Source organism: Phoenix dactylifera, chromosome 11 (assembly GCF_009389715.1).
Source record: "Phoenix dactylifera cultivar Barhee BC4 chromosome 11, palm_55x_up_171113_PBpolish2nd_filt_p, whole genome shotgun sequence".
Classification (NCBI taxonomy): domain Eukaryota; kingdom Viridiplantae; phylum Streptophyta; class Magnoliopsida; order Arecales; family Arecaceae; genus Phoenix; species Phoenix dactylifera.
The window spans coordinates 5221966-5363554 of NC_052402.1; the positions used below are offsets into that span (position 1 = coordinate 5221966).

The window sequence follows — 141589 nt, forward strand, 5'->3', positions numbered from 1 at the left end:
AGCAAATATAGCCGTTAGAGATAAAGTAAAAGAGATTTGAAATTCAAACCAGACCTGCAAAAGTTGTCAGTCGCGTCCCAGGCGCTCCGGAGACGTCTCCGCTTCAACGCGAGACGTCTCGGCTGTATAAATTTACTTTTCACTTTGTTTGGGGTCGACTCGGCACTTTACGGGGACGACTCTGGAATTGTACCGTTTGAATCCTTGTTTTTCTGTTTTTCTGAGAGGGTCGTCTCTGTACTTTACGGGGACGTCTCGGCTTGTTTGCACTTTTTGCATGGGGACGACTCCGCTGCCTTGGGGACGACTCCGCTGTTATAACTCCGAAAAACATGTCTTTTGGAATTCTCTGAGAGAGTCGACTCCGCTCTTTCAGGGGACGTCTCCGCTGCCTTAACTCCGAAAAAGACATCCTCTGGAAAACCCTGAGAGAGCCGACTCCGCTACATCGGGGACGACTCGGAAACTCAGCTTTTTACTTGCGGGGACGACTCCGCGTACTGTGGGGACGGCTCGCGCATATCCCTTGAAATCGGCCTTTCTGCCGCCACTGAGAGAGTCGGCTCCGCTACTGAAAGAGTCGACTCCGACCCTGCGAGACGCCTCGCCAGGTGCCGGGGACGTCTCCAAGTGTGCCAGTTCTTCCTGTTTGTGCCAGATACGTCTCTAAGACCATCAGGAGACGTCTCGGCTGTCCCTGATCTGTTTTCTTCATCTCAAAAATTTTTCAATAAATTCATAAAAATTATGGAAACTTGCCTAGACATTTCTTAACAATATTCTTAATAAAACACATGAAATCCTCAATTAAATTGTTAAGATAAATGGTATTATACTCTAGTGTTTTGTATTCATCAAAATCCATTAGGGGATCAACATTAATCCTTTCACCCACTCGTAGACCTCTATTGCTTGGTCTTTGGACAATACATAGGAAGCTCGAGGCTTAACTAGCTTTCCATTAACAAATTGAATCCTCAACTTAGGACGCTTGCAATACAACTCTAAATCTTGCCTTGCTTTCACATTATCTTTAGTCTTCCCTTTTACATCCATACAAGTATAAAATATATTAAGAAACACATTCCGAACAATATGCATGACATCTAAATTGTGTCGAATAAGTAGTGTATGCCAATAGGGCAACTCCCAAAATATGCTCCTTTTCACCCAATTATGATCTTTACCGAATCCAGAAATGGTGTGCTTAGGAGCTCTCAAACCAAAAGTTATATTAGGCAAAGCAGAGACCCTATTTTTCAACTCCTCACCAGACAGTCGAGGAGGTGGGGGGTCTGTCTCTATTCTACCATTGAAGAGGCCATCAACTTGGTATCTGTATGCATGGTCCATGGGCAAGAATTGACGATGGCAGTCAAAAAAAGAAGTCTTCCAACCATGTTGTAGTGTAAAAGTTTTTGAGTTCTCCAAACAATACGGGCAGGCCAACTTTCCATGCGTACTCCATCCTGAAAGCATGTCATATGCAGGAAAATCGTTGATAGTCCACAATAAAACTGCCTTCATTTGAAAATTCTCTTTTCTAAAAATGTCATAAGTGGTGACCCCTACTTCCCACAATATTTTAAGTTCATCAATCAAAGGCCTAAGCAAGACATCGATACTTTTGCCGGGGCTCTTAGGTCCAAAAATGACTAAACTTAGAAAAATGTAGGGTCGTTTCATACATATTGATGGTGGAAGATTGTAAACTGTTACGAAAACTGGCCAACAAGAATAAGGACGAGCTGATTGGCTAAAAGGGTTAAAACCATCCGTACATAACCCAAGTCTCACATTACGAGGCTCGGTAGAAAAGGATGGATGAATGCGGTCAAAGTGCTTCCAAGCCTCCCCACAAGCAAGATGCACCATCTCATCTGAATCACCTCCCTTCACATGCCATGACATGTTTTCAGCTGTTCTGCTTGACATAAAAAGCCTCTGAAGTCTTGGTGTTATTGGAAGATATCGCAACCTTCTATAAGGAATATCTTTTTTCCTACCACCACCATCATTTCTTCTAAGTTTATATCGAGGATGACCACAAATAGTACACTCAATCAAATTCTCTGTTTCCTTATAGAATAGCATACAATTATTCTCACAAACATCAATACTTGTGTACTCCAATCCCAACTTCCGAAGCATCTTCTTTGATTGATAGAAATCAGAGGGCAGCTTCTCACTTTCCGGCAACATATTCTTCACTATTTTCATGATTCGATCATAGTAAGATATACTCATATTAAATTCAGACTTGCAATTTAATAATTGACTAATAGCAGATAACTTAGAGTGTTTTTTACACCCTTCCCACAAAGGTACTTCTGCATCTTTCAACAAAGAATAAAAATCTGCAGCATCCTTGTTTGGCTCTTCCTCATGATTAACTTCAAGTGCACTCCTCAAATGAAGTTCCTCTTCTGGACCCATAGCTTCCATCACCATGGTTCTATATTGCTGACCATGTTCACAACCAACATCCATTGATGTCGATGCTTCTACTGCACTTGTACTTATAGGAGCAACTGCACCAAGTAACTCCCCATGTGCAAACCATGTTGAATACCCCGGTGTAAACCCCTTTCTCAACAGATGAATATTGACCGTATCACAGTTAAGAAATTTCTGGTTGTCACATCTTGTACAAGGGCATCTAATCTTATCACCACTACAATACTCTAACTGAGTAAATGCAAACTCAAGGAACCCTTTAACTCCATCACAGAACTCAGCTCTTATATAACCATTTCACTAAGTCGGTGGTACATCCAATTACGATCAACTGACATAGTTCCTCTAAAAATCAAAAAAATAAAACAACATAAGAAAGCCTAGAAAATATTAGAGAGATGATTAAAAAAGAAAACAACATAAGAAAAACTGGACCATTAAAAACACGAAAGGCAAGATCATAAAAAATGTAAAAGAAACAAAAACTGGTATGATATTTATGAAAATGAGAAGTTATCATAAGCATGACAAAAATAAGTCATTTAATCTTGTCCCAGCATCATTGACATTAAAAAAGCATTCAATCTTTATAAAAAGCTGAACATAAGAAATTAATCTTTACAAGTTATCTGTTCATTCATCTAATACCAGCAATATTCAAAAAGCATTTAATCTTTACAAAGACAAGAAATACAAGTCAAATCATCCAAATTTACATATGGAATACTATCTGCTTCACATAGAACAAATGTCAATATACATGATCGCCTCTGATGCTAGGAAAGCATGGTACTTCTTAGCAAGCCTTTTGACCAGCTTCTTGATTGCACACTGGAAATAAGTCACAACCATGAAGCAACACCACTTTCCACCACTTTCCATTTTTCCTTGCAGATGAACAATGATTGTAGTAATGAATAACATGACGAAGAAATTAAAATCCATGAACTTTACAGAGCCCCAACCTATCAACCCTCAAAATTACAACAGCTTATTTTTCAATAGAGCTTATTTTAAGATTACAACAGAGCTAGCAAATGGGTTTATTTTAGACGTCAAAGGTTTAAAATCGATGAGCTTATTTTAAGATTACAACAGAGCTGACAGAAGAAACCATCAAATCACTAAAATCCATGAGCTTATTTTCATATGAAATTATAACAGAGCTGGCAAATGGGTTTAAGATTTTTTAAACAGAGCTTATTTTAGACAAGTCTCTCCACTCGAGTTGCAAGCAAGTTGGTCTGCAAATGGGTCTATAATAATCTACTGATTCAAGCGAGTTGCAAACAAAGTTTAAACAGACCATGATTGAACAATAACAGAGCTTAAACAGAGATTAACAATAATAACAGAGCTTAACAAATGGGTTTAAGATTGAACAATAACGCTTGCAATACAACTCGAGTTACATCAAGAATAATCCCAGCATATTAAAATGGGAGGGGAGCGCCGACGGATCCACATGCGGAGATGAACACCTTTGCATTCTTAAGATGAACTATGTCAGTTGCTATGCCTGATAATGACTAGATGAAGATGAACACAAAGAGATGCAAACACAGGCGGAGATGAACACCTTCGTTTCTTTTACTTTGTTATCATGGGGTAAAAGAAAATGGGGTTAGGGTTTACCTCCGGGAAGAACCAGTTTAGGGTTCTGAAAACCCTAGCCGACGAGCAAGAAAGAGGGGGGCGCCGACGGGGTGATGTAGCCACAAGTTTGGTCTCGGGTGAGAAGGAGATAAACACAGGCTCCGAGCAAAGAGATAATGAAATCCTCGATAAGTTAGGGTTTACCTCCGGGAAGCCCAGTTGTGGGTTCTGAAAACCCTAGCCGACGAGCAAGAAGGAGGGGGGCGTCGACGAGGTGATGTAACCGTGATCGGAAGGCGTGATGTAGCCAGAGAGGAGAGGGAGAGGCCAGAGGTGGAGGAGAGGAGAGGCCGGAGGTGGAGGAGAGGAGAGGAGATGGGAAGCTGGAGGGGAGGCAAAAATGGTCGGCAAGGGGGAGCCGAAAAGGAGAGGCCGGAGGCGGAGGAGAGGAGAGGAGATGGGAAGCCGCGATGCCAAATCCCTAACTCGGGACTCCACTAAGTCGGTCTGCAAGCCAAATTTCATATTAAACTATTTTTTATCTACAAGGCTGATTGGGCTAAGTCGGTTTGCAAGCCAAATTTCATATCAAACTATTTTTTATCTATAAGGCTGATTGGACGAAGGAAAAAATATTTTTGAACTATAAAGCATGATAAAAAAATTCCATACCTTCTTCCAAAATCCAATCCCATTGCAGGAAAGTTGCAATAGGGGTGCAAATGAGTCATGGCCGACACCATGAGATTTGAAAATGAGAAGAAGGAATTTGAGTTTTCTGGAGAGCGATTGGAATTTGGGTTATCGAAGAAATTTGGGCGGGATGGCGGGCACACTTAGTTTCATTTTGGATTTTCCTCCTTTTATCTTTTTTTTTAAAATTTAGATTTAAAAATTTATAAATACTTGGGTTACGATATTTGTGACGCCTGAATTTGTCACTGTCTGGTTGCAATTTTGGTTATCATATTGCTGACAGATACCCCGTCACTATGATGGTCACTAAGTTTTGGCGCCCATCCTACCCGCGCATTCTGTGACCGGTCTGTCACTAATCGGTCACTAATTTTATACCACGGTGACAAAATTTCTGTCGGTCACTAATCAGTCACAAATAGTGACTGATAACGGTCCGTCACGAATTTTCCGTCACTATACGCGTGTTTTCTGGTAGTGAGCAAGCATATACTTGAATATGGGATCCACAAAAGCAATCCCGAAGATGGAATAACTAATGATCTCATGGCAACTTCATGAGAGTTTCAATCTCTCACTTCCGATGCTCTCTGAGGAATGCTCGAAGCTTTCAGTATTCATGGGATCATGGTCTCAAACAATAGTAAGTATAAAATCACTCTAAGCCTGGAATTGAAGAAAGATTCCAAGATGTCTGTAAAGGTGATCGATCCTTTTTCATACTGGTGAAAACAAATGATGTTGTTGAAAGAAATACTGGAGGAGACATCGGAGCTCTAGCTTGCTTCGATATTACCTCTCTTCTTCTCTCTCTCTCAGCCTTATTCTACATTGGTGCGTTTTTTATTCGACATAAGCCCACTTAAAATGGGGAAGAAGATATCTATGTGCAAGTATGATGCCGGTTCACCAAAAAAAAAAAAAAAAAAGGAGGGGGGGAAGAAGATCACGTGATAATTACATGATCTAAGTAAATTGACACCAAACACCTTACCATCCTAAGCCATCACACCAATAAGGATAATTTTGGAAGAGAATCCTATTATTATAGGCACGCGACAATCACATGCTGGCTTATACTAGCAGCACTTGGATGTGGATGGAAGGATGGCATTAGCTTAAGTAGGAACCAACGAAAGGCTAATTTGAATATTTATGTTGAAGGGGTGGCTTTGCCAAATTGAATGTTGAGAGGGGGCAAAGTCTAATTTTTTTTTTTTTTTTGACATAACTTTCTAACTGTTGCTAGCTACTAGTCGCTGGAAGGGCATTTTGCAAGATCCTGCCTAGCACCTAACACTACAGGGTAACATCTGGACTGTGGATGGATCGAATTTTGTTATCTTAAACATTTTGATTCGTTGATGATTATAATAAATTCAAAATTAACTTCTCTTTTAAGATATTGACATGAATATTCAATATTTAAAATATTTTTTAATAACTAAAATAACATATTAGAAAATCGGTGTTGATATTTTATTATCATATGGGCTGGTATATATACTAAATTATATCAATTGAGATGCTAGAGGATTAATATTGAAAAATATGTAAAAATTAAAATTGATATATTTTAGTAATTTTTAACCTATGCAAGTAAACAGCATACAATATCACTACCACGCAGCCAATGTTACCATTCATTAATATCGATTTTGTACCATGCACGGGTTAAGCTTCCTGTACGGCATTTAATTTATGTTGATGGAATTTATTTATTTTTTGGTGGGTTAGCTACTCAAACTGCTCTCAACATAAATATCACTCCACCGATGACCTCAAATTGTAAATTTTGGTGGGTTATTTATTTATGTTGATGGCATTTAATATCACTCCACCGATGACCTCAAATTGTAAATTTTTTTCACGATCCACTTTGATTGCAAAAGGGTTTGCAACTAGTCTAATGTTTGTACGAAAACCTTGCAAATGAGCAGCATGTATTCTGACAGTTGCAAGACTCTATAGGCAACTCATTTGTAGCCTACTTGATTATTTAATTACAAGCAACCAAGCAACCTCTAAATATAATGATCTCACTATTGAAATATGCATTGCAAAGGATACATGTAAAACAAGATTGGATGATTTCCATAAAGTACACTTGCCTTAAGACAACCATCTCACAACAAGAATTATGCTAGGTATTGTTTGGTGATTGGCTGGGTGCCTGGTGGACTTCTTCCTTTTCTTCTTTTTTTTTTTTCCGGGAAAAAACACAATAAAAATCTCATCTTCTGGTGTCAAACCTGAGGTGATTCTAATTCACAATCTTTAACAATTTCATATTTGATAGCTGTTGTCGACAAACCTAGGGCAGTATCCATCTGAATAACTTCATCACTCTCATGTTAGCTAGTCATGCGGTCAAGAGTTTGTAGCTGACTTGGCCAGTATCTGAAAAGTTTTATTTTTTCTAAATTGAGAGTTGATGAATAATCATTATATCCTAAAAAAATATTTACTAATTATTTGATTTGAAGGTTTAAACTCCTGGGAAAAAACCCACAATGTACGTCAAATTTGACTGGAGTGGCGACCACCGACGCTACCCATTTCCCATACCGAAAATCCCATCAGCTTAGAAGCAAATGGTGCAATGGACATCAAGAAAAAGACGCCGCACAACCGGCACATCACGGAGGAGAATCGTTAGGGTGATACGACGTGACTCAGGTCCCTCTCTAGTTTTCTAGGCTCCATTTTGCTGTGAGCTGCGGGAGGAGCTCTGCGCAGTTTTATCTCATCCTCCGTTTGAGAGTGCGGGGGGAGAGAGACAGAGAGGAGGGATGGTGAAGGCTGGGAAGCGAAAGAGGTGGGAGAGGGAGAGGCGTATAGGGACAGATAGAGACACTCGCACTATCCCCACTGAACTTTCGCCAGCTTTTCTGACCGTAATCAGTAGAACTCTTTTTGCACTTTAAAATTTATTTTATAAGTTATAATTAAACAAAATTCACCACCACAGTACTCATGTATTACATCGCACCACCACTGCAATAATAGGAGAGAGATAGAGAGAGGATTGATTGGAAGCGTTGCCCTGAGAGTAGCGTGGTGTGTTGCTGATAAAATCGAGGAGAGGGTGTGAGAGATGGGAAAATGGCGGGGCAGGGGAATCGACCACCTCATCGCCTATGAGGAAGAGGGGGGGGGGGGGGGGGGGGGGGTCTAGGGCGCACTGAGAGGTGCGATCCGTCGCATTCAAGGCTCATATATTCTCTCCCACCTCGTGGATTGCCGCGCGGTGAATATTTATTTTTATGTCACTTTTTTTAGTCTCGCTTTACTCATCCCCCTATCTTGTTGACGCCCACTGTAGTTCCGACACCGCAACCCTAGTCGCAGCGGCAGCGGCAGCGCAGGAAACGAGGAGGCGGGAGGTTTCTTTATCTTCCTTGGTCTCTCCCTTTCATTTTATTTTGGTTACGTTGGGAAGGAAAGCTTGCAGCAGGACTTGCGGCCACGGATCCTTCTCGTCCCGTGCCCCCCCTCTCTCTCTCTCTCTCTTCTTCTTGGAAAATTAGATACTAACCTAACCTTTGCCCTCCCAAAATGCTAGCCCATGCAGCACACGGGAGGGAGACAGAGAAAGAGGCCCGTTAATAATTGAGGACTGCAGCCATAGGTGTAAAACGGCTTGGCGAACAGAGAAAGAGGCCCATTGGTAATTGATGACTGCAACATAGGATTTTCTCTGTAAAACGGCTGGCTTGGCAAACAGTAGTGGCAGAAATAGCCACAGTATCGACCAGCAAAAAATCCGGGAGCGGAGAGAAAAAGGCAATACCCCAAACCTGGAACTGAAAAAGCCACGGCACCCATTTAGTTACGAGACAAAGGAAGAAATAATTATCATCATCATCATAAAAGCATAATATGTGAACTCCCTGTTGATTCTCTCTTTCCCACCCTTGTTCTCTCCCCCCATCTCTCTCTCTCTCTCTCTCTCTCTCTCTCTCTCCTCTCATCATATCGCACACATAGAGAGAAGCAGGGCATAGAGTAGTGAGTGAGAGAGATGGAAGGCCGGAGCGGGAGCGGCGGGTGCGAAGATGGCTCGTGCCTGATGGGCGGTTTCGGCGAGGGCAGCGGCGGCCTCTCGCCGCTCATGATCATGCCTCTCATGGCCTCCCGGTCCATTCTGCCGCCGACTCCACACATTTCTAATAACGCTCTCTTCCTCCCTCCCTCGGCGAGCAACGCCGGCGGCGAGGACTATGATAACAGTGTCATCAAGGCCAAGATCATGGCTCATCCTCAGTACCCTCGCCTCCTCTCCGCCTACGTTAGCTGCCAGAAGGTATGCACAAGCATACATATGTTAACAAGAAAAATGGACACAAACTAAGCTTTGCGTACGATATCGGCAGGTTGGGGCGCCGCCGGAGGTGGTGGCGAGGCTGGAGGAGGCGTGCGCGTCGTCGCTGGTGATGGGGCAGGCTTCGTCGGCGGGGGCGGCGGCCGGGGGTGGAGGGAGTGGTGGAGAGGATCCGGCGTTGGACCAGTTCATGGAGGCCTACTGTGAGATGTTGACCAAGTACGAGCAGGAGCTCTCCAAGCCCTTCAAGGAAGCGATGCTCTTCCTCTCTCGCATTGATGCCCAGTTTGAGTCCCTCTCCCTCTCTCCTCCCCCTCCTCCTCGAGGTATTCTGCCTCTGCCCCTCTCTCTCTTATTTATACATGTGTTGTTTGATCTATCTCCACTCTTCTATGTTTGAGAGACGGATAACATATTAATTTACAGAGATGCATGAGAACGTGTGCTTCTTTTTTATAATCTTCTCATTTACCGGGGCTTGTTCCAAAATCTTACGGATCCTCGGAAGTATCTGGTGGTTGACGCCTGGCCTAATTGGTCTCTTCTTGCCTGGTTTTTTTAAATTATTATAATCTTTCCCCCAGCTGAATGTGGTCCATGAAATCTGGGAGCTGGCTAGGTTTAATCTATGGGATTGGCACCATATTGAAATGGTTTGTCAGCTCGTGGAATAATACGGATAGCTGCGCGTTTTAACCTACCTTAGCATTCCCCTCCTAGAGGCCTACATAGTCATGGTTTGGAGTAGTTTTTTCTCGTTGACGATGTGTTGTCTTCACTTGCTGGCCAAGCATTCTCAAGGTTGATAGCAATAGAGAGTGACTGCTTTGCTGCGAGGGTTTTATTTTGTCTTGGAAAGTTGAAGTTCTCTCAACATCATTTCAAGATTTTCTTTTTGTTATTTTCCCTCCCTGCAATCTAGAGGGGAGTGATTAACAGCGAAGCCTGCTAAAGGAAAGAGAGATGCTTTTCCTTTTCCTTTTTCACTTCTCTGGGTGTCTAACTAGTAGCTACATGGTTAAAGTTGAGTGATTTTATCATCTAGGTTGCACCTAGGTAGCCAAGGTGCTATGCTGGTCAAAATGAAGTCTGTTGGCCTATATGGTTGTGCATGGGGGTTATGTTCACATGTGACTCTTGTGAAACCTTTTGCATAGATGGAGAATATCATATGTCTCACTATTGTGCATAAATAAAGATAATAATTCATTTACATGATAATTTGAACCATCATTACTACCCCTCATCGAATCTCTCTTTTTTGTTATCATTCTTCATACGACATCAAGATGTTCATGTAATGCCTTTTCTTATTAACAAATTGATCTCAAGTTTGTTTGGGATATTGAGATAGGGCTACAACAATGTACCCTGTTGGAGCAAAATGGATGCTAATAATATGCAAATGACATCAAATAACAATAGAAAATTGAGGCGAACAATGGGACACCAGATAGGCTCAAATCCACTTTATAGAACTCTTCATTTCAACCATGAAAAACTAAAAATATAACTTACAAATATGTGCAGAAAATCAGCAACTAGGAAGATGCTTTTTCTTTTTGTAATATTCTTCCCTTTAACACAAAAATCTGCTCAAGGAATTTCTCCTACCAAGCTCGATCTCACCAATCTCTTCTTTTTTTCAAAAGAGAAACAAACTTCCATGTGTTGGTTTTTAAGGATGATGCAGCAGCTAACTTTATCTTATTGATCAATATAAATAACCAGGATTTCTATTATCTTTCTATGCAGGCAGTTAGATAAGTATCCATTATTATTTCTGTTGTTAGTTCAGGTATAGGCTCCAAACTTCAAACTGTAAAATCTTCTCTAATCTTAAAGTAATAAATTAATAAAGTCCACAAAACAATTAACTCTTTGGAAATTAAGGCCTTAAATCCAGATATAGCTGCTAATTTCAGGATTTTACCTAGTGGACAAAAAGTGCAAACTTTTCATCTTGAACGATGTTAAGAAAATATCATGCATTTGCTGCATAATCTAGGGCCTCACATATGGGTTTAATTAATGTATTTTCATTTACATGTTTGTTTGGTTAGTTGTGGTCTTAATTGCAGAACATGTAGAAATCCTGCTTATAACATTAAGAGACTTGTTTTATAACAGTAATGAACAGAAATGAGGTTCAAATCTCCTTCCGCATCTTCAGCCAATTGTACTAAGTTGTCCTGCTGCCTATTTGGCCATATGGTCAGTGGCTGCTGTTCAATTGTGGAAATATGATGGGCATGCAAGCTCTCTCTAGCTCTAAGAATGGAGAAGAATGGAGGAGGATAGAGGTGGAAGAAGACTCCAAATAATTCTCTTCATTGGTCCAATTATGCATTCCTACATGAAAAATGATCTCCATGTGCATATATAATGACTGAGGCACTTTTCTAGACTGTTCTCTATCTAGAAGTGAACTCAGAACCATTTACAAGGGGTCAAGCAAGTCACCCAGGTTTGACTCCAACTCCATGCCTTTGAAAAAAGACTCCATGAAACTACTACATTTAGTGCAACTATTAGAATGATACTGCATCCCAAAACTAAACTTCCAGATTACATTAGACACAAAAATTAAGCTTACTATTCAAAGACTGCAACATAGCCCTTTTGTGAGATTGCAGTTACATGGCCCTGCAAGTTCTATATGTAACCAGACATCAGAAAGGCCAAGTTGCAGGATTTCAACAGACACCACTTCTAGTTCAAGTATACGAAGAGGCCCTTAGTATATTTTTTGGGCCGGTATATTTTCCACACATGCATATACTCACATGTGTAAATATCATATACTTACATAGTTATTCATGATTATAAAATACAAATCGTAGTCATCTTATTTAATTCTTAAAATAAAATTATTATATCAGTCCTCTCCTCCTTATTATCATTATTCTATTCTCATGTATATTTCTGTTCACTTGTACTATTATCTTCGGCGACCAGTATTCTGGGCATATAATTAATTTTGCGACTGCAACATTTATGTCATTGACCAATATATAAGCTGAGCCTATGACATTAAAATTGATCAGAAACATTTGAACAAGGGTATGAAATATGACAATGTTCTTAAATATTCAGAATTAATTGATTGGTAATTCTCAGAGAAAAAAAAACATCGGTAGTTTAAATTATCTACTAGAATCAAGGTTAAGCAGGTCATCAAAAATAATGGATCTATTAGATTTGCATTTCATCTTGCAGTTACTTTTGCAGCTTTTTTTTTTGATTTAATAAATTATTAGATGTTGCTTGTTAAACCCATTATAATGTAAGGAGTTAAAATAAAAAATTAAATCACCCATCTCTTTGTTTTCTAGTTAATTTCTGATTCTATGATATCTATTGTAACGATCCAAGATATCACCCAAAATGATTTGCCGGAGGGTATTGTTTTGGTTCTGTCCTGCACAGGTACCTAAGATCTCTCTTGCACACAATCAATTGGGACAAAGCATACATTCGTATGGGCTCTTACATACTTGCTTCGGTTAAGCCCTAGCACCTTCACCTAACTAAGAGTCCAAATCTAATCGAATTCAATCACAATCAACACGATTGGCTCGTTGTTAGCCTCAAAAAGGCCCATGTTGCGATATCCTCTAGTCCACATGGGTCCCGGGCTAGGTTTGTTCGATCTCCTATAGAAAGACTAGTCAGAAGATATATTTGGATTCTTTGGTCATGTACAAGTACCCAAGATTTCGCTAGCACACAACCGATGTGGGACTAAGACATGCCCTCATAGGATTTCACATCTATTCATTTATCCTTCATTCTGGTATATATTGTCTGTTGTGCATGGCAATGAGTGTTATGCTTTAAACAAAATCTCTTTGATGTTCCTTCTATGCCCACCAAGTTCTCTAGTTGTTAGTGAAAATCCCAAGATGAGCTTAGCAAAATAACTAGAAAACAAAGAGATGAAAAGAACACAAGAAATAACTAAATTAAATAACTAAGGGGCTCCACCCTTCTTCTTAACTAAAGAAAATGAACTCAAACTACTGGCTATCTCAACATTCTCTCTGGAGTGGCTTTTATGGAAAAGAAGAGATGCAAAATAAAACTATCTTTATCCTAATGGCCTTTGAATTGTTTTCTAATAATCCAAGCCTTTGTTTAACAAATTAAAACAACCTTTCTGAGGGATTGGTCGCATCTTGATCCTTGAGATGCTAGGTTTTTGTGGATAACAATAAGATTGGGTAGCTTAAGGAATTAAATAATAGCATGTTATGGGGATAAAGTGGTGCTGAGCATGACCCAAGTGCTTATATGAAAGGCTTCGAGGTATTTGATATAACATGGGAGGTTTTGATATGTACCACTATGATAAGGATGAGGCAAGTTGGGTTGGCAAGGATGAGATTGCGTCTATTGGGATAAGAAAGTTTTGAGTAGGGTTGCAAATGAGTTGGGTTGGTCTAGGGCATGCTTGACCCTATCCTGACTTGATCACATTTTTGAGTTTTGATTTTGGATCCAAACCTAATAAATTAGCTGATTATGCCGAGTGGTCTCATGTGGGTTCCATGAAAGAAACTTTAGACTGGGTGGGCCATTCGAATCAAATTGGGTCTGGATTATGGGTCATTCTTGTTGGTTGCCATTTTCTAAATAAAAATATAATTGATAATCAAATATAAAATCACTAAATTTTTGAATAAAACTAAAGGTGAATGCCCCACAGATATGAATTTTCATTCAAAACTTTTAATTGATGAAAGAAAATGAACATTCTTAATATGTAACTTTCGAGACCACTATTTTGAAAAATGAATAATTAACATGCAACCAATGTTTAAATATAATTGAGAGTGGTTGGGAAGAGAGAGGGAGGTTGGGATGAATAGAGAGGGATTATTTTATGTGAGGTTCATTCAATGAACTAGGATAGATGTTCGGGAAGAAGGAAAGAGTGGTGTTAGATGATTCAAGTTTTCGGGTTAAGTTGAATTGGGTTGGAGTTAGGTTGGGTATATTTTTCATTGGCACAAGTTAAACCTAGATGACATATGGGCCGTGTGTACGGTCAGGTTGAGTCAGAAATTACAGAACCCATACTCAGCCTAGTTTTCAAAACAGGACCAATTGTTGGCCCCAACCCGACCCACGAGTCTTCCAACAACTGATCTGACTGAGTTTAATCGAGTTTGGTTCAGGTAGGATCACAAGTTGACCTAACCCTTTTGCAACCTTAATATTGAACTAGGTGGAATTATGGAAGTTTATACCACTCAGAGTGAAAAAAGGTCACCATAGAACTCCTTGACAAGGGTTCGCAATCCTTCTGGATTTTGTCTATCCTCAGTCTCCCTTAGTTAGAGGAGACTTGACCTCAAATGAAAAATGGCCATGGGGGAACTCTCAATTGGGAGTTTGGCAAGGGACTGCATTCCTTCTAGATTTGTCCATCACCAGTCTTCCTCTATTGGAGGAGACTCGACCTCAAATCTGCATGTTCTCATTCATTTCTCTATGGCAGTCGTGCAAAGGCAAGGCTTTGAAAGCGACCAATGTTGAAGCTCCCATGTCTATTGGTAGCTTGATTTAATAGGCACTTTCTCAGCGAGCTTCAACTTGTGTGCTACTTTGTTGGGCAACTTATGATTCTCATCAAGCTTTGTGCCATCTTGCACTAGGGATATGCCAATCCATATTTTATTGAGTTCGTGGAATATCTGACATGAAAGATATGCAACAATCATCCCATAGTTGTTTTGGTACAAGGGATAGAGTGTTTGATCTTTTATTTTGGAGCACTCTTTCTTGGTCTTGCTCCGAAGAACCTTCATCCTTCTTAGGCCCATCGAAGTGTTCATCAACAAACATATAGAAATGGCAGCTATCACATCAGTCATACTCCTCATTTGTTCCTTTTTTAAAGTTCACTTGCATGTTCTTTAGATTCAAATCTTGTTCTTGAATACAAATGGTGCTCATGATTCACTATATGAAGTGGGGTTCATCACGATCGTTGTAGTGATCTTGTCTTCCCCTATGTCAACAATATTGTTGAAAGGTATGTAAGCTAGTTGTTCCTCCTTTCATAGATCTTTACCAATGGCTCCTACAAGGTTAATAGATCTTCTGTTGGCCACCTTGATGTCCAAATGCATGACATTCGAAGCACTCAATCGGCTTACTCGATGATACACTAGAAGAATTTATACATTTGGTCACAAAAAATATTCGTTGCTAAAAAAACAAAACAAATTTCGTCGCTGGAAATATTTGGCAGCAAAATTTAGGTTTGTAGCTAATGCCCATCGCTAAAAGTCATCTATGATGAAAATAGTAATTTGTCATAAAATATTCAACATTTTGTGACGAAATGAATGTTGTCGTTAACACATACATAATTCATGGTAAAAAAGAATTCGCCACTAAAAGTGAGTAAATGACGTGGCCTAAACATCTATTATATCGCAAAAAGTCAGATCTAAGGATCACGTGTATTATTTTTTGCTATGGAAGTAATTTTTTCATGTCAAGCATTTTCATCATAAAATATTTTGGTGATGAAATTTTCTTCATCACAAAAAGTTGGCTATTAGTGACGATACTATTTCGTCACTCAAAATCAAATATTAGAGATGAAATATTTTTGTATATTATCCAACCGAATCCATTTCTATATTCCGTATCCAATCGGATTCAAATATAAATCTTTTGCTAAATTTGATCAGAAATGGATCTGGATATATGCTTACCATTTTAAATATGGGGAATAATTTCTTATGAATGTATATTTCTATACAAAGAATCAAACCCTAGACCTCTTGGCTTGTTACCTGCTACTCAGCCACTATGACAACTTTTGTTTGTAATAAGAAATTACAGTTTTTTATACATATTGAAAATTATTCACATTATAAAATTTGATCACTTAAAATATATTATGGTATTTCATATTTTAATATTTAATTATTTTTATTAAAAATTTAATGCTTTTTAATAAAAAAATAAAGGCTTCGTAACCTTATTTTATTTTTATAATATTTTGTTTAAAGTATTTAAAATAAGTTCAACATATTTATAAAATATTATATATTTTTTCTTAAGTTTTTAAAAATATATTATTCATAAATTGGTTTTATTGTAAACTATAGTCATACAACGATATATAAATGTCAACTTTCCATTTGTCGTTAAATAGTCAATATTCTGCAACAAAACTTTATATGTTACCAATAAATATATATTTAACAATGAAACATTGTCATCACTAAATTATACGAATAATTTGTAATGAAAACTATTTCAGCATAAAAGTTATAGAATGATGTATAGATGATAATATCTAATTTATTGTTAAATATATAGTATTGTAATGACAAAAACATATATGTTACTAATAAAGGTATGTTTAATTACGAAATATTATCATTGTTAATAGTTAATTAGATAATTAGCAATGAAAATAATTTTTGTTGTAAATTTATATACTGAAAAATGCATGATGAAATACTATTTCGTTGATAGATTGCCTACATTATGCGACAAAACTATACACGCCGTTAATAAATAAATCTTCAATGATGAAATATTATCCTCGCCAAACAATAGAGATCCGTCTGCAGCATATAATTTTGTTGCCGTATATAAAAAAACATTAGCTATGAATTTGTCACAAAAAATTGCTAATATTTTTTTAATTTCTTGTATCCACAATTGTATATTTGGAAATGATTCCAATATTATCATCAACATTAATAATTAATTCATGATAAAAAAAAAATATCACCACTAAAAGTCAAGGCATTCACAGCCATAATTTTTTATTGCAAACATATTATAAATTATTGCCAATAAAATTACCACCAAAGGATGGAGTGGAAGTATTTGGTGCTACAAATTTGGTAATAAAAATGAGCAACAAAATTATTTTGTTGCCAAAAATACTACTTCAATGATATTTCATGATGAACATTTTATTTTGTTATCTTTTCATAGCAAAATATTTTGTTGCTGATTGACCATTTTCTTGTAGTATGTTGCCGATCTGTTGGATTTAGAGTGTTGGGTTGGTGATGCTAATGTTTCGCCTTCATGATTAGCACTTCTGGTAGGATCCATCATTTTTAGCTTTAACTGACCTTCAAAATTTCTTCTAACTGATGCTCCATCTTGAGGGCTAATTTTTAGATGCCATTGTAAAACCAATGAAGCTTTGTTCTTTATACCGCCCAGAATAATGGGTGGTTATTTGTTCTTCGGGATTGACCACATCACCATGCATGATGCTAAGGATATCAAATTCTTTCGAGTACTCTCAGTGGTTTGAGCTTCTTCATGGAAGTCGTAGATTTTCATCAAAGCATCTTGAAGGTTGTCCAATGCAAGAATTTCTTGTGAAGCACCTTCATCTTCAGGGAAGTGATTTTGGGTTGCTTGTTGACTCTCACTTAAGCTTTAGTTGCTTGCATCAAGCTGAGGTGTGCTTCTTCAACTTGATGTCAACAATCTTCACCTTGCGGTGGTCTGGCACCTCCTTATAATAGAATGCATGCTCCATGGTGTTCATCCAGACGATGAACTCATTTGACTGCAATTTCAACCCCCAGATCGACATCTGAGGACCAATAACCACAACCTCTTTGGTTGTTCCCTCTCCACCTAGCTCTTCACATGGCACATGATGATTAAAAAAAGCTTTGATGTTATCACCCTCAAATTTGGATGTCCATCATCAGACTCAAAGTGCATAGGATACTTTTTAAGTTGCTGCACTTGCCTTCACAGATTATTTACTTTGATATCACGTTTGTCACTTCGCATGGTGCAAGGTTGTTATTGCTGTGTGCTCCATGTCTACGAAAATTTGCTGTCAAGACTTTGCAGAGTTCGTAAAGTTGCGGGGATTGATCTTCTCTGGTACGGAATAATGGAAGTCCATATTGGACTCATTCATAACTAAATCAAGTGTGTTGCCCACACATTTCCACCTCTTTCTAATTCTCAATTTCACAGTTTCGTACACATTGCTTTGACACTTTTTTGTATGGCCTATACCTGTCTTCTAAATCCATTGCATAAATAGATGACTTTCCAAGTCACTGTTGCATCGACAGCTACATGCTAATATTGTTCTTTTTTTTTCAAGAACATGGTGGAAGTGTGCCATCATTCTAACTTGCAACCTCTCTGCCGAGGAGGGAGTGCTCCAACCAACTTTGATTAGTCTGAAGGAAGAAAACAAACCAAAGAACACCTTGAGATTAATGTTCATCAGTGGTTAATTGTATGCACTGTAATTTATCATTAGGTTTTAATTAAGTGCCAACAATTAGCACCTTAGTATGGTCCATGATCTAGCTTATGTTTTACAATTTGCTATTGATTATTTTCTAAGTCCAAATACTAGATGTTACAATATATTTTTAGCATTTTCTAAATTCTAAGGTTAACGAAACAGCAAAATTTATTTGATTTCTGATTAAATGGTGTAAAATTATGTAGAAGTATTCCAGTATGTATATGATTATAGAAATTATATTGTTCAAGAAATGTTGATTTTCTTGTTTTCGTGGAAAACATTATATTTTGTTTTTCTACCATCTGTTTATGTTTTGCTTGTAGCTTTATATATTTGTCCTATTGGTTATGCATGAACATATAACCAAAAGGAACTGCTTGCAGGAACTGCCTTCACAGTAGGATTTATTTTATATTGGTATTTTATAATGTCAGTTCCATCAATGCGTTACATTTGCACTGACTCTTGTTTAAATCCTATTAACAATATCCAAAAGATTCCTCCATTTTCATTATAGTAGATTCTTTTGCACATTTCACCTTCGTAACTTATAGTTTATGAGGACCTCAATTTTGGAAAAAAAATTGAAATTCTTATGCTGCTTCTTCCATAAAAACTTGTTTACGGGATATTGACATAGCAAATTTCCCCAGTTTTCTGCACCTGTTTCTGTGCACGGTTTTCTTTCTGTAATCTGTGACATGGAACATCATGTTTCTGATTGTTGGCAAGCCTCTGTTGCAGTCACCTTGTAATTTCTATTCCAGAATGTAAAGTAGTTTATTTTTTCAAACATTTGAAACTTTTGCCTCTCATTCGCAAATCATACTTCAGTGTTTACACACGTCTTGCATGGCTTGTTGATCATATGATTCATATCTAACATATATTGCTGAAATTTAAGAATTTCTGATGTTTATTGTGTTCATTTTCAAGCAACTTTTGCTATATAATGTCCAAAAATTCAACTCCAAATGTAGGTATGCATGCAAGGGATGCTCAACAACCACCATACAGACCAGTTATGTAGAATTTAGATTTCATGATACTAATATAAAAGCACAGTCAAGTCTCAAAAAGGCGAACAGATAAATGAATAAAAGTAATTTATTTTAGATAAAGTAGTGATGAAGGAGATATCTGAAGGAAACTGTTTCCAGTCTCTAATCTGTTCTAGTGCCTAATTTGCTTCTAACGCAGGAGAATTTCCCTTGTAGTTGTGTTCTGTTTTTGCCAGTTTTTAAATTATCCATGGTCCATTTCCTTTCATTTTGATATGTTTTTTGGATTCTGTATCACAAGTATATGGGGAGCATTTAGAAAGGAATGGATCATCCGAGGAAGAGTTTGATGCATGTGAGAATTATGTGGATCCCCAAGCTGAGGACAGGGAGCTAAAAGGTCAACTCCTTAGGAAATACAGTGGCTATCTTGGCGGCCTTAAGCAGGAATTTTTAAAGAAGAGGAAGAAAGGGAAGCTGCCCAAAGAGGCCCGGCAACAGCTGCTTGACTGGTGGAACAGGCATTACAAGTGGCCATATCCTTCGGTATGTCAAGTTTATGGATCATATATGCCATGCGAGTGATCATCAGAGCAACACTTATGCAATCAATATATATATATATATATATATATATATATATATATATATATATATATATATATATATATATATATATATATATATATATATATATATATATATATATATCCATAAGAATATTGGCTAGGTTGGCTGACTACGGGGTGATGCTTTGGTTTCTGCACTGGTTTCCCAGGAGTCGCAGAAGCTGGCACTGGCACAATCGACAGGACTGGACCAGAAGCAAATAAACAACTGGTTCATCAATCAAAGGAAGCGCCACTGGAAGCCATCGGAGGAGATGCAGTTGGTGGTGATGGACACTGCGCATCCCCATTACTTCACGGACAGTAGTCTTGGCAACCCCTTCCCCTTGGACTGTGCCCCAGCGCTTCTTTAACCGGACTCTTTATTGATGCTCTATCCTCATTTCTGAACTCTGAGTGTGTGATCTAAGCAAGCTAGCTGGGGTTTGTATTTGGTTGCAGCCTAGAGTACTCTATTGCAGCGTCTTCTGACCTGAATATGGAACCCTATATTGTGCCTTTGTGGTTTTTCACTGGAACCAATTCTCTAAGTCAGCAAGATGCTCTTCTGGAGTCTGCTATGTTTTCTTATGCCCCAAGTGTCTTGTGGGGTCTCTCTGCTGATTTCTGTAGCAATAATGTATGGGTTCTTCGTATTCTGATGCTCGTTACTGGTTCCATTGTGATTCATGCTGTTGTCTAACGTGTATGGTGTGCTATTCCGATACATGATGATGTCTAAGAGTATGGGCCCCATTTGCTTTCCTGCATGCATCGTTTGTTTTGCATGCCTTTCGTTGCACTGGAGGCTCGACATATTTTAATATTCTTTTACGGTAATAAAATAGGTTCCAGTTGTTAGGTATTGACTGTTGCAATCTGACCTAGAACTTTTATGGCAGGGAGAAAATAAAAGGATCAAACAAAATTGTTTGTACCAAAACTAATAGTAATAAAGTAGTTTAGCTCCTAGTAATTTTCAGCAACTTCCGTGGAAGGATATGTCCATTCTGACCTTCGTAAACTTTTCCTTTATACTCAGGCTTTGAGCCCTGTTTGTATCAAAATAAATGTTTATAAGAGAGAGAAAAAATAGAATAAAAACTAATCTTAGCCTCTTAGGACAAGAGCATGATAGAGCAGTACAACGAGATGAACCTGAACTATGTTAATGAGCCAGAGCCATAATCTATTGTACCAAAGCTCAAATTGCACTGAGTAATTCTCTCTGGAAAATCTTTTTGTCCATTCGACTAACAGAGAGGCCCATCGCACTGTCATAAAACGATATCGACTTCTAAACAATTGCGTTCCGTTGGCAAGCAGCGATATGACAAAGTGGTGGAAACGGTAGAAGTTGATCATTACACAAGAGTCCAGGATTGATCGGCAGTACCTTCAGGAGTAGGGTAGATTTTGGTGTTCTTCCAGGTGCTTTAAACAATAATAATAACAAGACAGCTGTTTCTTGTTTAAGCAAATAAGATGGTTGCTTGTTTGATTTTTGCTCATTGCAGTGACACGGGCAGAACTGCTAAAGGCAGCCTCACTATGTGATCTAGAGCCCCAGTGAGAACAATCTCACCAAATCTGAATGAGTCCGATGCGTGAGTAATGTTGAACTTTATCTCCAAATGCTGTGTTCCTTCTGGTATCATATGGAACCAAGATGGTTGCACGCTAACCTTGATCCCTTCTGGTGGTTGAATGGAACACGAGTATGTCTCTGTCCTGTTCGCCACATTCTTGACGCTGCGCCGGACTAGCTGAAACCCTCGTAAAGCTGATATAGTAATTGATGGAAGATTAAGATCCGATGGAGATTCAAATGGTTTATTGCATGGTGTTCCGGTGGCAGATCGCACTGCAGTAGGATCGATGTTGGGCAACGAGCACAGAAAGCTAATATAATCCTCAAAGCCTATGGCAAGAAGCAAATCCAGGCCATTTTGAGTGCATTTAGTCCTCAAACACTGAAGATTATGATAACTTTTATATCCCCTGACCGTGGTGTTCTATTGTAATTAATAAAAGCAACAAAACTAAAGCTAGTTCAGCCTTGGACTAGTTTACTTGTGAATATAATAATACCTATTAAACAAATGGTATTAATTTCTATATACACTAATAGTAGTCTGTTACTTTATCAAGTTAATAAAGTCTTCAGTAGCTGCATTTAAGTGACTGGGATCCACCCCCATCTCCTCTCGGGTTTGGAGGAGGGCTGCTCCTTATTGTGTAGCCCAACACAAATATACCAATTCCACCCAAACAACCTAACAAACAGTAGTTAAAAATTGGAGTTAAATAGGAAGTTCCTATAGTTTTGTTATTGTTCTGTGAGATTTTTTTCTCTTTTCGGATCCTCATGTAAAATGGCGTGATGTTGACCATCGTATTATAATGATGGCGTGATGTTGACCATCGTATTATAATGATGGAATTATATCTCTTCACGAATATTGTAAAGATATTTTTGCCCCAGTCAATGAGATTCACGTATACTAGTTGGTAAAATGGAATGTTCAGTTCCTCAGAGTAACTAATTTAAGAAGGACGGATTAATTTATGCGATTACAATCAAATTGAATATCTTAAATTTTTGAATAATCAAGTTAAGTTTTTGAGATGTAAGAAAGGAAGAATAATATACATATATGATATGAAGAAGAGATTGAAAAAAATAATAGGGCACAAAACCGGATGATTAACGTATTTAAAAAAATATATATCGAGTTCTCCTATGTTAGACTCCATGTAAGCTCCCCAACAGATTTTGAGTTCAAACATGAAAAAAACAACACTTCAATTATATTAATTTTAAGATTTAAAATAACGTTAGAAATTACAAAAAAAATTATTTTCTTCAAATAGAAAGTAAAAATATCGAATAATATTTATTATTTTGTAACAAAACAGTCGTTATATCATGATAACAGCCGTTAAGAAGAAATGCTGGGAATCCCGACCCTGTTGCTGCCGAAAGGTTTCTGGAGGAGGGGATAGCTATTTATACTACCGTCCTTTTACTCTACGTAGGCATTAAACTATTTTGGTATGAGAAAACCTTCACGACGGGCATTAAAAGTTTATACAAGTGTAGTTATTATTTTTTATTTTCTAATAATGACTCTGATTTTAAAACCTTTCCATGAGGATAAAATCTAGTAGCTGGTAGTATAGTTTACCTGATGAGAAGACGAGGCCCGGGTCTAGTGCAGCTGAAGGATTGATAAAACCAGCACCATGGTCGAACGGAGTGGAGGGATACAAAGAGTACAGCTCGGGACCTTGCGCCATGATGGGCTGCCCACGATCATCGTGTTTCTTGGCGGTGGTGGACATGGCCGAGGCAATCATGGATGGCGTCCACGACGGGTGGGTTTGCTTGACGAGCGCTGCCACTCCGGCGATGTGAGGCGTCGCCATGCTCGTCCCCGACAGCAGCGCGAAATGGTTGCCGGAGAGTATGGGATCGAGTGCACTGGTAGGGCTCCAAGCGGCCCATATTTGCTGTCCAGGAGCAAGGATGTCAGGCTTCAGCACGTCTGCCGGATTCATTTTATTGTCGATGATGTCGGGCCCTCTTGATGAGAACCTTGCAACGATGGGCGCTGGATCCGTGAACGCAGCGACTCTGCCTTCCCCAATCGCTGCGCTACCACTGTAGCTGATGACTGCCCCTCTGGAGTCTCTGTAAGTGTGCTTCTCGTAGTATTCCCAAAGGATCTGTGCAGCCATTAAGTTTTCTTTCAGCTTTTAGTTTTTAGGATATGCTGTTATTTTTTGAGTAATATATGTGTTGAATTGTTGCTAAGGCTGACTTTAAAAACTTAAAAAGCTATTTTACTACTTGTCTAAACTTAAAAGTTTTGAAGTTTTAGATACAGATCTCTATGAAGGTTATTGTTTGTTAAAGAAAAGAGAAGAATGAGGAAAAATGAAAAAGAATTGAGTAACAAGAAATTATTTTACTGGATGTTGCTTTGATACCTTTCATTCCCCCCCCCCCCCCCCCCTCGAGCTATTTATTCAATTTCACTGGATGGATTAGTTTTGAAAGTTATAGCCCATCAGTACTGCTCCTTGATTACCTGAGCTACTGATCAAAATTAGTAATTTCCATTAATATTGAATCATTCTACTTTAAATAGAGTTTTTCCGATCTCATATATGCGACTGCTGCTCTTTATTTATTTTTGTTTTTTTTTTTATCGTGTTCAAAAGCTCTTGCTTGAACTCCAAGCATCTCCTCAAGAAATCTCAACTTCAGAACTAGAAAAAATGGTTTTAAATAATAATAATACTAATAATTTTTAAAATTTAAGCTTTCAAACTTATTAGAACCTTTGACTTATCCCGTTTGATCACAACCAAACATCTTGATCTGATATTACAAAGTCGCAGCATGCAACTCGACACCACAAGAAGCATCATTAATTAATTATGTGGCCGACATCCGAATGCTTCCCGAGTTCAACTAAATTGGAACAAATGAACTGACCTGCGCATCGGCTACTCGGGGGATCATAATGCCTGGAATGGGAAAGGGAAGTGGCTCTGCAATGAAATCTCCATATTGAGGATTGGCGACAAGGATGAAGCCAATAAATCGAAGGGCCTTTGCACAGTCGAGGATGGCGGCGACGGTCGAGGTTCCATTGAGAAAGGATTCTGAGAATGAGCATATGACTATGCTGCCGAGCACCACCGCTGGCTGCAGTGCCTCTGGATGCTGGCAATCCTCCATATATCGTAGGGTTGATGCAGGGTGGCTACGGTTCGCCGATGCAGCATCCCTGGCCGATACCAGCTTAAATGGGATGTGCCCATCTCCAGGAGTTGGTGCTAACGATTGCAAGAAAGAAAAACAATAAATATTGTTGTCATATTAATTGTGCAAGCTTAAAACAGGCCTAAAGGAGGATGTTGGGCACACTGGCATGGTACGTAGGAAAAAGAACAAAACTTCTGCCGATTCAAATAGTGCTAGTGCTCATTTGAATGCCTTTGCACAATAAGATCAACCTACATCTACCTAATAACATTTATATAACTTATACTTCAGTAAATGGACAAACTCAAGTGAGACTATTTTCTCAGAAGAATTAAAGAAAACCTTAATGAGACCTTATCTATGGGGTGGGAGGGAGACAAATGTTTAACTAAACCATCATTGTTTGTAGGAAAACATGCCTGATAAGCCTACACCATGGAGTTGGCGACCGTCACCCATGATAAGGGTAGGGGTGTAACTTCTGCCTGTGGTGCTGGCTGCAACTCCCATTGTCCAAGGACTGAAGGACACGACAGTAGCTTCTCCAGGACCTTTATTCCCGGCTGCTTGCACCACAAACAGGCCAGCCCTTCTTGCAAATAACAAAGAGATGGCAAATACGCTCATAAAAGTTGGAGTAACCTCTGGTGGTTCGTTTGGCCCAACAGACAGAACTATCACATCTACCCTATCTTGAGCTGCCTGTAATATCATTACAAGAAACACTTTAGTAATTAAATAGAATTAGCAGGGAATTTATGCAATTGAGATAAATCATAATAGCACATACATGTGGTAGCTAGTGTATATATATGTACAGTATAGCATGCATGCACATGTAATAGTGTACATACATGTAGTACTGTAATCGACATAAATCATAATGGCATATACATGTACTAGTGTACAATATATTAAGCAGAGGTCTAATAAACTTTTTACATCCAAAGTCTCATAAAACAAAGGTTTTCCATGAAGTTGTTGTATCTCAAGGACAGTTTGCCATCAACTGGATCAGGATAGGACGACTGATGAAGAAGAAGAAGTTGTAATCTCAAGGACAGTTGTCCATCAACTGCAGCAGGATAGGACGACTGATAAAGAAGAAGAGGAGGAGGAGGAGGAGGAAGGAGTTGTATCTCAAGGACAGTTTGCCATCAAGTGCATCAGGACAGGACGACTGATAAAGAGGAAGAAGAAAGAGAAAATCGAGCATGAGTTAGCAGAAATACTTCTTTGACAATATAGAGCGTACTATAATAATTAAAACTATCATAGGGTAGTGAAATAGTAACAGAGTACTTATATCAAGGGATGCTTACTTGATCGATTGCAGAAACCAGGTCAGCAATAGTTCCTCCTTCAGGATATATAGCCTTATAAATGGCCAGTCTGTTTACAAACACGGATAGCTAGCTCATGAACATAGACTGCTTTCAAGCATGTATATACATCTTCTACCCTTCTATAACAATCTACAACTATATCAATTGAATAGAAAAACAAAATTACTACTAATCTTACCGTGCTCGGGGGGCCATTCCACTTGCAGACCCGTACATGAAGCCATTCGCCACCACTGGAACTCCCCAGTTGCCAGCAGCAATTGAAGCCACATGACTCGAATACAAAACCCTCACTTTTAGCTTATCGGTCTCAACGTACGTTAATCGAAAACTTTGCCTCGTATCCAGTGCACTATCACTTACCTTCCATGTCCAACCTGATCAAAGGGAGACAGGTCTTTCGAAGCATTTAGACGAAGAGCTGCCGTAGCACCCGCCGAGAAGTACCTTGCTGACACTATCTTACCGTTGCACGAGCCCACCGGAAACTGCGTACCCAGTTGACAAGCACCATCGGAGAACTGGGTGCCCCGATGCACTTCATATGGGTTCGAAGGGTCGTAAGCAAAACTTGGGTGCGTGGGATCGATGCCTGTGTCGATGACTCCGATCGTTATTCCTTCTCCTGCATGCTTCTCACCCCCTTCTCGGCTCCATATTCCTTGGGGTAGGCCAAGCAAGTGAGGTGTGTAGGTGGTCATCAGCTCTGCGCCCCTATCCTTCTCTATCCGCAGCACCCCAGGAGCCAATTCAAGTCTCATTGCCTGGATCAAACATGTTCATAAAAATTTGACATCCGACTTGCACCATTTAACGAGTTAACGATCGATACAGCATGCAAATTGGTGGTTTATGGGCTTCACTTGAGATGGAGTGGTGTGTACAGCGAAGCCATCGACGATGTGGTGGAAGCTACAGAGTTTGTTGTAGGATCCAGCATCTAGGGTGCTCTGGAGAAGCTGGTCATGGGACTCCACCAAACGCGCCGCATGCGCCTTGCATGACTCACTGAGTCCAACCGATATGCACCGAGTCAGACATTGAAACCAAGTTCAGTAAAATGTTTTATATGTGAATAAGTGTTTTACGTTTGCTACCATTCATGAGGTTGTAACCGATTGTGTTGTCCAGGTGGTGTTGCTCCTTGTCGAAATGCCACAGGTTCGCCATCCATTAGGACTAGATAGATGGCTCGTTCTCCATCCAATAAGCCTGGTTCAGCCATCCTTAATGGAACAAGAAGAAGAAGCAGAGAAGATATGACGAGAGATTGGATGCATGAGAGAGAGAGTTTTGGGTATCCCTTCATTGTGGCAGAACAATATTAGAGAATGGGAGAAGGGTGCTAAATAGCAAGAAGGCAGGCTAGAGTTACGAGCTCTAAAGCCTTAAACCGTGCAAAGGGACTCTGAAATAACGTTAGGGGTGGCGAGAACGTCACTATTTGCTGTAACCGTTAGCTTTTCGACGGCAGTTCATGGATTTTGAGGTGCAGGTGGGAGGTACGCGAGAGAAACCTGAACGGCTTTTTTATTACCATTGTCCTGTTCTCTTTCTTCTCGTCTTCTTTGATTTCGACAGAATGCAATGGTGTCCAACCGAGGGTTATACTCAGCCTTTTTCTGATACTATGGATGTATTTATGACTGGAGAGATCGATAAGTTGAACTCTGGTTCAATTAATAGAAGAGTTGATGTGACATGTACGTTACGTACATACATCAACTTATTTTTTAAAAGTTTATATGCCAAAATTTTATTGTAAGTCTAGCTAAGATGGTATTGATGAAAAAATAAAACAATGCCAAATGGCTCGATACTGAGCTCTATAAGCAATCTTAATTAGTTTCACCCAGGGCAATGATCTTCCTCTTTAGTTGGCCACCCTATTGATTGTGGTCGTACCCTTGTTAATTTTTGTTGGGGCTGTGCTCTTTCTCTTACTTGCGAACGGCTTTAGGAGGGACCATGCCAAACAGTACCCCTGTTTTTTTTAAAAAAAATCTAAGGCAAAATTATTGAGCAGCCACGAGGAAAGCACTTGACCTGTCCGGGACACTTTAGAATAGATAAATATTTAACTTTCCTTTCTTGCTTTATTTGTAGCTAGTGTAAAGTCCATGAAATATAGATATTTTGTTTAAATAGTCTAAGATATGATTGAGCTGAACAGAATGGGCTTGCCTTAATAAAAAGGCACAGTCAAACTCGTTCAGTAATCAAGAAGAAATTATCCAAATAAGTTTAAATCTCATTTTGAGGCTCAAGTTATTAATCAACCAAGCAAAAAAGTGGCAGCTCAAGCATAAGGGGTACAAGCTTAAACATGTATAGACGACATGATACTTATATAATATGATATGCGTTTCATAATTTTTTCGAAAAATATATTTTTTTCCTCCTTCACACAAATTTAAATAAGGATCTCTCCAGTAGAGAGATAGATGCCAACTAGATAATATCCTAGTTCTTGGCATTTTATAGGTTTTTTTTGATCAGTATAATACAAAAACTAGTGGTGTGCTTGAATATCTGCAGCTGTAAGTGAACTCTAGTTGTAGATGCAGTTCTTTTCTAGCATTTGGATCACCGTAAGTTAACTAAAATTTTGCAAGTCCAATTATGTTTTGAGGTCTATTTTTTTTTTTACATGACTGAAGTTGGATCACTTTTGCTATAAATTGATACTATGTTGATAATATAACCAAGTATAATTGCGGTTCTTACAACAAGCAAATATCAAATTTTATATTATAATAATTATAAATACGGTGAAATAAAAATTAAAAATATCGGTATAAATGTAGTAACTGCAACCAACATGTAACTCTTATTGCATGCATTTCTTGACCAAAAGCATTTCGAATGAGAGCCCATCTCTCAAAGGGTTACATTTTTGCTACATTTCTGAATTACTTCTTCTCCCTCGATAATAGGGATGATATTTTATGATTTGATCCTGCTTTAAGTAAATTTGGATTTGACATAAATGGATTTAGGTCATAAACCAGTCAATCTATCTAGATCTGTCTATTAAATGAGTTGGGTTTATATTTAGACCTTAGATCCGTTTTAACTAATTTTAACCGATTTAATAATTAGGTTGGATTATAGCCCAACCTATTTAATTTGTTTGAAATCTGCTTAACTTGTTTCTGATCTATTTAATCCGACTCACTTAACTTATTTAATCCGTTTAAATTTATTTGATTCGTTTAAAATCCATCTAACATGTTTAATCTAATTTGATTTGTTAAATAAATAAGTTATATGGGTCGAACCGGGTTGCTGGTTTAACAAATAAGTTGGATTTAGATATGAAATTTCGGATATGCTTAATTTCATCGCCAACCCCTACGCGACAGTAGCTAGTTGCTGGACTGGCCTAAATGCATGACACGTGCCACGTACGAGTTAACAACAAAACCTATCACTAACACGTGGAACATCTTCCCAAGAGAGTGCTAACCTGCCCATCTTGCCCCTTCTCAGGACCCATATTTACAGCGAGGAGGGTGTTGATTTTTTTTTTGTTGTTGTTGCAGGATCTCACATAAACCACGCGTGTCACCAGCACGTGTCAGCTCTGCTTTGCGGCACACACAGTACGCACCCCTGCCGGCGTTGTCCGGCTTCCAGAATTGCGCCAGCGCGCTCCCTCTTTCTCACTCCCATCGCTACTTTCTTCTCCACAAACCGCCCCCAACCCGGCACCTCCTCCACCCCCTTCTCTCCATTTGTGTCTTCTAATAAGTATTCATTGATTGCCCTCTAATTATTGCCCATAACGAAAACAACAACCTTTAAAGTAGTGCAAGAAAAGAGATAGCGAGAGCCTCTTCTTTCTTATCACCCCTCGAAGCCTGTCCCAATCTCCTTCCAATCCGTCTGCGCCGCTCCAATTTAATTTATTCTTGTGCTTCTACATGCCATGGTATGCGGATATAGGGGATCTGATGCGAGATCGGGAGGGTTTTAGGGTTTTTGGGTTGCTTAGGGTTGCCTCCCTGTAAATATGATCAAGCAGATTCTCGGCAAGCTGCCCCGCAAGCCCTCCTCCAAATCCTCCGCCGCCGCCGACTCTCCCGACGGCCTCATCGCCTCCCCGGGCGCCCCCGCCGGCCTCCCCCGCGCCGCCTCCTCCTCCGGCCGAACCCCGAATTCGACCTCCGCTGCCGCCGGCAAATCCGCCTACGGAAAGAAGTCCTCCTTGCAGCCGGCCGGCAGCAACGGCCATGGTAGCGCCGCCGCCGTGCAGACGCTGGTCTACGAGCCGCTGCCCAGCTTCCGCGACGTCCCCAGCTCGGAGAAGCCGAGTTTGTTCTTGAAGAAGATGACCATGTGCTGCGTGGTGTTCGACTTCACCGACCCCACCAAGAACCTCCGGGAGAAGGAGGTGAAGCGGCAGACGCTGCTGGAGCTCGTCGATTATGTCGCCACGGCGACCACCAAGTTCAGCGAGGCGGCGATGCAGGAGGCGACGCGGATGGTGGCCGCCAACCTCTTCCGCACCTTGCCCTCGTCCGTCTCCGACTCCACCTTCCGTGGGCTCCCCGAGGGTTTCGACGCCGAGGAGGAGGAGCCCGCCATGGAGCCCGCCTGGCCCCACCTCCAGGTCGTCTACGAGTTCCTGCTGCGGTTCGTCGCCTCGTCGGAGACCGACGCCAAGCTCGCCAAGCGCTACATCGACCATTCCTTCGTGCTGCGCCTGCTCGACCTATTCGACTCCGAGGATCAGCGGGAGCGGGAGTACCTCAAGACGATTCTCCATCGCGTGTATGGCAAGTTCATGGTTCACCGCCCCTTCATCCGCAAGGCCATCAACAACATCTTCTACCGCTTCATCTTCGAGACCGAGAAGCATAATGGGATCGCCGAGCTGCTGGAGATACTGGGAAGCATAATTAACGGGTTCGCTCTGCCGCTCAAGGAGGAGCATAAGCTCTTCCTCGTTCGCGCTCTCATCCCGCTTCATAAGCCCAAGTGTGTGGCTCTCTACCACCAGCAGCTCTCCTACTGCATCACCCAGTTTGTGGAGAAGGACTTTAAGCTGGCGGATACTGTCATCAGAGGGCTCCTGAAGTACTGGCCGATCACCAATAGCTCCAAGGAAGTCATGTTTCTTGGGGAGCTGGAGGAGGTTCTGGAAGCCACTCAGGTTGCAGAGTTCCAGAGGTGTATGGTGCCCTTGTTCCGACAGATTGGCCGTTGCCTAAACAGCTCGCACTTTCAGGTAGTCAATTCCTGAGATATCTGCTTGGTTTCATTTGCTCTTCTGCTTTTCTTGTGGTTGTTTTTTTCTTTTTTTATTTCAATCCATGTTTTATACTGCACATGCTTCCCTTTGATTGCTAGTGCTGGTTGATAGCAAATCGATTCTTGTATCATGGCCTAAGTTTTCAATTTTGGTGCAGATATCCTATACAGAGCATGGTTCGCCGTACCGGTCCCACCTGGACGGTATAGGGCATCTATCGTATCATACTGGTTCGGTATCGGTACCCAATATCGGAGGCATACCAACACTCGGTATGCTGAAAAATTTCTGTACCGTAACATACCGACAGGCACCATTATGGATGATTCGTTTATGTAACATAATCACTATAGAAAAAGGTTAATAGGTATATACATAGTATAATTAACAGAAGACATTAAAAATGACTATGGCATAGGAAGCTGAGGATAAGTTGTGAATACAAAGTTAGCTTCGGTGTTGGAGAAATCAAATGAGGTCACTGTAAGACAGTGTTTGGATCTGTCTGGAAGCATGCAGTGGAGGTAGAAAGCAAGGAAGGTTCAATCATGAATGTGGAAAAGGAATAGGACTTGCTATTATTGATGATCGAGCTTACAATGAAGGAAGACAAGATGGTACTAAAAGCAAACTTTAAGTAGAAATTCTTTATTTTTTCATGGGCTTCGAACAGTTTCAGAATTGTATACATAGGTTCCAATCCTTAGGAAAATCAAAATTTTAACATCTTATTTGATATAGCATAGTTTTGGAGATCCATTTGAGCAAGCAATCAAAATTTGTTGCAATCTTTAAGAAATTAGCAAGATTTCCGCAGGCTTATCTTTTTTCTCTATTACCATATCTCAATGATCTTAGACTTGCTGGGAAGGACTTTTTGAGATCTAGTGATATCTCACATTCATTTGTAAAATCTTAATGTTTTAATGGTCAAAAGTTAGTAGAAAGTTGCAACAGTAAATTATTGAAGAATTTATTCTGATTCTGTATGCTTGTTGTATAAGCATCTTAGTTAATAATGTTTTAGCCTTGAGGGTGAGTCTTTTAGTTGAATCTAAGGTCCATATCATAAATTGCCTAGGGTTGGTATTGTCAAACAAGAGGGCTAGTAGAGAGATTGCTGGAAAATTTTACAACTTATGAACTACTAACTTTACTCTATGTCTTTGTTTTGTTTTCTGACCTTAGTTCTTGCTCTGTATCTTAATCAATTTTTCTTCATTAAGGTTCTTATTCTTGTCATTGATGTACTCTATGTGTTAATCTGTGACATCATCTTGTTTCTTCTCCCATTTCATCATTCTAAGGTTGCACTGAAGTGGGAAAATAAATGAATAATTGTGGATTTTCATTGTTTAACTGGTAGATTTCAATAGCTTTCAAGGGCATCCCTTGTGAAAATAAAAACTAACAAAGATAATAAATAAATAACCTAAGCTAGAATGTTATTTGGATTCTACTTCGTCATTGGTTTCTATTTTCAAAGCCAAGTGCTCCAATGCTTGATGTGTCTTCAAATAATTATTCACAAATTTCATCCATGTCATTCTTTTGGCCAACCCTTCGACCTATATTGGGATCATTTTATGCTGAATTTTCAGCATAGTTTATGCTACACGTGCAGATCAGTATGAACATTTTTCAGTGTTATACTATCTATTGGAATTGTTGCTAGCTTTCTGGTTTGTTTGACCTAAAAGACTGGTCTACTTAGTTTTACCACTCAGGGTTTGCTAAACTGGTACCTAGGGGTGCAAATGGGTCGGGTCCTGGGTGACCCCGATCCGACCCGGTTTTTTGTTCGGATCCTAATTTTGGACCCAAACCCGACCCGGTTGAAGATCGGGTCGGGTTGGGTCGGGTCCGAGTCGGGTCCGGGTCGGGTCGGGTCGGGTTCGGGTCCAAATCGGGTCCAATTTTTTGTGCTTTTGGAAAAGGATTTGGGCAAATCTAATTTGGTCATATCATAATTATGAGGTGCTGGGTGACCCATGACTTGAAAGACTTGCAATTGACCTCCAATCAGAACAGATGACCCCTGACTAAGTCGGTCTACAAGCTAAATTTCATATCACACTATTTTTTGTCCATATGACTGATTGGACGGAACTTGGTGTCTCCCGGCTCCCCACTCACGAGGACAAAAAAAATCCCAGACCTTCTTCCAAAATCCAATTCCATTGCAGAAAACTGGCAGATGACCCATATTCCGTTCGGTGTTCCCTCACTTCCTCCCTGCAAAAGTTAAAAAAAGCAGAAACCAAAAATAGAAGGAAAAAAAAAAAGCCTGCTACCGAGACACCAGAGGTATCAACAGTGTAATAGACCGAGAGAGATCCTCACGGACCAATTGTGCCACGACCCACACAAAAAAAAAGAAAAAAAAAACTCTCTTTTGCTTTTTCCCCCTCTTTTTTTCTCTCTTCGGATCCATTCGGGTCGGGCCGGGTCCGTTCGGTGAACGCAGACCCGACCCAGAAAATGATTCGGGTCCAATTTTAGGACCCGACCCGGACCCGCGGGTCCTAAAATTCGGGTCGGGTCGGGGTCTACGCGGGTCGGGCCGGGTCGGGTCGACCCTCGGGTCGGGTCGGGTCTACGCGGGTCGGGCCGGGTCGGGTCTCGGGTCGACCCGACCCATTTGCAGCCTTACTGGTACCATGACCCATACTAGTTGGCTACTGGTACGGTACGGTACAGATCTGTACCGTGCTTTGCCAAAGCGTACCAAAATAGAGAAAGGGAGGGGAATAGGGAGAAGGAGCAAGAGAAAGGGAGAGGGGGGAGAGGAAGGAGATGAGGAGAGAGAGAGAGAGGGAGAGGAGGGGGAGGAGGAGACAGAGACCTCCACTCACCTGAGAAAGAGAGAGGATGGTTTGATGCCGTTGGGGAGCAGGGTGAAGGTGAGGATGGTGATGTCATCAACAAGGACAAGGTCGCGGAGCAATTTCATGCTGTTCAACGTCGAGATGAAGCCCTAGACGAGGGAGAGGGAGTGGGAGAGAGGGGAGTGGAAGAAGGAGAGGAAGGGGGGAGAGAGGCCTCTGCTCACTTGAGAGAGAGATAGAGGATGGTCCAATGCCATTGGTGAGCGAGGTGGAGGCCAGGACAGTGATGTGATCGACAAGGATGAGGTCGAGAAGCAATTGGAGAGCAATCATGTGTAGATCGACATCAAGATGAGACCTTATTTAAGGGATCAATCATCGATGGCAAGCAAACATGGCGGAGGAGAGATCGTGAGATAGTGAGAGCGGAGAGTTGGAGATAAATCCCTCGAAGGGTCTCGAAAAGGTGCGGATATCTCATTGAAAAAAAAGTATCAGAGCAATTTATAGCTTGAACCAACCCGCACGTTTGAACTGCCTCAAGTCGACGTCGGTTTGGTTAGGTACTGGTGGAACTTTTAGATTCGGGTCGGTTTGGCATTCTTTGCATCCACCTACACATCATCGCCATTGCACATCAATCAAGCACCACCATTATGCAGGAATCAGGAACCTTAGGATTTATATTTACTATATTTAAGATATTTTTTGTATTTTCTTTCTTGGACATTAATGACTATATATATTATATAAAATATCATATCTTTTTATAAGGTATAGATGTATTGAGTTGTTTAATCTATTATTAAGTTTTGATGCCAACCATCTAATTGGATAAATTATCAGGAAATTTTATTCTTGATGATCCAAAGTTGATATAGATAATTCTGAGGAATCTGAGTTTATAGATTGCAATAAACATTATAGTTTTCTGGCGCATACTAAGACATGTTTAGGGCTGGTCGGGCCGGGTTTGGGTCGGGCTTAGCCCAAGATATAACGAAAATTAGCCAAGTTCGAGGTCGGCCCGAGCTTGGTACTTACTTAAGCTTCAGGCTTGATGCTTCTTGAATGTCATTGAGGTGGCAAGTGTGGAGCTTGGAGGCATGACGGTGCTATAGGTGAAGATGGGGGCGGACGGTGGAGAAGATGATGTGGCAGTAGTGGCGGAGGTGGAGTCGAGGTCTCTAGATTGGATGAGGGACTAGACGCGGTTGTGGAGATTGGTGCGGGGATCGACGAAGGTGGAGGTCGAGTCGAGAAGGCAGAGCATGTTCGTGTCGAGCGGGGGTGAGGGGCATTTGGGTAGCAACAGAGGGCGTAGAGGGAGGCTTGATATGGTGGCGGCGCTTGTGGTGGCCTTCTCGGCAAAGGGGCGGGCGAGAGTAAGGGTGAAGGGGGGTTACTGTAGATCGCTAGCAATGGCTGCGGTCAAGTGGAGGAGGGAGGATTTCGGAGAGGCGTAGCGGAGGGAGCGGTGCTAAGGGGAAAATTAAACTCGAGTAGTAGAACTCATGACTTCTAATCACCTGAACCTAACCTGAACTCATGACCTCTAATACCGAAACCTGAACCTAACCTCTAACGATGCTCGGGCAGCTCATGCGAAGTCAGAAGATGGGATAGAGTCTAACAAAGGATGACACCGAAGAGTCAATCAGAGGAGATATGGAGAGATCAAAGAAGATGGAGAGGGATTGGCCATAGTGGCAGCTAGAGAGGAGAAGTAAGAAGTAAAGATGCCGAAGGGCAGGGGAGATGAGATGGATAGCCTACATAGATATATAGGTTGGGCTTTATGTAGTCTTTTATATAAATTCGGGCCGGGCTTCCACATCTAAATCGAACTCTAACCTGTTTAACAAGTGGGCTTATATTTTAGACCCGACTTGGTCCGCTGAGCTCAAAATACAGGTCCAGTCCTATCTGAAAGTCCTCAAGCTTGATTAGGCCGGGTGGGGCATTCAGCCTATGAACAGGTCTAGCATAGACTCAGTGCAAAGCTTTTTTTTTTCCAATTGATCTCGCCAATATTGTGTTATTCTTTGCTTTGGGTTCCAGAATGAGTAGTAAATCCTCTACTCATAGGACAAACATACTTTTGTTTTAGTAAGACAAATAGCACTATATGATAGTGTCATATGAAGTTCAAATAATATAGTGCTATTTGTCTCACCAAATTATTAATATGTGAAACTCTAGTATGAAGTTCAAATAATATAGTGCTATTTATCTTGTATCCAATAGCTTCTTGAATTAAATGAAGCAAAAAAAAAATGCTTTGCCTGGATGTTTTCTAAGGATATAGTGTTACATAAGATGCATCGAATAGAAAAAATGCACCAGTGGACAATAATATGCTTTTGTGGAAGTTAAGATATATTTTCTAAATGGTTGCTCTTTCATGTAATGGGCTTCCATTACTTCTGTGTCATGAAAATGGCTTTGGTTTTTGGGACTTATGTTATCACATCAACTGCATCATGTACAGATTTTGTCGTTGTGATATTTTCATTTAAATGTATATATCTTATTTTCATTGCCTAAAAGCTCATACTATTGTCAGCACCAAAGTTTGAAATCCCATGGGACGGGGGTGCCCCAGTTTCTTCATGGAATGGAATGCCCCATTGTCCCATCTCGTCCCGGTAGCAGTCTTGGTCATGAGTCTCATAAGTACCCTTCGTCTCTATCCCCTTCTTCTTTCCTTCCTTTTTTTTTCTTTCTTGTTCTTCTTTCTTTCCTTTCTTCCTTCTTTCCTCCCTTTTTCCTTCTCTTCCGTTCTTTCCTTTTTCTTCTTCTTTCTCGTTCTATCCCTTCCTTCGCATCTTTCTTTCTTTCCTTTTTCTTCTTTCTCTTTTCTTTCTTCCTTCTTTCCTTCCTTTCTTTTTCTTCGCCCTTTCTTTCTTTCCTTTTTCTTTTTCTTTCCTTTCACTTTCTCTTTTCTTTATCTTTCCTTCCTTTATTTCTTCCCTTTTTTCTTCTTCTCTTTTCCTAGACCCATTTTCTCACAAGAGCAAAACGGGACGGCCGGGACACCCCCCTGCAGGGACTTAAAACCTTGGTCAGCACTATAACAAAAATAATACAACCAACAGTGTAAGCTCGAAATCAAGGTTTGCCGTACTGATCGGTACCGTACAGTACCGGATCTACCGTATCATACTGGTACCGAACTAGTACATAGTTTCGTATCATATTGATGCTGATATGCCTCGTCGTCTCATACCGTACCGTCACTCAGTAAGCCTTATCGTCTTGTACTATACTGCGTAGTGACACTATAATAAGATAGTACCGATATGGGGTCCAGTATCGAGACGGCAAACTTTGCTTAAAATAAATCCAAATTTGGAAAACTTGTGAATTTATATTATTTTTTAGAACTTTTCTTCCATCTAGAAATTATGTGACCAAATTTAGACTTGTAACACATGCTCACTTCACACTTACAACACTCCAAACAGCAGTGAAATCTTGAAGTGGTAATATGTACTCTTGTAAAGGTAGTTATCAATTCTGTCATAGCCTGTTATTATATCATTTTCTAGTCATTAGCCTCAGATTTTGCAGGGCTGCAATCAGTATGCACATGGTCTCTTATTATAGTGTCAGAAAAATATATTTATTTCTTTTATCACCGTGCTTTTAATTATTTTCTCAAATGTCATAAAAATTTATGTATGGACTGAATGTCCATGTTCTTCTTGATGTGTAGAACTTTATATTATATTATTAGATACTAGAAAAGGCTTGGATGACAATGTTGGTGGCGATGATAATGCACTTACCATGTTGGATTTCTTTGAATCTAGTCTATTTTGCAAACAATAAAAAATGATCTCTCGCTCTTCAAATGTTAAAAACTATATTCTTCATTTCATACTAGCATTTTACCCAAAAAAGATGTATCTTGTGCCACTAGGTTCTAATGGAAGATATAATCCCAATCTTTTCATACTCTAAAACCAAGTTGTGGGATAACTCATGATTTTCTCTTTTTTCTTTTAATAAAATGCATGTCTCTCATCTGTAGTCTGAAGTTTTGCCATTCATTTCCAAATGAATGGATTTGCTTTGTATAACTAGCACTTGGCACACTGCTTGTCCTTTGGTCTGCATGCTGGATCTGTTGTGCGCTTGTCCTTTGAACATGAATAAATAAAGGTTGGGCATGAGGTGTACCCTTTGTTCCTCAAGGTTGTCCCTTGTACTACATTATCATTGATCATCCTCGGTTAACTACATCTATGCATCCCTCAGCCTTGTCAAATAACTGGGATTGAAGAACATATCTCTGCATGTATTGTTGGTTCAAGTGTAAAGTGGATGTACCAGTCCATTGATTATGAAGAAAATATTAAAGGAATAGGGTGAATGCTGGTGGAGAAGAGTGTAACCATGATTCTTCAATCAACTCATATGAGGCATCTTTGGGTAATGATGATATATTGATATGTTTCCGGAGGAGGTTAATTACAAAGAATTGGTGGGGGGTATAGAATCGGATTCAGGTGTAATATGGAGAATCAAATCTCTTATATAAATATGGAGAGATTTTGAAGCAATGCAGCACCCTAAATAGAAGTTTTGTACTCCTGAAGGTTGATTATATGCAACTTGTCAAGTGCCTTGTTTGTGCTGTTTTTTTATGTTGGCTAAAGGCGCAACAAAAAATATTAATTTTTGGTAGTGATATGTGAATTGACTGAAGTTGCACAATCATATAGATTTTTGATAGCTCTCCTTATTGAAGAGATTGGCTTTGTGGATGGTGGTTGGGCCATGGTTCTTAGGCCCGAGTTGGAAATTATTAAATAGGATTAGCTGAAGAAACTATATTTTTGACAGTAATTGTCATTTGGGCTAGCAGTAACTCGAGGATGGGGCAAACTTTAAATGAAGGTGGTGATGGAGCATGGTGGACATGATGAACTATCAGCAATAATATTACTGCAAAGGAGCCCACATGAAAACCAACCAACCTTGTTGTATTCGAGAATGCTTGCTTATTTGGCTTTTTTTTAAATAGAAAATGGAAAATTATAGTGGTAGGAGGTCTCAATGTAACCACATGGCTAAAGTATGGCTGTAATAGGTGAGAAGTCATCAAGTTAAAACATTGATTTGTTGAAGCAAAGCGATGCGCCTTTTTTATTTGTGTTGCAAAGCTAGAGGATGCATCTGTTATTAAAGGTCAGGTTGAATTTGTCAAATTTGGCTATATAAGCTGCATATTGGCTTTCATATCTTCTCCTTGATGGATGCATTAAATAGTAAGACACCAGACACCATCTTCTTGCGCTTGTCCATTAAACACCAACCTATCTTCCTCGTCCTCTGCAACCCCCCCCCCCCTCCCCTCCCTCTTGGCATAACACCTAAAAGCAGGAGAGATCACCATACCCTACCAGATCTAGGTTGCACCACCTCTGAGGCCACCTTGCCCCTAGGGCTATGAGATCCGAATGCTCTTTTGGCTATATAAGCTGCATATTGGCTTTCATATCTTCTCCTTGATGTGCCCATCCTCCCAACGACTAAACTCTAATGCCACCAACTTGCAAAGTTAATTTGTATGTATAATGGTGGTGCTATTAAGGCTGGTGCGGTCAATAGAGAATGCAGGCATCCCTTCCCATACTTGAAGAATATGCATACTAAAGGAGATTCAATTGGTGAATGGGCCCATAAATGGTTGGCCTTCCTCCTTAGAAGCTGACATGCTAATATTTTCGGTTTAGGGTTTTTGGGGACCTAACTAATGAAAACATTGATTGTAATGCTAGGTAGAAGATCACTGCATTTCAGAATATTTGCTTACATTATATACAGAATTCTCATGGAGAATTAGTGCTGAAAAGTAATCGGTTATGAGGCTGTTACAAGATGTCAGAGGCTGTTATGGAATGTCAGGTGATGTTACATCGTTATGCTGAAACGTTCAGGAATCCGGTACGCTGCTGTGGGTGAAGCCAGAAGCGGTGCGATGAGATGAAATAGTCTGGAAGCATCAGCCGGGATATTCGTTGATTCAAAAGTGATATGAGAACAGGCCCCCTCAAGCTGAACATGTTGGACCAACGTGAAGCTTGGAGATGATAGAATGGTGACGTTTGGTGGACAAGGCTTTTGTGAAGATATCAGCCGGCTGGTCTATGGAGGAGATATGAGCAAGTCTGATTTCTTTCGATTGAACTTTTTCCCGAATGAAGTGGTAATCCACTTCAATGTGTTTTGTGCGTGCATGGAAAATTGGATTTGAAGCAAGTAACATGGCAGAGATGTTATCGACATAAATTAGAACATACATGGCAATGTCCCGTTGATGAAAAGTGAGAAGGGATGGGTCTGCGCTGCTAAATTGAAAACCCAGTTGTATCAGGAAGTCCGTGAATGTGGCAAACCAACGTCTCGGAGCTTGTTTGAGGCCATAGATTGCCTTGTTAAGCTTGCATACATAATTGCTCTTTTTTAGGGGATCTATGAAACCACGAGGCTGTTCCATTAGAACCACTTCATCTAAGGTGCCGTGCAAGAATGCATTTGAAACGTCTATATGTTTGATAGACCAACCGGATGATAAAGCCAATACGATTAAAATCCTGATTGTCTGAAATTTTGCCACAGGTGTAAATGTTTCAAAATAGTCTATTCCATACTGTTGCTTGAACCCTTGGGCGACCAATCTGGCTTTGTAGCGTGCAATGGAACCATCCGAATTTTGTTTGATACGGTAGGTCCATTTGCAGCCAAGAATGTTTTGTGTGGAGGGTCTTGGAACGAGATCCCAAGTATTTTGTTGAAGCAACGCATCAAATTCTTGCGACATAGCTTTCCTCCAAAGGGGATCAGAAGATGCCGTTGTATAACAAGTAGGTTCTTGAGGAGATGTAGTCATAGTGACCAGAGAAAAAATTCTTTTTGGTTTTAGCGATTCAGTTTTGGATCTAGTGATCATATGATGAGTTGTAGCAGGAATTTCAGCAGGTTGTTGAGATGATAATGGAGAAGAGTGTGTAGAGACAGGAATATCAGAGTTGCAAGGTGGCTGTGGAGAGGAGAAGGAAGGATTCTGACTTGTGTCTGAAGGTGCTGTGTGATTTGTAGCAGGTGGGAGTGTAGTATGTATGTTGGAAGGTGGAACGAGTAATGGGAATGGAAGCAATGGTGGTTCTTGAGAGGTAGACTGATGAGCTTGAGAGAAAGGAAAACATACCTCATTAAATCTGACGTGCCTGGAAATGAAAACACGTCCTGTAGTTGGATTGTAGCATCTATATGCTTTGTGATTTGCAGAATACCCAAGGAAAATGCAGGGAGCAGATCTAGGTGAGAGCTTGTTCTGAGCATACGGTCGAAGCCATGGAAAACATTGATTGTAATGCTAGGTAGAAGATCACTGCATTTCAGAATATTTGCTTACATTATATACAGAATTCTCATGGAGAATTAGTGCTGAAAAGTAATCGGTTATGAGGCTGTTACAAGATGTCAGAGGCTGTTATGGAATGTCAGGTGCTGTTACGCCGTTATGCTGAAACGTTCAGGAATCCGGTACGCTGCTGTGGGTGAAGCCAGAAGCGGTGCGATGAGATGAAATAGTCTGGAAGCATCAGCCGGGATATTCGTTGATTCAAAAGTGATATGAGAACAACTAAAGCCTATTCTCTCATACTGTTCATGAATAAAGTCCAGAAAGCTCAGTTCATTATTGTGTTCTTTGTTATACTTCCACTTATTCATGTAGCAATAGAACTTTCCAATGGTCAAGGTTTTTAAAGGTTGAGATATTGGCCATATTGGTGGGTGACCAACACCAAGATAAACTGAGATCTTGGTTTATCTCCCGAGATAAAATGTAGAAAAATTTGGAAAGATCCGAGGGTTTTTTGAGATCTTGGTTGATGTATTCAGATTGATTATCAAGATCTCAAGAAATAGGATAAATCCAAAATTAACAAAAGGCATCGATTCAAGAATTATTAATTAAAAGTTTATTTAAAATAAAATGATGAATGGAAAATATTGTCTAAGATTTTCTTTAGGGTTCAGGATAGGTCTTTCATGCGAAAGACCATCCTGTAATTTTAACAAAAGGAGTCTCGAACTACAGTGATCTGATACCTTCTTCCCTTGGTCTGGGAGGTAGGTTACGGCAATTCCGCGCTAAAGCCCTTTCTTAAGGCAGTTCAGTCGCTTTGAGATGAGCCCACAATGCCAATGGTGAAGAAGCTTTCTGTCTTTCTGGGATCAGTACTGCTTCATGCAAAAAGACCATCCTCATCTTTCGCCCGTGACGGTTGGATTCTCTCAAGTGCTCCTAGATTTGAGAGCCTATCAAGCGGAAGGAAAAGAGGTGCTTTCCCATTAGTTTGGACCTGAAAGTTTCAACCAAGTTAAATCTTTCTTGCTTTCGGGCTCTTCTCCACTGGTCGAAGTAGAAAGAGAATGCTTCTCTCCTCTCATCTCTTCTCCCTATGATGCTGGTGCTGGACATCAGTTGGGTTTCCAAGTTGGTGAAGTGATGGGTAGTTCGTAATGAAAAAAGAAAAAAAATGAAAAGAAAAGAAAAAAGAAAGGAGTTTTTGGGGCCTGGTTGCCTTGATTTTTCAGATTATTAGGAATATTGTAGTCAAAAAAATTAAAGCAAAGTGTTATTCTGTATCCAGATGGTTATTCAGCTTTCTTTAGACTACCTTTTGCCAGCATGTGCTTTGTTTGTACTCTACAAGCCTCGTAGTTCCATCGCTGAAACCACAACACAATATAATGCTTTTGCATACCCAACAATCCTTTTTCACTAAAATATCAAGTTTATGCTATCTTCTATGGAGAATCCGTTTATGAGCTAGGTACAAAATGCACCTCTACCACCCTCCCAAACACTGCAACCTCCTTATTTTATTTTTCTAGTGCTTATTCTCGATAATTTTCAACTTATCTAGGATCAATAACTTGTTTCATGCTTCACCAACTAGCAAGTCTCTTTCAGTATTGATTTTATAAAATCATGTGAGGGTGGTCACAAATGACTAAGCAGTGAGCAACAAGTATCTCATCCCTTCAATGGTAAATCTTCATATAATTTTTCCAGTCAAATTATATGAGTGAGCTTTACATAATCATTATGCATTCTAATGTAATCATCTAGGGTGCTTTTAGGTACACTAGGCTCCCTGTTGGGAACAAGGATATAAACAGAAGGCCCTTCAACTATCACAAAACTAGGTACTCGAGGTTAAAACCACTTTCATTTTTCTTGTTCTAATTGGTTACAATATGTGCTCTACCCCTTAGCCACTTGTGTATGGATATGAATCCTTCAATTTGCTAATGATGATAATGACTTGTGTCAATCATTATCCTTGCAAAGGTTTGCCGTATTGGGCATACAGTACAGGTACCGAACTAAGATACCGTACTGATACACGGTACGCTTCACCATCTCGTACAATACTGCCTACCAGCACTATAATAAAATGGTACCGGTACGGAGTTCGGCACCGAAATGGCGAACCTTGATCCTTGCCATTTGTTTCTTTTGACCTATCTTATCCTGGATCGATACTCTTAAAACCATCCCATAAAAATTAAATTGGAACAATTGTTTAACTAACAATTAATGCATTAATTGTGCATAAATGCAATTTAATTATTTCCCATATGTCTTAATAAGTTGTATTGAGGGATAGTATTTAGCAACATTAACAAGAAAAAGACTGCCAAGATAGCAAAGAGAAATGGAGGCTTGAAGCATAGAAAACAATAGTGATGATCACTATCTTGACAATAAGCCGCAAGCTTAATTGTTAAATTGAACTCATGTAACATTCGCAATGCAAGACAAGGAACAAGCTAAATTCTTGATCATCTACCTCATCAACATGATTCTAGTTAATTTGTCCAATCAAGAAGCACTTTGATAAGGATTCGGATATAGAAATAGAAGGTCTTTTTCACAAAGATGATTCAGATATGGAGATACAGAATTTATTGGATATAGATATGGATTGGGATGCAAAGAAAATTTTTGTCGTTTAAGTTTTTTCTCTCATTTTGGATCCAATACAATACCCACATGGATATTGGTAAAACCATTTATATATCTAGATTTTCATAATCTAATTCATTCTTCCACGTATATTTTGTGCTGAAATTGTAGTCAAATAAATAATTGAAACTCCTTTGTTATTGTCATCTTTGATGATTAGATTATCAATGCTAGTTATCATCGAACTTTTCTTAAACGTTCATTTTGTATCCGAAGTAGTATTTAGAAGCTCATCTAAGTCGCTCGGATTAACCTATTCGGCTTGTCACTGCTGACCTTTGTAGGTTGGGTTGGACTTGCACTCAGGAAATCCAAAAACCTATTTGACGTGATGACCCGAGGGGTTCAATCATTCAAACTATCTGGTCGACCCAGGTTCCAGCCTGTTTGGCTTGATTGTAAAAAAATAAATGTCCTCCGACATTGCAAATCCATTCCTTTGGCCATGGAGGTTATTTGTGTTCTGGTGGTTCTCGTTGTTGTTTTAAGGTGGCACAGTTGGATCATGCAAGAAGGGGGGTGGTTGGATCTCACAACAAGATGCTAATTCTCACAGGAATGAAGAAGAGACGGTTGGATCTAATGGGAATGGAAGCAAGATGGTTGGATCTCATGGCAATGATGATGAGGTTATCAAATCTTGCAAGAACGAAGGCAAGGTATTCGGATCTAATAGGCCTGGGGGCAAGGTGGCCTCAGAGGTGGTGCAACCTAGATCTAGTAGGGTATGGTGATCTCTCCTGCTTTTAGGTGTTATGCCAAGAGGGAGGGAGGGGGGGGGGGGGGGGGGCAGAGGACGAGGAAGATAGGTTGGTGTTTAATGGACAAGCGCAAGAAGGTGTCTGGTGTCTTGAGAGAGTGGACAACACACAAGGGGGGTATTCACTTTTTAGGTATACTGGTCAACTCATGGTTAAATAGGAAACCAGTGACCTGGATAGCCCAGGAAGATTAGTTCGGGTCACCGAGTTCAAAATATTAATTTGAAGTAATATCTAATTTATATCCATATTTGTTTAACAAATATGGATACAATTAAAACAAATATGGATATGATTAATATCCATTTTGTATTCATATTCATTTAGACAAGTACTGTTACATATTTATTATCCGTTTAGTATCCATATCAATATTCATGTTTGCTAAATTAATATGGAAATAGATATGGATGTGCCAATAACTGACCGTATCCGGCCTGTTTTCGGCCATAAAAGGTCTTTTTGTTTTTAATGCGGTCCAATATTCACGAACACATAGTGCCCAATGAACATGCGAAATAGAGAAATATTATGAAGAAAGAACTAAAGTGGGGATGCTCAACACGAATAGAAATGACTTAGCTATATTGTATACTTGATGGAAAGTTTGTTTACTGGCTCAAACATAAAATCTTGTTGTAATATTAAACTCCAAGGAAAATTTGATTATTGTGATCCAAGTAGAAAATCAGAAAATTTGGGTTTTGCTTCAACTGTAGTAGGCTCGAGCACATATGATGCACTTGAGAGATTGGAAGTAGGGAATGTTCTAGGACATTAAGGCCCATTGATTTGCATTTCGGAAAACAAAATATGATGTCCATTGAGACCGAATATGTTGGGAATAAAATTAAAAGTCAAAACAAGGAGGAGTCATGCTTTTAAGCATTTGCATAATAATCAAAGTTGGATGCCAAGGTCGGCGGAACCGTGACCGGGCACCGTGCCGGTTTTCCGGTGGCACGAGTTGGTATGGATCGTACCGGGCCTATACCAACGGAGGAGAAGACACGCAGACCGCGGGAGAGAGAAAAAGAGATAGAGAAGGGGGAGAGAGGGAGGGAGCCCGATGGAGTGTGGCGGATGCCGGCCTCGGCCGTGTCCGCTTCTCCTGTTTCGAATAAAACAGTGGTTCAGTCGCGGCCTCAAAATTTGCCGACTTTATTTAAAAATCACAATTTTTTAAGGCCGCGCCCAGACCTTTGTTTCGTTCGAAACAGGAGAAGCGACCGCAGTCTTACTTTTCGCGGCCTAGGCCGGCCTCCGCTGGCATCCCGCCCTCTCCCTATCCCTCTCACTTGCTTTCTCTTTCTTTCTTCGGCTCCGGCAATGGGTTTCGTTTCCGTTGCCGAAACTGTATCGATGAGCCATCGGTATGGCTCAAGACGATCGGAACCGCCCGATTCGAGATGGTTCCGCCGACCCTATTGGAGGTACTAGTTTTGGTGTCTGGGTTTGGTACTTTACTAACGTTGTACATGTGGTGCCATACCAATACACAGGATGAGTTTTACTGTGAGCGTAACAAAAATGAGTGTACAACACATGTTGGTAATGGTACAAGAATGGAATGTAGTGGCATAATATACTTCACTGATATGATTTAGTACTGGCTAATATATGTTGGTGCTTAAATTTTTGATTATAATAGTAGAGATATTAGGCCTCAAAAATCTCTCTAGCTCTTGTCCTGAACATACACCATCATGACTCTTTGCTAACTCAAACAAAAGAAACAAGATCGTTTCAAAACATACTTATTCATTCTAGACTTGTCAATTGCTTGAAACAAGCTTGAATTTGTGTTGGCTTTTGGTTTACTTGCTTTTCTTCCATGCATTCGACACCTAGCATTTTCATTTGTGTAGTTTATGAAATTAACTTTAGCTCCATCTTGTCCCTTATCAATCATATAAATACATTGAAATTGACTTAAACTTAAGGGTTTCCCAAAGGTCTTAGCCCATCAAGGTTACATTTATTATTGACTCTTTTAACTCAAGACAGAGAAATAAAATTGATACTTGATAGCCTATGTACTTAACCAAATAAAGGGATAACCCTAATATGATTTTAAACACTAAAAGTAAATTTAGAAATAGCATCTATGGCTAGCTGCAGCTGAAACTAGTGAAACTACAAAAATTGGCCAGTTTCGACCAAAATTGACCCTTATTGCCGAAACTGACAAAAATCTGAAAGTGGGAATTAGTTTCAGTTTGGTCTCATGCGAAACTTAAAACCTTGGTCTTTTGGCATAGTAAAATCACATACCTTAATGATTGATGTTGATCCATCTCCTTGTAGTATAATTTGCTAGAAGCTCAACACAGCATGTGATCTTCAAATTTCGTGCATGCTTCCTTCCCATCAATAACAGCTGAGATATAATTTGCTTGTCATATTGGCCTTTTTGAGCATTGTTGTTCGATCTCGAGTATCTCTTCCGAGTTTATGTTGATCAGAGGCTGATATGGTACACAGAATGCTGTATTGTGTCATCAATGGACGTTCAATCTCATGGAAGGCACATGAGTCTGTAAAAGGATCTGGCACAGTAAAATCTGCTGCATTTTTCTTTCTTTATCCATCTATGGAAATCTATTTAAATTGTTTTATGCTAATGTAAGGCATGTTTAAACCAAAAAAAACGTTTTTTAAACTCTGAGCTAATCTACAGAATTCTAAGATTATAAATAATCCTCAATATCTGTGTTGATGGCAACATGTATATTGTGCAGGTTTTCAGCAATGTATAAAAATCAGTTTTGGTTTTTTTTAGTGGTTTCAGTAGTTTTGTATTGTAGATTTCAGTTTAGGAAAAGGAATAATTTGAAAATGGAAAAATAAAGTAAGTCAAGAATAGTAATTACACAACAAAGTAGTCTGTTGCATAGGGTTTAGGCCGAAGTTCATATGGCATATAAACAAAAGTAATAAAGCATGCTAGTAATTTGTGATACAGACATATGCTTTATTTGCTTCTTGAACTTCAGTTATTTGAAATATCATTGTTTTTAGCAATTCTGATGTTTTTCGGTGCTTAATGTATTTAAATCTTTTTCTTCATGTTTATTTCAATAGCAGACATAAATATAATGAATTTGAGCAATTTTTTTTCATATTTTAAGGTTAGGTGGCTGTTATGTTGAGTGTGTAATATAGAATGCTATATTTATAACAAAAAAGTGTCATTATGTGTTGTATTTAGTTATTCATGTTGATCCTTATAGAATACTGAGATAAGGGTCTTTTTAGAGGTCTTGGCCTATCAGGGGTTATATTCATCATCCATCCCTTCATTTAGTTCAAGAAAAAGAAAAAAATTTTGCTTAAGATCCATGTTATATAGCCTCTGTACTTATAGAAATAAAGAACCATTCCTGATATGATAGTAAACATGAAAGTACAATTTAAAGAACACCTATAGATTTTGGACAGTTTGGCCAAAATTGAACTAAAACCAGCATGTTTCAGCCAAGACTAAACAAAACTGCCAAACTGACTGAACCCAAAACCGCGAATTGCTTTTGGTTTGGTCTTAGCTGAAACAATTTGGTTGCTGAAGCTTAAAACCTTGTTTTTGAGTAATTTGTCATAGCTGCTAACATTATATAATAATGTTACATACTAATGATACAAAATAGGCTCAAAATAGATGACAAAACTGCATGGGAATGTGTTACTATGTTTACACATTAATACTATATTTATGCATCATAATAAATGTTGTTGTGCACATACTGCTGGTACTGTGGGAATTCCACCACAACCTGCTTTGAAACCACCAGACATCGTATGTAAGTGGTAGTTTGCAGGAACACTGTGGCTGATGGTACACATGGAGGATGAGTTGGACAGAGGGACGATGATGGTTCTTTAGTGTTCAAGCACAATATAGTCCCTATTTATGGATAATATATCCATGCATACTGTATACAGCTAATATGTAGCCAATCAGTTTTAGAGATTAATATTATTTAAACAAATTTTGAGGTGCATTCTTAGAGAAAAAACAATTTGAAGATGTTTGATGGACTATAGGACATGTTGGCTTATACAGGAAGCTAATGGTGTATGAGAAATTCCTTTATGAGTGTTATTGATTGTTTTTTCTAAAATTAATGCTGGGTACATCTATTTAAAATTTTAAACCATATCTACATATTATTTACCATATATCGAGTTCTTTATGTTTGCATGACATCAGCATTAGCCTTCTTGGATCTGTCCCATGCATTTTGTTTTTTGTGCCAAATAATCTGCATATTGGGTCAAATTCAATTCGATGTTCATTATTGATTTTTGAATTGTAAAATCTTCTGCCAAATAGTTAGGATTTGGTGTTTAGTTCAACTCAATCGCACATTTATATATGTACGGGTATGCATATATGCATGTATTTACAACTATCCATTCATATATGGAAAGTCTTAATCCCAAATATTTTGTTTGATCATTGATGGATCAAAGCCACTATTGAAAGCACTCTCTCTTCAATCTGTCGGTGCATCTCATTTAAAATGCAAGTGCTTGGAATATTAGGAAAATCCCTATATTTTGATCAAATTGTTTTTCATGGAAGTTGCTTTTTTATATTAGATGATGCCTAGAGTAAACTCTTCAATGAATCCTTCATTGAAGACAAAATTTACTATATTTTTATTGGTTTACTCATTTCCTTTGGCTTTTGAGTGCTTTATAATGCACGAATGTGTATATAGTGACTGTGTTCGCCCGCAGCTTTTCTCAGAAGTAATGTTGTCCCTCATCAATGAGGCTTCTTTTATTCTCATGAGTGTCTTGATCCAGCTCTGGACTTTTGTTTATCTCTTCCATGAATTTCCTGGCAAAGAAGTTTCAGTTGCAGTTGGCTATTTATCCATCAAGCTGGGTGCTTGTGTTGTATGCACTTTGTCATCCAGCATTCTGTTACCACAAATGGCAAAAAAGATATGTAGATAATATGTTGGATTTTGTTTCCTGTAGAGTATTGCAGTAATTGCACTCTCATGAACCTTGACAAGGGACCTTAAATAATGGTTTTGAAAATCCACTGTTGATTGGCATGTACCCTGCTGGGCTAGTATGAGCACCTGGCATGGTTGGCACAATGCCTTTTTAACACTTTCTTTTAATTTTTTTTATTTTCTTGGCATGATGTGTCATATTACCAGCTTTTTACATGCACTGGCACCTCACCAGCTGCATGGGGGTAGATATGTATGGTCATAGAAAAACTAAATGTAGGTGAACTGAGGCTTGCCCTAATGGTCACACCCCTCTGCTTAGCGACCAAAGGTTCTTGGTTTAATTGTGCATTCCCAAGAATTTAAATCTAGGCAATTAAAGTGCGGGTAGGCCTCCTTTCCACTCGAAGAAAAGAACTAAATTTAAGAATGATTTATAGATCAGGTGCATGTTCTCTGTGAATTTATTGTTCTTCTTGTAAAGTTTTACTTCATTTTTTGATACTAACTATATAAGATAACCAGTTTTTGTTCTCTTAAACTGACTTGAGTTGATTGGGATCATTCAGGTAGCAGAGCGAGCTTTGTTTCTTTGGAATAACGATCATGTCAGAAACTTGATCACCCAAAACCGGAAGGTCATCCTACCAATTATATTCCCAGCTCTGGAGAGGAACACCAGGAGACACTGGAACCAGGCTGTCCAGAGCCTGACACTGAATGTGAGGAAGCTCTTTTTAGATGCTGACCAAGAGCTTTTTGAGGAATGTTTAATAAGATTCCAAGAAGATGAAGCAAAGGAAAAAGAGGTACAACAGAAGAGGGAGTTAACTTGGAAGCGATTGGAAGATGTTGCAGCATCCAAAGCTGTCAGTAATGAACCCGTGCTTGTTTCTCGAATCGTCTCTTCCCTTAGCATGGCTTCTTCAAGCCCACGGGCTGCAATTGGAACTTGACAATGCTTGTTTCACTCGTATGACTCGGTACAGGGCAGTGCTGTCCCTTGGTAGGCAGATTCTGCTGGTGGTTTCCTATATTGGCAGACAATCATGATATGAAGAAAATGGCATTTTGAGGCTTCTTGGGTTGGAGTCATTTTGCTTATTACCATCTTTTTAGGCCATGAAAAATGTAAGTGTGTGTATAATTAGAAATTGTTATAGAGATAGAAATTCGCGGATTCCGCATGATATTTTATTTGTTCTTAGCAACATATGCTTGAGTTCATTTAGTAGTTTTCTTCTGTATTATTTTGCTTCAACCGTCGGGTTCGTATTTGTTCATCTCGTAGGTAAGTCATTGTTTGGGCTCTTTACAATTTTTAATACAAGATGGACTTCTTCATTCCTCCCTGGATTGGGGGAAGGCTGCTTATTTGTGAGACTTTTTTTGGATCTCCTGGATGAATTGGCTGTTGGCATCCTCCTGTACCTATGGAACATGATGTCAAAATTCTTTAAATAAGGATGCAACAGTGGATATTTCTTAATATTTGGAGGATTTATCTTCTCATGCGTGAAGACTGCTCTTCCTAGTACTTTTAGAGGATGATAACAGGTATCCTTGGGATCAATCATTAAAGAAGGTCCATCTTTGGTCTTTCGCACTAGGCATGAGAGCAGGGCATGATGCACCATGATCAAAACATGTCTACAGGGGGATTTCTGAAGTTCTTATGCTATATGAAGTACGAGAATTTTCAGGAATGCACTCCTTTGTCAAATAGTCTGTTGTGCTTAGTTTGCAGTACGTGCTTGGTTTCTATTACCCTGTTCTAAGAGCCAGGAATCACAGAATTCTTGTCGCATCCATTCAGCGGTGGTGGCCAATCCCATAGCTTATAAATGTACTGCTGATTGGAGTGGTGGCAACCATGCAAATAATACTACAGGGTCAAGTCTTTCGCTTTTTTCCCCCCTGGTCTCTTGGATTCATGAAAGGTTTTCATCTCCACCAGGATCTCAGTTTTTATGGGCGTGCAATCCACCAACAAAATATATAGAAAAACTTTCAACGTTTTGGAATGCTGATACAATTGTGGCTGATATATTTCGGTCTGGCTTCATATTGGCAGATCTTGATATCATGGCTCTCTAATATTGGCTGCCGTCTTGGAAGGTCATGGCTCTTTCCCTATTTTCTTACCTTCAACGTCATTCATATCCTGGTCGCCCACCGGGACGATCGATTTATGGGGTTTTGAAACCCCATGGCTTCCTCAGCCCTCTCCCACTGCTCAAAGTCGGGTGTTCCCATGCGATAGGCCTTCACCCATGGACTAAATATAACAATAGCTTCCAAAGCAGTCATCAGTAGTTGTTACAACAAAAAAATGCATAGTATAAAAAAAAAAAAAATGGTATCGCTGTTACGGTATTTGGTAGCGCCGTCATCCTCGGAATTGTTTCTTGCACTAGCTTGAAGATTTGATTTTTTTTTAAAAATAGAATCATCCAAAAAGAAAATAGCAGGACTGTTATATTAATTGCTACCTGATTAGACTGCTAGCCGGGCTGGATTTCTCTTATTCAATCTTGCTATTGAAAGACAAACTAGAAACCTGGACACATTTTTAAGGCCAGCACTAGATCAAGGACTGTTATATTATTTTCTCATTGTTGATTCTACTGGCTGTACTCATACTAGAGTTGTTTGAGCTGCCGTTGTATCAAAAAAAAAAAAAAAAGGGCAACACGATAAGTTGAATTTTGAGGAAAATGCTTTAGGGCATCCCTTAGTAACATGAAATGTTCCATGGGACCTGTATAGCTGGCTTGACAACTCTGCATTCAACCTTCCCTGCGTGCCCTACCAATTCCCATGAGTTGCAGTGTTCCCCCTGGGAAGGTGGAACTGGAACTTAATGTGCACGAAATGGGGCCCCATAGCAGCATTCATTTTAAAATGAGTCGGGCCAATAGCTCCTTCTAACATCGTCACAGTCCGAAAGGGCACAGCGGTGCTGATAAGCCTGCTGAGGTTTAAATAATTCCACACACATGAACACACTGAATAGATATGCACTATAGATCATTTCTTTTTTTAGTTGCATACTTTTTTGGCACTAATTCTGTCGCTGGGATTTGTCAAATTGAGGTCACATCACTATTCTTTCTGTTATGCAACAAGAGCATCATTTACAAACAAAGAAGAAGACTGCAATCTTTTGGAATCATAATACATATTCATCCTTTGATGTTGGAGCCATGAAGATTCATTGAGCTGCAGGCTCTGACAAAATCCAACAATTTGGCCAAAGTCCGACATAATTTTGCAGCTACGCTGTTCCGTATGTTGAGAACTCCCATTCTCTGATGACTGACAAAACTGCATGGACCTAATTCCATACTATGATGACAATTACTTGACAGCTAATTGTGCCTTTTCTGCTGAAATCTTTTGTGCCGATTTACTCCAACCGATTGCTTGAAAGGAGTTAACTTCCGCAGGGAAGCATGCATTATCATCACTAGCAGTGAACAGCATTACATTATGAGAAGGAAGGGGATCAAATGATGAAAGGAGTGAAATCAGGTAGTCACCTGCATAACTGACACTGAGGGCCCAAATGACAGCCAACTGAAGATTGCACAGATAAAGTACCACTGCTGTAGCTGTTAGAAAGCATCAATTAGGAAAAAAATATCTGGGATAAAATAGCACTGCTGTAGCCATTAGAAAGCATCAATTAGGAAAAAAATTCTGCAGATGGAGAAAACTAGGTGTGCACGTCTGGAAAAACAGAAGGCATTTTTTTAAAGGCCTACATAAGGACCGCAAGATATTATATCATAATCATCAAAGATAACTATAAACATCTCCCACTTCCGCATACAAGAATGGAATTACTGGACAATCAAACAAGCACTCTAGATTATAAGAGACCTAAGGTGATGTAAAAACTTTAAATGAGTTACACTGCACAAGCAGTACATTATTAAGCAAGGGTAACAATAGTAAAATGGCAACTCCAAGTACAAGTAATGCAGGCTGCTGCACATTCACTTTGCCTCCTTGATACGTACACATTGAATACATTGGAAGGAAAACATAAAGCTTATTGCAGTCAAAAGAAACGAAATGAAAAAACCCTTCCAGAGCTAAAAACAATTTTAATTAGCATGATAATAACATGATGAACAAATATTTCCACAGCAGTTAAAGATAAAAGAAATTTATTGAAGACTTTCCAGTAACTAACTAGTTGAAGATGATAATAAATCCCGTATTGAAAATAAGGGTGAATCTTCAAATACTGTAGGGAGACCTAGGTTAAATTTAAAATATTGATTTAACTCAATTGCTCCCTACTCTTGTACCTAATTTATGGCTAATGAACATAAAAATTTGCAAATCTTGTCATAAAAGTTTCATGCCATAATAATTTGGTCTAAATATGCCTGTTTGACGCATCTAACTCATGAGAAAGAGATGTCCCATTGAGTCACTGCAATGTCATAAATAGTACAGCTGAAATGAACGTCTAAATCTTGAGTTATATCACTTCAATGTTGTGCATGTAATAATCTAATCCAAATATAAATTAAATAGCATGAATTTAAATCTAAAACTATTTGGTATATTTAAGACATGAAAGATGTGTCTCAAATCATCATCATACAGAATGTAGACAAAATGAATGCTTAGACCTCAAGTTTCATCCCTTGAATGCTATTTATCCGATTAAATCCAAAAAGCTTTCAAACAAAATTTAACAAAAGTCTAAAGTTAAAAACAGATCCAAATCAACCACAACAGATACAAGGATAGAAAGAGTGTTAATAAAACTAGAATCTCGAGCCAACTTTAATATTCATTGATATAGCTGATGATATAAAATTTAGAATTTACCGTCTCCCCCAATTTTGATATCCAAGTTTATTTTTTATCCAAGTTCGAGGATTTGCTAGCCTCTTGTGGCAACCCCCGACTCCCTGTACCCACACCCAAAAATGCCCCACTAGAAGCAAAAACAACCATTTTTATGCTTGAATCAATAGAAAATCAGAACTATTCCCATAGATCCTTGAAAAGTTCTCCCTGATGATTCTTCTTTTAGCCTTTTTTTTTCAATGAGTTGAAAGTCTGATATATGATTGGACAAAATAATGGTAAAAGCAGACCAATAGTTAGAAATCAAGCTAATCATTGCATAGAAGTCTCATAGTATGACCATGATGAGATCTGAAGAGTTCCAGCAATGTAAAACACCTACAATGCATTGTTAATATGCGAACATGTTTACATTCCACTTGTGTTTTTATTATGAATTTAAAATAATATTTATTTATTTGTAAACAAAGTTGTATCATGCTTTACTTGAAACTATGTGATGCACTTCCTAAACAGCATTGGTACAGATACCAAAGATGATATGTGATATTAAATTTCCAAGTAAAGTTAAAAGCTACAGTCATTTGTTTAAGTTATCCGTACTGTAGTATAAAGAAGGTGGAATTGGTCTGTACTGAAAAATAAACCAACAAACAAACAAACAGTCAAACAAATAAATAAATAAAGCAATGCACCTTGTCATGCAAAATGCAAATGCATTAACACATTTGTGTATCTTAACGGTTGATGCATGTTAGCTGCTAGCATGGGACAAGAAAGTAAACACGTTATACCAATTTGACCAGCACAAGCATGATTACCAAGATGGATATGTGCTGTCAAGAATCAAGCTGATGGTTGCATTCAAAGATATAAAGCAAACCTAATGGCTAAAAGATATGCCCAAGTATATAGAGCAAGCACTTTCAGACCCTTTTTTAACCAATAGCAACTACATTCTGTTCAGCTCGATAACATTTTTGGCTGCAAATGTCAATTAGCTGCTGTATCATGGATTTAAAGAATGCACATTTACGTAGTACCTATTTAAAGAAATGGCTATACGTAATAGAAACTGGGTTTGCTTTGAAGAGGAGGAATACAAAACATGCACATTGAGAAAGAAACTTTCTCAGATTGATAGTCATCTAGAGCCTGGTTTAACAACTTCCTCAGGTTTTGACTGAATATATATGGACTTCATCAATGCCAAATGGACCATTCTACATGCATGAGGTATAACCCCATCAGCCACATCATTCTTGCAATATGTCTAGATAATACTATAATCACCAGAAGTGATGCACGAGGGATAGGGAGGTTGAAGGAATCTGTTAACAAACACTTTGGGCACCTCAAAGTATTTCGTTGGAGCAGAAGTAGTAAGATCAAAGTAGGGCATAAATCTATGCCAAAAAAATCTGTGTAGATTTATACCCGTTATGGGAAAATGGACGAGGAACCATTGAACTATTTGAGCTCGTGCTCAAGAAGGGTTTGACATAATGTTTTTATTAAGGATTAAGTATGATACACCATGCTAATCCTAGCAGGGGGTCAGCTAGGCAAGTGCTGCATGATGTGCAGTATTGACAATCACAAGCTGAATGGTGCCAATTGCACTAGCACCATATGGCATGCACTGGCATGAGATTTTTTTAACAAATTAGGATAATGTAAACTTCTTTCTAATATTATTAAGAATTGTTTCGTAACTCAAAAAAAAAATAATTTAAACATACACAGTCTCATATAATCAAGAATAAGGAACACATGCATGTTGAATATTATGTAGTGCAAGATTTTAAATACTATTGGAACGGGATGGTACCAGCATTACCAAACAATTCCGACATGAAATTGGCATTTATATAGGCGCTAGGATGCCAAAACACAGCAGAACAGTGAGAGCAGCATCAGAGAAGAAAGTAGAGCAAGGGTGGGTGGCACTAAGGGAGTTACGGTTCCTCCACCCCTACTTCATGGAACAAGGTCTCCTGAGCAAGGGAAGGTGATGGCCCCACATGGGGGGTGGGGGAGGAGGTGAGGGCTAGGGAGTAGCAATGGCTAAAGGAGGAGACTAGAAGAGCACTAGGATGCCAAAACACAGCAGAATAGTGAGGGCGGCATCAGAGAAGGAGAAGGTAGAACAGGGGCGGGTGACACTAAGGAAGTTAGGGTTCCTCCCCACTTGCTTCGTGGAACAAGGCCTCCTAAGCAACGGAAGGTGATGGCCCGACATGGGGGGTGAGGGGGTTGGGGCGAGGACTCTAACTTCCAATCCCCTAGCCGAATCAAGTCGATTATGATTGGGACATCACCCATCCCAAGCATCGAGACAGGACGTTGGGGGGGGGGGGGGGTAGGGGATGTTTCAAATACCGCAAGATTTAAAACCTCAGTGTAGTGTGTTATCTAAGATTATAAGAAATCCTGAAAATGCATTAGCATTATCTAATGACAATTCTTGATAAAAATAGACAAATCATTTACAAAATTTTAGATGAGAAAAATTACGAAGATAAAGATTTGAAAAGAAATAGCCATGGATGCTTGTTGAAGAGTTGTTTAATGATTAACATCATATTAGATGAAAGCTTTTGGAGACACAAAGATGTAACATTTTTCTCACTAGACTTCTAGGTCTTGACAATTTTTTAATATAATAAAACTTATAAGATTTTGATATTTCAAAAGTTCACTTTCAAATCTCACTATTTTGACCCATCTCCAAAAATCTAAGTTAACAAGAGTTGGAAAGTTGACCTTCTTATATTGAGGGAATTTGAAATCTAAAGTATTATTATTGAAGCTCCTTATTTACATATAATATCTTAAGTAAATGGACATTCATTTAAATGAGATCTATGCAAACAAGGTTGGATTTTGGTAGTATAAAACCTGCTGAGACCTAGTCTTATCCTAACATACAGGTATCTCCAAAATCTTCAAATTACTCAAAACAAATGATTCCAAGGGGTACCTGCTGATGTCAAACAGTAATGAACCAGCATGATTCAATATCAAACCATATCGAGTAGTTCTCTCAATAACCAGAATAGTCCTATGCATCGTCTTGATCTAGGCTTGGCATGGCACATGCCAACAGGCAAGGAACAACGTGACCAAGATTTACAATGATTGAAGCTTGCAATCTTAGGCATGTCATAGATTTATGACAAATACACACCCACATTATGAATGAGAACTTTTATATGCACACAATCAGCACTCTCAAAGAGGTTACTAGCAGACAATTGAAGAAGCAAGAGTGAAGAAAGTGCCCCAAAAAAGGCGATGGTCAGCACAAGCAATGCTAGGAGAACAACAACATAAGGTGTAATCACAATTTAGGCTAGGGCTAGGATGAGTTTGTTCTTTGTTTCATATAACTAAGTTGATCAAAAGATGGGTTAAAGGGTAAGAACGCTTCATTCACTTCTTTGGACAGGAACACTTCATTCTTTTGTCTACTTGCTATACCTTCTTTCTTTCTTCTTTTCTGACATATACAAAACCAATTAGGTATCAATAAGCAATGTAAGTCCACATAAACGCGCAACATTCTTCCACCAAAAATTAACCCTAAGCTCTATATATCTTTCTCTCATCTCTATCTTACTGATTTTCTACTTTAAATATGTGTCAAAAAATATGGAAGTTATTGGCGAACCCTCAATTTCAGAAAACCCAATCCTTTTCCTCTCAAACATGTTAAACCTAACCTAGGTAGCACCAGTACCCCTGAAACCTTCATCATCCAAATTTAAAACCATTCTTTTTCTTATGATAAATAGATCCATGTTAAAAGACCGGTCGCAATAGTCAAAAGCAATTTCGTGAATGGACATAAAATCCGCACATGGCAAAGCAACCAAACAAATCTTTCCAATAAATCATTCCATCCATCCCAAAAACAAGGGAAATTCCAATTCAAAGTAGCTTACCAAACTGTGCAATTCGAACAAAGGCGTGCCTCAAACCCGGGTACCGCTGCTCCAGCTCCCACTTATCACTGCAGAACCTCACCATCTCCCAAAGACCCAAACTTGCAAGCAAACCGAGGAGCGAAATCGGCATCCGGTACCTGTCGAACAAGAAACGGTTACAAAGCCCAAGAAGCTGGTAGAGAAAACAGCAAATCGATCGAAATTTCAAGAAAAGGGAAGAAGGGAACAACAAGGAGCAGGCGAAGAAGAGAAGGGAAAGGAAGGCGTAGTTCCGGGCATATCGTCGAACGTTCTCCTGCACTCTCATCCGGGCCTGGGAGGGCCCGGCGGGCCACGAGTAGGACTCGGCGCCGCCAATGAACTCGACGGTCCAGGAGGGGGTCCCGCCGGAGAAATCATCGGGGGTCAGCTTCGCGAAGGGGTTGAGCGTGAGGAGGGAGAAGAGGGTTCGGAAGAAGGTGCTGGTCCAGGACGCGGCAGTGGCGGTGGCGGTGGCGGTGGCGGGGGCGTTGATTCGGGAGCGGAGGAGGTCCGAGGAGGAGGAGGAAGAGGAGGGAGCGGTGGTGCGCTCGTCGAGGATTTCGAGGTAGCCGGTGTCGCGGAGCCACGTCTCGAAGGCGGCCTCCGGAACGCTCAGAGACAGTGGGTTCGCGGCGAACGCCATCGGGGGTGACGTCTCTCCCTCTGGTCGGACTAGACGCCGACACGTCGATATGTTTTAATTTGTAAAATGACCAGTGTTCGATGAACATTAGCCTAAGAAAAACGCACATCCAGCTCCTGCCGCTGCCACGGCATGCTAAGCTGGCATTCTTGGGCAGGTCAGAGCCATGCCCGGTGGATGCTACAGACCAGCTTGATTATATTGAAAGACGATGCAATAGAGAAGGACACCCCTACGTCGAGATATTTGGATGATAACGAGTTATCAGATAGCTTTTTAGGTTAAGCATGTGTTTAGAAACAACAATAGAGTCACGAATTGGATGGCTTCTTATGTGGTCTGTTACTCCGGAGTATCTTATGGGCCAGAAAGGTGGAGTTGCTTAAAGCACTTCGAAACTTATTGTTTTTTAATTTTATTGGATGTGTCTGTACTCGTAATATATGAAATGCTCGCCTTAAAGGGAGAGAGAGGAAAAAAAAAAAAAAAAGTAGCAATCCGTGAGGGCAGATTACAAACGCCCCTTTTTGCTTTTGTGTTGAAGCAAGAAAAGTTAACAAAAATAATGGCTTCTCCACACTTGAACCCTTCCGTTGAATTTTGAAAATATCAAATGAACAAAATGACATTGTTGTTGCCTACCAAAATCATCATATTTTGCTATAATGGAAATGACATTCGTTACTTTTGCTGGTAAACAACCGTCATTATTGGCCAGCTAAATTGTGGAATGGATTAAATTCGAAGGGCATAATGGCTGTTATACTGGCTATCGTAAAAAAAAAAAAAAGATGGACTTGGCCTGATAAAATGTACTCCAAAAACAAAGGAAAGAATGATTATGATTCCTTTTTATTTGATTTTTTTTGATATAATTCTATTTAAAATTTTATTTATTTAATTCTTATTTGATATACATATTTCTTCTTTCAGCTAGTGTATCCCTCTTATTTTTTATTTCTTGGAGAGCATCGAAATAAATGTAAATATGAAAAATGATTCCTTGCATGAAAGTAGATAGACGAAGTAGGTTGAAATTTTGTTAGAGTATGTATGGTATTGAAGACTAGAGATTCATTGTAGAAGAGGTAAAGATGGAGATGATATTTCATAATTTTATGCTAACAATAATATTTTAATAGTAAAGATGGTATATCATAATCAAGGTTGGAATTGGGCTACGCACATCCTAGTTTCTAAGTAGACCTAGCTAAGGCCAAAACAGATTAAAGCTTTGGGCCTAACAAAAATCAAAGATTTCTTTCAATATTCTAGTTCAATCCTATCTTGAAGCTTAACTTAAAGGTTGGTCGTGCCAGTTCAAATCTAAGTTCGAGTTTCTCTTAGGGCTACGGCACAAAACAAAAGAAAGAGTAAAAAATTGTGGAGGAGAATAGAGTGAAGAGATAAAGAGGGAGGGAAAGAGAAGGAAGATTGGGAAGAAGAGAGAGGAGATGGAGAGGGAGACAAGGAGGGCAGTAGCAGAGAGTGATTGGGAGGAACTAGGAGAGAGGAGTGGGAGAGAGATTGAATGAGAGAGAGGGAAGAGCGAGATTAAGAGGCAGACTGGAGAGAGATGAGAGGGGAAAGAGAGGTTTTGTAGTAAAGAGGGAGGGGAGATAAGGAGGGAGAGAGAGAGAGAGGAGATGAAGAGAGAATAAAGTTATAGATTGGATGAACATATGCTCGAGCTATCTCGAAATTTATTTGAGCTCTATTTTTAGGCCCAAGCTTGACCCTTACAATCTTGGCCTGGCCCAAGACCCAATGCAATACAATTGCATTCAACTAGGTTTAGAGCTGTTTCGAGCTTAATTATACTAGAAAAATAATGAAATAATTTAATAAGGTTATTATTTGTATAAATTATTATATAATTTATTTAGGTGAATTTATATATAATCGAAAAGTGAAATACCAAATAAATAATAGGAACTATTGTTCTAATTATATAATAATTTTATAATCATATAATTATAATGACTACTATAACAAAATAAAGATCAAGAACTGAAATATATATATATATATATATATATATATATATCTATTTGGGTCAGCAATAATATTAATCTTTAGCATAATGGGGCATTCGAAAGTTGCAATGGTCACAATGCTACCATAGTACTAAAATGCAGCCCTTATTGTTGTTGGTAAGTAAAAAATGGCACTTTTTTTTTTTTTTTTTGGATAAACTGGCCGCTCATACTAATCTCGCGCGAGCTTGCCTATAAAATCAAGAGACAAAATACTTCAGAACAGTGGAGGGATAGATACACAGTGGGTCCAAAAAATCTCTTCAGAATGATGAGCAGCAAAGAAGACAACCTAGTCAATAGCTTTATTTGCCTTCTATAATATGTGATTAATTTGAAAGATAGCACACTTCTGCAATAACCGTTTTGATGTTCTCTAATGGTCGAAAACCTAAATGGCCATTTTTCGAATTAATGCACGCCTGCCTGCCGAGATTGATACATTCTCGCGCTTCAAATCTGTCATTTAGGTCGACCTTATGACACAGCTGTTGATGACTTTTTTTTTTTTTGGCTAAAGCAGGTGTTTCATGCAAGACGGGTACGAATACACTCAAACGAATCTGCAAACAAAATGTCCCGGAATGCACCAAGCAAGTCATCCTCACCAACCTATAGGGTATCTCCTGGGTGGCTAGCAACATACGCCGCCACCCAGTCCGCGGCTCCGTTAGCCTCCCAATATACATGTATAGCCCGAAAAGTGATCCCCTCCCCCACCATCAACCATATGCCACGTAGCAAAGGATGAGCTCCTCCTCTATCACTCTGGAGTCCTGCTGGACCCAGCTGATCACCATGGACGAATCGCCCTTCAGGAGGATAGAGCTCGTCCGAAGTCGCACATATTGCAATTCTATTCAAGCTGCTCGTAGCTCTGCACCTGAAATCGAGGTTTCGAAGATCTGGCACCTCCCGCTGCCACCGCGCTAGAGCTCGGGCTCCTGACAACAAAACCCGCCCCTCCACTCCTGCCTCCATCCAGGATATGCTGCTCTTCCGCACCCCAAAGGCAACGACACCCGACCCCGGTCGGAATAGGGAAGCGCAGCAGCTACCATCCTCTCCTTATATAGCGTAAGGTAGGGCAGGGTTTCCGCTTCTCCCCCACCTCCACCAGCTCCCTTCTTTTGCTCTTCCTCTAGGGTTCTCGAACCCCCTCCACTGCTCCCCCTTTTGCTTTAAATAAAAAAAGTACAGATCCCTATTACCTAGATCGATCTCATCAACTTCCCATCAGCAGCAGCAGCAGCAGCACGAAGACCGGTGAAAAAGTTGGTCAATGGCGAAGACAAAACCGGGGAAGAAGGATTTGGATTCCTACACCATCAGAGGCACCAACAAGGTCGTCAGAGGTAATCATGGATCGATCGACGCCGATCCTTTTTTTTCCTTTATTTTTTTTACTTTTTCGTTGGACGCACTTGAAAAGGGTAACTGATTGGAGATGCAAATGGCTGGAGGCAGCGGGGGACTGCGTGCTGATGCGGCCCGCGGACTCGGACAAGCTGCCATATGTGGCGCGGGTGGAGAAGATCGAGGCGGACCACCGCGGCAGCGTCCGGGTGCGGGTGCGGTGGTACTACCGGCCGGAGGATGCGATCGGCGGGCGGCGCCGGTTCCATGGGTCCAAGGAGCTCTTCCTTTCTGACCACTATGATGTCCAGAGTGCCCACACCATCGAGGGAAAGTGTGTCGTCCACTCCTTCAAGAATTATACCAAGCTCGAAAACGTCGGTTCCGAGGATTACTTCAGCCGCTTCGAGTACAAGGCTGTCACTGGGGGGTTCACGCCCGACCATGTCGCTGTGTAGGCACCCTTTGCTCTCGTTTCCTTTTTCTCCATCCCTCAACTCCCATAGATTTTATCCTCTTGCTAAATTTATCTTCTTGGATTGAAGGTATTGCAAATGTGAGATGCCGTATAACCCAGATGACCTCATGGTCCAGTGTGAGGGATGCAGGGACTGGTAAATCTTCGTGAAATCGCTCACCATTACTCTTGCTTCTCTCTCCTATCTTTTTTTTTTGTTTGTTCCGTGAATTTATCATCCCATGTTTTTTTTTTCTTTTTAAAGTTAAAGTAGTTAGTTTTCTTTGGTGAAGCTAAGAAAACAATAGTATGGATGATATGCATTATATCTTGGATTTGGTGTTCTTTTTTTCCCGAGAGATTATTCGGTTGAACTCCGTGAGCTCTTCTTTGCTTATTTTTCTGTATTTTAACTTCCATGGTGATTTTTTAATTTGTGGCCAAGAGTTCTGGCCGATGGTAACGTGATTATGTTGACAGCTAGAGGTTTCTAATATAAGCGTCTATCTTAGGTTGTCCATTACTTCCAAACTTGCTGGTTTCACTTATATTATGTTTCAACTTAGAGGAAATTTTGAGTCTTTGACCTACCTGTGCATGCCATAATATGGTTTTATTGCAGTGTTTGATGTTTGAGTTTAAGGATAAAAGGGCTTTAAACATTGTTCAGAAAGGGATTGGAGTTAATTATTCGACTGGTTCCACGTCCAATAGCTTTTATGTTAACTTCTTCTCATTCAATGTTTCATTAGTTTTAGTCCAAATTAGGCATAAAATCTTGGTGGCATGGCCACAAGCTGCCTACACAATATCTACTGTGCAGCTGCAACCACTAGCAGTAAGGACATACCATAGTCTGTCCCAATGTAATCTGTGTATTTGTTTACAATGCATTGCCAATTTTTTTTCACCAGTACTTTCTTTCTTTCTAGTCTAATCATTTTTATAGATATTAGTATGCTACTTTAAGCGTCATTTGAATCAGTGCATTTGGGAGAAGGAAAATCTGACTTCTCCTGTAACGAAACAAGATCCACTGTTTCGGTGATGAAGAAAACTTTGATGATTGATACTGCATCATGTAATGTGGAGTGCTTAATTTATAATGTTTATTAGAATCTTTGTGTGGAGAACGATTGTGGGCTTGACTCCTGTTATTATATGATTAGTGTTCTACCTTTTGTTCTAGTTTGACACGCTGTGCTTTATTTATTTTGTTTTCCCTATAGTTATGTGAGTAATTGGTTAAATAGTTACCTTTTATAGTGAAGCATGTCAAGCAAGAACAGTTAGGGAAGGGAAAAACTTAGCATCTAACCATGTAGAAGTGAAATTCTGTTGACGTCATGCCGTGATTTCATAGTGAAGCTTCCAATGGTAAGGGTACTTAATCTAACATCAGGTGTGCACTTTACACGGTTTGGGATCCCAAATGAGGCATATACTCAATATTTACACAAACCTAAATGTTGTCGGAAGGATGTCCTTGGTTGAAACCAAATTCTCTCTACAATGATACATGTACAGGAGATGATAGTAGAACTTGACATATGTAATTGACATGCAACCCACTTTAAGTTTATGGAGTCTCCTGATTTACTTAACAGAACTTCAGTCCTCTTGATTCTTGTTCAACTTCAAGAAGTACGCACTTCTATGTGTTCCAATTAGGGCTGAAGGCAAATTTAGAATTATACATCAGAGGCCTTCTATTTTTTCCGTTAAAATATTTTTAGCATGCTAATCACAATAATGATGGGAGAAATTGGGGAAAGGGAAGGAAAGGATCATATGCCAATTGAAGGTGGTAAAGACACATGTATTTGCTGACACTTTCATGGTCTCCCCATTTATAGTTGCTTTAATTGGGCAATCCATCCATGTGATCACATGATTAGCATTTGATTGGGACCAGTCAGTTGTTCTTGGAATCACACCCTCCTTTGCATTATATGTGCCTTAGAGAAGTAGATGAAGTACAAATCAAGAAAGATTGCCAGAAAAAGAAAGACATATAATTCAATTATTCGAGTTTTCTTGGACATTAATGCACAAGAGTAACAACTCCTTTTGCAAATCACCATGCGCATCCTTAGAGTGCATATTAAGAGCATAGTGAGAAATCAGACTCTAGAAGGAAAGGTGCTATAGCTAGCGCTGCTAAGGACACATGCAACTTTATGCTAATGTGGCTGAATTCACCTGTTCACCTGTAAAGAGAAGATGGAATGACATAAAAACTATGGGTTCATATGTTTTAGTCCTTCTATATCCATACTTTTGTTGAAATTTTAACCATTTTACAGTACCAACTAATAAAGTTATTTAAAAATTTTATATATCCTTCAAACTTGTTTACTTATTTCATTCATTAATCTTAAAAGTTATATATTCAATCAATTCTGTAGTTCAATTTGTAGCTATTGTGGAATGCTATCTTCTTTAGCTTCAAGGCCTTTTAGTGCATCCCAAGCATTTTATGTGCGAGACCTCTATCTTTTCTCCTTAAGTTATATGCTTTTGACTGCCAAATCTATATCGAATTTGGCAGGCATCTTTTTATAGTTATTTGGTTTAGATTGCTGTTCAAATATTACAGAACCTATGTATCTTAGATTTGATAAAACTTACATATATAGGAAATTAATTTTTTAGTCTACAACATCGAAGATTGAGTTTGCCTTTTTGGTTAGAATTCTGGAATTGCACTTCAATTATGTTTGATGACAAATTTTAAATTCTCAATAATCTGTAAATGAATTAAGAGCAAGTGCAAATATATGTTCATGTTTTGACTCTTACTAGAGGTGCAGGACAGCCACAGTAAATCAAAGTTCAACTTAACTTGCGGCCAGTTCTCATCTCTTGTGGATTTGACTAGGGTTTGGTTTGATTTGGATTGGATCCATGATGAGTCTATATTCATGAGTTACATTAAATATTTTGTTGAGTTGAGTCTGATTGTGCCTGACCTAAGCTTTCTGCAATCTAGAACAGAAATATAAAAATCAACTCAAACTTACAGAGTTTTGGCGGGTTTCAGTTCTAAGCCCCCTGCACCTGTTGCTTGTACATTTCTCGTGCAAATGAGATTCAAAATGTAAAATGAATATTTTTAGCGAGGTTATGAAGATAAATTTGTATCTTGGGGAGGCAGGACTTTATATATAACATAAAAGTGGAAACGATCAATTTAGAAATAATTAAACAGAAAGTTACCAGGTTGGTAAAGAATCTTATATGTTGTCTTGTTCTTAAAGTTATTAACTCTGATAATTTGTCTTCTTTTACTTGGTATTTGATAGGATACCTTTTCGTTGTTATGTGCAATGCTCCTATTACTTGAGTTAAAATGTGTTTTACATTTCAATATATTGTTTCAGGTGACATAACCATTGCATATTTTGATTTATATCGTTCAAATCTCAGAACTTACAATTGCATCTAACATCAGTATCATGGCGATCCAACCTATGATATAGCACATTGTAACCTATTTTTCTAGTTCCATAGGAAGTGATATCAATGATATCATAGAGAAATCCAACTTAAAGTCTGTCCTATAATTTTTTTGATTTACCATTTTCTTCACCAAATTACTTGTCTAATTGTTTTGAATTAATTTCTAGATTCGTGCTTTTTATTTTGGATTTTTTTGCATGAATATCCTCCTAAATATCGGATTTTACATGAATATCCTTTCAAAATTGATATTTGCATATATACCCTCGTAAAACGCTTGTTTTGCTAATCTACCCTTTTTTTATTCTTGTTTTTGCATATGTACCATGCTATCTAACGGCGTTAAAAAAATTAACGGTTTCAAATTAAAATGACTAAAATATCCTTAATGAATAGACGTGCAAATATATCAAGATCCTAATAGCAAAAGAAGAAGTCATGGACAATAGCGTAATTTTAAAATTATTTATATTTTAATTAATATAAATAGAATTTTTCTTAACACCGTTGGAACAACCGTAGATTAGGGGCATTTGTACAATAACAGAGTTTTACGAGGGTATACATGCAAATATCAATTTTGGAAGGATATTCATGCAAAATTCGATATTTAGAAGGGTATTCATGTAAAAAAACCCTTTTATTTTATAGGTAGCTTTTTTATGATGCTATTCAATGTGTAGGTGCTGCCGAAACACAAGTGAAGTTTATCTTTTATGAGAAAATGAATATTATAACAATCATAAAACTTTTGTTCCCCATGCATGTTGAACTCCATGATTACTCAGTGGATGAAGGTTTTGCAGAGAGATCTGTCCCTTTGATCAATTCTGGACCTGATTATTTTGATTGATTCTGTCCTTTTGTTATGTCCCTTTGATCAATTTTGCTCATATTTCCTTCTCTCTCTGAGTTCTGATGTAAACATTGGATTGTTCTTCATGCTAGTTTGCTGCTTTGCGTTCTCTTCAGAAGAGTTTAGGTTGGGAAGTGCTCAAAAGAGTTGGATATGTTGGGAATGTAGTTTCAAAAGCTAGCGATAGTGACTTTATTGAAGAATATTTTTTGCACTAATGACTATTTGAAGATCAGACAAGTGGAGATTTGATTTTTGCTTGCTAATCATTGCAGTCTGATGGTCAAAGATGCCATAATCAATAAGATAATTGAAGATTTATCAATTGAAGATGGTATAATTTGAAGATCCTCCAGACTCAAGAAGAATGATTCAAAAATTGGTTATTTATGATCCGTGTGAAATATTTTGACTTCTATACTATGTACATTGCAGAGCCTTTCAATTTGTGTTTCATGAACTCATAAACCCTTGATAAGAAATTTACCCTTACAAATTTTTAATTATTTTGCTCATGTCTCTAGGGATTTTTTTTGTATGTTTGGGAAAATTAATCGCTCCATTTGCCGAAACTTGACACCTTTGTTAAACGTTGCATGGATACAAATATGAAAATCAGATTCGGATGCATATCTAGGTATCTAACTCAGCAAGAGGGAAAAATAGAAAAGAAAATATGATGATACATAGGATAAATTATAATTTTAACTAAATTATATATATTTTTAACTTTCATTACTCTTTGTTTAAATATTAAAAATAAATATAAGAATATATTGTTTGTTATGATCTTTAAATATATATATATATATGTGTGTGTGTGTGTGTGCGCGTGTGCGTATATATATTTCTCATTCAAACTTTCTGTTTAATGTAACAATATAAGAAAAATAACTTTTTTGAAAATTATTTCTTTACCTACATCCTTGGGTAATTACTAAAAGAAAGATGCTTCTAACATGAAAATGCAAGTTTAAACTCATTGTTGGAAGAGTTCGACTCTTTGCCAATCCTTAAAAGTGGTAATTGTGGAACTTCATATATGCAAATGTTTTTGACTTGGATATGTATCCAACATTGATTTTTGGAGCCAGTTGTGTCTATCGAGGTAATCAAGGTTTTAAGTACCGTGGGACGACGTTGTTCTGGTTTTTTTGTAGAGCGTGTTGGTCCAGACCCTAATGCTTGGGATGTTGGATGTCCTTTCCTGTCTTGGTTCATTTACTGACTTGTTCGTTCCAACACTTGGGATGGTACCTCGTCCCAATATTCGGGATGGTGGGATGCTCTACCATCTCACCGATATTTTTAACCTTGCAGGTAATACAACCTTTAGTTGGGTGTACCATATCATGGACCACTTCAATTTTTTAATATGTAATGCTTTTGTTGTGCTTGCTATTGTGGAAGCTATTGGTTGGTGTGCTATTTCATTTTTTCCACTTTATTGTGCTAACAAATATTAATTTTTTGCCATCATTCAAATTATTTTGTTCTTTATTTTTAAAAGTCCAATTATCCGGTCAGTCACATGTTTTGGTTTTTTGCATATATTTGTGATTAGTATAAAAGTGGATTAACTGCAGAGAGAATTAATTAATTCACTATTTCTTTCCTATGGTACCATTTGTATTCTTGTGTTCATTTGATTTATGCATGTTATTTGCATTTAGGTTTCATCCATCTTTTATGGGCATGGCTATCAAGCAAGCAAAAAAGTTAATTCTATTCGGATTGTTCTTCGGATGATGATGACATTCCATGTTATTTTGCTATAATGAATATCAATTTTGCTTTCATATTGTTAAATCCTTTCCTTTCGCAATTCATTTTTATTCTTTATTCTCAAAAGCCCAAATGTTCAGTCAGTTCACATGTTTTTGTGTTTACAGATATTTGCAATTAGTGTAGAGATGGATAAACCATAGATGAAATTAATTATTTTATATTATTCCTTTTTTATGGTATCGTTTATATTCATTTATTCATTTGATGCATGTCATGTATGTCCTTGTGGGGGCAGGTTTCATCCATCTTGTATGGGCATGACTCTTGAGCAGGCAAAAAAAATAGAGGATTTCCTCTGTTCAGATTGTTCCGCAGATGATGATGCAAAGAGATCTCTGAATGCTTTCCCTATCTCACCACTTTCTGAGCCTAAGGTGAGAATAATGCTGTTATATTTCCTTGGTATTTAATTAAGTGCTTTATAATCTTTTTAGAGATAAATTAATCTGTAAAGGGTACTTGTCTTTCAAGTTTTAAAATTTTAAGCAACGGTAGAGAGAAACATATTTGTACGTATATATCCCAGCATATGTTTTTAATGTATGCTAAGATAGTGTGGCTTTTTCAGAACATATGTAGAGCTTTCAGGTATATCTAATAGCCTTGAGTGGTGACTCAATTCTTAAGTGGCTAACAGAAGAGAAAATGGTCGCTGGTCTTAGGATGCATGGATCAACATAGAAACTCATTTTTCATCACAATATACAATGTCCCAAGTACCTACTACTAGTATCTATATGCGTCGTAGCCTTGTTACCTATGCATCAAGCGGTACCAAGTGAACAGATTTTAGGTACTAGAATAAATAAATAACTTAATGTGGTTGGAAACCATCCAAACTAACTGAATTTTGATTGTGTATATAATATTTTTTAGGCTGTGTAAAATGCAACAAATGGTGTAAGCCCATCAATTTAAATGATCTATCATGCATTTTTCACAACTAAATCTGTATCTACAAACATGTGGACACAGATGTGTCAATACATGTTAAATCCCTTGAGTAAAATCTTGCATGTGTGTTATACTAGTTGGTTAAGGTAGTATACTTTTTTTGGGAGAAATTTCAATCTAAGCCTCCATTGATTGTTCTAAGTTGTGGAGCTCTTAGTGTCATCGTGAACTTGGGAAACTTGATTTATGCTGTGGATGCTGTTCTTTGAGCAGGTTTAAGATGTCCTTTTGTTTGCACCAAAGATTTAATAACACTTATCTACTAGTTGAACTATTATATTTGATTCCCCACTTGTCATTGCTATTCAGTTGTAGTTAATCTATCGTATGTATATAAGCTAATAACAGATTCTTGATATTGTTAGCCAACTCTATTGGCTGTCTGGTTATTGCTTGTCTTCTACTTTTCTTGATGTTCATATGCTTTTCATTTCTAGGTGGAATCCAAAAGGCGAAAGAGGTAATTATTGATACTAAAAGTTGTCACATAGAGTCAAGTATTTTCGAGTGAGATTACCCTTCTATTGTTGCTGGCCATATAGAACTGTTCAATGCAGAGATTAGTTTGCTTGCACAAACAAGTGTTATTTTTTTTTTTAATAAAAATCTTGTTTCGTAATATCCAAGTTTGTAGCAAACTTTATTGGGATGATTTTGTCTCCTATGGATGATCTGTGCAAATCATGTTTTATTGTCATTAGCGTTATTTTGTAGGGAAAATTAGAGCAGAATATGTGAGCAATACTCTGGTTATATACTTAAGAAAACCCTTTTTTCTATTTAATGGTTTAACCATGTGTAGAGTTAAGAGGATCTGTTTGATGATTGTAAATGAAATTTGCTAGGATGCTCTAATCTGTCATAGGAAAATACATTTCCTGGTCATTTGAAGTTGCTGGTAATTTTTACCGCTGGGAAAATAAATCAATGGTTAAAAATAAATCTAACTAATATCACAACTAGACTGGACTGGAGATAAAGAAGGAAATAATATTACACTATACCATCTTATAGAGTATGATACGGAGTAGAATTCTATAGAGTTCTATTTAAATCAATATTATGCAAATTTTTATTAATAGTTGGAAGTTGAGGGATCAAACCTCTCAATGACAACTGGATGTTCATTTCACATTATAACTTGCAGCTCTCCCACGACCTCTCAATTGTCTCGTACACTGAAATCTAATCTGGTAACTAATTTATAAAATCTTCAGCATTAATTTATTCTTTGAATGAATTATCATATCATCAGTGGCTAGATTAGAGTTAGTGGGAACAGTTTATTAGAGCCTAGGGTAATGACCACATACCTCAAACTCAAGCTAACAATCTAACATTCCCTATTTTATTTTTTTATTGATTTTTAACTATTCAAAAATTATGGTTATAAGTTTAGAATTGTATATTAATAAAATCTACCGGAAACAAATACATATGCAACTAAACATATGCAAATACATATGTACAAATGCACTAGACTAAACTTGGATTATTTTCCCAGCATGATTATGCTTTTGAAAAAAAATTTATGCACTAATTTTCCAACCTATAAACACAAAAAGTTACAGTAATTGCTAACAACAAATATATATGCAATTAAACATATGCAAATACATATGTACAAATGCACAAGACTGAACTTGGGTTATTTTACCAGCATGATTGTGCTTTTGAAAAAACTTTATGTACTAATTTTCCAACTCCCATAACCACAAAAAAGTTACAGTAATTGCTAACAACTATTATAAATAAGAATGTAGAAGCTTCAAAATCGATGTCTAGTCAATCAATTTTTCTTGGGATGTTTTTAGATTCTTGGTAGATTTAGTGTCTACAGTATTGTCGAAGTCTACAAAGTCGCTACCATCGCTTTCTACCCATTCACTATGTATTGACATTAAATGAATATTTTCTCGTGTACGGTTCAAATTACCCTATTGGTTGGTTCTCTATAACTCCTAAACAAAACAAATCTATGTTCATAAAATTGATTTTTTATTTAAAAGTTTTGAGTATTTATTTGTTTATTTTTAATAGTAATTTTTATAAGAATGGAATAACAATTTTATATCTATGATGAATAAGCAAGAGTAATCTTAATTTTCTGGAAATGTGTTTTTGAAAATTTTGTAAAATATTGTAATCACCTTTTAAATAAAAAATATAGTGATTATAATTTAATCTTAACATGTATATATTATGATTTTATATTTGGCAGAAAGGAAGAACAATTATGATCAAATTTAATCAAAATCTATCACTATTTTGAGGGGGAAATAAAATCTGTATGTTGTATGAAGATCCATCTCTTATATAATAGTATCTTTACCTTGAAAACTCAATGTGAACTATTTTTTGACGTTTAGCTTTTCTCTGATATCTCATGAATTTGATGAATTGTATTTTCTATCTTCTGCTGGTAAAAAATAATGATAAATATAATTAATTTTGTTTGAAAAGAAAAAAGAAAAAAAAAAAAGCTTGCGCCGCAAAAGTAATATTTTTAGTGTATAATCCGCTTTATGTATGGTTCAAGAAGACCATTATATGAAGGTGCATGCCATTAACATGAAGACATGCTTTCAATGCCGATGAACATTGAGTACAGGCGTACAGCAAATATATGAACCTTTCTAGGCCGAGCATTATATGTGCTCTCATCCACCGCACAGATAAGTTACCAAATGCACCAGATCTTGTGGGAGCTCAGCATTCTTTGGCATCATGTGCACTTCTTTGGATGCTTGCCTCTTTTTTTTTTCCCCAGGAAATTCCTTTCCTTACATTATTTCATCTAAAATAGAGCAAGAAAACCCATCTAAAATAGAACATTATATGTGCTCTCATTCTCTGCACAGATGAGTGAGCAAATGCACCCTCAGAATCTTGTTTATCTGCATATACATTAACCTTTTTTTTTTTTTTTGTACATTGAGTGAGTGTTTGGGGGATTGAGGCTAAGCTTCAAAAGAAAATCATTGTATGAAAAAACAATGCAGACAGCTTCATAATCCCAAATTCCACCAGCCATGACATATGAGATCTTCGTTGTAAGTATCCATATCTAGAATAATAGGCAGTGATTGAAGAGGAACTGTAGATATCCAGGGATGCTTGAATAAGTCAATAAATCCCGATTTGAGCTCATCTTTCATATCAAAAGGAAAAACTTCTCAGTGGTACATGGTCCTCCCTATCTTCCCTGAAATTTATATTTAGCAGAAGCAACTTTGCCGCCATAAAGAGCATGAATGCAAGATCATGTAACCGGTCGCTTTGCGCCGATTAATGCAGTTCTTCTAACCTAAAAAGATTGAAGGCCAAGTTCTCAATATTTCTAGTATGATAAATCTTGTCTCGTGCAATTAGCTGTAACTTCCTAGTATTAGCTGAGGGACCCCAAAAGAAAGCTCTGTATTCAATTTCCAATTTGTCCAACACCCTTGAGGTAATGCTGAACTAGACATTGTATAAATTGGAGTGGGCTAGAGAACCGATTGTTGGAGAGTAGCCCGTGCAGCTTGAACCAGAAAGATCTAAGCTTTGAACCAGAAAGAGGTGCACCTAGATAGAACCACACTCTTTGCTTGATAGCTATTGCAATATAATTAGCAATGGATGGAAGTTTAATTGCCAGTTTGAATAGCAACTGCGGTAGCTACATGTTGGTGCAATTCCACTCTCAGTGTCAAGTAACGTACATGCTCAAATGGAGTATGATGTGAATTTCTAATAAACATTGGTTTCTAGATGACAGTATAGTTTATAAATTTATATGACCATTTTACCTGTCAAGTGTGCCGCCAAAAGTGGAACAAGATGCTCAAAGAAGCTGTGTTACCATAGAAAGAGCATAGCAAAAAACACCTTGCAATATGAGAGAGAGAATGCATCAGCCTGCCCTCACTACAACCTAGTAGGATTAATCTAGCGGGCAAATAAATCATTTTCCCTCGTTAACTCCTAAACCATTAGGATTATGTAGAAATTACTGTTAAAAGGCTATACATGCACACTATAACAGTTTAATTGTAAGCTGTACTAATAATGTTTTTAGATTTTAGGACCAAAATGCCTTCTAGGTTTTATTATCAGCTAGAGCCAATCATCGCTGGTTGACTTGCTCTGGCACTGAAACCTATAACGGAGGTCATATATTCAATTTGCAATAAAGTGGCTCGATCCACCCTTTTTTTTGACACCTCCATGATGGAAGTGATTTGATAGGTTAGTTTAGATGGTTAATTTGGTCTTTCTGAACAGTCTCCTTACTAAACTTTAGCAAGGTTACAAAGATGTTGCCCCATTTTGTTTAGCTGACCTCTTGGAAAATTTATTTGAGGGCAGAAGGACCTGCTGATGTTGTAATGCCGGAGGCAGGTGATGCTTATATGGAGATCATGAGGTACCACTTCGTATTGAAACTCAGACTACGAACATTTGTTCGATGTAAAACTTCAATAATCCCTTTTTCATACAACTAATAGAACATCTCTCCAACTCTATTCAGGCAATAATAAGGCTAAGTGTCAGAAAATGTTTCCATGTTTCCATGGGGGAACAACAAAGGTAAATGGTGAAGATAAAATTGCACCCAAGGAAACCTAAATTCATAGGATTTTTATAGAAGCCCATTCTAGAATATGGGAGCCATGTCAACTTTTTTCATATAGCAAAGCCTGATTCATCAACTTCATATATAAATCTTTAGCTTTTATCCAGCTAGTCCTTCAGAACTAAAACTGACATGAGAAAAAAACAAAGAGCATTGGTGACATAAGCAGAAGCCTGCTGTAGTTCTCATAGAATGCAAACTTTAGAAAAAAAGAATATGCATTAACATATTAGGCCAATTTTCTCTACAAAAAATCAAATATAAATGCTACTTCAATATCAAATGTTAATCACCAAGATGCTTGGACAAAAACTAATTCAATCCTTGGAATATCTATACCTGGTCCTTGTTAATCACCAAGATAGTTGGACAAATACCAGGATGCTCTATTCTCTTTATTTGTCTCATAATATCATTTTTTCGCCTTGGAGAATCGAAGGCACCGGTACTTCTCACCACTGACAGTGATCTCAAGAGCACCATCTTGGTTGTCCTGATTTGATGCAGTGCCCATGAGGACACTCTTTTCCTTCTCTAGATTTTCCCTCTCCATCTTCAGCCTGGCCTCTTGACGGGCAATTTCTGCCTGCAAGGAACCAGGTAACTTTATCATGCTAAATGTTTATGTAGTAAATGGAGGCAGAATCATGTTCTTATCCTAAAATGCAAGAAAATTTAAACCTACTACAAATGTATATGCTAGACATGCATCTAACAGGGATGGTGGTTCCTATTTAATCATCAATTTCCTTATCACAAAAAAAAATCAGTAGTTCAAATATAAATTCAGAGAAATTTTTAGCTTGTTAACTCTATTGATCATGTAGAATGCTCGATATCTGTACCTTTGTAGATAAGATATTCTTGTTTTGTCAAATTGAGACAATGCAACATATAATACATAAAACTATAAAAAATTTCATTGATAAACATAACCAAGGTTTGAAAGTTTTGTTAACATAAGTGTTTTTCATGGTATTTCAGTCTTTTGATGATGGGAAGCGAACAGTGGAATGAAACAGTTGTTTTTTGTTTTGACATGTTTCCAATTAAAATCAATCCACATGTCCACAGCTGAACTTTCTAAAAATGGATTTGAAATGTTTTGACCAAACAAGCCATCAGTCAAAACCAGCCAGACAATTGGTAAACCTTACATGGTTTCGAACCTAAGGGCACTGCAATAGACTTTAGAACTGAAATCTGGATCTGCCTATATTGAATAAGTACAATGATAATAGCAACTATAAGAAGCATTAATATACTATACAGCACATGGCCCTGATGAAATTGAGATAATACAAATCTAATTACACCTTCATCACCATCATATTTCTTGTTTCATTATATTAGCATTGTGTCTGTTAATTGTGGACAAACAACAAGGTCTGTAAAGAAACAAAAATGCGTGCCATGCAATGCCAAGTTGTATTAAGTTTTCAGACACAATTTGGGCAAAGAAACATGAACATTTACTTTGGACAGTCAAAAGGCAAATTTATCAACCTTCTGCATTGAATGCGCTGATCTTTGAGCATGGACATTCACCAAGGTTTCTCAGAACTATAAAGGTGCCTTAAAGAGAATCATTAAATCCCAAAGTCCAATAAGAATTTTGCAGTAAGGTATGCAAGCAGGAAAGTTTGTTCTCATCATTGCCCTTTTACTATACTTGCAATTGATGTTCCAAAATAGATTGATGAAAAGGAATTCCTTCAGATCAATATGCAAATATAGATTTATGACTTCCTATACAGAATTTCTATCATAACTACTTTCTGTTACACGGGAGTAACTTCGCCCCCTGATAACTGGCTGACCGACATACCAAACTCCCCTCTTATACAATTTAAAGAGGTGCCAGTCGTCTTGAACCTAGTTATCGCAGGGTAACACCGAAGTGTATCTTATCATTTGGCTCCTTTGCACTGAAAGTTTGAAACTGTATATTGACAATGAATGCTCTCATGAATTGGGGTCAAGCATGCTGAAATTGGTTACGATGTACTTCCAAAAAAGGTATGATTTAGCTAACGTTCATAATCTTCTGATAACCTGATGGAGTAAAGGTGGAAAGGAAAGGGGGAAAATTGACAACTTTGTGAAGCTTCCTAAGTTCATAACATAGCGAACTATAGAGAATCAACATTCACTACAAGCAAATTACAGTATTATGGTATACTGCGGAAAGCCTGTCAAACTCATACAATGAAGTGAAGGCATGCAGAGCTACAAAAAAAACTTTTTATCAAAGAAATCCATGTGCTCTTAAGAAGGTGACAAGAATGTAGGTAATTATCTTAACAAAATAAGATCTTAATGACAAGAAAGATATTGTTATATATTACTTCCAACACAATATTCCCATGGAAAACAAGCATGGAAAGGTTATCTTAGAAAAAGGAATGGCATTGGACATGATAATCTCAATGATCAATAAGGGAAAAAAAGATCTTTGTTCCTTTAAAAAGGAAATTATAATGCTAGAATGGTCTCAGTCCTAGTTTGCGAGTATGGTACAATATCATGAACCATCAGTTAATCTGTTAAGCAAATGTGAGAAAAAGATAACCTTGAAATTGGCAAATTGCATTTGTTGGCCCGCCAAATCTTAATTAATGATGTAAGTAATAAGAGATAGCAAAGAAGCACTATTGGTGAAAACAACCTCAGTGCAAGAGCTAAAGATGAACCCACCAATACCTTCATCTGAGAAAGGCTATCACAAATGTTTGAACTGTTCAAGTCTCTTTCGAGAGCCTGAACATAATGGTTATTCAACTTGAACCCAAACCACATGTTATTCCTGGATAGACATGTTCTAGACAAAAAGTATGGACAATACTGTCCAAAAGACATTTTCAAACATAACTGTCTGAAAACATAACCATACCCATGTGATGGATTGTGTTAATTAGGACCTGATAGTTAAAGTTAGTGTTACCATATATCTAGATAACTAAAATTTCAACTACTTAGAGGTTATCTTTAATAATGTTCACATATTAATATATTTACCTTCATGAAAACAGAAAGTATTGGTGAAACAATTCAAAAAAAAATACAAACATGCGTACACAAAATATATTCAGCAAAAGAAGCTCTATGTTATTGCATTGCTCTTTTTTCCCCTATATCCCGCATTTGTCGACGTCTTTTCTAATCTATCCTCCCATTTTATCTCTATTTTTCGCAGCTCTAAGTATGACGTCTCTATTTTGATCCATACCACTCGAAACTGTTGATAACGAAACAAAAAATACAAATATTTTCGCCCTCTGCAAACCCCAATCACCAACCAAAACGAAAAGAGATTCAATCTTTTCAGTTCCAATTATAATTTCCTTCTTGCACGAGCATAACTAGAATAGCATTCATATCAAAAGAAGAGAGGAGAAGAAGGAATTCCTGATCTCCGCGACATAAAAATCTTTTTTTTTTTTTATTACCTCACGGCGAGAGAGCTCGGCCTTCCACGCGGCCTCGCGCTCGGCGACCTCCCGCTCTCTCTCGTCGATGTAGCTCTGCATCTCCCTCTCCTTCATGATGCGATCCTGGATGTCTGCCTGTAGAGCCTCCGTCAGCTCCTTCACGAACTTATCCACCACCGCCTTGATCCTCAGCGACATGCCTCCCTTCCACGAGTCCCCGCAGGCGGGGTCCGACGGCCAAGCCCTAAGATTTCGACTCCTCCTCCTTCTAAGGGTCTAGATTTCACCGGATTTCTGGGTTCTCCGGCGATGATCGACGGAAATAGCCAGGTTTTTCGGCCAGGGTCTTGAATTGTGGGAAAGGCGAAGGGCGGAAGCGGTGATGGAGGAGGAGGTGGGGAAAGAGAGGGAAGTCGGGGAAGCGGATCGCACGAGAGGGAAGGAATTTACAGACTATGCCCTTGTTCGCGAGAAAGTTCGCGAACATGACGGTAGATGGTATTAGCACGCGTCAAACTTTGAGATATGAATGCACGATGGAGTGCACGAATCTCAAATTCTGTCATGTATTGGAGATTTGAGGAGATACTGGTGAGCAGTCGTTCTACCAAAAAAAAAAATATATATTTGAGGAGATGCTTCAAAATTTCGTTCACTTAAAAACAAAAATTCTTTTTTTTTTCTGACTCCATAAAATGCAGCTTTTAAATTGTCCTATTAGTTCTGCAGATTGGATGTAGGTTTCTCCTTCGCTTCACATCTTTGGACCATATCTTGAGCCGAACCAATTCCACGAAGGAGGGGGGACTTCAGACTCAAACAAAAATGAAGGAAATTTTTTTGGATCTTCCAAGCATGACATTGGAGTTACTCAACAATTTGAATGGAAACGTTTCTTCAACATATCTCTACAAAAATATATGTATATATCGGTGTACATACATACAGAATACATATGGATGAACATAGCACAAAAATATAAAATAAATATATTTTTTTTATTTGGCACCATCTTTTAGCCCCCAAAAAATTAGAACCGCATGTTACGGACCTGTCTTGTCTTCTTCTTTATTAGGAGTTTCTCTCACTGATATTTACTCGAAGTTTGGAGATTTGGAGTAGGAGTATGGATTTTTTAATGAGAGTTCTCTCATTGGTATCTGCTCAAAGTTTGGAAAGTTGGAGCAGGAGTGTTGACTTTTTAACAATGCAAAAGGTGGTCACTCAGGATTTGGTTGTTTGGAATACAATCATTGGGGAATTCACTCAGAGTGGGGATGGCTCCAAGGCTATAGATCTCTTTAGGCAGATGAAGAAGAGGGCTGGGTTTTTGACAAACCAGGGGGTTTTGGTGCAGTTGGAGATGGGAAGCAAGTTCACGTGCATGTGCTCAAGTATGGGAGGAATTTAAATCTCAGTAGTGCTCTACTTGGTAATGTATTGCAAGTGTAGGAACTCAGAGGAGGCGGATGCTGTGCTTTGGAGGATGCTGGAAAAACGTGTGATCTCAGGGTCAGACTCTGTATCGATGCCACTCTATTACCATATCAGTATGTCCAGTACAAGGATCGACACTCCATACCGCAAACCGGTACTGAATACGGAATGGCATACTTTGTAGGAAAGTATTGAGACTCTTTGAAAAAATGGAAAACATAGCAATGGTGCCAGCACGTATTTCAGCATTGAATATACTGTATCCCAATCCATATTGACCTATTCATGTAATGTACATAATCTTTAATGTAAGTTAACACCAAATATAAGTCCTGTTGATTTTTTTTTTTTATTTTTGATACTCGGGTTTCACACTGACCTCGATGTAATCCCTTCAGCATGCTACTCTCTAGCACTCAAATCACCTGCACAATGAGAAACAGGAAAAGCCTCCATGCTTACAGCTCTGCCCTTGATTCTTCGTCCTTGGTGTCACCCTTGTAAGAAGCAAATGCTTTGATGATAGACTCATATATCTCTATTCCTTTCAGATACTCATCTTTGTTCAAGAACTGCATCAAAATTTTGTAGATCATATATCAGATGCTCACAGGGGCATATAAAGACTCCAACATGATTACAGAAAATCTAGAATGGCTAATAAACTGTAAGAGTAGCAGGCCCAGATAAACTGGCCCAGCGAGTAGATATATATTTTCAGGTAAGATATTGAAAAAGAGTTTAAAAAACGAAAAATATTGAAAAGCATGAGTTTGATTCTCAACCCAAGTAACAAATGGTGGCAAACCCATCATTTCTTTATAATTTTCAATATTGACTAATTTTAACCTGTTGTTTTAATTCTTGAGATTGAGTAGCCTGCTTTTCAAGGCTAAGCAGCATGACAGCCAGGCTAGCCCCTTTTCTTAATGATAATGCCTAAAAGCTGGTACTTGCAAAGGCTGTTCAAAAAAACTATTAGCTTTCTGTCTGTCTTCGGTTCTGGATCGACTCACGATTTGCTGGAGTTGGCTCGTGAAGGCATATCACTCAGCAACAATGTATCGGGGTCAACTCGTTGCAAACTTGTAGTCGACTCTTGAAATAGCTCAGAATGAATTTTTCTGTCTTTGCAAGTGGGCTTCCAAGGATTGCTTTCATGGCCTTTTAGAGTTTAGCTTTTTGATGTGAAGCTTTAGATAGATAATCTTCACTTCAGAGTTACTGGAGGCATTTTTCTTGCTTTCTAAAATTAATCAATTAAACTCAAAACAATAGCTTAGTCAACTTTTGACTCAACTATTTTGTATCATCAAAATCAAAATCAACCCTTTAGGGTCAACATTTGTACTTGTAAAGGTTATTCAAAAATATTAATTTAACTTTAGTTTAAAACTGATGCACTTGCATCAAAGTCATCAAGTAATCATATGCATGGTTGAGTCAATCTTCAAACTAAAATGGCATCAGCCATATGCTCCAAATCAATGACTAGCATAGTATTTACCATGTGCAAGTGAAGCAACAAGCATCAGTTTTCTATTTCTTTAATAGTCTTGACTAATTTTTATCCCTCAACTTTTTGAGACCGGTCCTTTTTCTCCCCTACACCCCCTCTCCTTAAATTGGCAATATCCAAAGTTTCATTATTTATGTGGATTATTCAAGTACAATTATAACCTTTTTTAAAACCCAGCGCACTTCAATCAATTAATCAGATGCCGGGTTCAATCAACAAATTCCAATGGCATTCGGTGTATGCTCCAAATCAATCAATTGCACAGCATTTGCCTTGGGCACCAAATAATTTACTATCCGAAACTGACTTACAGAATCTCTACGTGTCCAGAAATATGGGTATATGTGCTAGTTGATGGGGTCTGCTTGGGTGTGCTTGCACTAGAATTCTTTCTTTTAGTTTGTGAAACCAGAAAAACAGCATCAGTATCCAAAAAAAATGTCTGCAACCTTTTGTTGCACTCCGTTTCAAATGCTAACTATTTCCAAATTATTAAAAATTTCAAGTAGTAGAAATTTCTTAAAGTCTAGAAAATTGAAAACAGAAATAAACACAAAAGAGTCCTATTATTTGTTTTTCAAAATGTAAAGCATGTGTGAGAACCAAACATGTATGTAATTTCGGAATACTTGAAACAAAAGCAAAATCAAAATAAAAGTAAAAACAGAGTCTGAGTAATACAACCAAACTGGCCCTTATTTGCCTGTACATAAAATTGCAATTAAATGGATCCATAAAGGCAAAAATTGGTGTTATCATTGTAAGATCAAACAAAAAAAAAACCTTTTTTTCACAATAAGCAATACATGCAGATGGAAAATGAATAGTTGCATTATATATATGAGCTTGCACACATGCATCATTCATGCAAAATGCATATCTTCCACATAATCATACAAATGAAATTAATGGGCCTTGGAATTGTCATGATTTCTGTTATTAAATATTTTTTCCAGTTCAAGTTAAAATTGGGAACATTCTTGACCATTTTAGCTGAACTATCATTACACTAAGCATTTGATACGTCCATTTCTCTTGCTATTCCAGTCTCATTAAAAAACAGCCACATCATGAAAGAGGAACTTGGATAAATTGATAACAGGGGCAGAAGGACAAACCTCATTATGGCCATGAAGCAATATAGGAGTATTTGCCATTGGTGAAAAACCAAATGCAGGTATCCCTCGTTCTCTGAAAAATCGAGAATCAGTTGAGGCTGGGAATATTTCTGGCTTACTTAGTTTACCATTGGCTTTCTTCATAGCTTCTTCCAACAGCATCCACCATGGGTTGGAATTGTCAGCAGCCGTAATGGCTGGCTTTCCAAACAGATCATGCACAGAAACCTTGTGCTTAAACTGCCCAAACATGACATATTAAGAACTATAAAGCTACACCATTTCAAAACCACCAAAATGAGATAGCACCACATGCAAGATTCAATTTTTTTTCTTTCCAATGATGATTTTCAGATGACTTTCTTTTCTGATACAATATGAAGGGGTATCTGGACCCACCCAATTTATTGAGGTAATAAACTAGTGCAGGCGGGACTTAGAGTCGGGTCACCAGTACTCATTCCACAATTACTTTACCAATCAAACTAGTTGACTCGCATGATTTCAGATGACTTAAGAATATAAATCCTACTCCAAACTCCTCTTGTATCAACCAAAACATATCATAAACTTTTCCATCCCAATATACCATCATAGGACCAATATTAAATTCAGTATCACCTACTAGTACTTGTCGATAAATATTGAACCAATATATATATATATATATATATATATATATATATATATATATATATATATATATATATATATATATATATATCCTGCATAAAGCAATCCATATCTTCTGTTCAAGTCCAATTTCCTTTAGAGTAACAAAATTTGAGCAAAAGAATCCATGAAATAGAATTGGGATACATTTATAATTATGAAAATTTCATTGTAGCTTGAACAAGGAAATCAAAATTAAAGCCTTGCATCTTTTTTTGAGTATTACTTATTGAATGTCAAAAGTAGCAACAGAGTCAACCAACTATACTCTGCTTAAATGCCATTTGTCTAAGGATTGCCCTGGATCAGAGGGCCGACTAATGGTAATAAACCAAAAGAAAATCACTTAAGTGCTCTAATAACTAGGTTTCTTCAAAGTTTATTTATGTGGCATAGGATGTCAATCCTTCAGAAAATTATCTAACAGCTTAATAGAAGAGGAATCCAGAGATATCAGCTTGCTGTCCATGACAAGGACGACTCCATCTGACTCTTGATGGAAGAGAGGTTCAAATAAAAGTTAGGAATTGCATATATTATGAGTTAAGTTTATAGATATTTATGCATCATAAACACTATTCAAATATCAAGACTAAGTACTCTTTACCTCGAATGTCATATTACGTGATGAAGGTGCCCATTCTTCAGCAATACGTCTCTCCAATGCTTCAGTATCAGCATTAGGAGGGACTCGGATGTCAAGGCCTACCTCTGCTTCAGATGGCTGCAGATTCATGACAAAACCCTGAAAAAAGAAATTTTTGGGCACAATTGTGCGACAGCTTGTCACTGAAAAAGCTTGAATTCATATTCACAACTTCCTCAAGGCCTTCAATAATCAAATAATATTCACGAGTACTGAACAAAAAACATTGTGCCTACTTTTTTTATTTGGGTTTTGTAGAATGAGAAATAAACTTCATGCTTATAGCCAACAAAGTCATTATGCTTTATAAGGTTTCAATAAATCATACATGCAAGGAGCATGGCTACAAAGTTGAGAGTCAAAATTAAAAAAAAATAATCATGGAAGCATTGACATGATCTATTTTAAGACAATGAAATTGCAGCAAGCATATGATAATGTGACTTAGGGATGACTCAATTCATACTTTGAAGAGAGAGTCTTGCAAGTGGATGGTGTTGTTATTTAGTTATATATATTGATTATTCTCTCAGTCTTCATCAATAAATCCCAAGGTTCATTTCATAGTTCTAAATGTTGAAAATAGGCGATCCTCTGTTCGCTGGTAATCAACTAGATTACACATCATTTGAGATGCTCTACCAACGCCTCTAAGGGATAATAACTTGAGAATCCTAGGGTAATGAAAGGGCTGGAGCTACGACCCACCTCCAGTTTGCATACACAATCTTTCTTTTTTTAAAAAACAAGTAGAGTTAGTTGAATTATTTGTTTTCGGGTGCTCCTGGAGTGCTTAGAATGGTTTTTCGATTTTAAGTTATCATATAAAAAAACAAGTCATCAAGGTAAATGTGACAAGCTTTGATTAATAAGTCCAAACATGGCAAGATATATGGGTTGTAATTTTGAGATATCTCCTACAATGTGTTCAAGCAAAACTTTGGTAATTAGAGATTAGCAAGCATTATATGAATAACACTGTTTAGTACTCTAATAGATGATGCTATATGGAAACACGAATCTATTTCTTTAGGATGAAGATTTGCTTTCATTCAAGTGGTCCCCCTAATCTTCCCATCTACCTCATGCTCATTCTAAGAATTTGGTGCATCAATAACAAGTTGAAGAAATTAATTGGCTCCAAAGACTTGGATGACCTAATGAAATACTAGATGTTGGCAAAATAGTAGGAAGTGATGATGGAAAAGGTATGTTAGAGACTTAACGGAGAACCTCCCATTGAATGAAAGAAACAATACCATTTTACCACCTTTAATACCCTTGTCTACCAGGAACAAACATAGTAACATGCTAACAAAACCTATGATATCACTAAGATCCTCGAAATTCTATTTTGATAATTGCCTATCGAGCACTCTAGACTATCCCAATCATGTGATCCAAAGCCATGGGACATTTATGCGCAAAATTCTGAATCCCAAAAAATGGCAGTGGATGCTTAGGAGGAATTAACAACCACAACTAATAGAAATAAAATAATACAAAACACCACCGCTGGCCAAAAAGTGTCGAATTAGAACTTTTCAAACTCTTAAAACTATATTAGTCATCGCTATTGGAAGCTAAATCTCCTTCCAGATTATGAAGTAGTATTTGAGCATGGTCGGCGGAACCATCCCATACTGTCCAGTTCGAAGCATACTAAGTCGTGCCGGCGGCAGACTGGGATTGTTTCGGCAACCAAACGAAAAATTGGAACGAAGGGGGAGAAGAAGGAAAGAGAGGAAGAGAGAGAGAGAGAGAGCAGTGGAAGGGTGAGAGGAAGAGGAAGAGAGAGGGAGGGTGGCAGCCGGCCGATGGAGGGCCAGAGAGCCACACGGAGGGGCGGAGAAGGGGCTCCGCCTCCGCCTCCAATTCTCCTTCACTTAAAAATTTTGAAAATAAAAATGGGCTCCCTCCGGGACCCCTATTTCGAACGAAACAGGAGAACTGGAGGTGGAGCCCCTCCATCTCTCCACACGGCTCTCTAGCCTTCCGCTAGCCTCCGTCACTCTCATTCTCTCTCCCTCCCCCTTTCCCTCTTCTCTCTCTTTTGTTTTCTCTCTCCGGGTCTCCTTCTCTCCCGCCTCCTCTACTGTGTCGATACGGGCTCGGCACGGAACGACACGAGGGCATACAGACTCGTACCACCTGGCAACTAGTTTAGGCCCTGGTTTTGGCATAGTAATTCGTGTACTTGAGTCTTCCTAAAACAAATTCCTGCATTCAAGGATCTACCATCTCATCCCCACCATTATTGCTATGTTAGGTATGCTTTATCACAATTTGATCAGACATGATTGCAAAAGAAACATATTCTATCTCCTCAAAATTAGGTTTAGAAAGGACTATCATAATATCCACTTAGTATATTTTGTTGACCTTCATCGAGACATTGTAAAGCATGCATCTACTCATAAATCTATATTATGCCAATTTTCTTACTTTCTTTCAAGACTTCAATAACAAGCAAGAAATAAAAGACAAATGAAGACCCATTTATTATGATAGAGAATCAAATATAAGCTTAGCTCCAAAACTAATTCTGTCTATAAGAGAATCAAAGAAGTCTCAACCTGCCCAATCATACGATATTTTTTCTCTAGACAGGCTCTCTCTCTGTGCGTGTGTGTTGAACCCCAAATGCCTAACCATGGATCAATTAAGTAAATTCAATATTCTCCTGAGTTGTCTTTTACATTCAATTGCACAAACACTCAGTACAGACCTTCTGAAAACCTACGAATCGATGAGCAATTCACCACATATTCTATGACCCAGCGAACTTCACAACCATAATGTCAGAAACAAATAACTAGTCAATTCATTTTGTCTCGACGAACAAATAGTAAATAGAACGTATCTACCTACATCACAGCTAGCAGCTAGCTAAAGATCACATATCTACAAGAAACTTACAGTGGGTGATGGCGTCCCAGCCTTGAGGTAGACCAGATTCACCGACACCACCTCCCCCTCGGCCTTCACCCCAGCCTTCACCAAATCGAACTGTGCCGCCCTGAACCGCCTCACGGCCTCCACACTCTTCATCAAATTCTCCATCGCACTCCCATCATAAAGCTTCGCCCCGTGCCCCGGCGCTCCCCGCGCTCTGATCACTAGCCACCAGGGGCTCCTCTCCCCGTAGAACACCCTGTACTCCTCCCCCGGCGACGCCAGTCCCTCGTCAAGCACCACCCCGACCTTCATTTTTTGAAACTTCTCCGACGCGGCGAATCTCCCGGCGCCGTCGTTCCCCCCGATCTCCTCGTCGGGGACGAAGGAGAGGTAGATGGTGCGGTCCGGGGCAAAGTCGGCGGCACGGAGCCGACGGAGGGCCTCGAGGTACTGGAGGCCGACGCACTTCATGTCCTGGGAGCCACGGGCGTAGATGTTGCCGGTGGAGGGGTCGAGAGCCGCGGAGAAGGGGGGATAGACCCACTTGAGGGGCTCGGCGGGGACGACGTCGGTATGGGAGTTAAGGAGGAGGGCGTGGAGGGAGGGGATGCGGCCGGGCCACCGGAGGAGGAGGAGGGGCTTGCCGGGGGCGAACTCGAAGACGTCGGACTCGAGGGAAAGAGCGTCGGCCTGGGCGCGGAGGAAGCGGACGGCCGTGGCGTAGTCGGGGTCCGGCTGGGAGGTGTTGATCCGGAGGTACTCCTGGAATCGGGAAACCGCCGCCTCCGCCTCGGCGGCGGAAAAGGAGGCGCCTTTATTAGCGTTTTCTGATGTCGCCGCCGTGAGCGCCGCCGACGATGAGAGGAGGAGGAACAGGAGGAAGGGGAAGCGGAGGAGTGGATAAGAGGAGAGCCGGTTGCTTCTCTCCATTGACTAGTTAGCGATGAACGCAGCAGACTTGTAGGTTGGATGGGAAATTGCGAACACAGTCCAACTTATAGGTTCTTTTGGATCGGTTCGGATCCAGGTAGCCGGACTTAGACCCGGACCCGTTGGTTTGGATCAACATTTTGCTCCAAAACATTTTGCTCCAAACCGCCGCTATCAAAGGATTGGGTCTATGTTGAGTTTAGGGCTGGTTAGGGGTGGCATTTGGGCCGGTTTGGGTCAGATACGAATCAAGTTAGGTGTAGGTTGGGTTTAAAATTTGTTAGCCCGAATCTATACCATTTATTAACTTGGTCAAAAATTTAGATATGGACCCAATCTATCTATTAAATAGATAACCCTACTTGCATAACTTATTAATCAAACAAGTTAGGTCGTTTTTTTTATGGAGACAAGAAAAATAAGTTTAAACAGGTTAAGTAGGTTTTAATGGATTAAATAGATATAAATGGATTACACAGGTTAAATGGGTCAGGTTAAATAGGACATAAACGGGTTAAGCAGATTTTAAAACGGATTAAACATTTCTTAAAGGATTAAATTGGTTGGTTCATGATCCAACCAATTATTAAATGGGTCAAAATAGATTAAACAGGTCGGAGGGCAAAACCTGAATTCAGCCCATTTAATAAACAAATTTAGATGGGTCGACTTGTTTATGATCCAAACCTGTTTATGCCAAAACTTGAACCTCCTTAAAGCAAGTTGTTTATAGATTAGGTTGACGGGTCGAAACATAAATTGTCATTCCTAAGGCTAGTAAGTGAGAAATGATAAACTTTTGCTTCAATTCAACTCGCTCAGTTAGGTCTAACTTACCAAACTTAAATTTGAGCAAACTACCCTAGTTCAGCCATTTAGATCCCTAAATATGCCCTAGAATCCCTAAACTTCACTCTAGCCTATGCCAAAGCTTCACAAACCACAAAAATCTACGGGGAGCTAAAGATAAGAATAATATTGAAATTTGATATACTTCTTTAAGAGCCAAAACTTCTATAAATTATATTGAAAGATAAAAATTTACCAAATTTTGCTTCGCTTATCATCAAAAAAATTTACCAAATTGAAGGATGCTATGATTAACATGTGTAAGTAAGAACCACTCGGACATTGCTTTAGTCATTCCTCCTCAATTATTTTCTTTGCTGATGTCACGCGATGGTGCATATAGCAAAACTTGGTAGTGGGTTACAACATTCTAACATGTTTGCAGAGAATTGACATTCTTATCATATCAATAATTACTGAATAAAACTAGAGGTTTAGAGCAACGGACTAGCTACTTTTTCAATACGTGGCAATAAGTCTTTTTTATGTCGAACACCAAATGATATCGATTAGAAGGTAGGTACTTTTTTTTTTACATAAGTAACAAACTAAAGTGTTTCAACCATGATTCAACCCAAGTAAGATTTGGATGCTTTTGTCCTAGGACCAAAAATATTTCTTTCAAAGTCCAAATTTCCAAATTATAACAATACATTTAAAACCATCAATGGAGCCCATTCATTATCATGGGCCCACCAAACATATAGCCTTGCGTTCCAATTATGGCTTTCAAACCTATTATCTGTTATACTACATACATACATATATTTATATTGTGCAAATTTCTCCCCTCCTCATGTATGTGTCCATATCAATGGTAGGATTAAAGCTTATTGTTGTGTTTGGCTGAATTTCAAGCGATTGGAAAATTATTGGTTGCCATTGATTACTTACCTTGGAATTTGAGGAAATATATCTTTTCAATTTCCAAATGTTGGTTTACTACATTAAATCCAGCCTTCTTGCATTGAATTCACTTCCAAACAAATTATATTCTTTTTTCTCTCCATTGCGTCTCTTTATTTATAGAGTATATTTCTTTGATTATATTCCATGGATTGTTTATGATATGTACATTTTATGTGGATTTAATGATTATTTAGAACTTTCCTTGTCTTTCTTTTTTTATGTTGAAAATATTTGTATAAATAATATATTAAATAAGAAGAAATATTGTTAATCTATAGAGCAGAAGAATTATAAATGAATGAATTTAAGTTTAATTTAAATTTTCAATTTGCCATGGAAAATTCAGTTATTTTTTATATGCTTTGTCAAATTGAATCTATTGGCTTGTAAAATTAAAATTTCAAAAAGTTATCGAAGTAGAATACACTAGGATTATATACTTGTTTCAATTTAGCATAAATTGGCATTTCATATTTAAAATACAACACAAAAATCAAATGCATCCAACAAAATTAGGACCCACAAATGCAAATCCAAAACAAACCGCAGCCTCTCTCCATATTAAAACAAACAAAAGTTGATTTTTTTTATTTTTTTTATATAGCGGTTGCTCAGATTAGTCGAGCGTAACCAACAAAATCGATTCGAAATGTGAAATTAGGAGAATAATATAGAGTTGTCTTAAATAAAAAAATAAAAGCAGGCCCCCTTTTTTCCATTTCAACTCCAGCCGCAGATTTTTGAATTCCGTGTTCCGACTCTTCATCCCCCTAGTATTTATCCTTCTCTCCCCTTAGATTTAACTTTTAATCCCCGAATCCCGTTCCCGTCCTTCCGACACCCAAACCCCTAAACCCTTATTCCCGTAATAGCAACGAACAGGACAAAGGGAAACCGAAATAAAGGAGAACAAAGAAAGGAAGAGAAAACAAAAAAAAAAAGAAAAAGAAAAAAAATCTAATCCCAGTCCGAACCCAAGAAGAACAAGAAACAGAATCATCCAAACGAAAGAGAAAAATTAGGGAAGAGGCGGTGGCGCCCGCGTGATCGGAGTCAGGACGGCGGCGACGGCAGGGCGGCGGGGGAGGCTGACGGCGGAGATGAAGGCTGCGATGGAGGAGGTGGCGAAGAAGCTGACGCTGTGGCACACGCGGACGTTTCGGCCGATGTTCACCCACGATGAGCTGGAGCCCATCATGCTGGCGGCGGGGTTCGTGCCCCTGCCGTTGTATGAGGCGGCGGCGCCGGGGGGCGGTGGGACGGCGTGGAAGGAGTACAAGTACCGGGCGGCGGCGGAGGGGGAGATGCTGCCGCGGCCGCGGCTGCCGTACCCGAGGATCGACGGGCTGCACCTGATGGCGTACAAGGCCTTCTTCCTCGCCCTCGAGTTCTACCTCGGCGCCCACCTCGTCCCCGAACTGTTCCACGTCAGGTCACCCCTCTCTCTCTCTCTCTCTAACTCTCTCATGCTTGATGTTGTCTTTGCCCATGGCTTTCGGCGAGATTTACGGAAGAGCCACTCAATTTGGTAGATACTAGGAAAGCCCGTCCACGTGTAGGTCGCGGTTTCGAATACTCGTTGATAAAAGGTCGAAAAATCGGGCCGTCACGAGCCCACTTGCCGATTAGCCGTGTGATTCGTTTCGGCGGATTTTGAGGCTGGGTCTCAGGTGATTGTCAACTGCGTGTACCGCGTTCGTGACTTCGCTCTGTGCAATTTCCACACAACGTGAATCACCGGTCGGCGGGAATAATGGAATATTTGGAAAAGGGTAGCCCTAGGATGTGCTTGGCATCACTTTATTTTTTTATTTTTTATTTAAAAAATAAAGAGGTCAAGATAAAAAATATATATTTGCTATTACTGTTGTTATTTTTAATTTTTTAAAACTATTTTCATTACTTTCAGAAAATATAAAAGTAAGAATCTTATGTTTAATATTTTTAAAAACAAAAATTTTATATTTTTACCACTATCATTATCACCACCATTGTCACCCTCACCGCCACGACGATCGCTGCAGCATCATTGTTGCTATTGTCACCAATTAAGTCACATTTAGTGGAACCTCTACTATTATTACCATCATTATCACTGTCACTACTATTGTATCTCCATCACAGTGCCATCATAGCCATTGCCTCCACCATAATATTGGTACCTGTGTGACTACCATTGTCACCAACACTGCCACTGCTACTATTGCTGCTGCTACCATCACTATCTCCACCATCATTATCTTCTTGCCTCCACTATACAACTACCATTATCATCTCCGACTTCTCTATGTTACCATCATATCTATCGTCAACACCATCATTGTCTCCAATACAACTACCATTGTGTTCATTATTGTCACTATATTTATTTTTAAAAATAATTGACTATATCAAATATTTTTATATTTTAAAAATTTAAAAATAGAAATAATTTTTTTATTTTTAAAAAATAGAAAAAAGATGGAAGTGATGCCAAATGACACCTGCTCTTTTGCCGCCATTCTCTTCACTTTTAGATAACATATAACTTAGTGAATTTGTTTGGATGAAAAGATAATATTGCCCTCAATTTTGTGGTTATCTTTTGTTCGTTAATATTTTTTTGGTCATTTTGTAAATGCATAGGGGATGATATGCTAGTTCTAAGGTATCCAAGCCTAAGAAACCACCTATCTCTATTTATCCCCACTTTGATCAAACTGTCAGGGATGAGTGGGTCCGTCTCTAAAATTGACTTGTTTGAGAGTTATTATAGGGATAACACATGACAACACCCTCATTTAGGGTGTAGAGGGTGAAAGTGGATTGAATTATATCTATTCGGATTTATTTCATATCCAACTCTATCTGGATACGGATGAAAATTTGAACAGTCGATTAATATTTGTAACTATATTTGTATTCATCGAAGAAAAATGGATACAAATATTGATAGTTAACTATTTAATTCGTATCCAAATATCCGATTCTTTTATATGGTATTTATGAATATTTACAGAAAATAAGTGACCATATTAGCATATTATTATCTTGGTTTACCTTTCGCTTAGTAATATTTTATATTTTATGGGCATAAAGTTTAATTATCCTTTAGGTCTATATTTATATCTATATTTTCAATATTTGATCTGTTCTCTTGTTTATTTAAAACAAACATGGATATGGATTTTTGCATATGGCTAACATCCGCATCCCTATTCGTGTTCATCAAATAAAATAAATATAAATATGGATATACTGATATCCGTTCCTTACAGTGCTTACACTACCTGATTCAACTTTGCAAGGATGCCATCCAGTTTTCAAGCAAGATAAGGTTGTCTTCATTCGATGATAGTGAAACTAAGCTAAATTGTATAACTGAAATTATTTTTCGAAGAATGGAGGGATAAATTAAAACAATTTCGTATCACTTTTTTTCATGAAATAGCTTATCTATGTGCTTACCTCAACTAGGTTTAAAAGGAAAACGAAAAAAAAGATGTTGACTGGATGTTGATTTGTAAAATCTCTTTTTCTCCCATCCTATCTTGGGAGAGAGATCATTTGGTTGAATAAATAAGGTTAAGGGGTTATCTTGGATGAATCCAAAAGTAGATAGAACCAAAATGTGCCTGCCTCTAGGGTCATCATCTAGAAGCTAGACAACAATTAGTCAAACATGACTCTCTTTGCTCTCATTTGTGTGTATGTGTTCTATTTTTATTCTGACATCTACAATCTATCTTCATCAAAATGAATATATATTCTTGTCTTAGCTTGAATAGAGGACATCTTGTTAAGTTTTCCTCTGTATTTGTGTTTTTGCATTACACACTATTTATGCACATTGTCTTTTTATTACACATAATTTGTTTCTTTTAATGGCATAGTGAAAATACATCCTGAGTCGTTGAAAAATTTCTGGAGTTGTTCTTGATGTTGTTCTTAATTGCCTTATTTGAACAAGTTTTTTTTTGGGGGGGGACATAACAAGGTTTCAAGTTTTGGCCAACCAAAACAAATCAATTATAGCCAGGACCAACCTAAAATTTCCTTTTGTTTTAGATTTTGCCAATTTGTGCAAATCAATCAGTTTCACTCCAATTTAGCTACCCTGTTCCAAAATTGGCTTTTGTAATATATGTTTCATATACTATTACTCTCTGCCCATTTCATTTCTTTAAAAGGCCAGTTCGGATGTCCGATAAGTCATTCATGGGATAACTTTTTATGTGATAGGCTTTTGGGAGGTCTTGAGAAAAATAGGGTTTTGGGAAAGCAGAGTTTTGAAAATAATTGGAGGTTGAAAATAATCTTGATTAGAAAATTCAATATAGAGTTGATTTTTTTCTTATCCATAAAGAATCAAATAATTGATTCTCAAGCATTCCCTCCCTTGAACTTCTCCTTAGCATAAATTGTTTCTTAGTCTTACTTGCATTGATTATAAAATATCCCTAGATTAGGTGCTCACACGTCCATGCATGCCCCAAGTATATCCAATAATCATTGTTGATTCTTGATCATAGTTTAATTTTTTGAGTTACAGAGGGGGATTTTGCATATCTCTTAATCTTGAAACATCATACGAATCTCTCTCATCAAATCTCCTTGTTTGTCCTTGATCGGGTTTCAAATAAGGAAATATATTGACCTTTACAAAGAAGAGGAAAGATCTCAACATTTTCAAATAATAGAAATGTTTTATTGTTGCCATTAAAGGAGGAGGAGGAGAAGCCTCCCATCCACTAGGTTATTCCTTATCACATGTTGCCGCCCAAAATCTGACCTAATGCGGTTGGTGATCTAGTAGACGGAGACTGGTTAGCTGGGCTCGACTGGAGCTACATAGTATAAGAGCTAATCTACAACTGAAGATAAGTGATCAGGGGTTGCCGGAACATGTCCGGCAAGAAACCCTCTAATACTTAAGTTAGACAGACTTTTGGGAAGGAACAATAGAGATTTGAGGAGAGTGATGAGGTAAGAGCGAGGTGAAAAATCTCATACCTAGAGTTTTCTGGCCTGGTTTATATAGAAAAGAGAGTGAGGATCCGTCGCGATCTAGTCTTGTGATCATTGAACAAGTTGTTATACTCTTTCTTTATTTGCCGCTCTAGATGGTCACACCTGTCCTTATCTAGTGCGTCAAGATTGCGTCGAACTGTAACAGTCCATGCTATTCGATCGGAGGTTCGCTCGACTGTTAATTCCATGTTACATATGTCACCCATCCATTGGGCGGCCAAACTAGCAGGCGCGGTTTTAGTGGGCATTAAGTTTGAGTCGTACATCATACATTCTCTTTAGTTGTGTTGCCAATATATTTCCTTTTTTGTAAAAAGAAGGGAAAAATATTTTTATTAATGCTGCTCTTATTGTGTTGGAGGTAATCAAAATATCATGATAGGGGCATCATTAAGGAAGAAAGGAAAGGTCGGTGGCCGTTGCTTCGGATTTGTTGAAGAGTATGTCAAAGTGGATTCAAACTTTGGAAGAGAAAACAAGAGCCAAGATGGCCTAAGAAAGAAATAATTAGAAAGAGGAGACCTAGATAGATTTTAGAAGGATTATGGAGTAAGAGTTGATATATTAGCTAGTAATCAACTCACAGTCGGCTTGCAACTAAGTTGTAGACCTATAAATGCAAAAGTTGTTAAGGTTGGGTAAAAGAGAGCAGATCATCGTTGTGCATCACTCTTATTGGTCATACTTGTATTTTAATTTTTGAAGGATAAAATGCAAAAAAGGTGTATACATGCAAAAAAAAGAAAAAAAAAATTAGGATACGTTTTTTTAGTTTCTTATGGTTTATTATATGCTTAGATTTTTTCTTTTTTAAGAAGGCATGCTGTGGGGGCCATTGGCCAACAATATCTAAATGTATGGGTTCATATCTTTTAAGTTGTTATTTGTATTTTATATGTTTATTTTTGGTATTCAGGAATAAATTATGGGAGGAGGGATTGCTCAAACTTTGAAATGGCTGCCCCTTTCCGGCTTTTCCGTTCCATTTTTCATTTTTTTTTTGTTTTTAGCAGGCGACGATCAAAGTGCTTGCTAAATCAAGCCATTGCCGCTTTTTTTTTTCTTCTCTCTTTCTCGATACATTCATGGTGGTCAAAAAGAGTGATCTCTGTACTTATAAACCTCAATGAGGCGAGCCTCCCGGAAAGCTTGCCAAAGCTGTGGGGGGATAAACCACCTTCCACACACAGATAGCAGCCCAGGCTTATCATTATAGATTACTGAGTCGGACCAAATCTGATATGTTCATGTCTCGTTCAAAAGGAAGCTGGAGTGGCGTATCATATTGCATGCAGGATTCAGTAGAATTTTCTTTCTGGAATACACGTTATAACATTTGATTGGATAGGATCTATCACACAGTGAATAGTTTAGATCCAGTTCGACGTTCAAAATATGGGGCTGTTATGATATTACAGTGGCTTGTTGTGGTGCCGTTAGCATGAGTTGCACTACTAAGGAGGGCAAAAACTGGTTCGGTAGAAGCTCAATTTGAATCCAGGTGTTTCTAGTTTAGGTCAGGTATGAATCGAATTTTGTAACCTCGATCTTAGATGAAATTTTTGATATAGGGCAAAGCTTTGATCTGACTTGAGTCATGAGATCATGGTTTCTTTCGGATATGATTAGAACTCTGGGGTAAAGATTTTTATAAGAAGGTTGCTTTTTTGATACCAATGATTCAGCTCATCTTGGAATTCGGTCATTAACAATTGCAAGAGCTAGGTTAAGCAACCTTGGTTGGGCCAATCTCCAATCAAGTGACCATAACATAGAGTAAGATGCGGGTCAAAATAGGTCAAGTCGCAAGTTGGATGGTCTCGATCAGATGTCGGTTCGGGTGAAACATGCATAAGAGTTTTCCATATTATTGTCCTAGTTGGACTTGAATCAAATTTGTCTTGATCCATTGCCACCCTAGTTGCCACCACAGTGCTCATTCCCCTTGACAACTTTTAAGCACAGGTAAAGCGCCTATAACATTCGACATTTTGTATATCGGTATTTTATACCTTGTAAGTTATATTCAATAATTTATATCTCAGACTCATCATGCTTATTTAGATTTATTCTATCAAAGAGCATTTCTTTGGTTCAGGTCCTTAAAGAGTTTGTCTACTATCATTGCCATCATTATCGAACCCTTTTCCGATCAAAAGAAGATCAGCTATTGTACATACCTCTCCATATAAAGTTCTATGTTCTTTATGACTTATAAGTGCTTGCATTGGGATTACAGACCTGAATATTTCCACCAAAAAAATTGAATAATTCAAAGATCAATAACATGCGGCTTTTGCTGAAATTATATATTAAGGCAAATAAAGACATGACACTTCTGGGCTTTGTTAGGACTTTGGGAACAAGTTTTAGACAATTCACAAGCTATTTTCTAAGAAGATATAATTGAAAAATTATTATATCATGACTATCTATTGATTGAAGTTAGTTTCCTTAATAAATCCTGCGAAGTGTCTTATTTTGACGACGATTAGAGGCTGTTTGTATCAGCATAATTAAGTTTCTGCCCCGAAAGCTGTTTTATTCTAAACCTCAACTGTGATGGTGTAATTATACTGGTTTCAGGACCATGTCTCTCACTAAGGCGCAGGACGGAGACATCGACAGAACCTATCGTCCCATGAGAGAATGCGAGATGGAATTGGAAGGAGAATGGATTCTCGCGTATCGTGACGGCACTTTGGATAGCTTCACAAAGATGATCTGCAGCAAGGATGAAGAAGATGGCAGCATCAGCGAAAAAGGCCTCAAGAAAATGAATAGCTATGACGACAGCAATAGCCCTGCCAGCTTAATGAACTTCGTTGCTTGGAAGGACCTTTTACCGAGCACAGATATCGCTGGCTAAGTTGATTTCCCTTAGACAATTCACAGATCAGGTTCGGTATATTTTTTTTTGGTTATTTTCCCATAGATTTTCCTGCTAAATTCAGATTTTCTTTTAATAATTCTATACATTGGTAGGTAACTTTTTTTTGCATGAACCAGTTTTGGGAGATGTAGAGAAATATATTGAAGAGTATTAATCATACTGTGAATAAGCTGGATTTTTGAGTTAATGCTCTTGTTTTTGATCTTTTATGTTGTGGGAGGTAGCTCTTGGTCATTACTTTCTCACTGATGAGTGTTGTAAAATGACCGGGCTGATTTGCGGGTCATGCCTGACTCAGCTGGAAGACCTGCAGAAAAACTTGCAATAACTGCAAGCCATAGCCTGGATTGGTCAATGAACAAAATCTATGAAAGATCCATAAAACTTGGCCTCAGCAAATTCTCCAATTAAACCAGCAGGCTTGGCTAACCTTTTGGCCCAACTTAACCTATATTGGCCAAGCTGACTTAGCCGAGACTTCTGCTCAAACCCCTTAGGGCTCGTTTGGTTCGCGGGAAGCATTTTTCCTTATAGGAATATGATTCCTGAGAAACAAATTCATAGGAAGAGGATGTCTAGAAAAATATTTTTGGCATGTTTGACCATGGGAAAGTGACAAATTTCCAAAGTGTTTATGTTTGGTTGGCCATCCACTTTCCTGGGAAAGTTATGTATAATTCCTATTATGCCCTTAATAAAAATTAGGTCTTTAATGCCTCTTTAATGCTTCTTTAATGCTGAAGGGTCTTTTTGGAAAAAAATAAAAATAGAGTGATTTCTGCCTCATGGGAAAGTAACTTTCCCATGTTTCTCATGGGAAAGACTTTTTCATGAAATGTGGGAATTATATTCCCATGGGAATACAACTTTTCCGTCTCTCTCCTTTGAAAACTCTAACCAAACAAGAGACATCTCATTACTTTCCCGTTGATCACACTTTTTCCCTTCTTTTTCTGCGAACCAAACGAGCCCTTAGGGTAAACGGTAAAGTTGAACCTTGAAATTGGATTACAGATCACCCTGCCGCCGGCCGTTGTCGCCCCCGCCGTTTCCTCTCCATCCCCCACGAAATACAGGGGGGGCACGCCAGCTCCGACAGAGCATGAATTGGGCAAAGGGAGGAGAAAGACATTTGGAAAATGTCCCTAAATTTCTAAAAAGAAAATTACCGCACGGCCATTCATGCCACCATGAAATAGCCCTAAGGTCTACAAAATTACCCGCACGAGCCATGCATAGGATTTGCTACAGACGATTGCCGGCAGGCAAATCTTGACCATCCATGTTGAATCAGATGGCTTGCATTCTTTTTTTATAGTTATTTTAATTTGAAACCATTAATTTTTAACGGCGTTAGATGACGTGGATATATATGCAAAAAAATAAGAATAAAAAAAATAGACTAGCAAAATAAGTATTTTATGAGGGTACATATGCAAATATCAATTTTGAAAAGATATTTATGCAAAATTCGATATTTAGGAGGATATTCATGCCAAAAATTCTATTAAAAAAAATGATCACTTTGAGCTTGAGATCTTCATCGATAACAAATTCAAGTTTTGTGACGAAGAATATCAATCCACGACAAATTTAGATTTTGAAAACATAAAAATTTTAAATATATTCATTATATGAAACCAAATGCTTACTGTTACCATAATCATAAATGGCATAGTTTGGTCCTCGAGCTGCTCAATTTGGATTGATAAAATAATTGAGTTCTTATCATGAGCACGGTATCATAATGTTCTAAGAATAATTGCAGAAAAAGTTGGACCTATGTATCTTGATAAAATTATGTCAAAGTTCGATGTCTCAGTAGTCCTTTAGACACACCCTAAGCAATACCCCTCAAGAAAAAAAAATACCAAACTTGCATGATGGTCCATTTCTCCCTCATGGATCTCCTCTTTTTCTTTATCCTCTTTCCCTTTTCCTTTCTTTTTTACCATTCCTCCTGCAAACCCCGGACATTCCTCAACTGTTTTTTTGTCCTCCTATCCCAATCCAAGGAACTCAAAAGCCAAGTTGGACCCGTCAACGCCCTCCCAACCCACTCATCATCACCCATCGCGCCCCTCCCCCCCCCCCTCTCCCTTCTTTTCCTCAGGGCTAGCCTAGATCCTTGAGCTCTCCACCTCGATGCAGCCGTTTGCTTGTTTCCATCCATCACCATGCCTTGCTTTGGGAAAAGCAACCAAAAGAAGGTCATTCCTCAACTGAACTCTCAGAATCTACAGACCCACCTTGCCCCCTCCTGCATCCCAACTCTTCCTTTTGTTCATACAAATTGAGCCTCTTCACCTCCTACTGCTATATAAGCAAGCACTGCCCTGCTCGTCTCCTTCATTCCCATTGCTTTCATGCCCTTGTTTTCTTGTGCTTGTGCTTCTCTCTAACGTTCCGTCATTGCTCGTCTCGCCTTCCATTCTCAGCATTCAAATGGAGGTATGCTTTAGCTCTTCCAGCTTTGAGGTGTTTTCTAACATGGTAAAGCATCATTAAACCTTTGGCTAAAATCTTCCCAGAGTTACTCATACAAGCCAATCTCATGAAAGACATTGGTCTGCAATGTGGCCATTGTGTTAGTGAATCTAGATAATGTGTTAGTGAATCTTTTTGTTCTTCCATTCATTTCTATCTCATCTGCCATTTGAGAACAACCTCTTTTCCTATATATGATGGTCTTGCTTTTAATTTTTGAGTGGTGTCCCATGTGTTCGGCAGTTTCATTTCATTTGCCTGCTGTGTATATATACATACATACATACATATATATATATTCTAATGAAATGTCTCAGTAATATTTCCTTCTAAGTTAACAAGATCAAATTTTAGATTACTATAAAATGTATTTTTTTTCTTTGCTTCTATGCAAGATTTTGACATTTCCTGACATCATTTTACATTAGCATTCACCCGATAGTGTCTAAAATAATATATGCGATCAACTTGTTCCATGACAGATCTGTTCACTTTTGAGTGCTGCATCATTTGTGCTCCTTATAACTCATTACTCTTGAGACAAGATGAGAGAAGAACCATTACGATGATTTTAAAGCTATATTCTTATTGGTGATTCATGTCTATATTGCTTTTGTGATGCAGACTATTGAGCTCAAGGTGGAGATGGTAGCATTACATGAAAAGAGAGTGAGGAAATGCCTGTCCAAAGTAAAAGGTGTGAATGACTGTCCCTCCCTGCTTGGGTAGTATGAAATCTTGAAGCTCACTCACAAATTGCATCTACACTTTGAGCTTTAATGATCTTTTGTAACACTAAAGGGGCAGCGGTATGGTGACTCGCAGGGATAGAGAAGGTTGAGGTGGAGGCCAGCATTCAGAAAGTTGTGGTCACAGGATATGCACACAGGAACAAAATCCTCAAAGCCCTGAGGAGAGTGGGGTTGAGAGCAGAGTTCTGGTCCCCGCAGAACGAGATACTCAGTGCCTACGCCAGTGCAAGCCTAATGATCAACAACTTCAGCTTCTTCTAGAGAATCTAACACCTCCTGCAGATACCCTATGAATACCTTTGTTTTGTTTGTTCCTTTGTTTGTTTTGCAGTATGAGCACGTATCTACCAATGTTCACTGTTACATGATCTCTGAGAAGGCAGAATTTAATGTTCTGCCGTCTTAGTACTACCCTCTTCCTTGTGCCAAAGCATGTTTACTGCAACTCGAGTTTATAATATGAGAAGAGAGAAGATACATATACTATTGCTAAGCTGTCTCTGCTTAATATATGATTTAGGTTCAAGAGCTTCTAATTATTTCATGAGATGCCTACAATTAGAGACATGAAAAAAGAGCATGCAGGAGCCTACCGTCGCATACCCCAAGAAATGCATGTTTGCCGTGCAGCATCAGATTTTGAGAGCCAAGCATGAGTGCCATCTTGGCCAGTTGTTAGCTTTTGATGAAGCAATACCATTTTGTAGCTTATGCTAGCTTCTCCTGGTCCACTCCATTAGTAGCTTTTCTCGATGTCGAGTAATTGTACCATGGTATCGTCCACCTGGCTAAGAATACATGATACATGCAATCAGGTATACATGGAATGTATTCTGAACTACACATAGTATTATCTAGTGTTGGCTCTAATTTCAGCCATGATCGCCAAATCAAAAAAAAAATACCCTTCCATCCACACCAACAACTTCATGACACACAGGACAAAATAATCTATTAAATAGATCTACAAACAATCCATCCGATAGCTTCAATCACAGTATATTTATGAAGAGCATGGCATAAGACTGCTGTAATTTATGAGAGTTACTTGTGTGATAAGGCCCTCACGAGGAGAGGACATCTGATCGCTCGACCGCTGCTCCTCCTCCCCTTGGTCTGCCCATCTCCTTCACGCCGGTGTCCGCTTTCTCCTAGAATTCTTTTCTCATCCATATTGCGTGATTTTCCCTTCTATTTCTCAAAGAAATCAAGGAGCAGCAGACTTATGCTTGATGTTTTTCAACAGGGAGCCAGTCAGTTTGAACGACGTATTTAAGTTCTCTCTTTCCAATTTGGCCTTTTTATCTTATAGTTTATATCACAAGAAGTCAAATAACCAGTATAGCTTCCTAACGACCGGAGGACAGCTTTTACCAGTTTTATGGATATATTCAATAATCATCATATAATATTTGCACAGTTTTGCTATGTTTTTATTGAAAATCTGGATCCCATTGCTGGAGTCAATCAGCTCAAACAATTGATGTGATAAGCTTCGGCTCCAAGCTTCAGCTCCATGATGCACGTAATCTGTAATAAGACATAAAACAATCTTGCTTGAAGGCAATCTCTTAATGCAGCCTATGCGAGCCCGCAATTGTAGACCGCTTAAACCCTAGTTGGCATATGAATGGGAACCCTGAAAATGGGGACAATGATGAAACTTGGTTTACCTTTTCAGCAGATCCATCAATCATTTCTAAAGAAACAGCAGTAGTTGCATGGAGATTGATGAATAATAATCTTGTTCAGTGTCTAAAGTTATAGATGGTGCAAGCCTTCATGGAGGAGAATGAAGGCTTTTGTGAAACTGCTTGATTTCTTGGGTTCTTCCCTTTGGTTATCCCGTATTGTTCATCAGGTACCCCCTCAGCCAGGCTTTTCCAGGGTTAATTTAGATGAATGCCAGGCAGGTGCTGCTTCTGTTGTCTCCCCCAGCTGCTAACTGTCGCTCGAGTCAGAGTTTTACAATAGCTTGGTTGGGAATGTTTCATTCTTCAAGTAGCTGGTTTCTAAACTCTGGATTGAGGGTGACTCAGATACTGTGATTACATAGCTTAAGCAGGGCTTGATAGCATGAATAGTCCCTGCCTCTTGCAGCTCAGATCCTTGGTTTCCCAGTCAGCCAACAGACAGGATAGCCCATGCTGCCATTTTCATGGAGGAACCACACCATTGGGAGCAGGATATTCCATTGGCGCAAGGACCACTGGTGCTTTTCCATTCCCTCGATTGCCGATCCATAAGTGTAAGAATTTTGGGGGTCTGCCAAGTGCTGCTTCAATATGTGCAACACCCACTAGGTTCCCAGCTGAGTGGAAGAAATCCTCCACTGCCTGCACTAGAGTCCAGTTGCCCTCACCATTGCATATTGTGTAACAACATCCCAATTCGTAGGGAATGTGTTGCAAAGTGCAGCTAGTTGGCGGACAATTTCAAATGCCAGTCCATGTTCCCACAGCTCGAAGGGAATCGCATTCTATGCAGCTTGATGAGAATTACCTGATATCAAAGATCCAGATATGATTAACTAGTGGATGACCCAGATACTTGATAATGTCATATTTATATTCAATACAGAGATAACATACTAAAATATGATTGGCAGTCCACCCTTAAGCTTACAGGGTACATGCTGCATGTTATTGACAAGTGACTTACCGATTTTCCTCTGCTCTGCGAAAAAGTACTGCTATAGAACACCCATGTTGATCAGCCTTCAGTTCACTGATCCTATGTCCATCGAAGCCCTGGGTACTTGTTCAGCTAGGCACCAACATCTGCACAGGACCAGTAAACTGTGCAGTGATTGAAATGGGTGGCTTTTAGCTTTTCCTTTGCGACAGGATCTTTCTTCCTCCTTTTTGATGGCTCAGTTCGAAAAATTATTGCCACACTTGCAAAATTTGGAACTTCAGGAGTTCCATAGATCCTACACCTGAAAGAACATCTAAAACAATCCATCAGATCCATCCACGTACTTATTTAACAATGCAGTTATGCATGAAGAGAGAAGCTGGCCAATTGCTTGCTTATGCAATGGACATGATGAGAATGCACATACTTGCCAAAAATGCAGAATTTTGCTACTTGATTAGGTGTCACGTTAGTAATGTCATCTTTATCTAAATCATGGGCAACTATTGCCTCGTAAACTGTGACAAAACTGAAATGTTATAGCCCTAAAGATGAGGTTTCAATATGGCGAGGCAGCATTAGTAATCCAACTGAACAAGTGTCAAAAGACAAATAATAAATAAAAACTATATGATATTCAAGTTAATAAATTCCATGATAAAACTCTCAAAGCAGGGGGAACCAAATATATTAAATAACTAAAGAATAAGCATGATTTGCATTTGACACTTTTATCATATAAACTTGCTATAAACAGCATATGGATCTTTAACAATGTGAGGGTAGTGCATTAACAGCACTAAAACAGACGAGCCAATGCTAAATGGTCAAACAAAAATTTCTGCACTAAGACTCAGCTACACCAGTTGATGCCATCTCTTCTGTTTTCTCTAAAAATTCCAGAGGCCTACCAAAATACATTTCTCCTTCTTGTCTTAAAGCAATTGAAAGATCCATTTCTCCCTTGGATTCAAGTCCATTTATCAATATCCTAAATGTAGACTCATCTGGCTCACTGTTCCACAGCTTCATCAGGCGATAGCAGTCCATAGCAGATTGTGTGAAGCCAAACTCCAACAGAGTCTCTAAAAGCAAATTAAAACCTTCAGTGTCAGCCTCCAAACGCTCTGTCTTCAGATATGAACACATCAGTTCAACCTTGTCAAGTAAATCGTTGCTTGCTAACACCTTGATCATGTCAGCATACGCCAATAAACGAGGCTTATACCAATGCTCCTTCCGAACCTCTTCAAAAACCTATTAGGAAGAGTGTCCAGAGACATCTCAGTGCACTTTGCTTGCATCTTGAAAAAAACAACTTGTCTATCATACTATTAGTGGGAAAAAGGAAAAAACGAAACAATGTAATATGAAAAACAAGTCTATACTGATCATTGTCATAGACCATATACATTAAAAAAGAAAAAGAAGTCCAGGAAGTCCAAGCAAGGTTGAACAACTGGCATTAATACCATATTGGTACACTACAAAGCAGCATGATGCACACTTCTTGGCACCAGCACATAAAAAAGGAGCTGATGTACCATGTGTCCACATAAAGCAGTGCCGAAAGGTGTACTAGTACCGCTACCTTACAAATATGGTAAGATACGGTAGGTACAGACATCTTGGTACTTAAATGTTCAAGTTTAAAATAAAACGATAGCCAATAGGCACGTCTTCATATATGGAAATAACAGCATCCTAGTATACCATACCTGTTGATAAGAGATGATACAAATAAAGCTTGATGGTCAAGCGAATTCATCATCACAATTTAAACATAGCATCAATACAAGAACCATGTTTTTTTATCAACACTCACAAGTCATGCATTTTGTTATAATAACTTGCCACTGAAATGAATATTGGCGAATGCATTAAGATAGCCACCATAAGATGAGCTGTACCATGATATGTTTGAACTTGATTATTCCTTTTTCAAGATGGTGAAATCAGACGAGCCAAGTTTCAATTTCAAGCAGAATGCTGCAATCCACAATTAACTGCTATATTCCATTTCATTACATACCTGAGAGTATTGGGTATATGCAACTCCGCAATTAACTGATACGATTCATCTCATTACATATTTGATAGAATTGGGCATATGCAACTGCACAGGAGAAAAGATTGAATAATTATTATCTCCCAACTGATTTCAGATAGATTTGATCACTTTCATGTGGGCTGGTATGAACATCCACAGTGTTTGCTGCTATATTGATTTATTTCTCACCCTGATGAGGGTAAAACAGTGAATCAAGGGATATACTTATGAAAGATGGGAATGACTGTAAAGGGGAGGCATGAGAAGAAGGGAGAGGAAAATAACGACTTCATTAGAACAAGGGATAGGAGAGAGATGACTTCTTCTTAAGGCACATCAAACAAATTAATTAATGACAGCAGCAGCAAAATGCATGATGGGAAGCACGCCCCTTTGTGTTATGAAATGTATGAGTATGTTATAACAAAGTTCTTAGTTGATAAGGTGTAAAAGGATTGTGCTAGATTTATACAACCTGGCTTTGTGTTAGGCATTAGGTTACAATTCTGTTTTATTGAATGCTACTTTACCAACAACAAAACTCCAATTGGCAATCAATATCCATAGCAAGGTCCGCCGTACCGGTACCGGTCGGCGTACCGGTGGCCGGCCGGACCGGTACGGTACCGGTCCGGTCCGGTACGTACCGGCTGGTACCGGTCCCGTACCGGCCGGTACGCGGTGGTTTCAAAAACCACAGCGCGCGGCGCTGTGGTTCTAAAAAAAAAAAAAAAAATCGTACCGGTGCGAACCTACGAGGTGCGTACCGGCCGGTATGGGCTCCGAACCGGCCGGTACGGGCCCGAACCGGCCGGTACGCACCCGTATCGGCCGGTTCGGATAAAAAACCGGAAAATACCGGTTTTTATCCGTTCCGGTACCGGTCCACGACCGGACCGGTACGTACCGGCCCGTACCGGCCGGTACGGACCGGTACGGCATTCCATGATCCATAGGATTATTTTTTTTCTCTCCTTGATGAGGGTAAAAAGATGAATGAACGGGATATACTTATTAAAGATGGGAATGACTGTAAAGGGGATGCATGAAAGGGACTTTAATAGAAGGAGGCATTGGAAAGAGATATGACTGTAAAGGGGGTATATTTATCAAATCCAAGAAAGTGATCTAATGATGGCTGCAGCAAAATGAATGATTGGAAGCAATCACCTTTGCATTATTATTAGTATAAATGTGCTAGAACATTATTCTTAGTTAACAATGCTCTGTGAATTGATTGAACTGGATCTATACAAACGGATTTGTGTTATGTATTAGGTTTCAATCTAATTCGTAACTTTAGGCCTAACATGACATCTACATCCATAGTACATACTAGACATGAAATTATTGCGTTTACCTAGAATATGTTTCTGGCATTATGGGTAGATCATTTGTGTTTAAGACACATAAATAAGCAAGTAATGCAATCATCCAGGAAAAATGACATTTGTGATGCTTTATCACTACTTTACCTAGTTTAGCTTCATGTCCACATCCAGCACATACACATCTTAGTAACTGAATCCTTTACAGCCTGTTTGGATGCCAGAGCTACTTGGAAAGGAGACAGGGAGGAGTTGGAGAGGTAGGTGCACCACATGGTTCCTAAAATCCTGATTTATTTTTTGGGGCAACCTAAACTGCTGGGAAGGTTATTTCGCTTATCCCTGAAGGACTGGGATTAGCGAACCAGCACTTCCCTAGATCTTTTCAAATTCCTCTATTTTTTTCACTTATTTTCAACTGTAAAATCCTGTTCATGTTCGTTTATCCATGGATAATTAGTTCAGGTGTCCAAACAGTCCTTCAAAGTTGAGATGAGATATCTTCTGAACTTCGGGAACATAGGATGGCTCTTGAAGAAAACTAAAATGATAACATGTGGAGGTATGGATTTACTCATTTGAAGGCATAAAATCAATTAGTCAAACACAATATTCGGTGAATCTTTGCTATCTGCACTCTATCTAAGGTAGAAACCTCAGAAAGTTGCAACCTAGTGGCGTAAGCATAAAATGCATAACAAATAACAAGTTCTTCTACCAGCCAACACGCTGGAGGACTCTTATCAAAATTGTCTTAGGTACACAGCACCTATTTAGAGGGTTGATGTAATGTTAAAAGAGTTCATCCAACATCTTCAAATTTAGTGGATTGTAATTTGGTACATATCTGATTTATGCATCGAACCCCCAACTTGGTTAAGACTCATTCATGTCTATGTTTGATTTAAGATTTATTTCGAAAGAGAAACGAGGCCCACGTTAAGTGGCTTGCTTAGTTTATCTGCTAATTCTTTAAGGACATATCATGCTCGATGCTCTTTAGCCATTTCCAATAACCCAGACGAGGAAAATGTCAAATTGAGAATGGAACGCGTCAAACTGTTGTTAGAAATCCGCAGATATGAACATATGCATTCAAGAGAAATAGAATCCTCCTCTTGGAAGAAGGCAACTTAACCCCAAACAAGGCCATGGTCTATGTGGTGGATCCATATTTATTCTATCCGCGTTTCACAGAATCATGGCAAGATGCCCGTTTAGTGGTTCCTTCCCACATGACAAGAAAAAGGTGTTCATATGAATGTTGTTTATGGAATTCCGCAATGCTCATTTCGTCACATCAAGTTGAACAAGAACGAAATCATTTATCAACAGCATAAGAAAATATAAAAGAAAACAATGAATTTGGGGATCAAAAGGTTGAAATATGGACCTGGAGAGCGAGGAAACCCTCGCCCTGGCTCAGGAGCTCCCGGAGCACGGAAATCGTATCCGCCTTGATCAGACGCCGGACCTTCGATTCGAGCACGCGATCCAGCGAATCGTCGCCGCTGATCTTGGCCCGCTTCAGGGCCTGGACGGCCTGGATCGCCTCGATGCTGAGGTACCGCCCCCTCTGGGTGGGTTTCCGGTTCTTGCTCCGGTCTCTCATGGTGATAACCCTCATCCTCCCCGGTCTCCGCGTCTGAGGCCACTCCGAGATCCAGAGCCGGCCATGGAGATCTTCTAGGGTTTGAGTTTTGGCGTTGGGGCGCAACAGAGAAGGAGCGCAAAGGACAGCAGAGTGCATGGCTCGCTTACGGCCAACAGCTCGGTTAATCTCCGCGTCTACCTATACCAGAATTCTGCACGTGCCTGACACGTGAAGAAAAATATTGAACTATAGTGATACGGGTGGGATCGAGTTAAGTCGAGCAGCTAGAGAATCAAGCCAATTAGATTCAAAATATTTAAGCTCGAAACTTGAATCAAAATTGATTAAATTTTAATATTCAAATCTAAACTCAACTTAATTAAAAAAATAATACTTGAATCAACTTAACCAGACTTGAATATCATCCAAGCCATACTAGTCGAGCTCAAGTTCAAATGTGAAATAGAGCCTTAATTGTAATTAAAATAAAATAAAATATCATATTATATTATATTTTATAATATTAAATTAATAATATATATTATAAATAAAAATATTATATATATATATATATATAGAAACATGCTCAAAAATTTTTTATTTTAATTTTTGAGCTTGACTTGAAAAACTCTTCACATTCAAATATGACCATTTTATTAAATAGATAATATAGCTTGATGTATAATAAGTTGAACTAAGTTAAATAGATTAAATAGTTGAACGTTACCATCCTTAATAAAAATAAGCTAGCATAACAGAGGATGCATGAACACGTATGCTATGTGTTTTATTTTTAATTTTTGAACAACTTGAAGAGCCGGCACTAGTTTAAACTTTATAGGAAGTTTACGTGGAACTCATGGACGTCCATGATTTCGTGCACCGTATCTCAATGCTTTTCTTGCCCATCTCTTCTTAAAACTTTTAAACTAATTCCCCGCTGTTTCTCTGCCCTTGAAGATCACGCTGCTGAGTCATTGCTATGGTTGGGTCCAAGTCAAGGTCTAACATGGACTTAGAGTCCAATTCCAACATTTTAGGAGAGGAACTCAATGAAGTTACCTATCTTGGAATATTACAATCTTTTATTTAGAAAAAGATTCTGTCATTGGTAAGTCTTAGTATGGTAATATGAGAGTCAATGCCCAACCTTGGTCCATTCTTTCTTAAACTAATCTCTCCTTGGTTCTATAAAACTCATGCGTCCTTGCACATCAAGGCACGGTACGTCAAGCGTAATAGTGTTGATCCTGGGGTATCACCGTAAGATCCCTCGTCGCCACCTGTGTGAGCGATTCCAAAGAGGTCTGGGCTTACAGCACTATATATTACTTCTCCCTCTAGGCTGAAGCTTTTCTTTCTTCTTTAATTTCCCCGATGTTTTGACGCAAGCCTGACGACTACCAGGCTAATTATATTGTATGAAAATGAGGAGGCCTCCGTCCGACGATGAATCGAAGGTGAAGAGACGTCTTTGGACGGCAGAGGAGGATGAAAAGCTACTTGCCTACGTTTCCACCCATGGGATTGGAAACTGGGACTCGGTTCCAGAGAAAGCAGGTCAATACCTAAGAGTCTTCGTCTTCTCTTCAAAATAGATAGTGATGGCATGATGTTTGTCTCGTAAGGAACTTTTGAATATTCTTAGTTTTGTTTCGGTGATATGTGTTGCATGCATGAGGTGTTCCAGGACTGAGTAGAGGTGGGAGCAGTTGTAGAAATAGATGGCTTAATCATCTAAATCCTGATTTGAAGCACGAGAGGTTTACTCCTCAAGAAGAAGAGGAGATTATAAAGCTCCATGCAACCTTAGGAAGCAGGTACGTAGAGTGCTCTATCACCAATGATATATTGTAGTATTGGACCTACTTATTATATTTATTTTTCTGTATTGTTTTCGTCTCAATGGCCTGATCTCGTGAAATCAAAGCAAATTAACAAAATATGGTGGTCATAAGATAAACGATGAAGCAAATTAACAAAATATGATTGGTGAAATCAAAGCTATGTTTTGGTATCTCGCGTTGATGTTGGCAATTGATAGACAGCATGCGACGAAGTTGGAGATGGAAAGGAACTAAATCTTACAGGGAATTAAAATAGTGATCATAGAACCATAGGATGAGTCTAGACAAATTGGTTGCTCTATTCTTTCTTAAAAAATAAGTGGGGAGGGAAGCTTCTTCCTTCCTCCCTCTTTACCTCAGGAAAAGAGAGAGAGAAGAAGAGTCAAGAGAATTGTAATGATGGGGAGCAGGGAGGAGAAAAAACTGAAGACTATATATACATCGTTATGTATTTGTATTTACTTTGTACATGCACACAGCTTTGTCATGCATGGTCGTGAACTTTTTGGTGCCCAAAACCTTGAATAATAGTACAACTAATCAAAATAATGATAATAAAAAAAAACTGTCGTGCCAAACAATGAAGCTTAGAACTTCCAACAATAATGTCAACAAATGAAACCAACTGTAGATATGGGATTAAAAGGTGCAAACCTCCTGTGATTCTATCTGTAGAAAATTTTCATGATTAGGATATATATATGATGGTTAACTATACAACTTGGGCTTGAATCTACCAGAATGATTAGTTTTGAATTAATAGAAAGAGAATCTTAGCCTACACATCCAGGTTACAGGAATTACTTCCAGCCAAAGTTAGGTCCTATTTGGGAAATACATAGAATTGGGCTGAATTTGTCGTTGAATGATATCAACCCAGCATCTTCGATTTGTATGAATCTTCTAGGTCTCACTTGCTGCAGCAATACCTGCAAGGATTGGTGTCTGCCAACTATGGCCTAAAACTAGAATCACAATAATTCTTCTTTTTGGCTTTTTGGCTGTCTTTCTGAAGCTAGAATTACATGTGACTTCTAACACAGCAAAATAAACATATAGAACAGGCAGAGTTTCAAGTGGTTGACCGTTATATTGCATGCATACGATGGGGCATTAACATCTCATGTACATTCTATAGAACAATTCATGATCCACATCAAACATGGAAATAATTCAACTTTCATCAACCTAGCTTTTCCTTTGGTGCAGGTGGTCCATGATAGCTAGCCAACTTCCCGGCCGAACTGATAATGATGTCAAAAACTACTGGAACACCAAGCTCAAAAAGAAGCTCATTCACCCACCGCCCCATCTCCGACATCATCCAAATTATTGGTGGCTTCCCAGCAACTGCCACTGCTACAAGCACTAACAGTAACACTAACCAAGACTACTCCCCTTGTAGCACCAGAATCAACAACCGAGACCAAGACCTTAAGAATACTTTGCTCTCCAAAGCCACACCGATCATCCATCCGACCTTCCCTGAAAGAAAACCATCGACGAGCAATCTCCTCCCACAACTTCATGATGCGAGCACTATCACTATAGTCACATATACCTCCTCTAGTGAAGCATCTTCCTCCTTCACTACGACGGTACTGCCAATATTGCCGGAGCTTAAGTGGAGCGATTTTCTCATAGAAGATGTATTTTTACCCGATGATGAAGGCGAGAGTGAGCCCAAATTGATGGAGGGGAGTGCAAGGGTGGACCAGAATAGTTTGGTTGATGAGTGGTGGGGTGCAATGGATGACAATGTTCAGGGATCTCCATATGATGGGTCAAGCTCGTTTGTAGTTGCTATCTTAGACCGCCATCAAGAGACTTTATTTCAGTTTCCAGAGTTTCTTGATGATACCGATTACATCCTATAGAAGAAAGATTTAAATAGCTAATAATAGTTAATAGTTTAACTTTATTCTTTTTTAGTTGGTTCTTGTATGAAAGATATGTATGGACACTAATAAAATTTAGGGTTTATGATCGATGTGGCATCGAAAGTTTGCATTGGACATTTTTTTCTTTTTAGTTAATAACATAATGTTTTCTTTTTGAACTGACCATTGTGTCAAGGACAAAAATGGATGCTAATAACGTAGCACTGATGTTTATGATGAATATGGCATTAAACTTGGACTTTTCTTCCCTTGTCCCCTAATTTGTTGGTGACTGCAGAGGGTACTGCAAGACAGCCAGCCATAAATGAGTTTCAATCTGGAAAACTAAGTGAAAACTAGAGGAAATTAAAGTTTACATATGATCGTTGCAAGAATTAATTTTAGGATAATGCTTACATGATTCCAGGATAGGTGACTCTACATGTTAACTCAAACAACATCACAAGACAACCAGAAGTGAGAAAGCGACATTTAATGATCTTTCGGATTAGCTCCTGTATGACATTACAGAGAAAAAGTGCAGAAGATTGAATATAAGATTGTTGTTCTCCTTTCTAGATTACCGTTATGCTGCATCGCAACGTAAGAGACAATACATGATAACTTCTATAATAAAATATGAGATTCTAGCCAACATAACCACCACAAAAGAATTTGTTCAATGAACCACCAACTTAATTAAAAGAGAGTGTTGTTGATCCAATGAATTAATTTTGATGAGAAAAAAATATATTTGAGTCTAATATTAATAATTTTATGTTTTTAGAGCGGTTAATTTGACGCAAAACTCAAGGACATTCAATATCTCGCACTCCTGCTCTCACTGGTTTCATTTCAAAGGATTCTTTAATAAAAGCTTTGTAATCACAATAATCCAAATTCTTTCCCTATACCATTATAATTTCTTTGATCACTCATTTGCTTGGAAGGTTCAATTCTTGGGCGGTGCATCTCTTAATATTTGGATTTGGATAATTATAGCAGATCTCTCTCTCTCCCTCTCAAAAATTCTTCTGGCAAGGCAATGCTGAGGTACGACCATCAGTCTCATTCAGATAGGGAAGAACTTACTGGACTGTGGGCAATTTGAACACCTATATACTTCCAAAATTGATACTGGTCTGTGTGCGTGCGTGTGTGTGTGTGTGAGAGAGAGAGAGAGGGCAGCTGTTGAACAGATTCTAAATGAGATAAAGCAGAAAATGCACAGGCAAACTAGCGAATATGATGAACAACTGTCACATAATATGTCTTTATACATCTTTAGTCATATAACTAAACATCACAACGACAAATCCGAGGAGGGGTGCGAACATAGACCGAACAAAAGCCACAATTTTCTCTGCACTCCATTTTACATGATGCACAAGAAATTTGGTAGCATCTATACTTGAGGGGGGTGTGGGAGGTCACCAGCAACTGTTCCTGGCTGAGCAACATGTAAGCTTACATTATGGAAGACGAGATACAAAGGACTTCGGATTTCTGAGTTATGGTTACAAAGGGTATAAATTAGGTTACATCGAAAAGAAGATAGCAAGAAGAAAGTTGTTTAGCTAAATCTTAAGTATTAAAGTTACAGAGGCTGTGAACTGCAGTTACTGCCATGGCATGTTTGACAAGTCCTGCTGGTTGCTGTTATTGCAAGCACCAATGCTCTGGTTGAGTGAGCTCCCAGGACCATCAGAGGACTCGCTCGCTGTGCCCTGTGAAACCCCAACAGGGCCAGCAAGCTTTCCAGGGGCAGATACAGGTTCTGATGGGTTCATTTTAGTTGTCTCTTTCTTCCCATCAGCAATAAAACTGCCCGCTACCACCTGCAATGTGCGATACTTGTTGCATACCATTGAGAAAAGAAATTTGCTGAAGGAAGAGAACTGAATTTCTTTGTTTAGCATCATCTTGTGTAAATCATTAACACATGCAATCCTTTCATACAGATTTATACTATATTTAACATTTAAAACACATGCTAACAATACATTAGATTTTGCTACATGCACTAACATCCTAGACTAGGTCATTAAATCAAAAAGGACATATGATCGAATAATGATTTGCGAGAGAAGATGGACAGGGATTAAAAAACTGTTTCCATCATTTGGGTGATAGGAAATTCATCAACATCCAGAGCAGAGAACAATTTTTTAATCTGGGAAATAAAAAATAATAATTAGAAATTCACGAAGGCTGCACTCGTGCAAAGATATGATGAATGTGTTATACAAGATTTTTCTGAGGAACATTTTCTCATACCGTAACATTAACTTGATCAATCCACCATATTACATATATATAGAGGGAGACACACACACACACATGCAAAAAGTTATGAACTTGTGCAGAGTAAATTTATTAACCCCAACAAAGATAAATGTAAGAAATCCTCATATGAACTGAGAATGACCTGGACAGGAGATGCTGCTGTTAGAAGCCCAGCCACTCCACCGCCCAAGACACGACCATCAGGACCAGCCAGACACACGCTCAGTCCACCTGTTCGGCTACGCTGCCCACCATTCTCTGACAGCATGAATGAGCCAGAGAGTGACAAGATTTCAAATCGACCCTGTATATCGACCATAAGACATCCATGCTTGGCAGTGAATTGTGACCAACAACTAATAAAGGTTAACCAGTCAAAAGCCTAAATTTTGTATACATGATACTTCATTAGTGAAGCACACAATTCTACAACTACAAAAAAAAAGGGGGATCATTCACCAGTAGCACAAATACCAAATTGCTGAATTTCCACCTGAACGAAGAATGGTTGCCAGACTCTTAATCCAGTTACATGCAAAGCTTTTAATTGACATGCTCAATATATATGGGAATACATTAACTAAACAAAGATAATAAGGGTTTCTGAAAAGCACAACTTTCTGGTATTATGCAGATTAATATGTATTATCAGTTGCAAGTTTCTAAAATACAAACCTCATAAGTTACTGTTCCCCCAGATGTTGCTGCCTGACGAAGAGTCACATTTGAAACAGCACCACTGGCTGAAAGAATGCAAACAGCTTGTGGTCCTTGCTGCGAAAATGCCATAATTTTTGATGCAATATCCTGAAAAATTAAAAATTTATTAGTTCATCTCAACTTAATTTTTGCAGATTTAGCTGCGAAACTTCAAAATCATCATTGGACTTAACCTGCAAGACCTGTAAGCCTTATGCCATCTATTTGCTATTGACTCACCTATCAAAATATAATTCATAGAAGTATGGAGAACTTAAATGAACAGACAACCTGTAATAAAAAATAAACTTCTCAAACAGAGCCGCCTCTATATACCAGGGGCTGCCAACATGGTTAGCATTCAGAGGTGAGTTTATTGGGTCTGTTTAAAATTCTTAGACTGACAAGGGAGGGGAAAACTATATCTATTGTACGTGCTCATGTGCTGACAAGGGAGGGGAAAATTATATCTATTGTACATGTGCTGCCCCATGAGCACGTACATGAGAGAGAGAGAGAGAGATGCATAAAGTGGAAATGCAAAGTTTGGTGGCGATGCCTCACAACACTCCATATGCAGCCATGATAGACTTCAATGGAAGAAGACATGGCACATATGTTGGTGAGAATATTTTGTGCGACAGTCCAATGATTATAGGGTGTAGCGCCAAGAGAAGGGATCGTGGGAGTAGATCTCTCAGTTTTATTCAGTCATTTAAGTAATCACATCTCTCTGGGCAAACCACAGGATAGACCCATGGTTCCAAAAATAGAGGCCTTCTTAACAGTTTTGGAGCACTTTTATTACATTAATGGCCTATGAAATAACAAATATTACATACATGTTATGACCATTTTTATGGCATCATGTGATAGTCAAAATAGACATTTCTTTTATATTAATAATTTAAAACTACCATATATAATGAAAATCCTCATGGTGTGTCTCCATGCCTGAGCAACCCAATGCATTATCCTCCGGTCCACTTAGAAGGAAAGAATCTTGGCCATTGATTGGGCTCCTATTCATAGCCATTTGGATTTCATTCACCACTACATGAGAGAGTTAAAAAAAGGAAATTTTCCTTAGAAAATTTAACCAACGTGATCACTACCTATGCCCCATTTCATAACGGTTTATCAAGGAGATGAACACCTTTTCATCCTCTCTTCCTCCTCTAAAGCATTTCCATGGTTGATGGGATCACAGGCATCCACCTAGTATGTATCCTCTTAGCTATCATATGCATTGTGTTTCACTGGTATGGTACGCCATGTACCATGCTGGTGCTTGGCACTTGCAAGCACATATGCAAGCCGCAGCATGCCGAGCATGAGGACATAGCCATGCTGCAGCTGGTAAGCCATTGGAGTGGCATGTGCCAGTCAGCTCCGATTGACATGGGCGATACAATTTACGGCTATAGTTCTATCTCTGTAGAAAACTTTAATCACCTTTTTCTTTCCTTTATTTCCATCAATTGATGAGTACCGCATAAATATAATTGTAGCAGATCTTGTATAAATAGAGATCATATCAAGGACTTTTATAATGTCTTCTACTAGCTAGGCTAGCTAAGGAAACTTGTTAGTGTGTATACAAGTGAATAAATCATAAGTTGGAATTGAATGCTTGGAAAAATAAAAAAAAATATTAAGAAAACTTCCGTAGAAAATATAGAAAAGGTTAAACAATTTTTGTTACGATATATGACTGGATGTCCAAAATTTTCTTCCTCTTGTTCCTTGACTCCATCAAAACCTTATCCTCTCACTTTCCACTACTCTTTCTCACATCAAATCAAAAATCAAATTTAACTTTCATATAAACCAGATCACCAAATATGCTTCACATTAGCAGAATGAAAATTATTTACTTGTCAAAAGTGCATAGGGAAAACCAATTATTACATCTTGCTAACAAGACATCACTCAATGATCCTGACCAATAAAAAAAATAAAGAGAAAATATAACAAAAGTATACTCATCATCACCGCCAAGACCTCTTCCCATCAAAACGGGTTGATCACTGAAAATCAGCATATCTCTAAATTGGGAAGACTCTGCCAGAGGATTCAGAAAATTTTTACAATAGGCTATTAATTTGATGTTGGCCCTCTAAAATCAAGCATTAGATTCCCATCATAGGAAACTTCAGATAAAGGTTTCAGTGCCCGTTGATGCTGCATTATGCCAACTTATGTCAATACCTCGCAATATGTAATGTACAGTGGCTAACATGCATGCCTCTTGTGCTACTAACAGGGAGATAACTTGATAAGGAAGGTCATAGGAGGAAAACGCTAGATTGGGCCAATCTGTAAGTAACACAAATTCCAAATAAATGAAACCGGTCCGTATATCATAACAATTGCATTGAACACTGAAAGCATAATAGGAAAATTAGTTTAGGTTGCTAAAGAGTCAAATAGCACAAACATGAGCATCTATGCAAGACATCATACTTAGAAGAGGCATAAAACTGACCAAAAAAATGTGCTCTCACCCATTCTAAAGTATCTTGCCACAAAAACCATGTTAAAGTATCATTACAACATGGTAAGATAATTAAGACTCACAAAAATGTTCAAGTTTGCTAATTCATTACAGAGGTGCATCAAGTACACCAAGGAATTTTTTTTGAAAAAATTGATTATATTAAGTAATGAATACACTAGGCAGCCTTGAAAATCAGGAATAAAGCAGGCACAAGGCTTGGAATAAGCCTCCAAGCCCTGTGCCTGCAAAACAGCTTCTAAGAAACAAGTGTAAAGTAGGAATAGTTGTTCCAGTCCATCATGCTTATATCAGGCATATCCATTCTAGGGAAAAGCTGTCATAACTATTTCTACCACAAAGCCTTTATTGATGGGTACCTACCTTTTCTTTTAATTGACAGAGACACTCTCAGCCTAAAGTAATCTGAAAAATTGGAGTCGAATAAAAATAGGAATAACTATTCTTGTTCCACCTTTTTCTTATTCCCAAACTAAGAACAGTCTAAAATTATTCCTACACACACTCGATAAGGGTTGGGATACATAAAATATATTGACATTTCAAACATGACAAGAGCTTCCTAGTTATATTCAGCATGACTTTACACAACTACTAACCAGATAAACAACATCCTGATTTAAAGTTGATAAGGCCTCTGTGGTTAATATTATAATGACAGATAAGTTTAAACCTTAAGAACAAGTTGCCATGAAAAAGCAAATAATCTCTTACTCAAAAATTTGTTAAGGCAAAAGTTGAGAAGTAAAAAAGAAAAGGTGAAAATACTTATAAAGCCAATCCCAATCAGGATTCAGGACAGATTTTTTTTTTGGTTTTATAAAAGGAACTTAATTCAATTGTGACAACCATCCACAGTAAAATGCATTTCGGACATTTACAAGAGAGCCGTTATGCATGAGGAAAAGAATCAGTACCTCTCCAGTCTTGATTGCAATAATATGAGGTGTAAAACCAATCCCAGCTGATCCTGCAAATTATTTTCTTCACAAGAATTAATACTGTACACAAAAAAGCAAATTTGATGGAAACTATAGATGAGAATAACAACAATAATACCAATAATTAAATTCAAAAGAAATCTACAAATAGGATATCCACAATCAAACATAAAAACCAGATACAATATTCAAAAACTGATAGTCAATACCTCTAGTCATTATGGAAATAACGTAGTTTGTATTTGGAACAACAAATTCAACATAAGTCCATTTTTTTTTTCAGAATTAGATGCATTTTTTGGATAAAATTTAACAATTTCAACAAAAATCGACAGTATTTGATAGCAGAGGACTTCATTGATATAAAAGCCAAAGTCAAGCCATCTCAATTATTGGGCAATAAGATACAGTAACTAACAAACATGGCTTTCCAAATCATGCATTATTAAAAGTACAGACTTTTAGGTGCTAAGGAACACATCCATGAAGTTTTTATTGGATCAATCACTTCTAATTTCCCAGACTTCAACAACCACAGGAACAATATCAAGGACACAATAGTAATTTCTGCACAACTCATTTCCAGCATATCAGATCTACCAAAAAAACCCAGTTTCTACCAGAACAAAACAGTCTTTCTTTTCTATTTTGGCAGATTAAACTCCCTCCTACACCCTCACTACCCATCAAGCCCCCATCTTTCTGTCAGACACCAACATGCAAAACCTGAACAGAAATACAATCCGTTGTTTCAATAGTTTAGAACCCAGCAACATCATAAGTTCCAAAACGTGGGAAGCTGACAAAAACGCCAGACGTAACAAACAAGATAGGAAGTAACAAGAGAAAGAGGAGATTGAGATTACCCAGAGCTACCGTTCGTTGCTTCTTGCTGGAACCCGCCGGCCGTCCCCTTACTTTCTTCATGGCTCCTGCTGCAGCAGCTGCAGCAGCAGAGGAAGAAAGTGGAAGAGCCGAGGCACTTGGGGTCGGGGAAACAGTGGTGAGAGGAACGACGACGGTACCATTGGACCCATACTTCCTCGGCCGTCCACGCTTTCGTTTGAATGGCTCTCCGGTGCTTACACCGAGGCCAGGCGATCCACCGGCTCCCGAGTTTCCATCGCCGCCACCCTCTCCTCCAGGGTGTGGAGGAGGTGAGTTACCGCTTTTTGATTTATACATCGCTGTTCCATCAGAAGAGGTGACCAATCGCATGCTATACACCGGCGGCTGCGGTTGGACTGGGTTTCTCTGGATGCTTTTGGCATCGGATGATTCCCCAGATGACATGGCTACTGGCTAGACCTCGCCTCCATATGCCCAAAGACTAAATTTTCCAGTATTATTTCGGGAATTATTACACTCTGCTCTTATCTGGAAGAGAAACGAGAAAAGTAAAGCAAAATTTAGAAATTTATGCATTCAAATACTTGAGAGTCTGCTGATTTCCCAACATGCTAAGAAGAAAGGGCGAGAAAATGTCCCAAAGCAGCGAATTTTATACTTCGAGAATCTAATGGAGGGAGGGAGCTCGAAAACCCCCAGGAGCCGCAGGATTTCGTAAAACCCTAACATCCAAAGTAAGTTACTTGTGCCTCATGTTCGCACCAAAATATAACTCCAAACATAATAACGATGGAACAATGGGCAGAAATTAGTAAAAACAAAGGGAGAAAAAAAAAAAAAGGAGAAACAGTGAAAAATACCTGGACCTGATCAAAATCCGGCTGAAAATTCAGCGAAATTATGTGTTCCTGTCCCCGGATCCTTCGTAAAATTCCTCCTTTTTTCAGAAATTCCACTGAAAAATTCACAGTAAATCCGCGAATATTTCTGACGAAAAAGGGATGAGAAGAATCTGGGCAAAGGAAGTCGAAGGCAGCAGCGACATGAAGCAAACCCTAACCCTAATCGGAGAGCCTGAAAAGCCTCGGAAATAGAAGAGAAAATTGAGGAAGATCATACGATTCCTCCCCTTTTAATTCCCTCGAACCCTCCTGCTGAAGGCGCCATTAGAATTATTATTTGAAGTAAAAGTGGCAGGTAAAGCAGGCTAAAATTGCTTCACGTGCAATAATACAAAAATTAAAGAAACGTACGTACATATATGTATATACATATTTTTACCAACAGTAACTTTATTATTATCTTTTACCCTTCTTCCAATTCCATAATCTTGCTTTTCTATCATATGATCAAGAAATGGGTATTTAATCAGAACCATTTGATCGTGGAATGATGGTTGTGAATGATCAAGAGTAGACATGGATTTGAATTTTGAAATGGTAATGGCTTTTTTGGATGGTAAATTAGAATAATTTATTGGGTCCTCTTTCTGTATTTACCAACTTCTATCTCTGAAAATAATTTTTTAGTCTTATATTTAACATATCATGTTTGAGATTTAAATGCCTACATTTTTTTAATTTCAAGATAAACTATTTAAGATATGAATCTTTAAGCGTGTATAAATATAATTGAGAAATTTTTATGAATTTGTCATCAGAGAATACCAAAATTTACGACATAAAATAATAACAGCAGATGTTTTATTTTTTAATATTTTAAAATCTTTCCAGGTTTTAATGTTTTAATAAAAGAAAAAAAAAGAGTACAAAATAAGAACATCAAGATTTTTTTCATCGAAAATAGTGAATAATTAAGATACGGTGAAACAACATTTAATGCTATTATGAATTTCTTTATTTTTTTGGGTAAGTTTTCACGAATTTCTTTATTGATTCCTCTATTTCTATTTCTTTTGTTTTATTCATAGATTTATAAATTATAAGGGAAGATAATTAGGAGAAATACTAATTGCATCCACAAGATACCTGTTCATGTTATAAGACTGCCAAAAACTTTTCTTCAACGCTAAATGATTAAAGGATGCTAAAAATACTTTTGAACTTCTGTACAAAATATTAACATAAAGATATAGTGAATCAATTTGAATATTTCCAACGATATCTTTATTTATGATTCTAAAATTTGCAAAGTAAGAAAGAAGACTTTACTTTAGTAAACAATTTGCATAATAATCTTTACTATTGCAATTGTCATTTTAAAGTATATCTGAATGACAATAAAAATCTCTCTAAACTATATCTTTGATACAATTTTTTCCTTCTATTTATTTAGAAATAGCTGGGATTTTATTATTATCATCTAAAAGCCCGAGATGCTCAAGCCATCCAGGGATAAGTCTCCATAGAACTGAATTTAAGCGAAAAAGGTCATCACGAGAGAGAGAGAAAATTAATAGAAAGAAAAGCCTAAGACATTATAAAATTCCAAAACTTGAGGATATTGGATTATCTTTAAGAGTTGATTTCCAATATATCTATTTATTGGGGACTTTATGACTTTAAATTCCTAATAGACAACATTCTCTCTCTACTTTGTCTTACTTGAGGACCTTTTTTTTTTTTTTTTTTTTGGTGAAAACGGCAATTCATATTACTCTAACTTGAGTACATCCAGCCATATCAAAAGAAAGTAAAGATAACAACGGAGTGGGACTATCAGCTGCTGAAGTCCAAAGAAACTCTCCGGAATGCCTAGCTACGTAAGAGGCGACCCAGTCAGCAGCTCTGTTCGCCTCCCGATACACATGTGTAACATGAAAATCACCCATCTCCTGAGCCAACCTCCTAGTCTCACGAATGAGTGGATGACCATCACCGAACCTATCCACACCCTGGATCCAATCGATCACCACCGAAGAATCACCCTCTAGATGCACCCGGGCGGCGCCGAGGATCCTCCTCGCATAAGATAAGCCCTCCCAAGCAGCTCTCAGCTCTGCTCCAACAATAGTAAGCCCTGGGATGCGACGACCACCGGCGGCTATCAGTCTGCCCCTCTCGTCTCTGATCACAAAACCCACACCTCCAGAGACACCATCCACCGAGCAACTACCATCAAAATTCACCTTGAAATGACCAAGGGGTGGGGGTACCCAAGAAACAAGAGCGAACCTGGGCGCTGTAGCAACGGGAAGGATACCCCAGATGTCCCTAGCCATTCCAGAGGTGAACCACGCAGTAGTCGCGACCATCTCCCCTGCATGCAGCATAGCTCGATCCACCACCATCCTCGCGGACCACCTCCTACCCTCAAATAGACCAGCGTTCCTGTCCAGCCATATATGATAAGTCAAGTGTGCCATCATAATACCCGCCTCAACAGAACAAGGCCTCCGCGTAGAAGCTCTCAACACATGCATCAGGTCCTGGGCCGACTCCACTGAAAGGGGTAACATAACAGGAGACCTACTCCATATCTCTCTAGCCCTGGGGCACTGCAGCAAAACATGGTCAATGGTCTCCTCGATACCTGAACACCGCTCACAGCACTGAGAAATCAGCATGCCCCGTCCGGCTAGCATGCCCCTGGTCGGTAAGCATCCCCATGCCACCTTCCAGAAGAAGAGCGCTACCCGCGGGTGACATCGCAGCCGCCATATCCATCTGCCCTCAATCTGCCTGTCTGACGCCCTGCTCATCAAAGTGTGGAGATCCCTAGCTCGCACCTGCGCCCGACCCGTCGACCACCAGACTAATCTATCTGGCATCTCCTGCAGAGGAATCGGAAGGTCCATGATCGTCACTGCCAACTCCTCCCCAAACACCTCCCGAATCAGTCCCTCCCTCCAGCAGCCCCCCTCTCGGTAAATCAAATCACTAACCCTAAATCCATCAATCCTCGCCGAATCCACCAAAGTCGGAATACGGCTGATCGGCTGCTCAGTCACCCACCTATCCTCCAAGACATCTATAGACCGCCCATCACCAATGGCCCATCTCATCTCCGGAAGCACCAGCGCGGCCCTAGCACACATCTCCCTCCACACCGGCGAATGTAATCGGCCTCCGCGCACTCCAGGTATCAGAGCTCCATATTTGGCCCTCATCAACGAGGACCACATGCTATCAGGCTCTAACACACACCTCGCTGCATGTCGAGCCGCTAAAGCCTCTCTCCTATCCCTCAAAGACAACACCCCCAACCCACCGAACCTGATCGGCTGACAGACCACCTCCCATGCCACCAGATGAACACCACCTCTGCCCCCATTCCCACCCCAGATAAAGTTTCGAAAGGTCCGCTCCAAGCTCCTCACAAGAGACACCGGAATAAAGGAATTGGACAATAAGTAGATGGGAATTGAAGAAAGAACTGACCGAACCAATGTGATCCTCCCCATCATGGAAAGAGTGTGCATCTGCCATCCCTCCAGTCTGTGTCTAATGCTGAGCTCAAGTGAGAGACAGTCCCTGCTCCGCAGCCGCCGGCCTGAAATCGGAACCCCCAGATACCTCAGCAAACCCTCCTGCTCACCCACCTCCAAAATCTCCAAGATAGAGGTCCTCTCCGCCGGCCTGATCCTCGGGCTAAAGCATACAGTAGACTTCCCCAAATTAACTCTCTGTCCCGATACCTCGCAGTAGTGGCATAGAATCCTTCGGAGAGCCTCCGCCGTCCGCCTCGTAGCCCGGGCAAGTAATAAGCAGTCATCAGCAAAAAGAAGGTGAGACAATGGAGGAGCTCCCTCCGCCGGCTTGTAAATCTCTATCTCCTGAGTAACCATCGCCTGTCTGAGCGCTCTAGACAACGCATCCGCACACATAATAAAAAGTAATGGTGAGAGGGGGCAACCCTGTCGCAGCCCTCCGGCCGGCTCAAAGAATCGGGATGGCGAGCCATTCACCAAAATGGCGAATGAGGGAGCCCTCACACATCCCATAACTCAGCTAATCCATATCTCGGGGAAGCCAAACCCCTGCATGGATTGCTGCAGAAAATCCCAGCACATCCTGTCGTAGGCCCTCTCCATATCGAGCTTGATCCCCATCAAGCTCCTCCTCATCGGGGCTCTATGCAGGTCAAACATAAACTCCTGGGCAATCATCACATTATCTGAGATACTCCGCCCTCTCAAGAATGCACTCTGCTCCGGACTGATCAACCTCGGTAGAATCTCCCTCAACCTAACAGCAAGAATCTTCGCCGTCGCCTTGTACAAGGTCGTGCACAGGCTAATCGGGCGAAAATGGCCCGGCTCCGAGGCGTCCTGCCGTTTCGGTATCAGTGTGATAAAGGTCCGCTGCCACTCAGTGGGCATCGCAGATACATCAAAGAACTGCTGTATGGCCGCCGTCACATCATGTCCGACTATCATCCAGTACCTCTGAAAAAATAACGGAGGAAAACCATCTGGCCCCGGGGCCTTATCCCCCTCAAGGGACCAGACCGCCTCCCTAACCTCCCTCTCCAGTACCGGCCTGATCAATGCTGCAGTCTCCTCCTCCGTCACCCCAGCTAAAGGCGCCGGTATGTCCTCTGTGCTCCCACCCCCTAACTGCTCAGTCCATCGCGCTCTGAAAAAACTCTCCACAATCCGACTAATCTGAACAGGATCCTCCGTCATCTGCCCATCCTCACCCCTGATGGCTCTGACCCTATTCTGGTGCCTTCTGATAACTGTCGCCTGATGAAAGTATCTGGTGTTCCGATCTCCCTCCAATAACCACTGTATCCTTGACTTCTGTCTCCAAAATACCTCCTGCTGTCTGAGTAAAGAATTATGCAGTGCCAAGTGAGATCTAAGCTCCCCCACCTCCTTCTCCGATAAACCTCCTCCCTGGGTCTCCTGAAGCTGTAACCTGGCAATCGCCCCCTCTAGATCCTCCACCCTCCTAAAAATATTCCCCACCTCCTCACGGTTCCACCTCCGCAGCCGTCTCCTCGTCATCTCCAGTCTACGGGATACTCGGTACATAGCATCTCCCCTAACAGGTACCCTCCAAGCCTCCCGCACCATCTCCCAGGATCTAGGATAACTGAGCCAAATCTTCTCGAACCTGAAAGGAGGGCGAACTAGTACAGGTGCATCAGTGCTCACCAGTAGTGGACAGTGGTCCGAAGCAATCCTCGGCAAATGACTAACCTGGTAATCCGAAAAACACTAGACCCACCCCGCAGTAGCACAGGCTCTGTCTAGCCGCTCCCATACTCTGGCCTGTCCCTGCTGATTATTACACCATGTGAACTTTGGGCCAGAAAAACCCAAGTCAACCAAACCATTCATCATGAGAAAGTCCTGAAACTCCTTAACCTTCCTATCACAAGAAAAAGGCTTCCCACCTCTCTTCTCCTGAGGATCCACAATGCAATTAAAGTCACCTGCCATTAACATTGGATACCCCTGACTGATCAACTGAGTGGCCTCCACCCACAAGTTCCGCCTCACCCTATACTCTGTACTTGCATACACCGCTGCCAAAACCCACGGGCTTCTACCCCCTTCCGAAATAACCATGATTACCTCTTGATTGCAAACATTGAATATGTCCATTTGACAACACCCCTGAGCCCAAGTGACAATGATACCGCCAGAAAGCCCCTGAGATTCGATAGCATAGAATCCCCATCCTCTCGGAACTGCCCTCCTTGCCTTCTCAAGACTCCTCCCAGATAATCGGGTCTCGAGGAGGACACAAATATCAGGCCTATATTGGTACATCAATCTATGAAATGCCGGGGTAAAAGATGGCTTCCCCGCTCCACGACAATTCCAAAAGAGAGTCTTCATAAATCACCCGACAGATTGGCGTGGCTTACTTCCCCGAAGCCACTACTACATGCTGCCTCATCTTCCATCTGCTCTTTCCTCACAGAACCCTTGGTGCTCACCCCCTTGATAGAGGCCATCAATAGGACCACAGCCTGCTTATGCTTCCCCTTGGTATCTGTCTGAGCCGTAGTCACAGGGCCATCCTCATTGCCATCTCCCAACAAGCCTCCATCACCCAGGGAACCGTCATCAAGCTTGAACTCCCCCCCCCCTGAAAGAGATTAGCCACAAGGTTCGGGTCACTGTTGGCCCGTGCCAAATGGCACGGTCTGTCAACAGTGCCTTCCCCGGAACCCCCTGCAACCGCGCCAACCAGACCGTCACCATGACCAGTCTCCTTCCCATGATTCCTTTCTGTCAGCTCCGAGGGTGCACCGATCGTCACCGCCGGCTCCAGCTCCGCCGATTCCATCGTCGCACCCGTCTTGGTCCGCGTCGGCTTCCGTCCGAGCGTCGTCCCACCTCCAGCACGCATCACTCCCCCCGCTACCCGAAGCTCCTGGTCCACCCTGGGGGGACGGTTGCGCACCGCTGACTGAGGCGGAGGTGAACTCCGGCTCCGCCACCGTCGGAATCCCTCCGTCCTCCTCAAAAGCCCCGATGATGGCCGCTGCTGCCCCCACCAACCTGGGCCCGGCCTCCCACAGGGGCTCTCGCCCGCTTCAACAAGCTTGGGCCCGGTCCTCCAGCCTTCTCCCACTTGGGCCCTTCAGCCTGGCCCGTTGAGGAACTGGCCCCACTCGAGCCCAATTTACTCCCCGACTCGGTTCGCGGCTCGGAGCTGTGATCGAGTTGACTTGGTCCCTCCCCAGTTGCCCCGGCTCCGGCAGCCACGATGTCCTTCTCAAGCGTCCGCCGTCGGGCGACCTTGGAAGGCTTCTGCCATCCCTCGAGATCAATCGGCGATGTAGAGGTAGAATCCGGCGTATCTCCGGTGGCCTTTGGGGTAGCTCGCCCGGGCGACGACACCGGATCCGACCTCCCCTTCTGCTTGGCTGCCTCCTTCCCCCACCTGGATTCATTAGCCGGCCGCTGAAAGCGGAGGCGGTTCGTGACCAGCCAAGGGCCAAAGACACCCTGCTCTCCCACCTCATCTCCTTCCCCATCCGCCTTCGCCGGAACCTCCGAACGGCTCTCCCCAACCGTTTCCTTCCCGGTGCTTGAGCTTCCTTCCACACCTCCCCCCCCCCCATCGCCGGTGACATGGGAACACACCCCTGCATTTGATGCCCAATCCTACCACATTTAGAACAGGGAGCCGGCAGGTTTTCATATAGAAAACCTTGCCAAAACTTATCCTCAGACCTCTCCGAGCTCCCCTTCAAAAAGATCCCCGGCTTCAGCGGGGCGGAGCAGTCCAACGCTATTTTAACCCTTGCAAAACCAAATCGGCCCCCCCCCCCCCCTCCGTGAAGCTGTCCATTGCCAAGGGTTCACCGGCCCTCGCCGCAATCCGGAACAGGGTAGACCCTTTCCAGTAATCCAGAGGGAGCCCCGGAAGACGTAGCCACACAACCACCCGGCCTAACCCAGCAGCTCCCGGGACAAAGTTGGGCCGCCACCGTTCCATTGCGAGCAGCTGCCCGGCGACCACCCATGGACCATTCAATAGAGCAGCCTCCCGGTCTTCTTCGTTGGCAAACCTCACTGCAATGAAGCCATCCACCAACGGAAAACATTCAACATCATACTTCAACTTGCCCACCCGGCGGATCTCCTTCGCAACCCAGACTGCCGGAACACTCCTCCCCATACTCCGGACGATGACTGTGGTGTTCCGCCACTCCGACCTCGTCCCCTCCAACTCCTCTGCCGGAACCTCCAATACCTCCGGATACTTTCTCTGCATCGCCTGTAACTCCCTTGGAGAAATCCGATGGGTCGACCACACCGGCTGCCTGGGAGCTCCCTTCGCCACTTCTGACCAAGTGGGAACCTTCACTTCCTCCCCAGGGACCGGGAGGCGAACCCCACCCGTCTTCCCCGGCGTCGTCGTCGCCGCTGCACCAACTCCGGGCTCCGCCATGTCGCACACCCACCGACCGTTCGGCAAAAGGTCCCAGTGACTCCGGAACGGTTCCACTTGAGGACCTTTTTCAAGTCCATCCTATATACGGTATAATTGAAGGAGAGCCGGTTAGAAGATTCAGGCATGCCTTAAAAAAATCTTCTATTAAAAGAGAAAAAGCAATCAATAACAATATGTGAATTATGTCTCCTATCTCTATGAAGGAATTATTTCATTATTAATTATTGATCAATAATCATAGTGGAATCAATGGTGCAGAGTCAAAAGAAAATAAGTTTATAAAATTATCTTTTCTATCGTCGTATATTTGTGGAGATTGTATAACATTTTCTATTGATGATTCTTCTTGATAGAATGCTTTCATATTGCCGAACTTATATATTATGCTCCCCCTTAATTAATCCCACCTAAAGAGGTGGAAATCTTCATAAAAAAATGTAACTAATTATCTAGAACTTTAAGGTGTTTATTGACAAACATCCATACTAGTCTCCTAAAACCTACACAATCGGGCCAACCCAAATTTGACCTTTATGGATTGATGGATAGCAACAGTGGGGATTTCCAAGATTAGTTGATAAATTGCTTGATGCTAATGCCTTCTCTCTTATTCCATCATTAGTACCAAATGCCTGACTGATAACTACTTGGTTTGGACTTCATTGTGCTATAGACTGCTTTGAGGTAAAGCAAAACATGGATAGAGGTTTTAAGCATTCTCATTACCTCTTAGTGTCCATCAAAATTTTGTTATGCTTTATAGTGGCATATTGCATTTTTGGGTCAAGTGGTTTTTCCAATTTTGAAATGGATAGGGAGAATTCTATGCTTAATCAAGAGAGATTGAAGTATGTATTACACTATTTGATAAGTTTGGAGCATAGTGCTTTTATTAAAGACAAAAGTATCTCTAATAATATTCTTATGGTCTAGAAAATTATATATGACTTGCATAAAGCTCTGGTTAGATATATTTATATGACAATTAAATTAGATATGGAGAGGGCATATGATAAAGTTCAATGGAAGTTTCTTTTATATTCTCTTTAGCAATTTGGCTTCTCGAATGAATGGATTGACTAGATTTGGGGCTATATTGTATCTCCTTCCTTCGCTATTTTGATTAATAGGTCTCCATCTGATTCTTTCCAATCTACAATTGGTGTAAGACAAGGTTGCATATTATCATCCTATTTATTTATTTTATACATGGATGCCCTGTCGAGGATGTTGAAGGCTCCAATAGAGGCTAATTCTTTAACAGTATATCAGCTTGATCATACGGGGGTAACTATTTCTCGCCTTTTCTTTTCTAATGATTGTATATTGTTTGTTCATACTACTATATCTAATGCAATGGTATAAGTTTCCATTATTAAAGGCTACTGTAAAGTTATGGGTCAGAAGATAAATTTTGAAAAATCGGTGGTAAAGCATAGTCCAAAGGTTAACATTTTTATATGACTGCATATTAAGAATTATCTATATATTAAAAATTTAGATGGCACATGGATATATTGAGGAATCTCCTATTTCTAGTTAAAAACCGACTTCTATGGATTGCAATGACTTAACTCAGCAGTTTTTTATTAGACTAGAGGGTTGGAAGTGAAAGGTTCTTTCTACGATGGGTAGAATTATTCTTGTTATAATTGTTTTATTTTCTCTTTCTATTTATTCGATATCTCATTCTTTTATTCCCAAGAGAGTTCTTTGGGACCCAATGGATAGTTGTGCCCATCTAATTTCTTAGGACTAGATATCTTACTCTTTTTAGGATGGTGGTTTGGGTATTCCTTCTTTTATAGCTAGGAGCGAGCACTCATAGCTAAGCATGGTACGAGATTTCTTATGATGCATGATGGATGTTGGAGTTCTTCCATAAGGGCGTAGGTGGCGTTAGAATTCATGACATGATGGAATTACATGCAAAGTAGGAAGGAGTGTCTTATGCTATTCGAAAAGTACGGACGACTGATATTTGTTTGGAAAGAGATTTTCAAACAGTTATTATATGACTTTCTGATCCAGGCTAAAATCAAACTTCAACCTTTTCTTCTGGATTGCCAGGGATTATTGCATTCATTGTTCTAGGTTATAAATAAATAAATAATATATATATATATATAAATATATATATATATATATATATATATATATATATATATATATATATATATATATATATATATATATATATATATATATATATATATATATATATATATATATATATATATATATATAAACCAATAATGGATGATGTCTTAAATGTCCAATCACACAGACCAGCATTAAAAGATTCTAGAATATATCTTTCTGATATTAAATATTGTATTTGTTGATTCCTATGAGTGTATTTATATTCATTTGATTTAATTTATCCATTTTACCCCAAGAGAGAGAGAGATAAGTAATAAAGTCTATACCTTGTTATGGTTTAATTTGCTTGGATATATGATTTTGTAGCATTCTATCTCTTATTGGAGTAACGTTGTATGATTGTGTCCAGTCTCTAAAATCAATCATATGCGTGTGATCCAAGCTCCCACCTACTCTCCTTTCTCCTCGCTAAAGTGATCTCTATTCCTGACAACAACTAGAATAGAATCTACCATGCTTGCATAACATCTGCAGTCAAAGGACTCCAAGCTACAATGAGCCAATCTATAGATATCATACTGAACAAGACTACCGAATTTCTCAAGATATAAAAAATACCAGCATCAATTATACATTAAGATTACAACATGAGTATCATTCGGTGCACCAATTATACATTAAGATTACAACATGAGTATCATTCGGTGCACCATCAACAACTTAGTTCTCATAAATAAAATAGGAACTGAGCAATTACCATCTCCACCAATGGCTTTCACCACTAACAAACACCATCGAGCTGAAAGCTTGCAAAACCCAGGTGAAACAGCAGGTAATATTTAAACAGGAAAAAAACTTCTCACAGGCCCTTAAATCCATCTCTACTATAGTTTCAAACTTCATACTCGTTTCCTAAACTCCAAAGGGTGATCTTCTCAGTGAAGAACCAGTCATGAATAGATGCAAAAGGCAACAAACCACACAATGTGGGAAGAACCAGTAACAGGGTACTGTAGAATGTGCATCACCTAATCCAGTATGGAAGCCCGACCACCTTAGCTCCTTGAGACACAAACAGGGCCGTAAAGAATATGGTAAAGAGCGGATGGAAACACATTTGCAAAGAAATGAAGCAAACAGAGAGCCTCCCAATACAAAAGCCAGCAATAACCATTCCCTTCCAATGTGTCAACGCAAAACTTTCCAGCAAAACCACAAACAACTCCTAGCAGCAGGAGAATGAATGTCACAGGCATGGTCGGTCCAGCCATTGCAGAGCGCTGAAATACCAAGCAAGCAATTGACAGAATCATCAATATGCCAAACAACATACGGGTTAGGGCGACAAAGCGACATCTCAGCATAAGCCAGCCTGAACTGAAAGATGCCACTGGTTTTGGGATCCACCAAGATCTGGACTCCTGTCAGAAAAAAAGGAAAAAAGAAATGTTGAAAATTCTTTTATCTCCAGAAATGACAGCATGCATGCATACAGAACTTAAAAATATATGAAAACATACCTTAAAGGTGGATGTGAAGGTTAATGTTGCCTCTGTGATCCGTTGGTATGAATAGATGGACGCCCCATATAAAAGGAAGCCAGACATGATAATCAAATCAGCGACGAAGATCTATGCACCTTTTGAGGAGTTCTGCATGCTTCATATTCTGCATTTGGTTCCTTAATTTCTCTTCCTCGAAGGAAACCTTTGAGATACACATGGATATTTTTATCTTCTCTAACAAATTTGCATGGGAAATGAGAGCTAACTGAGATCGCTTCATTTGCAATCTTTTCATGATTAGACTTAACTCAACCACCCTGAGATCATTAGAGTGTCTGTACTCTGCTCCATAACTGACCTCTCAAATGTATTCTGAAGGCAGGGACTGTATCTTTCACGCACCGGACACTTTGAGATCCGTGCACATGAAGAAATGAAAAGATTCGGAATGCTTTTAGATCTGTGCAGAGTAGGGTGCGATCCAACGGCCAACATCATGAGATCCATCATTCTGATAAAACCTGAACCTGCAGAGGAGGGAGGAGAAGGGACCAAAAATTTAACGAATTTCTGAGAATGTAGAAGCCGATCAATATGTCAAATAGCATGACTTCGAAAATAATAACTACTTTCTTTGGTATCGGCATCGCGTGAATTATGATGTATTGTCTAGATAAAGCATCCATGCATAAAGTCTCATATATAAGCATTAAATTCCTGTAAGAGCACATTAGATTTCACAATTTGCACAAACATTCTAATTCAATTAATCCACTGAATTAAAGGGTATGTAAGACCACAGAAGGAACAGAGAAAGGTGGAGAGCTTCATCAAATTTTTCAGTCATTTATGTATCCAGATAATGCAGCACAGATCTGCTGTTGCTCGAACAGTCGGATAAGGACGGACGGAAAGACATCAAAGATGCAAATGATAGGGCATCAATGTTAAGCAGAACGCCAGAGATCTCGAGGAAGAATGCGATACTATAGGCAGCACCAATTCAAAACCAGATAATTAATGAACTTTGGATGTTGATGATCCATTCACTCCCACAAACATTTTTGCATGTGCTGTCTGAAATTAGGTCTTCCTTGTCAACTAATAGTCCTAAACAGATGGCTTATTTTATCATCAACCATCTCTGTTCATATGAAATCCAGCTTTCCTGTTGATGCGTTCGCAATCACTCATGCCATGTCTGCTAGGTCAAGCTAAGATAAGATCATAGGAGTTGATTTACATGAAGGTCCATGTTATTAACCGACATCGTGATAACACCATGCTGATGAGAAGGGGAAAGAGGTCCTCCACAATGCTGAAACCATCAATAATGTGTGATTTACATTTTTTTTCCCTTCTTAATCTTAAGAGAAAAGGGTCAATCCCTCATATTGTGAAAAATCCTGATGCTTGCATTTGTCTGCTCTCAGTTTGCACCCAACTAATGATGAGCATGCACAAAAACACTTCAACTCTAAATCGTCCACAAACCTGAATGCAGTAAAAATGTTAAATATCAAAAAAAAAAAGTATAGTATGAAACAAGGTTCGCGGTACCGAGCGTACCGACGAACCGACGTACCGGTCGGCTCCGGTAACGGTACGGTACTAGTGCCGAACCGAGCCGAACCGATAGGGTACATTCGGCCTGGTTTCGACTCCATCGTTGTTTTTTTTTTTTGGAGTTCTTTCACTTTTAGATTTTTTTTGATGTTTTTATGTTTAGGTTTAAGGTTAAAACTAGATGATGCAACTTATTACTTCCAAATGATTCAAATAATGAGATGAAGAATATAAAATATCTTCAAATTAAGATACAATCAATTACATACATTTAAAGTACTCTCGGATATCTAAAATCGGGTCGAGTGGCAATGCTTCTCGTCAATATCTGGATCATCAGCATAATATGGAGGCAGATCAACCCATCCCTCTAACCAAGCGGCATTGTAGTCTTGTATGCTCAATCCTCGAGGAATGCGCGTCGGGTCATAAGAACTCTCGGATCTCTTGCTGAAGCTCTGGCTCTGAGAGGTGTCTTGATAAGGGGCCCATCCGAATATGCCGGCATCAAAATCCGACCCGTAAGACCCTCCAAGCTGCGCAGGGTAGTAGCCACCGGAAGATGACTCTGATGCACCATATCCATAGACTGGCTGAGGCCGCGGATAATAGGAAGACTCGGAACTTAATACATCAATGGATCCGACTCCACATAGGAGGTCATCTGCAGCTGCATCCTGGCCTCCTGAACGACCTCGAGGAGTTCTTCTTCGATATGCAATGGTATCCACCCGGCCTATATCAGACGGCCTACCGTGGTCCATATCTTGTGTAGCATGCGTAAATTGAGACTCATCAGTGTATCGAAAACCTCCGTCTGGCTGTGTCTCATAAGTAGTACCATACTGTCCTCCACTCCCTCCATGGCTAGTAGATCCATCACCACCAGAACCTTCATCGTTGCTGGTCCAAGTCTCCTCCTCGACACTCTCCATTGGGGCCCTTTCCTTTTCTTTTCTCGTTTGCTGGGATTGACGCCCTCCTGATCGAGTTAACTAAGTACTAGAGCGTCCTCGTCCTCGCATGAGAGGATCATCTCTCTGAACGGGAGCGTCGTACCAGTCATGCAGTGACTGGCTCCCCTCTAGCCATATCCTATCAGCTGTAAGAGTGCATAGAATGTTGCGCTCAGCCCATTGCTGTGAATCGACCATAGCCTCGGTGGCTATGATGCTGGCTGGTCGTCGAGGCGATCCTGGCTCATCAAGCTCGGGCTCCTGCTGCTGGGCCGCAAGCCAGTCGAGCATAGAATTATTATCATCATCTGTAAAAGTCCTATAGATGGGATCTGCATACTTGAGCTCCACTTCCTCCTGAATGCATTTTAGCCTCAACCGCAAATTGTAGTGCACATAAACTAGGTCGTTGAGGCGCTTTTGTGTCAAACGGTTCCTTTGTTTGCCATGCATGAGGGCGAAGGTGGACCAGTTGCGCTCACAGCCACTCAAGGAGACCGTTTGGGAGAGGATCCGGATAGCTATCTGCTTAAGATTTTTTGCGGATCTGCCAAAATGAATCCACCATTCAGCTATAAAAATATTGAAGATAATTACATTTTACATATATGATGGCATCATAGTTGAAGATAATTCAGATGCAAAAATATCTTGCAGATTTGTATTGTACCTGAATTCATAGTTGTCTTGCTCACGACAGCTGGTCGCTGTCCAAAGCTGTGGCTGCCCTCTCTAAATAATTTGGTCTGTGAAAAAAAGCTTGTTGTAGTATGTCAATAATATAAGATCCGATATATTTATATATGTTACTAAATCATAGTTACCTCTTCTATACATGACGCGACGACTTCTGGATCAGGCTCCATCTTATAAATAACATTACGCAGAGCATAAAGAAGTTCATCATCCATACCAATTCCATTTTCGTACTGAAATCGGAGATTCAGGTAGTATGCTGCACATAGATGACACCAAGATCCGCCGTACTGGTACCGGTCGGCGTACCGATGGCCGTCCGGTCCGGTCCGGTACCGGTCCGGTCCGGTCCGGTACGTACCGGCCGGTACCGCGAGCCAGAAATTTGCATTTTTTTTTAAATGTTGTCTCTGTTGGATCTTAAATTAAGTGAAGATTGTATTTTTTTATTGCTTTTTTAATAATTTTTGATGTTTTTATGTTTAAATTTAGGGTTGAAATTTGAAACATAGATGATGTATGTTATGTTTTCCTCCCGTTCCAAATGATAAAATGATACACATAAAATATCTTCAAATTAAGATACAATCATTTACATACATTTAAAGCACTCTTGGATATCTAAAATCGGAACGAGTGCCGATGGCTCTCGTAGATATCCGGATCATAAGTATAATCAGGAGGAGGCAAATCAACCCAATCAGAAAAAACGCGTGCCAGGTTATAAGAACTATCGGATCCCTCGCTCACGCTCTGGCTCTGAGAGGTGTCCTCTGATTGTGCAGGGGCCCATCCAAATATGGCAGAAGCAAAATCCAATGCACCATATCCATATTCGTCAGGCTGAGGCTGTGGATAATAGAATCCGTATCCGTATGCTGTCGGATCTTCAGTCATATCCTATCTTCTTGAACGACCTCGAGGAGCCCGTCTTCTATATCCAATGATATCCTCACGAAATCTATCAGGTGGTCAACCGTGGTCCGTATCCTATGTAGCATCCGTAAATTGGGACTCACCGGTGAAATAAAGACCACCCTCCGGCTATGTCTCATGAGTACCATACTGTCCTCCGCTCCCTCCATGGCTAGAAGATCCATCACCACCAGAACCTTCATCGCTGCTAGTCCAAGTCTCCTCCTCGACACTCTCCATTGGGACCCTTTGTTTTTCTTTCCTGGCCCTTTCTGTCTGGCTATGTCGCCCTTGTCTGCCGAGCATCTCTCGATCAGCTCTCTCGGAGGGTGTCTCGTACCAATCATGTGGTGACTGGCTCCTCTATGCCTATGGCTGATCAGCTCTGGAAGTGCGTGGAATATTGCGCTCAGCCCATTGCTCTGGATCGACCCTAGCTCCAGTGGTTATGAAGCTAGCTGGTCGTGGAGGCGATCCTAGCTCGTCAAGCTCGAGCTCCTGCTGCTGGCCTACAAGTCAGCCGAGTAGTGGATCATCGTCATTATCGGTGAAGGTCCCGTAAATCGGATCTGTATACTTGAGCTCCGCTTCCTCCTGAATGCACTTTAGCCTCAACCGCAAATTGTAATGCACATATACGAGACTATCTTAGCATAATTATATAATTACATCCATCACTATAATTGTCAGTATAATTATATCTTAGCTTACCTGCTAGATGCAATTTCTTACCCATTTGCGCTCCCCACCGTTGCTCAATGATGTTGATGTACGACCAGCTATGTGCTGGATCTGCCTCCATAATCTGATCCTTTGCCTTGACCATCATGTGATACAAAAACCCTATCTAGGGGTAGATCTTGCTATCTACGGCCCGCAGCACTTCATATAATGGTTTGATAGCCTTGACTATTGTAGTAGCCTGCTGCCAGAATGGCTGTCTCGTCACCAAGTCTTTTATCTTGCTCCATTCAGTGTCGGTATAAGAATATTTACTATCATACCACTCGGGACTGGCAAACATCTGACGTAGGGCTCCTCTCTTCTCGAGTATGCTATCAAGTGCGATGAAGTTGGTAGTAAACTGTGTGACTCCTGGTCTCAGAATCTCTCCCCCTGCATACTTTCTCATCAATGAAAGGATCCAGTTATGATTATAAATATACCTGCTAATGCGTTGGGCTGTCTCCACCATTTGTTACATCCTACGGATCTTTCCAATGTCCATCAACATGAGATCGATACAATGTGCAGCACATGGGGTCCAGAAAATATGTGGTCGCCGCTCCATCAATACCTGCCCGGCAGCCTTATATTGCGGCCTATTATTAGTGACGACCTGCACGACATTCTCCTCTCCTACCAGATCAATCACATCCTCCATAAGTTTCAGCATGTACGTGGCGTTATGCGCAAAAGCCGAAGCATCAACCGACTTGTGGAAGAAGGTATTCGCATCACAGTATGTCAGAAAGTTGATGATGCTCCGCCTGGTCGGACCGGTCCAACCATCGCACATGATGGTAGTCCATATATGGGCCACTTGCTCTTGTAGGAGTCGATCCAATTCTCTAGCTCCTTATTGTTGTCAAGAAGCTCACCGTATATGTCCTTCGGGCCTGGAGGAACTACACCGGGGCTGGCGCTTGTATTGCGGTAATGGCAGACCTGTAGTATGTATTGTCTGCCACATTCGCTGGGATGTGGCTGAAGTGAAATCAGGATCCAATAGCTCGCCACATAGTTTTCTTCTTATCCTTCATCCACATTGTGTCTACCCTCTGCTGCCTTGAATCTCTGCTGAGGAGAGCATGCGGATCTACATCATGAATTGTCGCTCCTTATGGAATTCCTCTAAATGACTTCTTTCGGCTACCAAAACTACCCAGCATAGATGCAATCCGGCCACGTTCTTTGCCGATACCCTCCCTGACTGAAGTTATCCTCAAGAACTCTAGATCTTGTCTAGTGCTCCCAGAACCGCCGTCCAACTCGTATACAAAGGGCCCAAATCGAGCCCTATGCCTGGCCACCTCCTCCTGCTGCCACTGATCATCCAGGCTTGCATGCATGGCCGCCTGAATATCTGCCTCCTCCTTATCTAGATCTTCAACCTCCTCTGGCTTCCTAGAGTGATAGGAAGGTGGCTCTGCCGCTCAGCGATCGACCTCCGCCCTCTTCTTGGAAGTCATCTCCTTCATTTCTTTGACCTCAGCGAGATTCTGCCTCATCAGCACACGAATCTCGCTAGGACAATTCGGGCACGTAGCAACCTCACCTGAATTTTCGGCTAAGTGTTGCTTCAACCTGGTTACCTCTCCTCCCTTGAAAACCTTGTCGCAAAAGTTGCATTGAAACTGGTGTTGTTGCCCCTCTCTTCCAAGTCTTCGCCCATAAGACCAGCCAATATCACGCTTTGTAGGGTTCGTTTTTCTTGATGGCTCCATTTCTATCATAAATGTACAACTAATCAAAAAATTAAGCTAATAAAGTAAATTTTCATATTATCTTATTTTTTAAGTAATTTATAAACTATTTTTTTTAAGTTACTTATTAACAAAATTAATGAAATAACATAGGACAAAAAAACGCACCTTAAATAGTCTTCGCTGGATTTTTTGGGCAGGACCTCCTCCTCAATTTGTGGGCTATCTCTCAAATCTTTCCGTCTCTAATTACTCTTCAGAGGCTCACTGAATTTGAGTTACTCTGGACAAGCCAATCTCTCTGAATGTTTTCGATTTGAGTTACTCTGGACAGAGCCTCTCGTTCGGTTTTTATAACCGAACGAGTGAGGAGGAAGTCGAGGTGCAGACAGGCCAATCTTTCTCGGGCTCGGCCATCAAGATATATTTTGAAAAGACTGAAGCAGAAGTGGCCAAAAGGCCACTTCTTTTGTGTTGTGAAAAGAAAGAAGTGGCCTCTCGGCCACTTCTTTGTTTCCTGAAAGAAAGAAGTGGCGAGGCCACTTCTTTCTTTCCCATCAAAAAAAGCTATGGCCTCGGCCACAGCCTTTTTTTTTTCAAAGAAGTGGCCAGGCCACTTCTTTGGGAAACCACGCGCCACGCAGTGGTTTCAAAAACCATAGCGCGAGGCGCTGTGGTTCATTAAAAAAAAAAATCGTACCGGTGCCAACTGGCCGGTTCGCACCGGTACCAAGCGGTACCAACTGGTATGGGCTCCGTACCGGTCGGTTCTACTAAAAAGACCAGGAGATACCGGATTTCACATGGTTCCGGTACCGGTCTAGGACCGGACTGGTACGTACCGGCCGATACAGGCCGGTACGGCAGTCCATGGTATGAAGTATAGACGTATTCCATGCTCAGTTTTAATGGCTTTACATTTATGTTATGAACATTAATGTTTTACATAAAATTCAAAAACAACCTTTAGATTTTCTTTATTAACATTTGAAACAAGGTTCGCCATCTCGGTATCGGACCGCATACCGGTGCCAAACTAGCACAGTGTCGGTATGGTATGGTACGAAATTTTTTTGGTATACCGGATGTCGGTACGCCACCATACTGGGTACTGGTACTGAACCGGTATTATACGGTACGTTTTGTTCCGCCCAGTTCAGACTGGTACAGCATATCATGATTTGAAATGATATGCAATAAATAGTGAAATAAATAAGTTTTCAATAAACCCGTAACTCCATCTTGCTTCATTTGTCTCTTCAGTGCACTGTCCAAGGATATGGATGTTTTCGTAAGCCACAATTTTTTTCATCTAAAAGCTCATGCAAGAGTTTTTCCTTCCATATAAAGAAACTAGGATTTAGCACACAACAAGCACATGATTGAGTAAAAAGGGAGGGATGCAAGAATCATTGTTGGAGCCAATCTTGGACATAGGAGCCACACTTAGAGTTGGGGCCCATCAGTGCAATAGTTCTTTGTTTTCATAAGCCACAACTTTTTCATCCAAAAGTTCATGCAAGAATTCTTCCATTCCATTTAAGAAAACTAGGATTTACCATGCAAGAAGCAGACGAGACAAAAGTGAGGGGCACAGGAGTCACCTTTGGAGCCAATCTTGGATAAGGGAGCCATACCTAGAGTTAGGGCCCATTGGTGGGATAGTTCTTCTTCTTGTATAAGGTTGGGGCAGAGTCATACTTGTGGTGGAGTCACACTCTTAAGAGTCAAATTCTATATAAAGAGATAATTTAATATAACATGCAAAGATAGAGTATTTGAACCATATTCTGCCGAACCTGGCCGAATCACTCGGCTCATCTTGTACCAAAGCGAACCAGCATGGAATCAGCATGGTTCGGCCGTTATTTTCAGAAAATTCCATGAACTGCTCCAAACCGGACGGTTCGAAGAGGAATCGGATGGTTCGGAGCGAAACTGATGCAAACCAAGAGCTGGTTCAACCCCCCTTCCTTTCCAAAAGGCTCGAATTTATGGTCTGTCAATCTAGGGTGAACCGCTCGATTCTCCCTGTACCAAATCGGTAGCCGATTGGCACGGGTCCCTGTACCGGTTCGGCTAACCTTGATTTGAACCATGAATTCTTTCGATCACCGGATTATATAAAAGGAGGCCACCATTAATAAGCTTGCAATTGTCAGTTAGTTTCATCCATTAATTTAGCTTATGGAAGTTTTGGCCTTCAAGGGCGTGCAATCTTCATGATTTCTGATAGAAGTTTTTTAAGGTATTGATTTCATATGTAGTTCAATTGCTTTGTCTTCAGCGAGTCGGACGCATGGATCAAGGTACATGACCAATAGTGTACTAGCCTTGCACTCGAATGTCCATCCATGTCGTGCCCATGTTCAGCATAAATTGGCATGATGAGGAGTGCCAAATATTGGGATGTTAACAACTAAATGCTAGAGTGGTACTATGGACCTAATTTGCAGGGGTTAAATATGGTACTTTGGACCTTATACAGGGATAATGTCGCCATAATCAACAAGGCGAAACATGATATTTTTAAATCGAACTTATGAACATGAATATTTGAGCAATATTGGATATTTTGGATTTGTCTATAAAAATACAATAATTTTGATTATATGCTTATTATCGGTAAGAAAACTTATTTAATTTATTACATAAAGTATTGAGTCAAGGCATTCATTTCTCACTAGGTTGTTGAGCTTACTATTTGGTCTCTTCTTTCCCTACATATATAGAGAAGTAGTCATTGAAGGGGTACTGCCATGGACGTGTGACTAGAAGCGAGAGTAAAATCTACTGATGTAGCCTAGAATTAGTATTTTTTTCATACTTTAATATTAGAAATATTTTTATAGGTTTCTTATTTTGATTGTGTTTGAAGATAGTTGATGTCAGACTTTTGTGAACAAAAATTCTAGATATTTCTTTTTAGTTTGAATTATTAATTGTTAGAATTTAGATTTTTTGATTTTATTCTGCTGCATTATTTATGATATCATGATGGAAGCTCTGCATGCTTGTAAGAAAGTACCCTATGAGTATGCAGTGGTTGCCATATCTCTGACTCACGATTTCGAGATGGAGGCATGATCAAGGTTTGTTGTTTTGGTACCGAACCCGGTATCGGTGCCACACTAACATAATGTCAGTACGGTACAGTACGCAATTTTTTTGGCGTACCGATACTCGGTACGCCATCGGTATCGATTTCAAACCGGTATGGTACAATACGCTCGATACAGTTTGGTTCCGTACGGTATGGCATACCATGGGCATGATACATTTTATCTATTCTAAGATATAAAGAGGCCACATGTCTAAAACCTATGGTTTGCAAGGAAGCAGTTAGATAAGATGCCAAACTTTGACATGTACAAGCAGAAAAGATCGACATTTCGTAGGACTACACTGGATAAACACAACCAGATTTGTGAGTGCAGCAGGAAAAGATCCTTCTGTTTCAAAAGTATTATGCAAGTCCACAAGCATTAACTTCC

At 39.4% G+C, this 141589-nt stretch overlaps 14 protein-coding genes across 26 annotated transcripts in view; 6 read left to right on the top strand and 8 right to left on the bottom strand.

Annotated features, from left to right (window-relative positions):
* Window positions 1-864: 864 nt before the first annotated feature.
* Window positions 865-2451, bottom strand: LOC120112507. The gene has a single exon (XM_039132058.1). The coding sequence runs from the start codon at window positions 2449-2451 to the stop codon at window positions 865-867; it is 1587 nt and encodes a 528-aa protein (XP_038987986.1).
* A 5486-nt stretch (window positions 2452-7937) lies between these two features.
* Window positions 7938-20647, top strand: LOC103700078 (homeobox protein knotted-1-like LET6). Its single transcript, XM_039131360.1, has 4 exons — window positions 7938-9055; window positions 9126-9399; window positions 19653-19897; window positions 20130-20647. The coding sequence occupies exons 1-4, from the start codon at window positions 8774-8776 to the stop codon at window positions 20331-20333; spliced, it is 1005 nt and encodes a 334-aa protein (XP_038987288.1). The 5' UTR covers window positions 7938-8773; the 3' UTR covers window positions 20334-20647.
* An 820-nt stretch (window positions 20648-21467) lies between these two features.
* LOC103705223 (subtilisin-like protease SBT2.4) lies at window positions 21468-27307 on the bottom strand. Its single transcript, XM_039132059.1, has 9 exons — window positions 27198-27307; window positions 26946-27090; window positions 26446-26846; window positions 26261-26356; window positions 26059-26128; window positions 25156-25438; window positions 24464-24807; window positions 23148-23688; window positions 21468-21880 (listed from the first exon to the last, which is right to left on the bottom strand). Exons 1-9 carry the CDS (start codon window positions 27305-27307, stop codon window positions 21468-21470), a joined length of 2403 nt encoding a protein of 800 aa, XP_038987987.1.
* A 2340-nt stretch (window positions 27308-29647) lies between these two features.
* On the top strand, window positions 29648-51333 carry LOC103705190 (serine/threonine protein phosphatase 2A 59 kDa regulatory subunit B' gamma isoform-like). The gene is made up of 2 exons (XM_039131359.1): window positions 29648-31315; window positions 50522-51333. Exons 1-2 carry the CDS (start codon window positions 30098-30100, stop codon window positions 50906-50908), a joined length of 1605 nt encoding a protein of 534 aa, XP_038987287.1. The 5' UTR covers window positions 29648-30097; the 3' UTR covers window positions 50909-51333.
* Window positions 51334-52965: 1632 nt separating this feature from the next.
* On the bottom strand, window positions 52966-59577 carry LOC103705222 (PRA1 family protein H). Of its 3 annotated transcripts, none has more exons than XM_039131363.1 (4): window positions 58966-59574; window positions 58733-58872; window positions 53495-53560; window positions 52966-53421 (listed from the first exon to the last, which is right to left on the bottom strand). In XM_039131363.1, exons 1-4 carry the CDS (start codon window positions 59397-59399, stop codon window positions 53324-53326), a joined length of 738 nt encoding a protein of 245 aa, XP_038987291.1. In that variant the 5' UTR covers window positions 59400-59574; the 3' UTR covers window positions 52966-53323. The 3 variants fall into 3 exon arrangements, with proteins under 3 accessions (XP_038987291.1, XP_038987290.1, XP_038987289.1); XM_039131362.1 differs by having other exon boundaries at window positions 53495-53566; window positions 58966-59571; XM_039131361.1 differs by having other exon boundaries at window positions 53495-53566; window positions 58733-59577.
* A 2777-nt stretch (window positions 59578-62354) lies between these two features.
* Window positions 62355-71036, top strand: LOC103705189 (chromatin remodeling protein EBS-like). 5 transcript variants are annotated; one of them, XM_008788824.4, is made up of 6 exons: window positions 62356-62517; window positions 62679-62790; window positions 62903-63245; window positions 63337-63405; window positions 69590-69728; window positions 70746-71036. In XM_008788824.4, exons 2-6 carry the CDS (start codon window positions 62718-62720, stop codon window positions 70770-70772), a joined length of 651 nt encoding a protein of 216 aa, XP_008787046.2. In that variant the 5' UTR covers window positions 62356-62517; window positions 62679-62717; the 3' UTR covers window positions 70773-71036. The 5 variants fall into 5 exon arrangements, with proteins under 5 accessions (XP_026659716.1, XP_008787046.2, XP_008787047.2 ...); XM_008788825.4 differs by having other exon boundaries at window positions 62359-62517; window positions 62676-62790; XM_008788826.4 differs by having other exon boundaries at window positions 62359-62517; window positions 62682-62790.
* Window positions 71037-75108: 4072 nt separating this feature from the next.
* Window positions 75109-78953, bottom strand: LOC103705187. Its single transcript, XM_008788819.4, has 2 exons — window positions 78376-78953; window positions 75109-75512 (listed from the first exon to the last, which is right to left on the bottom strand). The coding sequence occupies exons 1-2, from the start codon at window positions 78553-78555 to the stop codon at window positions 75339-75341; spliced, it is 354 nt and encodes a 117-aa protein (XP_008787041.1). The 5' UTR covers window positions 78556-78953; the 3' UTR covers window positions 75109-75338.
* On the bottom strand, window positions 75109-87617 carry LOC103705188 (aminoacylase-1). Of its 4 annotated transcripts, none has more exons than XR_603750.4 (5): window positions 86669-87617; window positions 83711-83848; window positions 82432-82671; window positions 80174-80366; window positions 75109-75512 (listed from the first exon to the last, which is right to left on the bottom strand). XR_603750.4 is itself a non-coding variant. In XM_008788821.4 (4 exons), the coding sequence occupies exons 1-4, from the start codon at window positions 87575-87577 to the stop codon at window positions 80253-80255; spliced, it is 1401 nt and encodes a 466-aa protein (XP_008787043.2). In that variant the 5' UTR covers window positions 87578-87617; the 3' UTR covers window positions 79995-80252. The 4 variants fall into 4 exon arrangements, 2 of the variants coding, with proteins under 2 accessions (XP_008787043.2, XP_008787044.2); XR_603751.4 differs by lacking the exon at window positions 75109-75512 and adding an exon at window positions 79675-80073; XM_008788821.4 differs by lacking the exon at window positions 75109-75512 and having other exon boundaries at window positions 79995-80366.
* Window positions 87618-90284: 2667 nt separating this feature from the next.
* LOC103705220 lies at window positions 90285-97214 on the top strand. The gene is made up of 2 exons (XM_008788855.3): window positions 90285-90767; window positions 96932-97214. Exons 1-2 carry the CDS (start codon window positions 90436-90438, stop codon window positions 97212-97214), a joined length of 615 nt encoding a protein of 204 aa, XP_008787077.3. The 5' UTR covers window positions 90285-90435.
* Window positions 97215-99310: 2096 nt separating this feature from the next.
* On the top strand, window positions 99311-100970 carry LOC108511214 (heavy metal-associated isoprenylated plant protein 28-like). Of its 2 annotated transcripts, none has more exons than XM_039131366.1 (3): window positions 99311-99448; window positions 100350-100422; window positions 100551-100970. In XM_039131366.1, the coding sequence occupies exons 1-3, from the start codon at window positions 99416-99418 to the stop codon at window positions 100736-100738; spliced, it is 294 nt and encodes a 97-aa protein (XP_038987294.1). In that variant the 5' UTR covers window positions 99311-99415; the 3' UTR covers window positions 100739-100970. The 2 variants fall into 2 exon arrangements, with proteins under 2 accessions (XP_038987294.1, XP_017697769.1); XM_017842280.3 differs by lacking the exon at window positions 99311-99448 and adding an exon at window positions 99455-99689.
* A 2818-nt stretch (window positions 100971-103788) lies between these two features.
* Window positions 103789-108259, bottom strand: LOC103705186 (pentatricopeptide repeat-containing protein At1g62350). The gene is made up of 2 exons (XM_039131365.1): window positions 107886-108259; window positions 103789-104371 (listed from the first exon to the last, which is right to left on the bottom strand). The coding sequence occupies exons 1-2, from the start codon at window positions 108240-108242 to the stop codon at window positions 103961-103963; spliced, it is 768 nt and encodes a 255-aa protein (XP_038987293.1). The 5' UTR covers window positions 108243-108259; the 3' UTR covers window positions 103789-103960.
* A 2927-nt stretch (window positions 108260-111186) lies between these two features.
* On the top strand, window positions 111187-111810 carry LOC103705219 (transcription factor MYB35-like). Its single transcript, XM_008788854.2, has one exon. It carries the CDS (start codon window positions 111187-111189, stop codon window positions 111808-111810), a length of 624 nt encoding a protein of 207 aa, XP_008787076.2.
* Window positions 111811-113050: 1240 nt separating this feature from the next.
* On the bottom strand, window positions 113051-120320 carry LOC103705184 (AT-hook motif nuclear-localized protein 10-like). Of its 3 annotated transcripts, none has more exons than XM_008788815.3 (6): window positions 119967-120320; window positions 119124-119634; window positions 118234-118286; window positions 114775-114906; window positions 114242-114403; window positions 113051-113651 (listed from the first exon to the last, which is right to left on the bottom strand). In XM_008788815.3, exons 2-6 carry the CDS (start codon window positions 119548-119550, stop codon window positions 113433-113435), a joined length of 993 nt encoding a protein of 330 aa, XP_008787037.2. In that variant the 5' UTR covers window positions 119551-119634; window positions 119967-120320; the 3' UTR covers window positions 113051-113432. The 3 variants fall into 3 exon arrangements, with proteins under 3 accessions (XP_008787037.2, XP_008787038.2, XP_008787039.2); XM_008788816.4 differs by having other exon boundaries at window positions 119973-120282; XM_008788817.3 differs by lacking the exon at window positions 119967-120320 and adding an exon at window positions 119765-119865.
* Window positions 120321-131957: 11637 nt separating this feature from the next.
* Window positions 131958-141589, bottom strand: part of LOC113462593 (AT-hook motif nuclear-localized protein 10-like) — an 18605-nt gene continuing 8973 nt past the window's right edge. Inside the window, exon 6 of the transcript XR_005513840.1 lies at window positions 131958-132063. The gene's annotated coding sequence lies outside the window, so the exon portion shown is untranslated. The remainder of the gene's footprint in view (window positions 132064-141589) is intronic.

What these genes read in the sequence shown, in the direction of transcription:
- LOC120112507 (XM_039132058.1), bottom strand. Translation starts at nt 2,451, where the DNA reads ATGGTGATGGAAGCTATGGGTCCAGAAGAGGAACTTCATTTGAGGAGT.
- LOC103700078 (XM_039131360.1), top strand. Translation starts at nt 8,774, where the DNA reads ATGGAAGGCCGGAGCGGGAGCGGCGGGTGCGAAGATGGCTCGTGCCTG. An exon ending in CCTACGTTAGCTGCCAGAAG is followed by an intron (nt 9,056 to 9,125) that starts GTATGCACAAGC and finishes CGATATCGGCAG; the next exon opens with GTTGGGGCGCCGCCGGAGGT. An exon ending in ACAAGTGGCCATATCCTTCG is followed by an intron (nt 19,898 to 20,129) that starts GTATGTCAAGTT and finishes CTGGTTTCCCAG; the next exon opens with GAGTCGCAGAAGCTGGCACT.
- LOC103705223 (XM_039132059.1), bottom strand. Translation starts at nt 27,307, where the DNA reads ATGGCTGAACCAGGCTTATTGGATGGAGAACGAGCCATCTATCTAGTC. An exon ending in GATCAGGTTGGACATGGAAG is followed by an intron (nt 26,357 to 26,445) that starts GTAAGTGATAGT and finishes TTTGTATTCGAG; the next exon opens with TCATGTGGCTTCAATTGCTG. An exon ending in CCCGAGTAGCCGATGCGCAG is followed by an intron (nt 23,689 to 24,463) that starts GTCAGTTCATTT and finishes ATGGCTGCACAG; the next exon opens with ATCCTTTGGGAATACTACGA.
- LOC103705190 (XM_039131359.1), top strand. Translation starts at nt 30,098, where the DNA reads ATGATCAAGCAGATTCTCGGCAAGCTGCCCCGCAAGCCCTCCTCCAAA. An exon ending in TAAACAGCTCGCACTTTCAG is followed by an intron (nt 31,316 to 50,521) that starts GTAGTCAATTCC and finishes GGGATCATTCAG; the next exon opens with GTAGCAGAGCGAGCTTTGTT.
- LOC103705222 (XM_039131361.1), bottom strand. Translation starts at nt 59,399, where the DNA reads ATGGCGTTCGCCGCGAACCCACTGTCTCTGAGCGTTCCGGAGGCCGCC. An exon ending in TGTTCGAATTGCACAGTTTG is followed by an intron (nt 53,567 to 58,732) that starts GTAAGCTACTTT and finishes GCTTTCTAACAG; the next exon opens with CTACAGCAGTGGTACTTTAT. An exon ending in CCTCAGTGTCAGTTATGCAG is followed by an intron (nt 53,422 to 53,494) that starts GTGACTACCTGA and finishes GTTCACTGCTAG; the next exon opens with TGATGATAATGCATGCTTCC.
- LOC103705189 (XM_008788824.4), top strand. Translation starts at nt 62,718, where the DNA reads ATGGCGAAGACAAAACCGGGGAAGAAGGATTTGGATTCCTACACCATC. An exon ending in CACCAACAAGGTCGTCAGAG is followed by an intron (nt 62,791 to 62,902) that starts GTAATCATGGAT and finishes GGCTGGAGGCAG; the next exon opens with CGGGGGACTGCGTGCTGATG. An exon ending in TGTGAGGGATGCAGGGACTG is followed by an intron (nt 63,406 to 69,589) that starts GTAAATCTTCGT and finishes TTGTGGGGGCAG; the next exon opens with GTTTCATCCATCTTGTATGG.
- LOC103705187 (XM_008788819.4), bottom strand. Translation starts at nt 78,555, where the DNA reads ATGTCGCTGAGGATCAAGGCGGTGGTGGATAAGTTCGTGAAGGAGCTG. An exon ending in CCGAGCTCTCTCGCCGTGAG is followed by an intron (nt 75,513 to 78,375) that starts GTAATAAAAAAA and finishes GGTTCCTTGCAG; the next exon opens with GCAGAAATTGCCCGTCAAGA.
- LOC103705188 (XM_008788821.4), bottom strand. Translation starts at nt 87,577, where the DNA reads ATGGAGAGAAGCAACCGGCTCTCCTCTTATCCACTCCTCCGCTTCCCC. An exon ending in CTGGGACGCCATCACCCACT is followed by an intron (nt 83,849 to 86,668) that starts GTAAGTTTCTTG and finishes TTCTTTTTTCAG; the next exon opens with GGTTTTGTCATGAATCTGCA. An exon ending in CACGTAATATGACATTCGAG is followed by an intron (nt 82,672 to 83,710) that starts GTAAAGAGTACT and finishes ATGTTTGGGCAG; the next exon opens with TTTAAGCACAAGGTTTCTGT.
- LOC103705220 (XM_008788855.3), top strand. Translation starts at nt 90,436, where the DNA reads ATGAAGGCTGCGATGGAGGAGGTGGCGAAGAAGCTGACGCTGTGGCAC. An exon ending in CCCGAACTGTTCCACGTCAG is followed by an intron (nt 90,768 to 96,931) that starts GTCACCCCTCTC and finishes TACTGGTTTCAG; the next exon opens with GACCATGTCTCTCACTAAGG.
- LOC108511214 (XM_039131366.1), top strand. Translation starts at nt 99,416, where the DNA reads ATGCCTTGCTTTGGGAAAAGCAACCAAAAGAAG. An exon ending in GGAAAAGCAACCAAAAGAAG is followed by an intron (nt 99,449 to 100,349) that starts GTCATTCCTCAA and finishes TTTGTGATGCAG; the next exon opens with ACTATTGAGCTCAAGGTGGA. An exon ending in ATGCCTGTCCAAAGTAAAAG is followed by an intron (nt 100,423 to 100,550) that starts GTGTGAATGACT and finishes GGTGACTCGCAG; the next exon opens with GGATAGAGAAGGTTGAGGTG.
- LOC103705186 (XM_039131365.1), bottom strand. Translation starts at nt 108,242, where the DNA reads ATGCACTCTGCTGTCCTTTGCGCTCCTTCTCTGTTGCGCCCCAACGCC. An exon ending in AGGGTTTCCTCGCTCTCCAG is followed by an intron (nt 104,372 to 107,885) that starts GTCCATATTTCA and finishes TCTTCCTAATAG; the next exon opens with GTTTTTGAAGAGGTTCGGAA.
- LOC103705219 (XM_008788854.2), top strand. Translation starts at nt 111,187, where the DNA reads ATGTCAAAAACTACTGGAACACCAAGCTCAAAAAGAAGCTCATTCACC.
- LOC103705184 (XM_008788815.3), bottom strand. Translation starts at nt 119,550, where the DNA reads ATGTCATCTGGGGAATCATCCGATGCCAAAAGCATCCAGAGAAACCCA. An exon ending in GCAACGAACGGTAGCTCTGG is followed by an intron (nt 118,287 to 119,123) that starts GTAATCTCAATC and finishes AATAATTTGCAG; the next exon opens with GATCAGCTGGGATTGGTTTT. An exon ending in CAGCAGCATCTCCTGTCCAG is followed by an intron (nt 113,652 to 114,241) that starts GTCATTCTCAGT and finishes CGCACATTGCAG; the next exon opens with GTGGTAGCGGGCAGTTTTAT.